The sequence below is a fragment of the Lygodium microphyllum genome, chromosome 26 (assembly GCF_053477565.2).
Source record: "Lygodium microphyllum isolate KBCC chromosome 26, Lygodium_microphyllum_v1.1.10, whole genome shotgun sequence".
In the NCBI taxonomy this organism is placed as follows: Eukaryota; Viridiplantae; Streptophyta; class Polypodiopsida; order Schizaeales; family Lygodiaceae; genus Lygodium; species Lygodium microphyllum.
The window spans coordinates 34,549,489-34,693,667 of NC_141160.1; the positions used below are offsets into that span (position 1 = coordinate 34,549,489).

The window sequence follows — 144,179 nt, forward strand, 5'->3', positions numbered from 1 at the left end:
GATTTAAAACCAACTGAGAGTCCCCTTTCACCAATAACTGGCGGATACCACCCTTCTTTGCAATGTTCAAACCCATAATCAGGGCTTTGTATTCTGTCATATTATTGGTAAAATTCACCTGGAGATAAGCAGCTAACTTCATGACAATGCGTCGTCGGGGGTCTCGGATGACAACTCCTACACTTCCTTTTTTGCATGCACCCCTGGACGCCCCATCAAAGTACAAGGTGTACGTCCATAAAGGGTTTACATATCCTGCCATCCTGAACTCTACTCGTAATTATGGTAATCGAAATTCAGCATATTCAACGGGTGGACTGTAGGCTTCATCCCTCCATCCTCATTGAATTCAACAGGGATGCTCGTCAAAATTTGTAGGCAGTGATGGCAGAAGACCTTGATCTCCCAAATAAATGTCCCGCCTTCTTGCTCAATCACCTTGTATCCTTTGCTCCACCAAATGAGCTTTCCCTGATGATACCTCTATTCTAAATATGGGTGTTCTAAATAAGGGATCAGACGACCCATCAACCTCTATCACGATTTTCGTACAGATGTTTGATCGATCTCGCCTAGACCTACAAGGCAGTCATAGTATTAGTGCAATCAGAAATAATAAGGTTTAATCTTATTAAGATTAACCTTATTTTTAAATTCAATCCCCTCAAGGTCAGCTAACAAGACTGTGGATTTATTCTTTCCTATTCTAACGATCCTATAGGGCCCATCCCATTTGGGCTCTAGCTTGCCTGGAAATAATTCACGTCGTGCGTCATAATACAGAACAAGCTGTCCTTTCTTGAAGGTGTATTTCTTGGCTTTGAGGTCGTGTAACTGCTTCATTCGGCGCTTCGCCACTTCTTGGTGCAATAAGCTCTGCAGCTTAAGCTCATCTAAATGTGTCAGTGTCGTCAAGCGCTCAAAAAGTGCATCTTCATCACTCAAAGAATGATTGATGGCAAACCGAATAGTCGGCAGCTCAATCTCTAAAGGCAAGACACACTCCTCCCCATATACTAACTTGAACGGGGTATGGCCGGTGGCTCGTTTGAAGGTCGTATTATAGGCCCACACTGCCACGTATAACTTTTTATCCCAATCCCGTTTCTTTTCCAACACAATTTTGGACAGGATGCCCACAAGCTGCTTGTTGGTGCTTTCAACTTGCCCATTGGCTTGCAGGTTATATGGGGTTGTCTTGTTATGCTTGATTTGCCACATCTCTGTCAAACCTTTGATCACCTTATTCAAGAAATGGGTTCCACGGTCTGACACCAATTCTTTCGGTGGACCAAAACGCCATATTATCTGCTCTAAAAGGAAACTAGCAGTTTCTTTAGCATCATCTTTCCTTGTTGCACGTGCTTCTGACCACTTTGTGAAGTAGTCAGTTGCTACAATGATATACCTCTTTTGCGCAGTCGACGACGGAGTAATAGGACCCACAAAGTCTATTCCCCACTTCTCAAATGGAAGTATCGCCATAATAGGGGTGAGTGGTCGTTTCCTATTCTCTCGACTATCATGTCGTTGACAAATATCGCATCTCTTAACATACGCAAACGCATCCTGGAAGATGGCAGGCCACCAATAACCTACTCTTAAAGCCTTTTGTGCTGTAAGCCGTCCAGCAAAATGGCCACCGCAAGCAGAATCATGGCACTCTTCCAAAATGAATGGCACCTCGTCAGGCATCACACATCAGCGATAGATGTCATCAACCCCTTGCCGATACAATGTACCTGCGATCAAGGCAAACTTTAACGCTTGCTGCTTAATTTTTCTTCTCTCGGCTTTAGATAATTCGGATCCCGCCTCTCCCGTCGATAAATAATGCGTTATTGCAGCATACCAGGAGGGAATAGATGCCGTATCTATTTTAAATAACAACTCCATGTCATTACCTTCAGCCGCAGATTCTTTCGGCTCCCCAAAGTCCACTAGACATTCCACGATGCCTTGCAACCTTGGTGGCTTACTCCTGATTTCATAATCAAATTCCTGCAAAGTGATCAACCACTTTGCTAGATGATCAGGCGGCTGTAGCTTATTCATCAATAATCGAAGCCCCTCCGCCTTCGTATAAAGCATGACTTTCTCATAGAGAATATAATGCCTGAATTTCTTGGTCCCAAAGACCATCGCTAGACACAACTTCTCCATGTAGGTATAATTGATTTCGGATACCCCCAGCTTCCGACTAGCAAAAGCAATCGGGTGGTACCACTTCTCTTCCCAAATTTGGGCTAAACACAGCTGATACTATACATGGTGGCTGCTGAAAATATATAGAACACCTCACCTCTTTTAGGTGCTTTTAAAACGGGCGCTCTTGCTAGCTCTTGTTTCACATCCTCGAATGCTACCTTACAAGGGTCACCCCATACAAACGAACAGCTAAAGAACAATAAATTTGTAAGCGGCAACGTTCTTTCTGCCAAGGCGTTTATGAATCTACGGTAATAACCAACCGAAGACAGAAAGCTATGAACTTCTTTCGGAGTGCGTGGTGGACCCATGGCAACTATAACTTTAACCTTCTCGGGGTCTGTCGCAATTCCTACCGAACTGACCATATGACCCAGCAATAGCCCATAAGGTACTCCAAAAACACATTTCCGTGGGTTTAGGGTGATGCAGAATTGTCTACAGCGCTCAAAGCATTTTCTTAAAATGATCAACTGCCTTTCTCTCACGGTGGCGGCCCCTAAGTCATCAATAAACACCTTCAACTCTTCAGGGGATATGTCACCGAATGTCTTATCTGTTGTTCGTTGCCACAAACTAGGCGCATTGCATAAACCAAAGGCCATCACATGGTACGCAAAAGTACCAAATACAATAATAAAAGTTGTTTTCAACTTGTCCTCTTCTGCAATTGCCATCTGGTTGTATCCTGCAAAGCAATCCATAAACGAATATATCTCCCTACCCGCTAATTGATCCAAAATCTGGTCAATAAATGGCAACGGGTAGTAGTCCTTAACTGTCTGCTTATTCAGCTCCCTAAAGTCTACACATAATCGAATTTGATTATTTTTCTTCTTTCTAATCACAACTGGCGAACACCATTCCGTGTGTTGCACAGGAAAATCAAATCTGCTTTTCGAAGCTTCTGTAACTCTTCAAACAGCCCGTCCCTCAGTTCGAAAGGCATACGCCTTACTTTCTGTCGTACAGGACGACTGCCCTCTTTCAACGGAATTGTATGAACAGCCAGACTAGGAGGAATGCCTCTCAACTCATCATAACTCTAGGCAAAGATATCACGGAATTCCTAGATCAAGGCCACATAGTCCTCCCTTTCTGCTGTGCTGAGCATAGAACTTAATTTGATTGGCCGTGAATCATCAGGCGTATCAAGGTCTAGCTCGATAACATCTGCATCTCTTATACGATCTTGGCCCTCTATCGGCTCGTTCAAAGTGATCTGATAGATGTCTTCCGTAGTGGATCCCTCTTTGGACTCATCACTCGATCATGTCTCACTGGCAGATAAATTCTCTAATGTCTCCAATTCTATAGAAGATAGAGGAGCTCTCTCACTCTGCGGGGACTCAGGATAAGCATCAACCACCACACGCTGGGCACCTCTACCGAATATTAGTTGACCGGCGGGTATATCCACTTGGCAGTCCACTTGCAAGATCCAAGGTCGTCCGAGTAATACTTGGTAACTTGGACGGCCTGCAAAACGAATCACCCTAAAGTCCAACAGGCATTCTACATTTGCAACAGTGACATGGACCTTAGTAATGCAACCTTCCGGCTGTCTCAAACTATCATCTGCCATTCTGAGAATTGTAGAGGTATCTTTCTGGATCTCAAGACCCAACCTTTCCATCAGTTCAGAACTCATAATGTTAACAGATGATCCCGTGTCGACAATGGCATAATCTACTAATATCCCATCGACATAGGCTGCAACCCTTGGGCAATGCTTCTCAGCATGCTCGAACCAGTCATCACCAACTCGCGCAATACCCAAAGGTTCTACGATATACCCGATACGTAGGATCTTCCTAAATTCCTTGCGTACTCCTGGGGAAAGCTTAATAAGCTGTAAAAGATTCACATCCGGCTTGACTTTGCAAAGAGAGCTTGCCAAATCAAATTCATGATAGTTCGATAGAGCTCGCTTTTCACGCCAAACCATCCGCTCTTTAGGTCGCTGAACCGGCTTTATTGCCTCTTTCTTAACTTTCACCTTCTTCTTTGGTGGTTCCTTATCGGCTTTACTTTCTACGGGCTTCAAAGTTCCCCCTTCCATGGCAGGATCCAAAACTTGCGTTCCTTTGTCGCCTTGTTTAGGGTTTTCGTCGACAGGCTTATCCTTGTCGGCTTCTCTACCCTTTTGACCTCTTGTAAGAACAGCTCACAAATTAGAGGTTTCAGCATCATTAACACGTACAGTCTCAATCAAACTAACCCCACTACCACTAGGTAGCTCCTCCATTGCAGTCTTTGGTCGTTGAAGTATTTGTTTAGGCCCATCTTCTCGCTGGGAATCATTTCCTTGCGCACGATGATTAACAGGCCCTGGTTGCCGACTACCTCGCTGGAGGGAACTGATCTTACTCCAGCAAGTAGCTGCTCAATGGCCGGATTTTCCACAGATGTCGCACTTAACATTTGGGCAATTTCTTGGATAGTGCTGCCCACCACACCATTTGCAACTAAACCTCGAAGGTGCACCCTCATCTGGGTATCTACTTCCTATCAAATTTTGTTGTTTTTTAAGGAAGTTGATATCAACGGCTATTTGTCGATACTGCTCCATAATCATGTCAGTATAATGCTTCATCATGTCCTTAACCTTGCCAAGAACATTGGAAGCACTCGACTCATAGCCTTGGTCATTACCATGTCGTTCTATCGGCCTAACAATTCGATTAGGCACTGGTTGTTGAGCCACAGGCATGGCAGTAGAATTGATCGCCTGGCCTCCACCATTTGGAGTCATTTGATTGCCCATAGGCATCGACATGCTAGGGGGAGCTGGTAATAAAGGGACATTATGCATCATGTTCCCTCTCCCATTAGGGTTAGCCATCGCTATCCCTTGGCCATTATTGCCATTGGCCATCGCCATATTGTTTCCCAATACTAAACCCATTTTCGAATTGCCTCGAGAAGCGTAGGCTGCTTGTAGTCGGGATTCCACCTCTTGTGCTCGTGTAATGGCAGTATCTATATCCCCCAAGGGGACACTACTCAACTGCAGTTGGATATTAAAGTCCAAACCATGTAGGAAATATTGCAATTGGGCAGCTGCGGGGATAGGAATAGAGGTGTCCAACTTACAGAAAACCTCTTTTATTTTCTTCGCATAAGCACGAATATCCTCATGTGGTTCTTGGCGGGTCACGTTGAGTACACGCAACCAATATTGCCCACCCCTTTCAAGGGCAAACTCCCTTCGAAAAGCTCCATAAAATGAATCAATGTTCAATATGGTTTCGGTTTCTAAACCATGATACCAGATAGCAGCTCTTCCTTTGAGAGTCATATTGAAGAACATCATCAAATGTCCTTCCTCTTGGATGCGACAGTTAAACATCAGCTTTTGAAACTCCCTAATGCGGAGTTCTGCATCTTCCTCAAGCAACCCATTAAAAATGGGTAGCGGGTAACCTAGAGCCGGCAAATCCGTCATTCCTGCTGGAATTGCAATAGGCTGCGCCATAACGAAAATTGGATTTGCACTAGGAATAGGGGACGGTGGGGTTACACCTCCCGCACTTGATATCGACTGGCTTATGGCGGGAAGGGGAGCACTAGAGCTTCCACCTTCTCCTAACTTACTGCTTGTGGCCCCCAGACCACTAGATCCACTCCCTCGTAAGAGTTCAGTACCGCTACGCTTAGGGGAATATCTCCTGAAAATTTCAGCACGCCGCCTAGCTCTTTCGTCTCTTTCTTGCTTTTGAATTTCTGCTAGATGATGCTTATCAATAAATAACGGATCAATCTCAGTATCCTTTGGCATAAACTGCTAGTTGGTCCTTAGACAACCAGGATTCGAGGACCGCCACTTTTAAACGGCTCCCGACAGACGCACCACTGATGGAACCTAGAATGGACCGGCACTAGCTCGTGCACTAGCCAGACCTCTATCTCACGTGCTCCACAACCCCACGGCCTCGCGGCCAGGAGCGTTGATGACACATACATTGTCTTCCTAGACATCTTGCGTTTGTATTACGTCGTTTGTAGTCCACTCTTCTCTCACCCACTACTCCTCAGAGGGAGTCCCTTACACATTGCCTAATGGCACGAAGCACAGACATAGGGGATCCTCCAACGGCTGAATGCCGCCACCCCTCTGCGACTCTCCTACACCTTGGGGATTGGCCCCTCGATGCGTCGCTCAACATATAAACATTTTGCACAAAATCCACTCAAGGTACCATTTAATCGTATACATGAATGTACCATTGTCCTTACTTCTCTTTCCCCTAGACCCCACGACTAGCCTATGGCTTAGGGTGTCCTGTCTCTCACTCAACGTGGGTCAAGGTCCTAATGAAAGCAATTGCTGTGCATCCAGGATTTCTGATACCTTTAAACATTTCCATGGTTTATGCATATTGTGGATGCTAAGTGCTCAAACAATTATGAAATCAATATTGTGCACATGCGAAAAACACCCTTTCAATGATTTTCAACTACCGTTCTTATGTGGCGTTGCACGAACCTAGCACCGAGGAAACCCTCGTGCTACTAGGCCCTTATTTTATAATTATTCACCGACCTATATGGCATGCAAACAAAAACAGCAATCTTTTCATCATCTTACTTCGCATTTAGACACATTCTAACCACTCTACCCTCCCATCGATCAAATGTTGCATTGTGGTATGGATTTATAGGGCATTTTGCCATCATTTTATGTGTAAAAAGCGGAAAAAACACACTAGAACAAGAAGGTGGGGTTGAACTGAGGCAAATTCTCATGCTTCAGTCCCCACATACATTCACAAACATTGTTCTTAATTTTCATTAATTTTCCGCACCCAAAATGCATTTTTCCCCTTTTTTTGTGATTTTTCTCTATTTTCCTTGTATTTTTTCTTATTTTTTGCATTATTTTATTACTAAAATTCAAAATAGGTTATGGGCTGTGGCCCTTAGTTCCTTCTTGCAGCAAAAAATGAAAATTTAGTTGGTGTTCTTATTCATTTCCACATTTCTATGCCCAAAAACATCATTTTCCCTTGATTTTCCATATTTTACATGTTTTAGTGTATTATTTTGAGCCACAAGATGCATATTTTTCTGATTTTCTGATTATGATCAACAAGTACTCATGGAAAACAGCAACATAAACAATTTTTAGCCCACATGAACATCATTTCATCAATCAAAAGCCATGAACTCTTAAATTTCCTTTGAAAAATTTGAATTACCGCTTATTTGCGTGTTTCGGGTTTCGTGTCCATGGCTGCAAATCCGAAAATCAGCAGCACTTCATGCTCGTGACGATCACAAATCACCATTTCCAGCCCGTGGAGCAATCCGATCAATGCCGGACAAGCCTCCATCATTCTTTCTTCTTCCTTCCTCTTTCCACATGAATTTCCCCTTAGAAGAGAGGGAGGGAGGAGAGAGAAAGACTAGATTTCTATCTCAGCATTCAAGCCATCAATTGAGGAGCGAAGGATGGCAATAGAGTCCACAGACAGAAGGGAATGAAGCCCCATAATCCATTAGGGAGGGTGTTTGTAACAGCCATGATGCCCTCTCTCCATCCATGGTGCATTTTTCGACGCCCTCTATTGGCCACATTTTTTCATCTCCCTCATGCCCACGATTCTTCATATTGCATGCTTTGTGGTTGGGGGGTTAAAATTCCCCCAAAGGGCACCCCCCCTTTGGTCCATGTTGTGGCCACCCTTTCAAATCTTGACCAATTCTTGGCCATTTCCCCGTCCGGACTCGAAATTGAGCTCTGAAAAATCCTGGGCGTCGGGCTTGGCATTACACATTGGCCAGTAGCTCGTGTCAACCCGCACGACTGTCTGAAAAATTATGAAAAATCAACAAGTGTCGCTCGGGCATCTTTAAAGCACTTTGACGCTTAAAATCGTCCTAGATCGAGCCGCCGCCTTTGACGGTGAATATTTTTCCCTTGATATTCATAATTTTTAGCTATTTTTAAGCACTTTCCGGCACTAAAATTCCGCTCTCATGCTAGGCGTGCTTTTACCCCCCTTTCGGAGCCAACAAAGCCATCAAATTTGGGTTCCGGGCAGCAGAGAAAGAGCTGATTTTTTTAATCCACATTTTTTGTCTATGAAGGAGCTCCAAGAGAACTAATGCCTAGAGATTGCTTCTGAGTAGTGCAAAGATTCCAGGTTCTTTCAATACATATTGATTCAATTCATTGTGATTTGTTTTTGTCATGTTTACCACTTGGGTATTCTCTATCTTCTCTTCCATCTCCTATTACTTCCTTCTACTAATCCCCAGTGGATTCGACCTTTCAACAAAAACCCCTCAAACATTGGTGAACCCAACGTGAAAGGTCGACACAGAAGGAGGAAAGATAAGATGGGAGAATCTTCGAATACATTCTCTAGTGATGTTTTGCAACAGTTGGTGCAAAATATGAATATGCTTATGCAGGTACAACAACAACAACAGGTGATGCAAGCTTCAGCTCAAACAGAAAGTGTTGTTATAAATGCTTTGCAAGCAGTTGAGCATGAGGTGAAATTATTCAATGGCAGGAATGTATCTGCATATGTACATACCTATGCTCAAAAGATGGAATTCTTTGAAGTGGCTCAATTTGCATGGAGTTGGTATTTTGTACGTGTTACTGTTCATGAGCTGAAAGCACCGATTTTTGAATTATACTTGCAAGATGTTGATTGGGTAGCCTTCAAGAAGACACTCAGGGAAGAATTTTATATTGATGATACCAGTTTGATTACGTGCAAGACTTTTCAAGAGTGGGTTTTACAACCCAATAAGGGTCTTGTGGCTATGGAATTGTTAAGAGAATTTGAAAGTTGATTTGAGCAGTTGGATCTTGCAGAACAGCAAGCTCTTGCAAGTCAGAAAATTGAATTGTTTCTACAGGCAGCTGATCCTGAGCTTCAAGAGAAGCTTGATGATCTGCTGGAGGATCAGACTACAGAGATAGGCTTGAAAACAGAGTGGGGACATGTCAAGGAAGCTATTACTGCACTTGTGAAGAAACATAGAAGAAAAGAAAGATTGCATGTCTCTAGCTTGCCCACCATTACGAGCAAGACAGTTGATGTATCTAGTAAGCCACCTACTTCTGTGGCTAGCCCTATGGTTGTATCTGCTATTGCTCCCTCTATTAGGAAAGATGTATTGGATGAATTGGTCAAAGGGATGTGGGATCTTCAATTGAAGGTTGTAAAATTGGATGAAAAAGGACAAGAGGAAAGGGGACGGGCAACAGCCCCTAAGCTTGGAAAAAGATGTATGTGGTGTGATAGTTTACAGCACGAGAGAAAAGATTGTGCTGCCTATCAGGAGGCCTTGGCACGACAGCTTATCTTTTGGAAAGATGGCAAGATCCATGCATAAGAAACGGGATTGCCTCTTGCTTTGAATTTTGGAAAGGGAGGTATGCAGAAGTTGTTGGAAGACTTGGCTGTCCGAAATGCTTATGCAACGGTACATGCTTCTACTTTTGGTCTACAATTGGATAGAATGCATGGCCAAGTGATGGTTGGTCCAAAGGCTGAAATATGGACACATGCTTTACATGCAGCTGAAAAGAGAAAGGTCATTGATAGTGAAATGTCTCATGCAGGGCAAGACATTCGTGGCATAACTAGTTGGGAATCACCGGTAGATGCATATTCAGTGTATGCATATTTAGCAAAGGTACAAAACATGGATGTACTTATGGAAGAAAAACGAAAAAGAGATGAAGATATTGCAGGAACATCTAAAAGAACGACAAAAAGAAGTATGGATCAGCCTAAAGCTACAAATCAGCCACCTCCCGAGCATGTTATGGAAGAGGTCAGCCACCAGAAGCAAAAATAAGATAACAAACAAGAGGGCAAAAAGAAGGGCAAGCAGCCATGATATAAGTTGCAATCTGACATTGAGACAGCCACAGATCTTAAGAAGGTTCTTGAAGAACGAATCTTAAACAGTCCGGTGGAATTTACCTTGGGAGAGGTACTCGGCATTGCCAAGCGAGAATTTCATGATGAGATCATTGACATAATTAAAAGGAAGCGTCAGTTTCTTGGTGATACCACTAGTGCATTGCTGCAATTTGAAGAGAAACTGGTTTGTTGGATATTCGGGCTGAATATGAGTATGAAGTAAATACAAAATTATCTATGCAGGATGCTACTAATCAATGGACAACGTGTGGAAAAGATAAGAAAGTGACTAAAAATGCATTGTCTTGTAGCAATATGCATAGTGGAACAAGGCAAATGCAACAATATGGAGAAGAGACTCTAGGATTTATTCCTTGAAGTCACTACACAATAAATCATTGGGCTAGAGCTACCACTGAAACGGTAGTGAAAATAGGGGAACATGAAACTCCTTGTGTTGCTTTACTTGATCATGGGTCTGAGATAAATGCCATTGAGCATGGATTGTATGAAAATGGTGCATGGCCTGTAGACAGTGATCATGGTTGGCGAATGAGGGCTGCACATAATTCATCAGGGGAGCTCTATGCTGCATGTCCTAATGTAAAAATGACGATTGGTGATGTACAGGAAGAGCAACACTTCTTTGTGCAAGATAATTCCTCATATACAGTGATTTTGGGACAGCCCTATATTACAAGTGTGCGTATGGAAACAAATGTGCTTGATGATGGATTTGCTTATGCAAGAGTCAGAAGTAAGGATGGGAGAAAAGCAGTCCAATTTCTTACTATTTGTGTTAATCATCCTAGAAATCATGATACGCTTCGAGAGTCTCCTTTGGTTCCAAATGTAAGGGAATTCAAAGACCTGGATTTTCATCAAGCATTGCTGTAATGCGGGGCTACATTAGTGCTATTCAATGGGTGTACTCGCCTCTTGATGAAATGAAGCATGCATTTACTATTGGTAATTCTCAGTTTACAGCAAATAGTTCATGTTGGTTTAAGCCTACGGAAGCTATGTGTAGGGCTGAACGCATATCTATGAAACGGGCTATTAAGAAACTAAGAGTATTGGGGTTGTTAGCTGAAAATGATGGCATTTCAAGCATCTTTTATGGGCTGAATATTATTGACACTATGGCTGAAATTTCAGCAACTATACATGTAGAAAATGAGGCTGAAAATAAAGTGTTGTCACTATGTTCTTTGGAAATGTATGATGTTATAGCATTGTTTGCTCGGCAGGAAGGATTACAATGGGCTGAAGCACTTATGGAGACAAAGTATAAGACAATTGATAAAAAGGTGAAACCAATTGCTTTGCCACTTGAGGGTATGTATGAAAAAGTGTGAAGACAGCCAAGCTTATGGGATCCTAAAGATATAGGTCATCAGTTTACATCTGAAACATTATAGGAGTTGAAAGTTGGTGCAGAAGGGTTTCTTTTGCCTCTTGAGAGAAACTGTTTTATGCAGATGTTGGCTAGACATGGGAAGGCATTTGCATTTCAACCAAGTGAAATAGGTTTATGGATCCAAATGTTGTCTCTCCTATGGTCATATTTACTGTGCCACATGCACCATGGAACTTGAGGCCTATTCCAGTGCCTAAAGCTTACTTGCCAAAGCTGATGGATTTGCTAAATGAAAAGATTCGCATGAAGATCTTGGAGCCTTCTTCAGCCCCGTACTCAAATCGTTGATTTATTGTGCCCAACTTGCAATTGAAAGCAGGGATATCACAACCATGAAGTCTCCTTTGGGGTTAGTACGGATGTGTACTCTCCCACAGGGTGCAAAAAACTCAATGGCACACATGACAAATGCTATGAATAGGGTAATCAAGGATTTTATACCACAATTGACTATGCCCTTCTTGGACGATGTTCCAATCAAAGGGTGTGCAGTGGATGAAAAGAATGAAGAGATGGATGCTCATGGATGTAGACAGTTTGTTGCAGATCATATTGTGGATTGTGAGAGAATTTTGACACGTCTAGAAGAGGTACATTTAACTCTTTCTGGACAAAAGTCTGTCTTTGGAGTTGAAGAGGTTTTGATTGTTGGGCATATGTGTAGGCCTTATGGGCGAAGGCCATCACCAGCAAAAATAGATGGGATTGATAGAATGCGAGATGTATGCACGAATGTATTAGAGGTGCGTAGATTCTTGGGTGCATGTGTGTTCTATTTGATATGGATTCCTCACTTTGCACATGTAGCCGATGTTCTTTATCAGCTTCTAAGGAAATGTAAAAAATTTCACTGGGAAAGGAAGCATCAAAAAGCAATGAAGAAATTGAAGCAACTCTTAAAATTTACTCCTATGTTGAGAAAGGCTGACTATTCACATGGAAAGCCTATCATTATTACTCTTGATACAAGCCCAATCGGGATTGGATGCGCAATTGGGCAAGATGATAAGGAAGGACTAAGATATGCAATTCGCTTTGGTGCTAAAGTATTGACTGAACGACAGAGAAGATATCCATAGGTTAAAAGAGAATAATGGGGAATTGTAACAGCCCTTAAATGTGATAAGGAGTATTTTATGGGTGCTCATGTAGTCATTGAGACTGATTGTTTGCCGGTATTGGGTATGATTACTGGTTGTGCTACCCCGGACATTGCTATGCTCTGGTGGATTGCATACATCAAATCTTTGAGCCCTGAATTTCAGCATATTGCAGGAAGAGATAACCCATGGCAGACATGTTATCTCGAGCACGCTATGAGAATGAAGATAGGATGATGGATAAGGAGGAAGAAGATGACTTTCTTATGGCTGAAAATGATGTTGCAAGAGTCAATTTAGCAATGCAAGGTGTTGCTATAGCATTAACAGAAGCTTGGACAACAAAGACAAGACACTTTAGATGTTTTGCATCTTGTGTATAAGTGTTTTTGGAAGACAAATATGCAGGAGACTGGCTGAGAATTGGTCAATATCTCAGTACATTAATAAAGAGAGATGAATGGTCAGATGAGGAGTTTAAGAAGATCAAGAGGAAAGCCTATGGATTTTTCTTAAAAGATGGATACTTATGGAAACATGCTAAAAAGAAACAGGGTATGCCATTGTGAGTTTTGGGTGATAGAGCTTCACAAGTAAAAGTAATGCAAGAATTTCATGAAAGCTTGTGGGCTGGTCATAGAGGTGTTTGGGGTACTTTTACAAAAATCAAAGAAAGATATTAGTGGCAGGGTATGTATAAGGATGTTGCTCACTTTGTGGAAACATGTATGACATGTCAAATGTATTCAACTGTGAGACATCGGGATGGATTGCAATCCACATATCCATTGTCTCTTCATTTTAAGTGGGTGGTGGATTTGGTCACAATGCCTACAGGTCTTTGGCAAATGAGGTATCTTGTGCTTGCTCGTGAAGACTTGACTAATCAAGTGGAAGGGAGAGCTCTACGTACTAAGACGACAAATGCCATATGTACTTTTCTCTTAGAAGAGATATTTTGTTGATATGGCTGTGTGGGAAAAATTACAGCAGATAGGGGTGAGCTGGATGCAGATGAAACTCATGGTTTCTTTGCATGGTTGGGGATAAAGCTTGCTTTAACTTCAGCCTATAATCCTGAAGGAAATGGCAAAAGTGAAAGAGGTCATCCACCTATTGTGAAGGCATTGGCAAAAGCATGTGGAGAGAAGATAAAAGAGTGGCCACGATTGCTCCCTTATGCTTTGTGGGCTAACAAAACAACTCATAGTGCTGTTACAGGATATATCCATTGTCTCTTCATTTTAAGTGGGTGGTGGATTTGGTCACAATGCCTACAGGTCTTTGGCAAATGAGGTATCTTGTGCTTGCTCATGAAGACTTGACTAATCAAGTGGAAGGGAGAGCTCTATATACTAAGACGACAAATACCGTATGTACTTTTCTCTTAAAGAGACATTTTGTTGATATGGCTGTGTGGGAAAAATTATAGCAGATAGGGGTGAGCTGGATACAGAAGAAACTCATGGTTTCTTTGCACGGTTGGGGATAAAGCTTGCTTTAACTTCAGCCTATAATCCTGAAGGAAATGGCAAAAGTGAAAGAGATCATCCACCTATTGTGAAGGCATTGGCAAAAGCATGTGGAGAGAAGATAAAAGAGTGGCCACGATTGCTCCCTTATGCTTTGTGGGCTAACAAAACAACTCATAGTGCTGTTACAGGATATATGCCTGCAGAATTGATGTATGGTCAAAAACCTATCATGCCGATAGAAGAGATGACAGTCACATGGAGTGTGTTACCTTGGGAGGAGGAGTTGAATCGAGAGGAGTTGTTGGCCTTACGCATTAGACAGTTGGAAAGAAAGTCAGAAGACATAGAGGCAGCAATTGCAAAGTTAAGGGCAGCAAGGATACAAAACAAGAAACAGTTTGACAAAAGACATAAATTGAGACCAAGAACCATACAAGATGGGGATTGGGTATTGGTTTATGATAGCAGTTTAGATAACCAGCATAGTGCTATGCGTAAAGTTTCCAAAAGATGGTTTGGACCCTATGTGGTAAGACATGTGTTTGATAATGCTACTTATGCATTAAATGAGCTGGATGGGACATCCATAAAACTTTCGGTAGCAGGGAAAAGAATCAAATTATTCAAAAGTCAGGAATCTATTGCCTATGAGTTGCCAGAATTGGAAGAAAATAGTGGCTATGATACAGGGGCTAGCCAGGAAGATATGGAAGATGAAGAAGTAAAGGATATGGTTGCAGAGGATGAGGAGGACTCAGAATCTGGTGAAAACTAGGATTTTGGCACATACCAGAGGATGTGCAGGTTTAGAGGGGGTGGATGTCGTGATGTTATGAGGACACAGTGTGAAAAAGTATGGAATGCATCATCATCCGACTTCTCTATTGATCTAGAGAGTCAATGTGATCTGAGCCATTAGTACTAGTGTGAGTTGCATGGATTATTCAAAAATACTAGATTTTTGGATCATTTTAGTCTATTTTGATATTATTTATTGTAAAAAAATCGAAAAAGTTAGAAAAAGCTTCTAGATTAGGATGGCATGCAAAAAGCTAGTTACTTTTTCAGCCAAAAAAAAATACAGATTGACGAAATCGTGCACGTTGCAATCGCTGTAAATAGGATGAAAACTGCAGATTGAACTGAATAAAAAAGGAGTGATCTAGGAGATCCGTGACCAAGTGTGGTTTTACCCCCCTTTCGATGCCAATGGAGCCATCAGATTTGGGTTTCGGGCAGTAGAGAAAGAGCTGATTTTTCTGATCCATGTTTTTGGTCTACGAAGGAGCTCCAGGAGAACTAATGCCTGGAGATTGCTTCTGAGTAGTGCAAAGATTCCAGGTTCTTTCAATACATATTGATTCAATTCATGGTGATTGTTTTTTGTCGTGTTTACCACTTGGGTATTCTCTATCTTCTCTTCCATCTCCTATCTCTACTTCCTTCTACTTCTGATCCCCGGTGGATTCGACCTTTCGACAAAAACCCCTCCGACATCGTAATAAATTAAGGTTGAGTTCTAACCAATTTATTTATTTTGTACCTGAAGACTGCTAGGTATTCACTTTTGTCGATTTACTTTTATTATTTTCTAACAATTGTGAATGCTTCAGTTGATGTATAGAGCAAGCAGCGGTGGCGTTGGGAAGCACTGGGCGATAGCATGTGTTCAAGTTATTTAGAAAAAATTATCAATTTTGATGGGCGCGCATTTTAGGCATGGTGCCAATATTTATTTTAATGCGCTTATTTATTAAAGCGCTTGACATATATTTATTATTTTGTACGCGCATGGGCGCCCGATTTAAATATTTGTTATTGGACATTGTATTTGGGCACAGTCCGACTCTTTGGGTGCCCAACCGCTTTATTCTTTATTTGGACAAAAGCAACACAAAAGCTAAAGCATGCTAATTGTAAATTTGGGCTATTTTTGAGCTTGGAGATGAATAATATATTAAATACATGCTTTGTGGAGCGCTCACACAAGGCATGGGGGGAGATTGTACCCAATTAGTCTTTTTGCTTCATGTCGTGCAAGTCTTCTCTCTTGTTTTTTGTGCAAAAGTAGAGTTCTTTTATTCTTGGGGACCTTCCGGCACTCACTACGTATGCATACAACATTCGATCTGTGCACCATATATGGCATTAATGTTTGTAGCCTTAGGTCAACTAAGTTATGAGTGGACTTGTCAAATTTCGAAGCTTAGGTAGGCCTCCACACATAAGCCCAAGTCAATTAAGGCACATATTTTAGGTACAAATTTGTCACGTCTTAGGACTCCTAGGTTGCACATTCTTACACACTTAGGGTCTTAGGTGGACCTATTTCCTTAGACTCAATGACACACTTGTGAGCACTTCACTTAGGATAATTGATTCCTTAGAAACTAACTTGCTCCCACCACATCCAACATAACACATTAGGCTTCCACAATGCACCCTGGGCATTAACCACTTCACAAAGGAGCATGTGATTGCAAGCTAGAATCATTGTGTAGAAGTGCTACACCATCCTTGAGGACACATCCAAGAGTGCACAAAGGTTGAGGATAGAGATGAAAGATAGAAATTGTGCTAACTATTACAAGAGATCATACTCATGAACAATAATCACTCAAGAGCCAACAAAACCTATCAAAACCAACTTGCCACAATTCGTTCATATTTGGAACTATCCTTACAAGAGCTCACACACTTCATAAACCAAGAAAGTAAGCATGAGAGGATATCTAGCAACATTGTTGGTTGAGTATCAACCCAATCAAATTGTAGGATCAATTGCTAGAGCATAGAAAACATAGTGACATAAGTCATTAAGCACAAGCACCTACATGCTCACAAAGGCCAACTAGATGATAAGTCTAGGGGACCGATGCTACCAAAAGAAAGGTCTAAAGAACATAAATCATCCAAGGATAAGGGCACCAATAGAAAAGGTTAAGGACACTTATGATTCTTATAAATTAACAAAAAAAGTTCCACAAACAGGACATCGAGTTGACTAATTTGAAAGATTACATTCAATAAACAAACATCTTCAAAAGACAAATAAGCTAAGATAGACCAAGGAAGTGCTTACAAGCCCTAAGGATTGAAGGCATAAGCACATGTAGAACATCGCACAACTACACAAAGAAGAGTTAAACTCCTTGCAAGAATGAACACCTAAGGAAACCTAGAATACACACATAAGATAATTTCTTGCAAGAAGACTTAGGAGTTTTATTTGACCATCAAAATTTGACACCTTGATGACCCGATTATAGAGTGGGCTTGCCTGTTAGGTTTATGAGTCCTAAATTCTCATGAGTAAACAAAAATTTGAAACTATTCCCATCAAATAAATTCATAATATGACAAGTCTAGCAAAATAAGAGTTAAGGCCGATGCTAATAGACCAGACGAGGACCAACATTATTACCATGGTTAACTGTTGATGCATGGAGTGTAGCTTCACTCACATGTGTAAAAGGTCATTCTAAACACTAGTCATCACGTAGCACTTGATTTAGATCTACTCAGCCTAACATCTCAATTTGAAAGTTTGAAGCAACCAACACTAACCCCAAAGGGTGAAGAACTTATATTACCCATATATCTTAGGGTCAAATTGATCGTGAAAGGAGGGCATGTCATTGAAGCTCTATCAAACAAAGGAGAAAAAGGAGGCCATATCATGTTGTGGCGGTTTGTTGGGTTTTTGCCTTGATTTCTTCATAATTTGAGCTCCCCATGTTCAACTTGGCACGTTTTGATCCAACATGAAACAGGAACTTTCACAAATATTAGAAGATCCTATCTTGCATTATGGTGACCTAAACCATATTTTAATTTTCATGTGTAAATGTGTATACTCTACTCCTTTTGGCTTGTTTGAATTGTGTTTGGAGACCAAATAATTGATTTTTGCAAATTTTCTTAGAAGTGTGAGTGAGAAATCACCACAAAGCTAAATAGGACCTTCTAAAGTTTTGCAAGATTGTATTGCATATTACAGTCATCTCCACCATTTTTCATTTTCATAAGTTACTATGTGTAATCCATGTCTCTTTAATGGTCAACAAAGGAGTCTTAATTGCAAGCTAATATGATTTTGCTAACTATGCTTCCCCTTATATATTTGCATCCTCATAGTCCTTTGCTAATATTACATCATTCTGGTTAAATTGTGTGTTGTAGTTGAACTAGATATCGATTAGGAATTGTGTTATAAAGAATATGCTATCTCATAAATCACATCTAAATTTATTATGTATTGTATGTGAGGATTTACCTATAATGCACAACTAAGGACATGCTACATTGTGGATTTATTGATTACCTCTATGGCATAGCGAAAATGTAAATCCTTTAGATTATTGTTGTAATGTTTTGAACATTAAAACAAGAATAATAAAAAAAGCTACTATTTGACAAGCTATCGAGTCGACATCTACATCACGAACATAACCATCATCATAATGGTCATCATGCCATCTCCATGTGCAAAAATCCTACTCGTCAATGCAAAGCTAGATCTCAAGTCTACCATTAAGGAAATGTGGTCCACAAAGCTTGCATATCAGTCATAGGGCCAGAAAGCCATGGTAATATTCCTAAAGCTTAGCTTGCATGTGGACCGTAAAGGGCACTGAGTAATTGAGTGGGAGAGAGGGGAGTTAGAGAGAGAGGTTATTGAGGAATAGAGGGGGGGTTAGAAAGAGAGATAAGGAAGAGATATTTGCAATTAGAGAGAGGAAGGGGGGGTTAGAAAGAGAGATAAGGAAGATATATTCGCAATTAGAGAGAGGGAGAGAAAAAGAGAGGAGAAGAAAAATAGTGGAAGAGAAGGAAAGGAGAAAGGGGGGGAGAATCAAGAGGACAAGGTGAGATAGTGGAAAAGAGAGGAGGGTTAGAGAGAGAATGCTATCAAACTAGTAAATAAATGTTAGTCAATGATGAATAAAATGCTAGAAAAAAAGGGGTGGCCCTGGAAAAATCCTAGATGACAATGACAGTGTTCAACAAGTGTAAGTAGAATGTGGAAAGTAGTAAGTGCCTTGGAAATGCACACAAAATCTTGACTGGAGGAGAAAATCACTGAAAGACAATAAACTAAGTGCTCTAGAATGAGTTACATCCTTCATCAAAATAAGTGATAGACATGTCAGAGTCAGAGCTACTAAAGTCCTCATTTGACTTAGATTGAGGTTCACAGGAAAGAGATAACAAGGCATGACAAACATGATTGTTGCTAACAGCCCCTTGCAGATCTTGGATGTGGAGAAAGGCCAAGGAAGAAATGGATCGTGGGGTGGCAAGAGGAATGCCAATGTTAATGAAGTTTTTCGATGTATATTGTTGATGAAGAAGCTCCTCATGATCTTGGGAAACCCCCTCTGAAACAGAAGGGGCCAAGGAATCCACAACCAGATCATTGAGATCGTCCTCCTCTAAAAGGGATGGGGGATATGAGGGAATCACCAAAGGAGAGGGTGGGGGATGGAAAGGAACTTATGGAATAAATGATGCCAAGGAAGAAATGGATCGTGGGGTGGCAAGAGGAATGCCAATGTTAATGAAGTTTTTCGATGTATATTGTTGATGAAGAAGCTCCTCATGATCTTGGGAAACCCCCTCTGAAACAGAAGGGGCCAAGAAATCCACAACCAGATCATTGAGATAGTCCTCCTGTAAAAGGGATGGGGGATATGAGGGAATCACCAAAGGAGAGGGTGGGGGATGGAAAGGAACTTGTGGAATAAATGATGCACAAGTGAGAATGAGTGTAGCAATAGACAACTGGCTCAAAGGACCTTGCATAAGAGAAGGGAAATGGAGCTTGTAAAACCCGCTCTCTTGCGCCAACCTATCACGAGAACAACCCTTGTATAAGAATACTCAATACAAATGGCCTACTTGGTGAAGATAAATCTAGTACCAAGCCTAATTAGGCCATAAATTCAAAGGAGTGGAAAGCCCAAGTCAACATAAAGGGCCTATGAAAACGGAGCATGAGATCAAACAGAGACAAAGTGTCAACACCACAAATAGGCATCGATACAATGTCACCAATAGTGAAGAAACCCTATGAAGGACATAGATCCTGCAACATATCACCTCATGGAGTCATATGACTAGAAGCTCCATTATCAATGAGCCAAGGCCTCTCAAAATATGAGATAACCACACTGAAGAAGGCTCCTCCAACTCAACAATATGAAGGAACATTGACTCATGGGTAACTGTTTTAGTAGAGATAGAAGGCTTGGATGTTTTAGCTCCATCCTTTGCTTCCAGATGAAGGTGAGGATAATTCTTTCAACATTTCTTCTCTAGATGTGTCCCCTTGCCACAGTATGGGCATGTGAGCTTCACCGAAGCCTAAAGAACTCTCCTGGCTTTTAGTTGTTGACTTCCCTTTCTTCTTATTTCCCCCTCTCAAAATTGCAGTGAAAGATTTAGTGGAGGTGGATCCACTGGCAACCTCTTTGGTATGCTCATCATGCTCCAAAACAAGCGGGGCAAGCTCCTCCCATAGAAGCTTTTCACAAGTTCTCAATGTAAGAAGGCTAGTGTAGGAAGACATCAAACTGGGGACATGGCAGCCAAGTCAAAAGAATCATAGCCATATCCTATGAAGAGATCATCCTACCAAGGAACACAACCTCATCTCTCATATCCTCCAACTTGTTGATATGATTTGCACACAATCTGATGGGAAAATAACAAAGAAGCAAGCTTTGTCCACACTTTTGCTACTTTCCACAATCTGCACATGCGCACTAAGACAGAATCCTACAAGCTCATAAAGAAGAAAGATCTAGTTCTAGAGTTGAGCTGATCCTATACGATTGCATGATCCAATGGTGGAATCCTCCACCATTGGATAGGGAATAGGGTGGGTAAAAAACTCCCAAAGATCCAAGGTATCAAGGATACACTCCACCTTACATGATAGAGATCAAGCCAGTCCTCTTTGGGTAAAGAAGGGAGTACGTGCACTTGTATAGAGAGTGCCACAAATGGCATATGAAGGCCAGCATATTGGGCTTCTGTGAGACATTGAGAGAATGGGGAGGAGAGGATTCCCAAAAAAATAGGCTAGGTGACCTCTCTTCTTCAATCCGTGCAATAATCTTGCTACCATTCAAAGAAGTTCTAAGAAAGCTTCTCATTTGTATCATCAAAGTTGCAAATTTGGTGATAAGACATCTTCAAAATCCTACAAGACACCCACAATAAATTTGTGTTTTGACAATAGATAGCCCCAAAATAGGAGGAAACGACTATGGGATGACAAGAAAGTCGATGTAGAGGGTCCAACACAGGGGGAGAATATACTATCGCCTATACAAAGAAGTTGTTGCCTTCAAGAAGAAAGCTATGTTTTCAACAAAACACAAATGTGGAGAGCATCCTCTACAAGAATCAATGACTTTGTGTCTCTTCCAAACAATGATACCATGCTCTAATACCATATGAGAGTGCACAATAAAAAGGAATGAAAATACAGAGACAAAGGAGCATAGAGAAATTGCAAGAAAAGAATAATGAAATCTGCATTGAACAAGAAAGAATGTTGATACAAACGGGAAATCAAAAGGAGATTGATGGGTCCTCACATGTAACCCACAACATTAGTGAGGGCACCAGATCAAGCTAATGATGATGGTAGCACTAGAGATAGAGGAAGATGACAGAGTGAGAGTGTACACTTGCTAGGGAAGGAGGAAGATGAATGAACGATGGGAGGGGAAGGCTATATAAAGCCAAAAATGCAAAAATATGGCTCTTGGATAAGCGGAGGCCATAAATGCTAGTTGACCAACAATAAATGTTGGTCAATGATGAATAAAATGCCTAAAAATAGGGGTGACCCTAGAAAATTTGTAGATAACAATGACAATGCCTGATACGTGTAGGTGGACTATGGAAAGTAGTAATTGCCAAGAATGTACACAAATTTGCAATTGGAGGAGAAAATGCAATGAAAGGAAATAAACTAAGTGCTCTAGAATGAGCTACCTCCTCCATCAAAGCAAGTGACAGACAGGTTAGAACTTCTAAAGTCCTCATCTGACCCTTTGTCCAAAACAAGTGACACACATGTTAGAACTCCTAAAGTCCTCATCTGACCCTTTGTCCAAAACAAGTGACACACATGTTAGAACTCCTAAAGTATTCATCCGACTTTGACTGAGGCTCACAGGCAAGAGATGACAAGGCATGACAAACATGACTACTAATAGCATACCCTTAACCAATTCATCCATCACATCCTCCTTTACAAGAGCAACTGTAAAAACTAGTTGCTTATTTGCATGGTTAGTACCCTTGCTTGTACAAAGAAGACATAGGCCCAACATGCATTGTAGCTCTTCTTCTTTGCCTCTTGACAAGCATAGAGACAACCTCTATTTTCATATCTTAGCGCTTATTGCACCAATTTATCCAACTGATCATATCTATGCTTAAAATCACGCACAAGATTTTGTAGCAACAAATCCTTTAGTGGGTTTTGCAACCCACTTCGTGTAAGTTTTGTGAGTAACCAATCTTGCACCTTTGATGAAATACTTTTTTGTCAACGCTTTCTTAAATTCATCCCATACAACCCCTTTGCATAAATCTCTTTATTCATAGTTTCAACTTGTGGCATTCAAGTCATGCAAAATGGAGTGGATTTTGCAACCCACTAATGAAAGTTCTGCGGGGAACCAAACTTGCATCTTTGATGAGATACTCTTCTTTAAGAGCTTTCTTAAACTCATCCCATGCAACCCCTTTGTATAAATCTCATTCTTGTTTATGCGTACTTTCAACTCATGGATCATAAGTCATGCAAAACTTGACTCATTGTGTGAGCAAGTATCCCAAAGAAGTCCAACTTCTTTACATACATTTTCAAATAATTGGAAAAATTTGACCATTAAACAATTTAGCATGGCTTTCAATTGCTCGTAGTGCTTTAGTCTCACGATGAACTCGTACTTTGTAATTCGTAAACTTATTCCATGCAACTCCTTTGCATAAATCTTGTTTATGCATGGTTTCAACTCATGGACTGCAAGTTCCGTAAAATACTGACTCGTCCTGTAAGCATGCATCCCATAGAAGTCCTTTGCATATACCTTCAAATAATCCATAACACTTTGACCATCAAACAATTTAACATGGCTTCCAACAACATGCAGTGCCTGTTGGGGTAAAAAGCCCTTGGGCCTGCCCATGTATAGTGACCGCCCACATTCTTTATTCATATATATGAGATAGTGCAATAAGGTTGTCATATATCATTCTTGACAACACCTGCATTGTGTGTGCTCTTCTCTCCCGCATCTTCCTCTTCTCCTTCTCCACTGCCATTGCATCCCCTTCAACTGGTATCCGAGCTTTGGATCAGAGCTTGATTGTGGAGCTTGGCCCGGGATTACTTCAGCCTAGACCTAGATCTTGGAGCTTCAATGCCAGCCATGGCTTCTTCCCCCCGAGGTAAGATTTCATCTCCCACCTCTCCCTGGCCCTCATAGGCTCTTTGTAGGTGTTCCTTGGCTTCATTGGGCACATTGTATTCCCCCATTTGCCCCCTTATCCTCAAAATAACCAGTACGCCCCACAGTAGTAGCTCACATTTTTTTGCACCTATTTCAAATTCTGGCTCAAAAATTCTATTTTTTCTCATATCTCGGGCATCTGGAACCCAATTTAGGCAAAGTAAGAGTCTAACTTGGGGTTTTGGCATGATCCGGACGAAATGGTGATGTCAAATCTACCAAATTCTGATCACAAAATTTTTTGCAACAGATCTGAGTTGATTTACAGCAAGAAAATGTCATGCTCTTAGCTTATGTGATGCTCCCGAGGCTTGGTATTTGATGCCCTGATGCTTTGGGGATGTTTGCCCAATGTTTTGAGATGCTTTGGGACTTGGTTTGAGCTTCCATAGCTCAATTTATGCAGGAATTTACTGATGTACATTGTTTGGGCAACAAGGTTTTATCAGGGACGGCTTATGCATAATGCTCTTTGTTGACGTTCGGGTGTCCTGTTGGATGTATTGATTCTTGGTCATCATGGTTTATGCCCGGATATGCTATTTGAGAGCTATTGAGCCTTGATTTGGATGCAGACACTTTGTTGTTGGTTGGGATTTATGCTACCTTGGTTGACAAGTTATTTTACCTCCACTTTGGTTATGCCTACGGTCTACGGGTGCTTCCAACTACTTGGGATGATATGCTGATGTATTTGGATGATGCCACTTTGATGTTTATGCTCCCAGATGCTTCTTGAGCAAAGAGTAGAGCTCAATTCTTGGTTCATTGTCATTTTCTTTTCAATTGACATTTCACTTGACAAGGTTTATGCCCCGTGCTACCCATTATGGGACTGATGTTTGATGTGGATACTTTTGGGTTCGGTTGCAGTAAGGCAGATGTTTGGGCTTGAATCGACTTGCATTTGAGAATTTTGTGGAGCATTTTGCATTTGGTTGGCTTATCACTTACACAACTTGGATGCTATTTGGCCCTTAATGCTCCAATGTTATGGATCCTTGGATGTTTGGTTGATGCAGACATGTATTGAGCAGAGTTGCTTCATTGTCTTGGCAAAGTTCTATTGAGCTTTGTATGCTCATTGGTGCTTGGATTTTTTGCATGTTATTTTGATCGATTAGTGGACTTTACAGTGCTTGAGCTATAGTTATGGGTGTCTTGCTCCTCTGTTGTCTAGCTTCTATGCTAGTTGCGCTACTATTGCCCATCCATGTTAGAGAGGAGATGCTATGTTATGCTTACCCGTCTATGCACATGGTGTACTTTTGTATACCTTACAGAGCCACTTATTTGGATGTTATTGTACAAATGTTTGGGCTTCTCTTGGAGCTCGACTCTTGCAATATGCTTTGTCACTTATCGATCTTTACTTGACTTGGATGTTCCTACGTGGCATGATGTACTGCAGAGCTATGCGTATGCATATGGTTATGGGCTGATTTCATGGCTGAGTACCATATGCTCTTATGACAGATGTCTTATGCTTTACCATACTGTGGTTGGTTATGTCATGCAGTTGGCTATGACTCTTCTTCATGTGGGAGCTTTTGCATCCTTGGTTGATACCTTTATGTCCTCTCATTTGTTGAGGTTTCATGAGCCTTTGCAGCATGCTTCTACCACTGATGTACTTGCAGGTGATTGTCTTCATGAGCAAGTTCCCTCTGTTGGGACAGCTCTTGACTCCTTGAGCTTCGTGGATGCTAGGGATAGCCCTATTCATGATGACTTGGATTCTTTCTCGTCTTCTATGGGTTCTTTAGTTATAGATGTTGTATGCTTCCATTGTGGAAAGCTTGGGCATGTTAAAAGAAAATGTTTTAGACGGATTAGAGAGCAGCAAAGTCAGAGACGGACTTGACGTGAGTAGAGAGTCAGAGATACAACAGATGTAGCAGTATTACCATTCTTACTAGTGGTGAGGTACATGCAGTTATCCATGATGATGCAGTTGAGCATGTCCTCCTGTCATCTAGTTTCCCTACAGCTTACTTGTTCAATGATCAGGCCTATGTCTTTGATTGGTTGTTGGATTCTTCAGCCTCTTGTCATGTTACCCCTCATACATCATGGTTCTCTTCTTACAGGGAGGTTGAGAAATGTACTGATTTGGGCCTTGAGCAGACTTATGCTATTGCTGGTACAAGGGACATACACCTAGCTTTGCCTGATAGGACTTCTCTTATGCTCCATGATGTATAACATGTTCCTATGCTTAGTAAGAGCTTGATGTCTATCCATCAGTTGCATGATGCAGGTTACTCTATTTCTCTTCAGGATAGGTCATGGAAGATCTGTCGTGGTTGCTTGGTTTTGGTGAGAGGTTCTAGAGTTGGTTCTCATTGCCCAGTGCATGTCTCTCATGTGGGAGATTCTATGGTTGTAGTTATCAGAATACCACATGTATTGTTATGGCATTATCGCCTAGGCCATATGCACCATAGAGAGATGGAGATCTTGTCTTGTTCAAACTCATTGTTGCCTCCTATGTCACATGTAGATCTTGATGCTTGCCCTGATTGTTCTTAGGGTCCTTGCAGAGCCCCCTTGGTTTATGGCGATCATACAAGGCATGCTCCTCTAGATCTTGTCCATTGTGCAATATATGGACCTATGCCTTCCCAATCACTTGGTGGAGCATCGTACTTTGTGACCCACTGTGTTTGGGCTTTTCCCTTAGTGCAAATTGAGGATGTTGCAGTTATGCTTGACAAGTTGATGGATTCTGCTAGTAGTAGGCCCAGATGCTTGCAGATGGATTATGAGAGTCATGCTCTCTCTCCCAACTTTCGGACCTCTTGTCAGCAGTATGGCATTGATTTCTTGTGCCCATGGTATTATGGGATTGCTCATGGCATCTGCCTGACCTTACATGCAAAGGTTGCTTCTATGCTTACCACAGCTAGGTTGTCTTATAGCTTTTGGGCTGAGGCCCTTATGACGGTAGTCTATTTGGTTAACAGGACACTGTGCTTGACCTTGGATTGTATTACACCCCATGAGGCATGGAGTGGCATGCAACCCTCCTATGATTACTTGAGGATGTTTGGCTACCAGGCATCTATACATATGCCATATGAGCCTATGTCACGTAGATGTATCCTCCTTGGTTATGGAGATGGTGACTTTAAGGCCTACAGATTATGGGATTTGGATGCCCAGCAGGTTATACGCAACTGTCATGCTGTCTTCTATGAGACGTAGACACCTCTCAAGCCTCTTGATGAGCGCTCGATACGCTTTATGGGCTGAGTTTACAACAACTATATAGTGCCATTACAACAAACTGTTTATGCTGAAAATAAGGCAGTTATTGGCCTAGATGATGTAGCTATGCATAGTAGTCAGGGTCAGGATGTTGGTGATCAGTTGCTAGACCCCTTGCAGACTCATGAGAGCCATTTTCTTGTAGTTTTGTAGGCTAGACAGCCAACTAGTCTTCCACTTCACTGAGGCCACATGTAGTCTTGAGACACCACTAGATGAGTGTTCGGGATGTTGGCCCTCTTTCAGAGATTGACTCTTGAGAGTTTGACTGCTCTCCATTGTCTTGTATGCACGACTCTGATGCTTTAGAGCCGTGCACTGATGAGTTGTGCTTGCTTTATGAGAAGCATTCTTGGATTGCTCCATTGTATGGAGCTGTGAGATCGCTTATCTCCTAGATGTCATGGACTCGGGGATGCTTGACTCTTCTTTCGTAGAGGTTCTTGCTTATTGCACATCTCACTTTCCGATTGGGCATTGGGTGAGATGTCATGATTCCTCACCTTGTCTCTTTTCCTTTTTCTTTATTTTTTCACTCCTTGGCCCTTTGGCCTTTTAGTGGGAGGTTGTTGGGGTAAAAGGCCCTTGGGCCTGCCCGTGTACAGTGACCGCCCATATTCTTTATTCGTATATATGAGATAATGCAATAAGGTTGTCATATATCATTCTTGACAACACCTACATTGTGTGTGCTCTTCTCTCCTGCATCTTCCCCTTCTCCTTTTTCACTGCCATTGCATCCCCTTTAGTGCCTTAATCGTAACTTTTGAGTATGGTGAAAACTTTACGCTCTCATTTGAAGGGTTATTACTAGTGGAAGGATACAAATGGTTGTTAACGATGATCTAAAAAGTAGTGTTATGCATATGTAACTCTTAACCATGAGTCTTCTCAGTTATTATCTATCTTGACCATGAGCCTCTTACTCATTTTCTCATACACTCTCTCATAAATAGGCATCCATTTTGCAAATAGCCTCTTATGTGGATTGAGTATTTTGCTTCTTGCATGAAGGCTCATCCTTTGTATGTCAAGCCTCTACATATTGCTTTTCTTGCCAACATCCCCCTCCTCTTGATTTGTGCTTACAAGTCTTTTGCAATATAGCCTCATACCATCATTGCATCACTCATCTACTAATGATGAGGATAAGGAACATTATGAATCTTGTATGGAGTAGCCTATGTTTATATATCCTCATCAATGTGCTACTAATTGTCATTATTGATCAGCCATTAATTATTAGTTATTTTCTCAATTATTTCATGAATGTTTTTTATAATTAGCTTTGCCAACAACAATCATGTAACCAAATACTGGTGGATCACTCACTCACTCACTTGCTCACACACACACACACACACACACACACACACACACACTCTCTCTCTCTCTCTCTCTCTCTCTCTCTCTCTCTCTCTCTCTCTCTCTCCAAAGAAAAAGGGAGGAGGCATCCAATATCAACATGAAATAAAGAATACCCTTCACATTTTTGGAATTCTTAATGGCCCATTGTTTACATGCAAGCTGCATGTGAGATAGATGTTGGGGTTGAGAACATACGAGTAAAGTTATTATGGGAGGGCACAAGCTTGAATGATTACCTTAGGATGGAGGGGATGAACTTTGAGGAGGCAACAAATATCACATTGTGTGACCATTTTTTGGCAATAAAAAGGCTGATGTAAATTTTTTTTTGACACTTACACATTCGCATGCACTCCATTTGAGACAATTTTTAGCCTTCCCTTATTGCAAAACCCTAATCCTCTACCAAAGGAAAGAGCTGTTATGCCCCCCACCACCACCCAAAAAAAGAAGAAGAAGCTTAGCCCGCTTGATGATATATAGCTTTATATAAACACCCTCACATTGATCAATTACAATTCAAATAACATGGGTAAAATACAATGTAAAATAAACTTATGTAGCCTCTCACCTCCCCCGCACATGCAAACATAGACACATATATTAAAACACATAGAAATTCACATCTAATACATCTTAATTACCCTCCCTACCCAAACCTTAATGCAAACATAAATATGCATGCACATTCATGCACGTATACACCCCTTAGTGTAGTAGGAATAGAGATTGTTATGCAACACTTATGTTTATGGTTTTATATCTTGCCCTATAATTATGCACAATGCAGGTAGGATGCACAATGTGAGCACATGGCAATTCATCTATTGAGAGCAAAGGAAACTATCCATGTACTCCATGCAAATGTAATGCGATTACATATATCCATGGTTCATATGTAGTGGATAATCCGATTTATTTATGTGTTCCAATCATATGGAGGGCACCTATTTGGCCATGGTTAGGTGTGTACTATTGAGGAAGCATGCATATAGGCACAACATCTAACAACCAAAGGGTTGTGTGTGTGTGTGTGTGTGTGCATGTATGTGGATCAATATGTATCTCTATTTTGTGCTATGGGCAAAGTGGCATGCACTCTCATTTGTCTCTTTATGGAGAATCTGATTTGCGTAGGGCCAAAGGTGATAATTAGGTAGGAGTTGTCAAGACAATTACAAATGTGTGTATATCCATGTGTATTCGTGTATGTATGCTTCAAGCTTAGGTATGCCCCCTCCATCTCCTCATCATCTCATCTCATTATCATCTCTTTTGTATGTTCCACTTGATCACAATTATTATCCCTTGTTATCCTTTGATGTGATGACCCACCATCTCAATTTGTCCCCGAGTCATTTGCAACTATGTCCCCACCCTGTCCACCTGCTTCCATGGATGCTACTACTCCATATGGAAGGGCATGTTGGGGAGGCTATGACATAATTATTATTGTTTGTGTCCATTATGTAATGTTGATCAACTAGGTAGTTCACAAGTTACATTTTTTATGCTTATTCTTGCAATATAAAACATAAAAGAATAGTACATATCCTTCTCAAATACATTATGGGAATGGCACTTTCCCCCATATTTATGAAAAAATGAGAAACTTCTACCAATAGTTCACCATTGAATAGCATGGTTTTGTGCTTCTGTTTATTATTGTACTCTTACAAGGTGCAATGTATTAATTGTTATGTGGAATTATTAGAATATCGAAGCTATTACCTTGTAGACTGGAAGCACTTGTCTCATTTGTTTGCTTTATCTTTTGCAAAGCATTATTGAGTGGACAACATAGGCCTTGAGAGCAAGACCACCTTAAAATTTCTTAGCTTCATTCTATTTTGTAAGTGCTCTTTAGCCAATGCACAAAATATATTATCTTTACTATTAGTTAAGGGGAGGTTGGGGGCGGGTGCCATGTGGCAGCCCCCAACCTCCCCACAAAGAAACGCGGGGGCGGGTGCCATGTGGCAGCCCCCAACCTCCCCACAAAGAAACGCGGGGGCGGGTGCCACGTGTCCAACACCCGCCCTCGCCACGAAAATCGCGCCCGCCCCGGCACAAAGCGCCGGGGCAAGTCTAGGCGCGGAGCGCCTAGTATGAATTGAAACATAACAACTCACATTTGCCTTAAAAAATGCGATTAACTAAACTAGACCGTCCTAGTTTCCAAGATTACCTTAGGGAGGTTCTATAAATTGTTTAAAATCACATTGTTTTTACCCCCTTGTAATTATGGGAAACAAGCCTTCTTGGTTCCCGTGGGCTAGAATATAATTATTTAATTATTTAATTAATAATTTAAAAATAGATCAAAGGATTTAAAATCACAGACGATGGGTAGTATTCAAGTGTCGTTTATTATTCCGGAAGAATTATTAAAAAAAAGAAAAGATCAAATTTTGTGCAAGGAGAAGGGCAGGTTTTTTTGCTGCACATGACGAGGAGGAGGAAGAAGAAGAAGAAGGATGTGTATTGCCGTAGCGTCAAACAACAGAACGAGAACTTTCCTTTGCTTTTTACCATTTTCCGCCTGCGTCAGATCGGTCGGGCATTGAAGGCGCAGACATCGAACGCTGCAGACGCTTCCGCCTCTCGAGGAGCTGCGATTCGAGCCACCGCATGCCGCGCCTCGATGCTCCCTCGCCATCCTCACACTCTCCGTCGCAGATCAAGGTAGATTGCCCGCCCTTGGCTTTTCCTGGTTTTTGACTGCAGCATCCCTCAAATCACACGCCCTCATGCGCGCAACCTTCAAGAAGTGGCCACTGCCCTCTGTCATTACATAGTTCAAGGTCAAGGCACTGGCTGATCATGTGGAGCTTCTGGCGCTCCAGGGAGCGCTTCTCTTTGGAAGAACTAAAGTAAGCCTTGTGCAGAGCAAATGTATCACCAGCCGTCTCTTCTTATGTTCATGTGGATTCTCAACCAAGTTTGTAAACATTTTTCTTCATCGCATTGACGTCACTGCAGATATCTAAACGAGCAGCTACAAAGAGCAACGATCATAGATGATTCTAACAAGGTCAGGAAGTTTTGGATGCTACCATATATCTCTCAAGGCCATGCTTGTTAATCCTTTTGCTGCTAAAAGAAGCTCCTTTCTTACAGGATTTTGTGATCGAAACTCTTCGATCAATGGCAGAGCTTCTGATTTGGGGAGATCAGCATGACCCTTCATTCTTCGAGTGAGTACTTTTATAACTGCTTGCAATTTGTTTAGAATAAGCTAGCATTGGCTGTAAATGGCTCCTCTTTTTGATGTGACAGGTTTTTTATGGAGAAACAGGTCATGGCTCAATTTATCCGTATTCTGAAAAGTAGTAGAACTTCTAGTGTTGCTGTACAGTTGCTGCAAACACTGAATATAGTACTTCAGAGTATGGGTAGCCAACAAGCTATATGTAAGTTATCAGCTCAATTCTTGTAAATTTGTAGGCATTGGCGTGATGGCTTCTGATTCTATATCTATTTGTGCAGATTATCTGTTTAGCAACGAGCACATAAATAATCTTATTACTTATCCATTCGACTTTCGAAATGAGGAATTGGTTGCATATTTTATATTGTTCTTGAGGTTGGTGTTTTGTGCTTTTAGTGTTTTCGTCTCACGACCCCTCTGAAGCACTTGATCATAAAAAACACAGTTTTATTATCTTGGCAGAGTGTGCATGAGATACTCTTGTTAAGAGTTTTGAGATAAGATGTTAGGCAATCGTGTTACCTCATCCTTCTGATTCTTTGTTTGTAGGACCATAAGTACAAAGCTTGATCGCAACACCATCTCATTTTTTTTAAAGACTGAGAATGTATGGTACCTTCTCTTCACAGCCATTTTTCTCATTTATAAATCAACACATTGTTATGGGGATTCATGAAAGCTTTATGATTCTATTTTTATAATAGTGTATAATGTGCAGGATATAGTTACAGGTTTTCCTCTGTATACTGAGGCCATAAAGTTTGCTCACCATGAGGAAAGTATGGTGCGAATTGCAGTGCGAACACTGACATTGCACATATATAACAGTATGTAATTTAGAGTTTGTGTGAAATTTAATGCAGCCATTCAGTTCTTTGCCAATCTTCATGGTGTTTAATAGATTTTAAAGTTTTTGCTTGCAGTTGATGATGAAGGCGTTCGACGTTTCATCATGAGTCCTGGTTTGGTTGGATACTTTGTGGAGCTGGTGATCTCCTTGAGGCAACAGACTTTCAAACTAGTTGACATTGTCACGGAATCTGCCAAGTTAGTTTCTGTTCCACGTATTTATCAATACAATGCATCTATGTTAGGTGTGAAACCTCAATATATACGCAAAAAGTTATATTCTGGTTATGGACTCTGCTGCAGGAATCCTGACTCAGCGCAAGTCATTGCTAGGCTTGAAGAAGCCATTGCAGAAACAGGGGATCTTCTTTATTACTGCAATGACATTATAAATGCAGGCATCTCTGATTTGAGCAGATTAATGACACAACACATATTGGAGTTGCTTGTAGGCCCAGTTCTGATTCCATCTCTTCGCCCTTTTCAAGGAACGGTAATGGTGTCTTGATACTCCCATCTATGATGATACCTCTGCACTGAGACTTCATTTTGGTATGCTGTTTTCTGAGCCTTATGGTAACCTACAGGGAATGCAGATCAAAGAATTATCTTCCTTGTACCTGCTTTCTTGTCTCTTGCAAGTAGTGAAGTATAGAGACTTGGTGAATGGTATTGGGCTTGAGCTGCTGAAAAAAAGCTCTTGTAAAATTGAAGGTGCAATATCTGCGGTGCAATCCAATGAAAGTTCACTACCTAAGGAAAAGGATAAGACTGCAAACCAAAGCTCAAGGTGATATCTTGCAGTGGCATTACACTTTGGTTGTGAAGCTGCCAGACATATACTCCTAGTGTACTAATACAGGGTGTTTACATGTTGCAGAGAACTTTTACTTTCTTATCTTTTTTGTGAGAATGATAAGCTTGTTCTTGCGTCATTAAATGTACTGTTTGCTTTGCTGCAAAACAAGGGTGGGGTTTTTCTCTCAGTGATATTATTTATTGCCATTCATTTTTGGTGTTGAAAGACTTGGCTAGTTAATATGGTGCTTGTTTTCGTGCATCTTAAAGCAGCTTTAAATGAGACATTACTTGATGCGCTTGGGATTCTTCCTCAACGAAAGCGGTATAAAAAGTTGTTACTGGTAAGGAGATCTTTAGTAGTGATAAGGGGATCTATTATGAAAAACGTTTTTGAATTCTTGTGTAGCTGTAGAATGATTTGAATCATGATGTGCTTGCAATTTGTTTGCAATGCCTCAATTTAATTCTTTCTTCTGCTTACAATTCCTGAAGTACAAAGAGTCTTCAAATGTGGTTCCTTGCAGTTTGTTATTTTATTATGTTTTAATGCATTTTTTGATGACATGTCAATGCGCTTGATCTATGTTAGACTTGTGTGAACTAGTAGCCTGCCAAAATCTATACATTTGATGGTTCCTTTATTCTCAGATTTATTTGGTGAATGCATTTGATCTCCTTGACATATGTATCTGAATTTATGCTTTACTATTCAGCAAGCTTTGGTTGGAAACAACACGGATGAGGAGGCACTCTTTTCTGCTCCTCCGCTTGGAGAAGGTGACGATTCTGTAGATCTGAGTGGCATGACTGCATCTGCTGTAGAGGTAATGACCTGTTCTTACTACATGCCAGGTATCTTGTTTGAAAATGTCACTTATTATGGTTATTTCAGTTCAGAACCAAACTTGGACGGAGTCATGTGGTTGGAACGGGCACTATCCACGATCCACTCTCAAGCTTGAGGGGCCATCAGTATCGCTTTGGATGTTGAAGGTGTTTCTACCTCCGAATGAAGAAATGCAGAGGAAGATGGAGCAACCATTGCACCGGATGACTTAGAGTCTTCTTGTTCTCCTTCTTCTTGTCTTCTTTGTTGTCCTTGTTTGCGCAATCCTTCTTCCTACTGGACTTGTCATGTATATGGCAAGCAGTGTCCTCTTTCTTAGACTAGGTATCCTCTTTCTTCTTGTCCTTACCCTTCTTTTTGTTTTTTGAGGTTCGACCCATAAGAGCTTCCGAATGCAATTTCTGGGGATTTTGGGTCTTGAATAGTTTCTCCTAGCCCAAAATCATGGGGACTAGCTCTTTCCACTTGATGATGTCAATATGTCCCAAGGTGATCAAAGAAGAGTAAAACCGCCATAACTGGGAGACAAATGTGATAGAAGAGTCATTGCCATTTCTTCCGAGGAGATTGTCTTGCCAACGTTTTGAATCTCCATCTGTAGTTACTGGAGTTTATTGATGTGATCCATTGTAGACATGGACTAGTTTGGATCCAAGGTCCGCATTTGTACCTCCAAGGAGACCCTCTTCATAGCTGTCATCCTATAACATGGTTGATCAAGATGCATCTATATTTGATAGGCACCCGTCGTATGCTTGACGTGAGCAATGACAACTGCTGTACGCAAGGTGAATAAGAAATGAGCAAATGTGAGCATTCAACTTGTCCCAATGTGCTTGGGCATTTTGTAATTGCAATTTCTTGGCTTTAGAAAGGAGTGAAGATTCCTTAACTGCTAGACAGTTAATGGCTTCAGTCATTAGCTCCATCAAACCATATGGGTCCAAGATAGCCTCCATCATCACTCGCTAGATGATGTAGTTTGCGCCATTGTCCACCTTAGAAGACATCCTATTTTACCTTTGAATAGCTCTATAAGTGCTGGGTAGGCCCCCTTTGGCTCCAAAAAGACAGCTGGTTAGAACTTCTTTCTCTCGTTCATTGAAGAATTTTACCACTGGAGGTGAGAAAAAATCAAATTTTCTTTGAACAGCTCTAAACACAGCCTTTTTCATGCTTTGACAGCTATTCTTGCATAAACAATCAACAAACAAGGCTTTGTTTGCACGCATATCTACTCACTCCAGTGATGTGTTCATATGGAGCCTTCCCACTCGCATCTATACATTGAAAACATTGCCTTTGTGTCGCATCCACGCTTGATCAACCCCTAACATTACTTCAATACCATGCAAGAGTGCAACGATGTGGAAGCATATGCATGCACTGATAGTAGACATTGAACACGGAGAATAGAGAAAGGAATAGAAGAATGCTAAGAATGCTGAACATTGGAAGTTGAACGAATAGGGAAAAGTTCAAAGGGTTGTGTATGCATGACAATTGGAGAATCTATGATCACCTCGAACAACATAGTATGATAAACAATTATAATATATGTTTGCTTTCAAGACGATATTTCAAGAAATGGAGAGAACAAATACTTTAAAGCTGAATATGATAATTATTTAGAAAATTACACCCATAGAAAGGTAAAAGTAAGGGAGATAAGATTGAGGATTGAAGATAGGTGCATACCCCTTACCCCATCCCCTCGAGAAGGAATGTATTTCTACTCAATTCAAGTCCTTTAGGGAAGAGCTTAGTTACAAATAGTCACAGAGAGAAAAGTAGTTATCAATCTCATAAGATTGTGGAAAGACGTACATGCATATGTTGTCGGAGGGGTTTTTGTCGAAATGTCGTATCCACTGGGGATCAGAGATAGAAGGAAGTAGAGATAGGAGATGAAAGAGAAGAAAAAGAATAGACAAGAGGTAAACACGATAAAGACAAAGCATAATGAATCAAATCAATAAGTATTGATAGAACCTGGAATCCCTTGTCTGGCACTACTCAGAAGCAATCTCCTAGTATTAGATCTCTTGGAGCTCCCTCGTAGACCAAAAACGTGCATCAAAACAACAACTTCTTCTCTGCTGCTGGGAACCCAAATCTGATGGCTCCGTTGGTTTCGAAAGGGGGGGTAAAACCCTAAGACGCTTAGTCAGGGATTTCCCAGATCACTCATTCTTCTTCTCTCAGTTCAAAGTGCTGTTTTTAGACTGTCAACTGCGATCGCGATGCGAACGATTTTGCCCATCTTTCTTTTTCATGAAAACTCCCAAAGGTGGCTGAAAAAGCTACTTGCTTATTGCATGCCACCCTAATCTAGAAGTTTTTTAAGCTTTTTAGGATATTTACAATAAATAATATCCAAAATATAAAAAATAAGCTAAAATTGCACAAAAATCTAGTATTTTTGAACCATCAATGCCAGTGACACTAGCACCAATGACTCAGATGACATTGACACTCTAGATCAATAAGAAAGTTGGATGATGATGCACTCCAAAGTTTTTCACATTGTGTCCGTGCAATGGCAGGATATTCCACCTCCTCTGAACCTGCACATTCTCCAGTATGTCCCAAAATCCTAGTTGTCACCAAATTCTAAGTCCTCCTCATCCTCTACAACCATATCCTTTGCTTCTTCATCTTCCATATCTTTTTGGCTAGCCCTTGTATCATGGCCACTATTTTCTTCCAATTCTGGCAACTCATAGGCAACAGATTCTCGCCTTTTGAATAAGTTGATTCTTTTCTCTGCTATCAAAAGTGTTATGGCTGTCCCATCTAGCTCATTTAATGCATAAGTAGCATTATCAAACACCTGTCTTACCACATAGTATTATCAATTCAGCAAGGCATATATCCCATAATGGCACTATGAGTTGTTTTGTCAGCCCACAAAGCATAAGAGAGCAATCGTGGCCACTCTTTTACCTTCTCTCCACATGCTTTTGCCAATGCCTTCACAATAGGTGGACGATCTCTTTCACTTTTTCCATTTCCTTTAGGGTTATAAGCTGAAGTTAAAACAAGCTTTATTTCCAACCGTGCAAAGAAATCATGAGCTTCATCTGAGAATGTGGTGGAAATAGTGGTGTCGAGACAAATCAATCTCTGAGGCTACTATTACCTAGAATTAGATTAAAATTACTACTCACCCCCTGCGTGTAAGAGAGGGGGATTTAATAACGGGGAAATACTAGCTACACTGGCTGGTATATAAGGTGAGAGAGACTTAATTTTTCATCATCAGATAAATATACAAGTCTTCTTTCTCCTTCACCTTGCTCTCCAAGCTTCCATGTCTTTCTTCCTTATCTTCTAGTCTTTCTCTCTCTATTTCTAGTCTCTCTCCTCGTAACTGTCTTTCTCTCTCTTCTGTTCTTCTTATTCTTCTTCTCTGTAGTCTTCTCTCTCCTCTTTCTCTCTCCCAGTTCCTCTCCTTGACAATTGGCATCAGAGCCTAGATTCTTGGTCCCAGTTAGTCCCTCATTTTACCTAGTTACAACTTTCTAGTCACATGGAATTTCGAGTCACAGGTACACAGATACAGGGAGCAGTAGGGGAGTTCCCAAAGATTTCTGGACCACAAGGACTGCAGGCAGGAGCATTAATGGTGGCTTGGACCAAGTTTGAGGAAGGAAGACCGACTTTGGCAGCTCGTGGGTCATTTTTGGCCCATTTTAAAGGTAAACTCTTAGTAACCGTGGTCACAGGAGTTAGAAGAAAGTCTAGCTGGGGTTACTTTTCAGGGAGGGTCTTCTCTCTCCTCATTTCTCAAGCTTCCTGCAAGCTTCCATGGAGGAAATTAGGCCCAAATCTTGCTCCCCCTCTCTTCCATGGAGTGTCAACCCTCTCTCTTTCAATTCGGAAGCTCAAGAGCAACAAACCAAGCAGGGTTGAGTTGTGCTGACCTTTTACCTACTACATCCTCAAGATAAGTGGGTTCCACATCCTACATAATCTTAGCTCTCGATGCATAGTGATGAGCTACATAGCTATCATACGTCAATTGATGGATTAGCTTTCTTGTTTTGCTTGACTTGCATAGACCTCGATCACTACTAGGTACTTTAGCATCCTCTTGTGGCTTTTGCACACTAGATAATTTAATAGACAAAAACCCAAACTCCTCATCCTAGATCTGCTTGTAGTGACCATCAGTCGGAGTGTGGGAAACACCCAACACTATGTCAAGATTGTGGGAGAGAAGGAAGGAGTCTCACTTGTAGCTTTCTCACTTACACAATGGGGGAATACACACAAAGGTGGAGGCTGAAAACAGTTTTCCTCTTCTTAGTTGTGTAAGCCAAAAAGAACTCTCATACAAAGAAATAGAAGAACCCTATATATGGGTCTCAAACCAAACTCAACTAACTAAGGTGGCATACTAACTGAACCACGAACTAGAGTAGATAAGGATAGCTATCATCTAGCTATTACTCATGAGCGGTGTACCAACCGCATCTGCAACTAACAAGTCGGTGACATAAATGCACAACGGTCACCCTGGCATATCACGAGTGGAGCTCGATATCTCAACACTTTCCCTCGAGCTCAATTGCAACTAATAAGTTGGTGACATAAATGCACAACGGTCACCCTGGCATATCACGAGTGGAGCTCGATATCTCAACACTCCCCCTCGAGCTCAATCCCAATTCCTGCACACCAAGCAGGTCTCTAAACTTGCGCAGCTTCTCTGCGCCCAATGCCTTCGTGAAGATGTCAGCTACCTGATCCTCTGTGCTGACATAAACTAGATCAATAAGACCTAGTAAAACCCTCTCCCGCACATAGTGATAATGCACCTCAATGTGCTTTGTTCTAGCATGATAGACTGGGTTATTTGCCAAGTGTATACTACTTATGTTGTCACAATAAATGACAACTGGCCCATCTGTAGGCTGATGCATATCATAAAGTAGCTTATGCAACCAAGCTACCTCACATGCAGCCATTGCTGCACCCCTGTACTCAGCCTCTGTGCTTGACGAGGCAATTGTAGGCTGTTTCTTACTGCTCCAAGTGACTGTAGTACTCCCAAAAGAGAACACATATCCACTGGTAGATCATCTATCAGAAATACTACCAGTCTAATCAGCATCAGTGTATCCATGCAACTGTATCTGAACCCTAGTCTCATAAAATAGTCCATACTGCAATGTGGACTTCACATACTTGAGTATGTGTCTAGCCGCATCCAAATGCGGTTTCCTTGGAGCCTGCATAAACTGACTTACCAATCCAACAGCATAGCTCAAATCTGGCCTGGTAATAGTCATATAAATCAAACTTCCTACTATGCGTCTGTACATAGTAGGGTCTTCCAGAAGCTCACCTGTATTTGCGCTCAGCTTTACATTCTGCTCCAAAGGAACTGAAATAGGCTTACAGCCTGCCATCCCATATTTGGACAGCATGTCCAATCCATACTACCTCTGCAAGAGCCATATTCCACTTGGTGATCTTATCACCTCAATGCCCAAGAAATAACGCAGCTCTCCCAAATTCTTCATCTCAAACTTCTGCTTCAATAGCATTTGCACATGAAGGATATCTTCATCACTATCACCTGTGATAATCAAATCATCAACATAAATGACAAGCAGCATAATACCTTTCTCTGTTTTTCGCACATAAAGTGAGAAATTTGCCTTGGAAATCTAAAAGCCAATAGTGACAAGATACTGTCCTATCTTGTTAGACCATGCTCTAGGTGCTTGCTTCAAGCCATACAAGGCTTTCTTCAACCTGCAAACAAACTCAGGATGAATAGCATGCACATAACTTGGTGGCTGCTCCATATAGACCTCTTGTTGCAAATCACCATGCAAGAAGACATTCTTTACATCCATCTGATGTAAAGATCGTCCCTTTGATGCAGCCATAGCAATGACTGCTCTTACGGTTGCCATCCTTGCAACCGGACTGAATGTTTTTTCATAATCAATGCCATATGTTTGTGCATACCCCTTGACTACTAATCTTGCCTTGTATCTGTTCACAGAACCATTTGCATTGTGCTTCACCTTATAAACCCACTTATAACCAATTGCATTCTTATCTTTAGGCAAAGGTACCAATTTCCATGTAGCATTTGCTTCCAAGGCATCAATTTCTTCATCCATAGCTTTCTCCCATTTTTCTTTTCCCATGGCTTGCTCAAAAGAAGTGGGTTCTGGTTCTTGTATCACTTTGACCATATAGGCATAGTGAATGGCTGTAAATCCATCATATTTTAGCCTATCCACAGGATACCTAGCTCTGGTAGACCTACGCAAAGTAGGTTCACTCCCAGATGCTCTCAAAACATCCCTGGTCTTCCTTACTCCAGGTGTAACAATAGAAGGAATATCCAACTCATCATCAATGCTCTGTTCTGAGCCACTGGATTCACCATCCACATAAGAGTGACCTGGATTCACATCAAACATGGGTTGATCTACCTTCTCTTTTCCTTTTCGTGAAACCTGCATATCACTATGTGCATTGTTTTGAAAAGATTCTCCTGATCTCAATCTGCCTGTCCATGGCAAAGAATGTGAATCACTGCTAGAGGACACTCCAGGTCCACTAATATTTTGTGACTGCTGCTGTAAATTCTGTGCAGCATTACCATTTTGTGCATCTACATCATCAATCACATTTACTGGTTTATACCAGCTGTTCATCTCATAAAAAATATCTCTGCTCACTGTAAACTTACGAGTAGAAGGGTTATAGCATCTATACCCTTTCTGCTGCTGCAGAGAGTAACCTATAAAGATGCACTTCTCAGCTTTTGGATTCAACTTGGATCTCAACTCATCTGGCACATGAATATAGGCAATGCAACAAAAAATCTTTAAATGAGAAATATCTGGTTTCCTACCAGTATACCTCTCCTCTGGAGTTATCCCATATATTGCTGCAGTGGGAGTCCTGTTCATTATGTAGACTGCTGTAGCAACTGCTTCAGCCCAGTAAAAATTTGGCAAGTCTTTTTCGTTGAGCATGGCACGAGATATCTCTCCAATATGCCTGTTTTTCCTTTCTGCAATTCCATTTTGTTGTGGGGTATGACTGCATGAATATTGCTGCTTTATGCCATGCTCTTGTAGGAACCTTGCAAACTCATTTGAGAGGTACTCTCCCCCTCCATCTGACCTTAGGCATTTTATTTGCAGGCCTGTTTCTTTTTCAACCATAGCTTTAAGAGTTTTGAAGTGCCCAAACACTTCACTTTTCTTTTTCATAAAATACACCCAAACTTTTCTGCTATAGTCATCAATAAAAGTGACAAAATAATGACAGCCTCCAATAGATGTAGCTTTAGTAGTCCACACATCAGAGTGGATTAATTTCAATGGCTGCTTACTCTAACCATGTCTAGGAAATGGTTTCCTTGCCTGTTTTTCAAATTGACAGGCTTCACATACCTTATGCGTTTCTGCAACCTTGAATTTAGGCAATCCTGCAACAATATTTTGGGCTTGCATTGATTTAAGTCGCTGTACATTAACATGACCAATGCGTTTATGCCAGATATCAATATTTGCAAAAACTACACCGGTTCCATGTGCAAACATTGCTGCACTCAATTCAGGCATGTCTGCATCCAACGTAAACATTCTGCCCTTCTTGTTTCCTTTTGCTATCAAGCGACCTTTATTTTTCATATCCTCAACAAAGCATCCATAAGAATTAAATCTGCCCTGCAAGCCCTGCTCAACCATTTGACCAACAGAAACCAGATTCTTGGTGATATTTGGAACATGAAATACATTTGACAGGTATTTCTTTTTTCCATCCTGCATAGACAAATGAATTTTTCAATCTGCACAATAGGATGTGCAGTATCATCAGCAGTCTCCACAAATCCTGGTTTTTCCATTTTCCTTGCATCCTGCATGACCTGTCATGTGATTTGATGCACATGAGTCAACATATTACACATCGTTGCTTTTTTCTGCACTTGTTACATAATTGGTCATGTGCTGCACCATAAACAAATACTCATTTCTGTCATCACCCTGTCTACTAGAAGATGCATAATTCCCTTCTTGCAATTTTCCATTTATGATGTCATTCTGCTTTTTATAGCAGTCTTTAGCCATATGATCCATTTTATCACAGTAGTAGCATTCAACATTGCTGTTTGCATTTTGGCCTCTTTGCTTTCCGCCACGACCTCTTTGGCTCCCTCTGCCTCTAGAGTTACCACGTCCTCCTCCATAGGACCGGTTTTCTTGAGTTTGCTGCATATTCGGATTTCTACCACGGCCTCTAGATCGGTCTCCTCTACCTCTGCCTCTACCTCTTCCAGCATTTGAGTAGAAGACAGCTTCTTCTGAAGTTCCTCCTGAAGAAGATGCACCACCATTTCTCTGTTTCTCAGAAATTAGAATAGCAATCAACTCCTTAAAATTAGGAAATCTTTCACGGACGGAAATGGATGTTCGGAATTGTGCATAATCCTTTCCTAGACCATTCAAGGTCACAGAAACTAAATCATCATCTTCCACTGGCGACCCAATGGAAGCAAGTGCATCTGCAATCTTTTTCACCTTCATGTGGTAGTCATTGATGCTCATACTTTCTCTTTGCACATTGTGCAACTCTTGCTTGAGCTGCATTTTCCTGGCTTGCGTATTTGTGCTATACATTTTTGACAAAGTATCCCATGCCTCCTTTGGCGTACTTGCATCCTGAATATGCACAATCATAGAGTCTGAAATACTGATAGACAGCTAGTACATAACTTTTCTGGCTCTCTCATGCCATCCTTTAAATGCTTGCATTTGCTGTTGATTGGGAACATCAGGAAGAACTGGTTCTTTTTCATTTTCTGCAACAAATTCCCAATATCCTTTTCCCATAAGGAAATTCGTCATTCTAAACTTCCATGCTTGGAAGTTGTTCTTGTCAAGCTTTTCAGTGACGATCTGTGAAAGAGAATCAGACGCCATTACGGAACACTGCAAAAAAGTCTGTCACTGCAAAAAACACAGCTTCAGCCTCACAAGGGCAAATCTGCAAAACTGACGAAAGTGGTATTTGACCACACAGTCATTTCCTAGTGACGATTTTGCATCAACAGGCAACAAGGATGATTCTGTAACTCCCAATGTCTTTGCGCACATGCATACGATGCAATTTCTACGGTAATTTTTCACCGACTTGTAGAACAGTGGTTGCACAGCAAAAAACAATGCCTTTTCCTGAGTGCGTGCGGAAAACTTCCGCCTCCAAAACAGGCCCCGAAATGGCCTCGAATAAAAAAAACAGGGCAACCGAGGGCTAAATCCCTCGCCCGCAGCATATACTGCCCTCTTGCTACACCGCGAAGGACGTCTCAATCTGAGACAATGCACTCTTGTACTTTCCGGCTGTGCTTGATGTTGAATGGTGGGCAGCTTGTCTATTTATAGATGTTAAAGGGTGTCGCAAAAGATTAAGGTTTTGGGGACCATTGAAACTCTTTCGAAGCGCATATTAAATTTGCGTTTTCCATTAATTAAGGGTGTTTTGGGACTGTTTAAAAATGCCAATCAATTGTAAAGTGTGTTTTAGCTCAACATCCCCTCTCAGACCCAAAACTGAGTCTAAAAGGGAAGGCTTGCAATGTTTACCCCAAGACGTTCCACCCCAAAGCAACCAGGGCATTAGACAAAGGGTGCACGTCGATTGTCTAGTGGCTTAGCAAGACTATAGAGGTGATGGTTATGTTACCAAGGGAGTCCAAGTAGTCACCCCAGAAAGGATAGGGCATAGGACAAGAGTGCTCTCATCGGTTGCTCAATGGCCTATCAAGCCTTACAAAGACGGATGGAACCACATTGAATCTTTTTTTGACCCAGAAGACGGGAGTAGGGATGGTGTACCCAACACATCACAAAATAGTTCAAGCTTACCCAACTACTCGAGGATGCGATGAGGAGGAAAAGGTTGATGAAGTATTATGGAAAGAAGGATGGTGGTGTAATTTTCCGAGAAACAACTTAGGATCCATGGAGTGGTGCTCTGCACAATGGGATGCATAATATGCTACATGTAGAAGAATGCTCATGTAGTTGGTACCACTTGGATAGTGTTCCTCGTGGGGAAATTGTTCACTTGTCCATGCGCCCTCGTATAAAGATCACAAAATCAAGTAATGCATAGGGAAATGTTCAACAAGGGGGAAGGCCGATGTCGAAGACAAGTGCCAAAACTTGAAGAATACCAAGAAGGGTAGGAATCCCCTCTCAACTTGGATGTCAATGTTGAAGAAGGAAGAGGAGGTTGAAGATGTTGGCTTTCGCGTGGTGGTGAGAACCATGTGGATGAAGATACTGAAGCATTCCTACTGGTAGAGCAAGAACAGAACTCATTGCTATGATAGCATCAAGAGATATATTGCATGATCTACCCCACAGGAGGGGAAGTCTCTATGTTGATAGAAGAGTAAAACTTCATGTAGATGGAACGATGAAAGGAATGGCACACATCTCTCTCTAGCTCAGGAAGAACTGGTGTAAGCCTGTACGTTAGCTCTACATTGAAATACAAAACCTTGCAAAAGAGACCAAAGAATTTGCTAGCACAGAGGTGAGTAGTGAGATGCTCCAAAAAACAAATCTGAAAATAAAAGAACACAAAGCTAAGTACAATGCAATGAGTATGTAATTATGCAATGGAAGTCTAAAAAGGGAAAGGTTGAGTGTGTGGCCACTATCATGTATGACGAGGTGGGGAAGTGGTTCTAGAAGATGTAGTGGATGCCTTAGGAATGGCTGCGTAAAGTGCAATAGGTGAGCCATTAGTAGACCAATCAACTAAGCCTTTAAGAGTAGTAAAGAATATAGGTTGCTGAGGTTGCCCGTGTGCCATATATCCTGCAGCCATTGGGGTAGATGGTGCAACAACGGGAGGTGTAGCCCCATTGGGTTATCCAGCCAGAACTGTCCCAAAGTGAAAGGATGTGGTGAAGTGGGGGTAGGTGGAAGAAGATACAATGTTAAAGGGTGAAATTCCCCCTAACGATGCACCAATAGATGGAGTAGATAGATGGTGGAATGGAGAAAGAGAAAGTGGTAGGAGTGGAGATGGAAGATCCAACCCCTAGTTTGCTTCGAGTGGAAGTGGAATATAATCTGAGGTTTTGGAATGAAGATGTAAGTAGATCAAAATGTGGAGAAGATAGTGATGGGATGGGAGGGAGTTGGGAAGTATGGTTTACTTGCTTAAATGAATTAGATGGTAAAGATATACGTAATAAAGAATATCTACTTTGAGAGCCTCCTCTATTAAAGTTAACACATTGAAAATCATCCGGATCCTACACAACAAAAGAAGAAATAGGAGAAGGTTTTGGCTCATACGACTTAGAAGGTTTATATAAACCTAACATAAGGCTTGGCTGAGATAAACGCGATGGTTCCAGGCGTGGCGAATGTCGTGGTCCCTCCAAGATTAAAGAGATGGCTAGTCTTACCAATCGGTCTAGATAGAGTAGTAGCACTTGTCAGAGGAGTGTAAACCGAATTGTACGTGATGTGCAAGTACTTTCCATACTCTTCATTTGTAAGGTGACCAAAACAAGAAGAAGAAGACGATAAAGGTGAAATGTGTGTGTACCTCCTTCTTGAGATCATAATGCCTTCTTAGAGCCTCCAATGATGGAGAAGCCTGATAGGGCGTCAATAGTATCCCTAGATGGTATCTAAGACACTATGAATCAGAATTGAGTTGTGTGTGAGTCTTGCACAAGGACTAGCCTCCACAATCACCAAGATACTCTTTAGAAGAGCACCAACTCTGATACCATATGAAGATATACTATTTGCACGGAGGAAACACATGTACGACCAAGATTGAAACTCAAAGAATTAGATGGAGACAAGCAGAACTCAAACCCTAGATGCAAAACACAAAAACTTAAAACTCAAACATAGAGACAAACACAAAGAGAAGAAACTCTGAAGTGAATGAATGCTGTAAATGAATGTAAGAGTGTATGAAATGCCCAAGGGCAGAGCAATGCAGCGTCGGAGAGTGACACCCATCGGAGACGGATCCCAAGTGCAATGACCACCAATAGTCAGAGTGTGGGAAGCACCAAATGCTGATCATGAAAGTGTCAAGGAAGTGAGGCGACAACGGGAGAGGTTTTTGCTAATATAGACAGCTTGCTAGACAACAAAAACTTAGGTTCTACAGTAGTCTCCCGGTGAGAGAGATGGGAGTAGCCTATTGCTTGGCACCAGACTTTGAAAACGTAGGTTGATCGGGTGCTACGATGATGCAGTAGATGGAGACCTCCAAACAACAGGGTGATGGTTGAAAATAGGCCGCCTAGGGTTGGATAGTGATGGGCTGTAGTTAGTGGGCTGTAGTTGGTGATGGTTGGACAACAGATGGTAGGTGGCTGATTGCTCAAATCTGCACGGTGGAGTGAGAGACCTGCACAAAAGGATGAGGCTGAATGGTGGGCAGCTTGTCTATTTATAGATGTTGAAGGGTGCCCTTGGGGCTGTGTAAAAGTGCTAATCAGCTGTATAGTGTGTTTTAGCTCAACATTAGGGGCTCCCAATATGACACCCATATGAAACTTTTCGACATTACAAAAACACTACTAGCATTCCTATGTCAGATTTCTATGCAAAGATGTGTGCATCCTAAGTCCTCAGCCTACACATGCTTATTGTACAACTTTTTAGGAGCTTGCCATCTAGTTGATTGTAATTGCTTGAAAGATCTAGCCCTCTTCAAGGCATTAATCCTTTTCTGTGTGAGTTTGGACTTGATATGCGTGATTTCTGGTTATAGGTGCCTAGTTGGGTGATGGGTCATAGAGGTGGATGTATGCACTATTTTTGTTCTAATCTATTGCCTTGACTTGTGACCACTCATTAGGGGCCAGCTCTTATTCACTATACAAGTATTTTGAAATTCTGAGAGGAAATAAAATTGGACTAATTAAGTTTGCAAATTTACTAGAAAGGATGCTAGGTCCTTTTTTTGTTGAGTTGTGAGAGAGGCTTTAGATGTGTGCTAAAATGTAAGGATTCCTCAATATGTGTATTAGTTAAAAGCTCTTTTGAAGGGTATATTGACTTTCTAGTATAGGTATTAATCAAAAGCACTTTCTAACTATAGCATATGAATAATATTAGAATCTCATTTTGAGACCTTTATAAAGATATGTATACGTCTGAAATTTCCAGCTTGCACACACAATCGAACAAACTCTAAATGATTATGCCATTTTATAGATTTGATAACTGCTTGTTTTGGTAGATTTAAATCACCATCCAAGATATTAATCCTTTTTGTGTGTGAGCATGGCTCTTGCAAGGGTCCAATCATGTCATTTGGGTGGAAACGTGTGCCATCTTTGTTTGAGGCTCTTAACTCATTGCACTCATTGCATGGGTCCACCATGATATGTGCTAATGAGGCCATTATTATGCACTATTTTATCAAAACTTTCAAGAAAGAAGTAATAAAATTGATGTTTTGAAGCAATCCAACTATCTCGAACCAAGAACTAGATCATAGGCAGCTCATCTACTAGATATAAGCCAAGGAAAACATATTAGAACTAATGCCACAGAAGCAGGAAAATGAGGATCTTTAACCAGGAGCATATCAATGATTTTCCCTAGTTGCAGTGTAATGGTTTTCTAAAAATTTGGAGTTCCATTAACCATGAGTATCTGAATAAATTTCCCTAGATGCGGTATAACGGCTTTCAAAAGTCATCGTGGTTAGGGATTTGTTTTTTGTAGTTACTGCTACAATGCACTCTCAAAGCAATGCAAATGGTTGGATTATACCGTGAAACTAAATTTCATTGTTGATTTTAATTGATTGGCTACATATGTGTTCTATATAATAAAAGTACTCGTTTAATGCGGTCAATTATCAGATGACACAGCATGAGACAGAGGTCCGCACCTTGGGTGATGAAGTGACTTGCAGTGGTAATATGTTGAACCACAAAACTTCATCGAGTGCTGAGGATGAGGAAAAAGTAAGTTCTTTTACTGGTCATACAGGAAATTCTTGTGTTCTTCTCATGAATGAGCAAATTTTATGACCCATCTGCATGAGAAGCGGGTTTTCTTTTGGATCTTCACTCCTAACAGGGTGACAGTTCTGGGCATACTTTTGATGGTGAATGTGGTCGGCTTAGCGTGAGGAGGAACAGGTATCAGGCATGTACGGTTAACCTTCTTCTTGAAAATTTATTTGTTGTGTCAGTTGATATATTTGCTACACTAGTGGAACTGATGTGTTTAGTTTTTGTCTAGGTTCTAGATGCGTTGATGAGGCTTCTTTGTCGTAGACCGCCTCCTTGTGCAGAAGCATTGTGGCATGCAGGGTGGTTGCTACGTCAACTTTTGCCATATCACGAACAGAAGTTGTGTGATCGTCATCTTTGCATGCTGAATGTGAGATATTAATCTCTCCTCCTAGTTCCGTGTTACAGTTCCCAGTTCCAGGGCTGAATCTTTATGTGTTAACAGTTTGAAATCCACACACAAAAGTTATCTACTTGCATATTCGGTATTGGACCAGTGAATTTTGAGGTGCTATCGTGCGTTTAATGTAATCCACCAAATGACTCTACCTACTGTGAGATTGTCTGGACAAAGCCCGTAGGATTTTCCAAGGGATGCAAGGGACTATTTTTGTTTTGGATGTACTTTATAAGTAGGCTAAAGTTTCAGCAATGAATTTGGAAAAGCTATCTGTCAAATTATTGAAATCATGTTGATTTAAGATATGCTTGTACTTTTTTTGAAGTGTGGAATCTTAAAACCAGTTGAGCTGAGGTTAGTTTGCCATGGTCCTGAGAATTAATGTTACTATGGCATCTTGTTCCATTTACTGTTGAATGTCTGTTTGGCAAGCACTCACTGTGATCTCATATATGCTTTTTAAGAATTATATGCTGCTAACTGAATCCTGAAATGCTCTTGAGGAACTATATCCCTGCAATGCCATTTGTAGCTTGTATAAATCAATATATACCATGCCAATGAGTCGACCAACCCATCGATGAGAGAGTGTCTGCATTGCCATGAGCATAAGTGTAAAATCTCCGTTATTGGCATTACGTGGAGATTATTCTTTTGGGAGCACAAGGACAATGATGTTTGGACATTGCCCATGCGTTTTTGGAGTTGGAGCATGCATGTGAACATTCTTGAAGCATGCACGTGAACATTTTCACGTGTTGGTTATGCTAGTAACACCATTCTCATATGGGGAAGCTTCATGTGAGACCATGGAAGTTCGAGCAGTAGAGAGAGAGTGCACTAATGTCAAATGAGTGGATAGTTGGAATGATATTACAGGTGAGGAGGTTGAAGAGCATACCCCTCCTTGCCTCTTTCTCATATTCACACTGAACTAGTCTCCTTTTTGGGGGGACCGTTAACTACCCATGACAAGCATTGCTTGAAGCACTTTCCACACAAGTTACCCATGCATATCATGATGTCATTGCTGCTGTCCCATGCATTTTGCAAGGCTGCTTGTGCCACCCCATACGAGTTGGAGGACTAATTGCCTCAATTGAAGCTTAAGGCCGGCTCCAAGTTGATGGATCAGGGAGTTATAGTTGAATCTCAAATGCATGGGCAAGACAATCGCTAATTAGGGAGTGGCAATGTATTATTGAGAAAACTTCTTGATTCGCTTTTAGCTTTTCCTACTACTATGTGGAGACTTCTTCATTTGGTTTTTAGCTTTTTCTCCTACTATTTTCATTTGAGAGAATCTCCCTTCTTTTGCGGATTTGTTTGTCTACCAAGCACACCCCATCTTCCAAGATAGAGGGGCTCTTGATGTCAAGAGCAAGGCAGTGGTTGTAGCAAAAGTGTGCAGGTCAGAAATATAACTTCTAGCAAGGCAGCCATTCATCACCACGAGCTATAAATACGTTTGCTGCATCCAGTTATTGTTTGTCACCATAATGGTTTGCATGGCCTTTGGGCCAATGAGTACCGAAAAAGGAGTGCCAACAAGGAGGCTGAAGGCAAGGGCTTAGAGGGGGCCTGTAGAGGTGAGGTTAATTGCAAGGTTCAATACAGTGGTTGAGGCTTGCACGGGGCCATGGTTAGATTGATGGCAAGGTTCAGTACAGCGGTTGAGGCTAGCACGGGGCCATGGTTAGGCATATTAGGTGCTAGGTTCAATCCTCTAAGAGGAGAGTGGATTTCTTGACATTTACAAGATTGATAATTTAGTTGAGATAGTTGTCATACCTTAGATTCTTCTACATCACTATACGAATGGGCTGTACATGATGGTGCTACATGGCATAGATGTAGGCACCAGCTGTGGTTTTCAAGAGTTTTATGTTATCGATGGTAATATTATGGGTGTTGATAGGTAGCATATGGATTCACTAAAAGAGGGTATCATTCTCTCAAAGTGCATCGAATGTGGAAGCATATGAATGGACTGAAAGAAAATGAACACGGAGAGAGGGGGGAGAAAGAGACAGCAGAACAGAATTCTGCAGTGAATGAACACTGAAATGAAGATGGCAGATGTGTACAAGGACTGTCAAGTGTATCTCCGCCGGACGATCTCTCTCTCCACTTGGAAAACAAGTGAGAATGGCCAGAGGCTGGCCAGCCCGTAAATAGGCAATAAAATAATCAATAAAATGATTAGGTCGGCTAGTCAAAATTGGCTGACTGTTGCATACTGCAATCGCAGTAATAACATAACGAGTAAAATTCTGCGCAATAGATGCCTATGCCATGTGGCATCCTACATAGCATGCATGGCCTGTGTGATTGCCGGAAAATGTTGGAAAGCACTCACGAGTGCATGTGACTGTTTGACCTATATCTAGGAAACGTGTAACTATGCTTAAGGGTGCCAGCTGTACAATTGTATGTTGTTTGTGCTTGTCCAAGGGATGATTGAATCTCTAACACCCCCCTCTCAGATCCATCCAAGATCTTCTCCCAAATGAAATGGTACTTGATCTCAATGTGCTTTGACCTAGCATGGAGTATGGGACTTTGTGCCAAAGCAATGTAGCTCTCATTGTCACAATGAAGTGTAGTAGGACCCGTTTGAGGACAGCCAAGTTCTCCGAACAACCTCAAAAGCCATACTATCTCACATGTGGTAGAAGATGTTGCTCAATACTTTGCCTTGGTAGATGGTAGTTCAACTATGGGCTGCTTCTTACTACTCCAAGAGGTAGTACTTGCATTCAGAGTGAAGCACTGCATTTAGAGTGAAGTACTATCCTATTGTTAACCTCCTATGGTCAACATCGCCAGCCTAATTTGAATCTGTCTAGCCTTGTAGAACAAAGGTTGAATCTTCTCTACTTGTTGGATATTTATGTAGAACAAAGGTTGAATCTTCTCTACTTGTTGGAAAATAAATATCTACTTCAGGGGTTCGCCTCAGGAATCGCAAAATTCTCATTGTAGTCTTTCAATGAAGAACTAGTTTGGGTTTACTCATGAATCCTACAAGCAAACCTACAAGAAAACACAAATCAATCCGAGTATGAAGAAGCTATATCAATGACTCAATCAACTACATGTAATATGTAGCATCCGTCGCTGGTGAGAAAAGCCTTCTAGTTCGGATCCATAGCGTGACATCCCTCCATCTCATAAGTAGTCAAATCTCCTACACATACTGTTGTTGGGAGATGAAAACCCCCCTCGGAGTTTGCCAAATCTCATGACCTAGAAAGAAGTGGAGAGGATCCATATTTGTTATCTCAAACATCTCATTTAGTGCCTCCTTTGTCTGCTTGACCTTTTGGGTATGGTCACTTGTCAAAATGAGATCATCCAAATAAAGTACGAACAATGCATGCCCTTTGGTTAAGGTGGAGATGTACAATTGGGGATTAATAGAAGAACGATGATACCCTAACTTCCCTTGGAGGAACAAGTCAAAATCTTTTTGTTCCAAAGCACGTGCAACATAGAAACATGAAAGGGGGAACGAGAACGGGGACGGGGACGGTGATGGGGACGCCAAACCTAGGGAACTGGGACGTGGGAATGGGAACGGATTTAAAAAATTAAAATTCATGAAAAAATTTAATATTTCACTCATAATCCATGTGGACTTTGGAGTGTTAAAACCAAGGTATATAATCCACAATGACAAATCATTTTAAGTTTTAACTTTAAGATATCATGCATCATTCTAAAACTACTAATTAGAAATTGAATTGCAACTTACAAGGCTCAAGAGGTAAGCTATTCAATTATAAAATGCATAATACATATGCCATAAATGATAAAACAATGAACAATGAACTAAACTATAAAGTCTAAACTGAAAGAATATGCCTATGGTCCCATTGCCAAAAAACTTAAGAGATTACAAATAGGAAGTCTAATCTTTGAAAGAACATGCTCATTGCCCCAAAAAAGACTACAAATATAAAGTCTAATCTCTAAACTGAAGCAAAATGTGACATGCCAAAATAGCCCAAAAGGCAATTGCAAGATTGCAAGTACAAATATAATATCGGCATGGCACAATAGCCCAAGTGTCGCACTGTCATTAATGATCATAATATCATATACAATGTACATGTGTCATGTATTACTAGACTCGTGATAAGTAAACTAAATCAAAGATCATCATCATGATCTGAGGCTGCTCTAGCTACTCCTGAAGTGCCATCCTCATCATCATGTGTACCATGAATTGCTGCATCTCCCTCAACATTAGCATGTGTCTTCTTTTCTTGCTGCATCTCCCACTTTGTGAATGGATCGGGCTTTGTTGTCATACTGTTACATAACATCCTCAAATTAACACTAATGAATATTAGATTTTTTGCCCTCTCCACACTAAGATGGTTCCTCTTCTTTGAAGCAATGGGAGCATATGTACTCCACAATTGCTCCAAACAAGGGGAGCTGACTGACTGACTCAAAATACGGATGGCTAGTTGCTGCAACTCAGGACCATCCTAATCATAGTCCTCCCACCACAAAGCTGTCCCAATCTCACAGTGATCCTCTTGTGCATCCCCACAACCAAAAGAACCCCGAAAGGTCCTATAACATGAAAGCTGATCTTTGATCTTTCGTCTAGTGTCATGATCAGGCACTAGACGAGACAATATAAGTCTCCATGCATCCATAATCTCAGTGTCATTCTCTTGACCCTTGCCCTGGAACTCAGGACCCACAACAAATGCAGTTGCATGCATGGGTGAGCTATAGGAGTTTCATCTTGTCACAACTAAATGGCGTATCTCCTCATACACCTCATCATTTAGTGCCAACTCTTGCAACTTTTCATTCAGTCTATCCATAGCCTTATATATCTTGCTAATGCTCTGGGCCAATGCTCTGTCACTTTTTGTAAATAAATCCCACAACATGCTCTGGGCCAATAAGCTCAATACCTATAACCCACTCTGTTGCAAGTACATCTGCTGACTTTCTTGTCCTCAATGCATCATGTGAAGATATGGAATGCATTTCCCGACGAGAATAAGCAACCATACCATGAATGCATGGCTTGCGTGTATCACTCCAACCATCAGCAATCAAGGAAACTCCATTTTTAGCCCACATGCTCTTTCTAGTCACTCCTGCTTGTTCAACAAGGCGCTTTTCCTTGTCGAGCAAAGTGGTACGTAAGGTCTTTGATGATGGAGGTACATATAAAGGGCCATACTCACCAATCTTCTTGCACATCAATTTAAAATACTCTCACCTGGCTGTATGAAATTTAATGTGGTCATGATTGAAAAACCGTGCCACTGATGTATCCACCTCTTCCTTCTTCTTGGGATCCCAAGTAGCATCAAGTGTTCTTTGTCTACGTGCAACATGTGGCGCTATTGATGCCATGGCCGGTGCAATGCCTGCAGTAGGTGTGGAGCTAGCAATTCCTGATACTGATCCTGCTCTAGACACATCTGATGGGAATGTTGTCACAAAAGTTGTAGGGTTAACTGCAACACGTCGTGGTCTAGATGCAAGATAAGCTTGTTGACTTGCTACACGGTCATGAAGCTCCCTTTGCTTCTCCAAGGTCACATTCGGACAAAACTGTACCTTTGAATTTGACTCATGTAGGAGATGAGCTCGGGCATGATTATGCATAAAATGGAACAAGTGGCAATTGGTATTCCATATTCTAATATTTAAGCAACTTTGAAAAATTAAAATCAATAAAAATTCGAAATACAAATGCTCGGCTCAATGGCTTACTTTGTTTGCTCTACTAGTTCGTTTGTATGGGCAAAGCTTGAAAGTCCATGGTTGAGATCCTCCACCACTCAATGAGCGGTCAACGTTTACTTCTTCCCACCATGACCAATCATCAGACCTTCTTCCTCGATCACTAGCCCGATGAGCGGGGCAGGAAGATGAAGCCATTTCAGATTGAAATTTGTAATAAAAATGGCTTGAGAGAAGTGAGAACTCGAGTCTCGAGAGAAGGGAGAAGGCTCAAGAGTCAAGAGTCAAGAGAGAAGGGAAAAAGAGAGAAGGGAGAAAGAAGAAGAGAAGAGGGAAAGAATGGAGAACTTGGAACTTGGAGAAGAAGGAAGACTCAAGAGAAGAGGAGAAGAAGGAAGAGAAGGGAGAAGGTCCAAGGAAGAAGGAAGAAGAGAAGGGAGAAGTGAAGAGAAGGAAGAAGAGAGGAAAGAAGAAAGAAGAGAAGGGAGAATGAAGAGGAAGAAGAAAGAAGAGAGGTTGGAGGCGGGAGGAGATGGGGGATTGGTGTCTGGCCACTGACGGGGGAACACGGAAGAGGTGCCATGTGGATTGGTCATTGGGAGCGGGAACATGCAGATGATCCGGCGAGAGCAACATGTAGGAGAAAAGAGATCGGAAACGTGCAGAGCCGCAGACGAACGGGTGGGAGCAGCGGCTGGCCGAACGTAAGTGGGTGCCATGTGGCGTTCCCTATCCCGTTTCAGACAGGGAACGTAGCTGGGAACGAAACGGGATAGGGAACGTTCCACTAATTTGCAACGCATCCCATGACAGCTTCTTGTCGTGGACGGCGATTTTGCGTGCGGGGGGGCTGCCCGACGGTTTCCTATTTCTATGACATCCAGGCTGTTTAAGGCTGTATAGCGCATTCTTCAGTCTGTACACTTTACCATTGGATGAGGAAAAGCTAGGAGGGTGCTCAACATAGATCAATGTCTTCAAATCTTCATTAAGGAATGTAGACTTCACGTAAAGTTGATAAACTAGACATCTTCTATGGTTGGCTAAGGCAAGAATGGTCCTAATGGTACCCATCCGAGTTGTAGGTGTGAAGGTATCAAGGAAATCCACTCTAGGCTGTAGCAGAAAACCGTTGACAACGAGCCGTGCCTTATCCTTAAATAGAGTACCATCACTATGATACTTGGTCTTAAAGACCCACTTTACTCCAATAACCTTCCTATTATGAGAGTGCACAATGGAAAGAGGAAAGTGAACACAGAGAAGAAAAGAGACAAAGAGAGAGAAGAAACAATGTGATTGTAATGGTTGAAGATACAAGGTTGTAATAGTCGATTTCAACACGTAACTCTATGCATTAGTGTGGGTGCTAGAGGGTAGTAGGGAGATGAGAGAACGAGGAGGGTTGGCTGATCACCAAGATAGCTAAAAGTGCCCAAAAAGAACCTCCGTCTAAAGTGCCTAAACATATAAAATGATAGACAAATACAATATTAGAGCTCCTAATGTCCTTGTCTGATTTAGATTGAGGCTCGCAAGCAAGAGATGACTACATGAGACCTACATGACCACTAACACCCCCCTCAAATCTTGGGTGTGGTGGAAGGCCAAGGAGACGTGGATCCAAGAGTGGCAAGAAGAGTCAATGCTGATGAAGTCCGTTGATTAAGGTTGCCGGCCAAGGAGCAAGACCCTGTCTCCATATAAAATTCTAATCAAACAGAAGGCCATGAAAGAGCAAGGGAAACGGAGAGGCCTTAAATGGATCACTCCTGAAAACTCCAGTCAGGATAGGTGAGCCTAGCCTCTAACCCAACTATGAGATGATAGTGAGGAATTATCAAAGGCGCTATAAGCTGCATAGAAAGAACAAGGACCATGGACCAAGCGACAATGGATGGTGGGTTGATGCTGAAGAAAAGAGTTTGCCAGAGAGAGAAAAGTCCCAAAGTAGACTAGAAACCTTGAAGAAACACCTCACGATCCTGGGAAGTCCCCTTTGAAACACATGTTAGAAGTGGGTGCAGTGATGGAAGCGTTGAAAACTATTGTAAAAGATTGCTGAACACAATAGGCAAAGGATAGAGAAACATTGCAAAAGGAAAGAACACTGCACAAAGAACTCGCAAGCTAAGAGATGCTTGGGAAATAGATTCCATATACCAAGATATGAGGTAGCACAGAACCAATGTGAGTCACTAGCTATGAAGGCATTGGAACCGTCTCCCTCTCTCCACTAGAACCTGTTAGACGATGAATGATGATTGTGGAGGAGTGCCTGTAATAAATAGGCAAAAATAATGCCATAAATGGCAACAGGTCAGCCAGCATAAAATGCCCAAAATAGACATCATAAAATGCCATTGCAATTACTACTTTGACACAACTCTTCAAGTTGAGGTGATTTTACTTTGAATTCTTTAGTAGGTTCTCAACATTGTGTGCTGACATCAACTCCTCCTGCATTGATATCCATGGTTTGAGAGAAGGTCTTTTCCCCACATTGTACACACAAGATTTTTGCATTGTCTTCTCATCTTCAACATCATCATTCCTTGTTGTATCCCCCTCTTGCATTGCATGCATAATTTCATACATCATGCATTGTTATAAGGATGGTTGGTCAAGTGAATAATTTCCCTATGAAGTCGCATCTTGCTTCATGAGTATGTGCTTTATGCTTTACTTCTTTGCATATTGGGCCCTTGGATATGATGTCGTACGAGAGTAAGCATTCTTCCAAGGTGAAAACTCATGCTTTGTGTGTAGTATGATTCCATTTCAGCTAATTCAGTAGAGCATTTATGAGCACATTGCTCATCCAAGATCCTGAGTAGGCACCCCACTACCTCTACTACCCCTTTACTTCTTCTACACCTTAACGCCAACATCCTTGATTGTCGTATGATTGGGTCTTACTTTTGTATGAACTATGGAGCCTGTTTTGCAAAAAAAGGAAGTTGAAAAAGAAAAAAAACCTAGTTCCATTCTTCTCCAAGGTCACATTTCGATAAAATTGTACCTGTCAAATTGGCTCATCTAGGAGATGAGCTCGGACCTGATTATGCATAAAACGGAACAAGTGGCAATTGGTATTCCATATTCTAATATTTAAGTGACTTTGAAAAATTAAAATCAATAAAAATTCGAAATACAAATGCTTGGCTCAATGGACGACCTTCTTTGCTTCACTAGTTCGCTTGTATGGGCTAAGCTTGCAAGTCCATGGTCGAGATCCTCCACCACTCAATGGGTGGTCAGCATTTACTTCTTCCCACCATGACCAATTATCGGACCTTCTTCCTTGACCACTAGCCCGACGAGCGGGGCAGGAAGATGACGCCATTTCAGGCTGAAAATTGAAATAAAAATGGCTCGAGAGAAGTGAGAACTCGAGTCTCGAGAGAAGGGAGAAGGCTCAAGAGTCAAGAGTCAAGAGAGAGGGGAAAAGGAGAGAAGGGAGAAGGAAGAAGAGAAGAGGAGAAGAATGGAGAACTTGGAACATGGAGAAGAAGGTAGACTCAAGAGAAGAGGAGAAGAAGGAAGAGAAGGGAGAAGGTCTAAGAAAGAACGAAGAAGAGAAGGAGAAGTGAAGAGAAGGGAGAAGGAAGAAGAAAGAAGAAAGAAGAGAGGTTGGAGACGGGAGGAGACAGGGGGACTGGTGCTGGCCACAGACGGGGGAATTGGGAACAGGTGCCGTGGCGTTCCCTGTCCCATTTCAGACAGGGAACTGTCTGAAACAGGGATTGTTCCACTGATTGGCAACGCATCCCCATGAGGGCGATTCCGTGTGCCAGGGGGCCATTCCGGCTGTTTCCTGTTTCTATGTTGGCCACATTGGACATCAGCACTTGGCTACTTTTTGTGGGCTGCAGCAGGTTGGCTCATTTTGGGCAGCAGTCTGCCATATTCAGCTTGCCCCGCCTATATATAGGCTGCTGCAGTTGTGCCACCTATTCATCCAGCTTTTGTCCTCATCACCTGCAGTCTTCATCATCTGCCTGTCGTGAGGGCAGCACTGAGCTGACTTGGGATTTGTGTGGGAGCTGCTTGTACTCAACTCATTATTTTATTCTTGATTCCGTCATCGTTCCTGTATTCTTCTTTTTTCTCTCGCTCAGACATACGCGCACGCAGAGAGACACACACACACACACTCTCTCTCTCTCTCTCTCTCTCTCCACGTTTATTGTTCTTGTAGTGCGCACTCAAGGGGGGTAGTGAGAGGTGATTGGATGTGTACATGGCAGCTGAGGTGTGGAGTGTCAAAGTGAATTGTGTTGGGACATCCTCCAGTTGTATGTATGTCCATGTCCTGCAAGGCAGAATACAAGTGGCTGGAGTAATCAAATGCAATGTGCGCGCGCACACACACACACACACACACTCTCTCTCTCTCTCCATGTTTATTGTTCTTGTAGTGCGCACTGAAGGGGGGTAGTGAGAGGTGATTGGATGTGTACATGGCAGCTGAGGTGTGGAATGTCAGAGGGAATTGTGTCGGGACATCCTCCAATTTTATGTATGTCCATGTCCTGCAAGGCAGAATACAAGTGGCTGGGTTAATTCAATGCAATCTCTGTAGTAATGTGTATGCACGTGTGTGGTGATGTGCTGTGTGCATGGATGGGTAAGCAGATCTGAATTTTTGATGCAAAATAGCTTTAGTTCACTTACAGAATTCACATTTCTGTAACGATCTAATTTATATAAGGCAACTGTATATCTTTAATTTCTAAAATATTGCTGGTGATGTTTGATAGCAAGCTCATGCAGCAGCTCGTGAAGATCTTATGGTTGAAGTGAGAGATTGCTGGTGTGATATGATTCCTAACGTTCTGATTGAGGAGTGGAAAATATGCAAAAAAGGTTGGGTAGTTTACCATATATGTATGATTAAAGCAGTTGCAAATTCCATGTGTTTTGTCCAGTGGTCTGAATAGGTCACTTTGTAACTTGCAGCATCAGAAACACCAGCTCTGAAAAAGGATACTTCTTTTGTCCTGTGGCCAAATCCTACGCGCAATCTTTCTGATGGTATATAGCTTTTGAAGGTGCATAAAGTTCTGTATACAATATTTTGATGTGGTTCTAAACCTGTATTGGTTGGTGATGCTACCCATTCAGGTGATACATCATCATCTTTTGTGGTGGAGAGGATGCAAGCAAATGTAAAGGTGCTTCAGCCATTTTTTAATTTGCTGTAACTATTAAGATTTACATTTCTGTAGCATACGTGTTCTGTATGTGAAGTCGAATGTGCATGGCACTATTGCCAGACTCTCAAGAATCGCAACTTTATCATTTTGATTAGGAAGGCTCACATTTGGCTCGTTCTTGTATGTTTTGTATCACAGGACTGTCATGTGCTAATGTGCTTGTTTTGACATGTTAGGTGTTTATAATTCTTCATCAACTCCGTCTATTAGTAGTGGAAGGGCTTGTACCAGACATCCCCCAATTGAGGCTGGCAAAGGATCTGGTTGAAAGGGTGAAAACAGGGAGGTCTGGTGTTCAGCTAGCCGTTGTGAAACGTGATGTTGAGATAGATTTGAGTAAGCAAAGAGGCTTTTGGAGTTTTTAAAGAAGAAGTCCGTTTTTCCTTGTTTGTTTTTTACACACACACACACACACAAATGAAATGGAATGTTTTAGAAATGTCTGCAGAAGGCCTAAATGACCTATGAGACCAAGAGTTACAATCATTTGTAGGGTGATACAATTGTTTGGAAGAAAACAGTAAATGTATATGAAAGGCAAATAAAAGGAAAGTCCTAGCTGATACAAGCATAAGTGATGAGGCCATGCATATGGAACAAGACTAATAATATCATGGAGATACATGGGGTGCAGCTTTAGTACAAGCAGTAATCTCGTATCCTGCTATGTTGTGTTGCCTATCCATGGGTTGGGATCTAGGATGTCTTGATTGGCCAACCTAGACAGCTTGATTGACCAAGGTGGTTGTGTTGGGGTCTCCTCACTACTCTTGTCAGACATGGATTGAGTTTGGGACTGCTTTGCAAAACCAAAACCAAAACCAAAATCCTGCTTGCTATCAAAGAAAGAGCTTATCATAAACCTGGATGTCAATCCCAGTTCTAGGATTTAAATCTACCAGATTGTGGTTGATGCATCGGGAATGTCCCCCTTTGTAACCTATGTACTTGTATACTTGTATAGATGAAGCTTGGCTACCCCATCTCACCACCCTCTCACACTCTCTCTTTGGCACCAGAGGGTTGTGAGGGATGACTGCATCACCTGGACTAGAAAGCAACTAAGGGGCAGTCAAGCCCTTCTCGTGATTTGAAGAAGTGGATCCCTTCTGTCCTGGTTCTTCTTTTTCTCATTCTTCTTCTGTGAGGCTGCTAACTCCTTGCAATCCTTCCGCAAGTGGCCCTTCTTACCACAATGATAACATTAAGCCTTCGACTTCTTCTTTCTATTACCCCTCTCTGAAGCTGTAAAGGCCTCAGTGGATCTACCATAATGAGATGAGAGCGTGTGCTGTAAATGCAAAGATGTCTCATGCTCAGGTAGCATCGGAGGACATGTGTAAAGCTCACAGGTGTAGAGGATGTCAGTGCCCTCAAAGCATTCGCCATTCCATCAAATTTCGAGGGGAGCTTGTAGAGCATTGTGCCCACTAGATGTGCCTCTAAAAGGGCAGACTGCATGTGTCAAAGCTGGTCATGTACGTGTGTAACACAGAGTAAAAATGATTGAATGGTATCCTTGGACTCAAACTTTAGCTGTTGAAGCTCTCCATAAAGGGTCATAGCATGTGTGGGGAAAGGTGCCTAGTACAACATTTGAAGCTTCGACCTTATTTTTGGTGATGTCCTACAGGAGGTAACTGTTGGTATAACTTCTTTAGAAATACACCAAAGTAGTGCAGAATACGCACGTGCATCGTCCAAATCCCATGTAAGCCCAAGTTCCGCATGGTTGTCCTCATCAAAATCTTTGGGAACAGAAAAGGGACGTTGAGACCAAGGAATAGCTCCACATACAATGTACCAAATCCGCTTTTGCACAGACCAAGCTTTGATCACAGCACTCTATATAAGATAGCTAGTTCCATTTAACTTATAATGTGTAGAAGTGCATGGAGGAGGCATCTGGAGAGAAGAAGAAGAGAAGATAGAGGATAGAGGGTATATGGAGAGGGAAAACAACCAAACCAACACGTAAGACTTCACAAAATGAGAGTTCACATGCAGTGTAATAAAAAAAGCTGATAAAAAACGAAAGCCAACTACTGCAAAATGAAGAAAAACAAGTCAAAAATTGCAAAAAACAGCAAAAATGATTTGTACAAACAATCACCCAGCCATAGTTAAGGGCAAAAAACCAAAAATGCAGGTTGGTGGAGCATTGAATGTAGCAAATTGACGATTGTAGGCTAAAATCCAAGCGAAGGCTGAAAACACAGGCTGCCAGTTTGAAAAACGCAAGCCTGATCAGCAGGGGGAAGAAAAACCTGTAATCAATAGAAAAATCGCAGCAAGAACCAAGATCTTGCAATTTGATTCAATGTTAGAAGTGGTGCAGCAATGGAAGCATAGACGAGTGCTGAAATAATCTGCTGAAGACAAGACAAAAGAACAAAAGAACAAAAGAACACTGCAAAGGAAGAGAACCCTAAACCCTCGAAAAGAAAAAGAAAAGAAATTTGTAAGTTGCCTTTGGATAGGTCCTCAGTGTATTGGAAATGTATTCCTAAGGAGAGTCTCTTTGAGGAGTTGTATCTCAAGGAGAGGGATCCCAAGACATCAATGATCAATATATTATAGGACTCTTGGCAGTGGCCCAACTTTGTTTATGTAAAGACAATAAAAGATCTTCTTTGGAGGTATGGATCTATATTTGCCAGTCTCAATCTCTAATTGATGTAAGGAGGTGTGCATTTGGCCAATAGCACATTTGATCCCATAAGAAAAGTGGGTGTCCATGGAGCTTCGATGATCAATAAAGCCCTCATTGATGGTATGGAGAAGTTGCTTTTGATAGAAAGCCATCTTCATCCCTAGCTCATGCCCTGGTGCCAACCATGTCTTGGTATCCAAATAAGTGAGGTCCATCCTAATAATTTTGCTAATCTTTGAATGGCTTGGAGTGAGAGATGGTGCATCAAGAGAATATTGAAAGGGGGATAAGTTTGTCCATGCTAAAGCCATGTAGGTAAAACTAGGTTGACATTTGTGCATTACTAACATGAAGTATCTTCCTCTCTGGCAAGTTGTCTAGAGGAGTTGAGCCAATCACACATATCTATGGTTGTTTTTGGGTAGATCCCATAGATTGTGTTTGAATGAAACTAATTTGTTGAGCTTCTCTCTACTACAATTGATGTAGCTCTTGGCTTAGCTCTGATGATCTCATGTGGGACAAAGGCCTTGCATCTAATTGACCTAGAGATCGTAGATAACAAGGGGCTCTCCATTGATCTCCATCCATCATATGTGCTACTTGATTGGCTGTGGTGATTAAGGTGAGCCCCTATACCTGCAATCCATAAAGTTATGTAGATGTGCCCAATGTATCAAATAGCCATAGCTTAGTGTAGTTTTGTTGGAGTTGTATTTGTGAACATATCCTCTCTAATCCACCTAGTATTGTGTGTCCATGTGTCAATCTAGTATTTGCTGCAAGTGGGACATGTGAATAGGGCTATTGTGTATGCATAAGAATCCATATATATTGTCTTCTTCTGCCCATTGGTAAACATAGGTGCTGATCTCCAGACCCATTGTGATGTGGTGCCAAACACCAAACCTTGGTTTTACCACGGTTCATTGAAAGCATCTTAAACTTTCACATCCCCGTGACACAAAGCCTTTGAATCTCAAGTAGCAACTAGTCCAAGCATCGCTAGTTTGGAGGTTCCATGATTAGTTTCAGGAGGATGTCTCCTTTGAATAGTGTGAGGTCTCTAGCATGAATTGTACTATAGGCCTTGCATTCATTCAGTCCGTCGGCCTCTTCTCTGCAACCTCTCCACTACCCTCACACCCCTTCATGAGGACATTGCGGTTTGTGGTTCGTGGCTGTCTTCATCGTTTTCCTTGTGCTATGACACCCTTGTTCCCTTGTATCACATTCACTCCATGATTCAGATCTTCATCATTCCATTCATTAGAGTTTCTTCTCTCTTCTCTTCCCTTCTTAGTGTTTACCGAGTTCACTGCGTGTTTCTCCCCGCAAACCCTATTGTCTCGCTGGTGCGTCGTCTTTTGACATGGTATCAGAGTTGGATCTACTCAAACAGTGGCAAAGAGCCTCCACTCTAGTGAAGGGAAAGACCGATAGTAGAATCGACATCCACTTCCCTTCTTCTTCCACTGCATCAACACCCTAAGTGGCGGTTGCTCCCATTTGCATTTGCTGTTTTCCAGCTTGTGTTTAGGGCTGCTGGTGTCACTTCCACCTCCCCTTTGCTGCGTTTACTGCTGGCAGCTCTTCTGCTGCACCTAGCAACATTCCAACACCTACCCCTTGCTGTGTTTGGCTTTCCCTGCCACCTTCAACACCTCCACTTGCCCTTTCATCTTGCGTTTCAGCCAGGTGATAGTCGGCAGCAATCTTCCACCCTCTGTCCACTAGTTTGCCTTGCGTTTTGGCTTTGCCCACCCTTGGCCGCAGTTGGGGGCTCCTCCCTGACTGCTGGTGGTGATATTCTAGCTCCTCCTTGCACTTGGTGGCTCTTCCTCCCTGACAGCTGGTGGCACTTTATGCACTTGGCGGCTGACCTCAATACTGCTAGTAGCACCCTCATATTGTTGGCAGCACCCTCTTGTAGTTGACAGCTCACTATCAGTCCTTCCACTGCTCTCATACCCCTTTTGACACACATTTTGCAAGGCACATTGGTACCCATGGCTTCTTCCCCCAACAGATGACCGGTCTACTGGGTATTCCTATTGCGGCAAGAACGGTCATTCCACCTATGACTTTCGACATCGACCTTTGCTCCCCACCCGTCTGGAGTATATGCGTCTTTCACCAGGCACTGCTTGTGCCACCTCTCCTTTTTGGGCCACAAAGATTGTTGTGCATCGGCTATCGAAGTATTATGCTTAAGGCAATAAGTTGCAACCAACGTGCACTAAGTCCTTTCGAGCACACGGAGGCTCTAAGACCTTACGAGGCGATAAACTCCCCTGGAGACCACCCCATTGTTCGGAGGTTTTCCCCGCCCACTTTTTGGGTACATTGGCTTCCACGATCCACATCTCCTCCATAGTCCTCTCTCCTGAGAGCCCGCGATTGTTTCCTAGCCTTGGCTCATCCCGAGTCTCCTTCTTCCCCACTCTCTTCCACCGAGGTTTAAGAGGCCACTTTTAGGTGCTTTCTGGCTTCTTTTTCTTAGCCCCATATACCTTCTTCGGCACGATCGGCGGCACTTTTTTCGTCATTAGATGCTTCGCACTCCATGAGTCGTTGGATTTCTTGTCTCTCTCAGATTGGAGTTCAGAGGGGGATTTTCTTATTTCGCACTCAGAGAGGGCTTCTAGTTCTTCTTCGGCTTTAGAGGGGGCTCCTACTTCTACATCTTTCAATTCAGAGAGGGATCCTATGTGCCATGAAGTTCTTCACACACCACCAACTTTCACTTTCGAGGAGTGGCTCTCCTTTGAGCAATTATTTACTCTACTCATACCCAAGATCTAGAGGATCTACCTTGATCGGGGCCCTTGGATCTTTAGTAGCGACTTGGTGGCTAGGCCTTCGTATTCCTTCCAGCATGGAGTCATCGAGCTAGTGGCTTCTCTCTCAAGGTTGAGTTTCGGGTTCTACAGCTTATCCAATCTCCTGACTATCTTTAAAGGTCTTCGTTCAAGTCGTATTCTCATTTTCCAAGGTGGATCTTCTTTGTCCCTTGGTCAGCATGGAGCCTACTCCCGAGATTGAGTACGGGCATATCCTTATGGTTCTCGGCACCACACAAAGTCCAACATTCCTCCTATGCATTGCATTATTTCATCATCTTTGTACTAGGGCGCTTGGGCAAGTAAACAATTTCCCTACGAGGGACACTGTCCAAGTGACACTTGTTGCTTGAGCATTCTTCAGCATGTAGCATTTCATCTCCACCTCAGCCTTCTCTTGTTTCTCTTTTTGGGCTTGAGAGGGAGTGTTGAGAAACCCTTCACTTGTAGTTTTTCCTTTTGCGTTTAGGGTTTCGCGTTTTGTGTTTAGGGTTTCGCAGTGGATAGCCCCAAAAAGGGGCTAGGCTCTCACAGTGGGGCACCACCCTAGACGGCCAGCGCCCTCCCGCCGAGCGCCGCCCTAGACAATCTTTTGCCTATTTATAGGTTGCCTCTGTCACTCATTCTATACGGTTGATTCATTCAATTCGTCATCTCTTCTCTCGAGCCTCTCCATTACCCTCATACCCCTTCAGGAGGACATTGTAGCTCGTGGATCGTGGCTGTCTTCATCATCTTCCTTGTGCTACGGCACCCTTGTTCCCTTGTATCTGATTTACTCCATGATTTAGATTTTCATCATTCCAGTCATTAGAGTTTCTTATCTCTTCTCCTCTCTTCTCTTCTTAGTGTTTGTTGAGTTCACTTTGTGTTCCTCCCTGCAAACCCTATTGTCTCGTTAGTACGTCGTCTTTTGATAGTGGTTTGTCATGAGAACGTGGCATTTCAATGGTTTGCTTAACATTCGATTAAAAGTTAATAAAATGTGCAAATTTGACTTGCATATGTAAGGTGCAAGTTAATTATTTTGCAATGTGGGATCTAAGATATGAAGGTATCAGTTGGTGCCAAAGGTAAAAGTTGTATTAAGTTATGGGTAACAAGTACTAGGTGGTACTCGGTGTTGGAACTTGAACTAAAACATTTAATTTTTCATTAGTGTTAGTGGTGATGACACTAGGGAATTGGTAGTAATTAATTAATGAATGACAGTTCTACACTATTGGGTGCTCAAGATCACTTGGGTGATAAATTGACCTAGCCAATTTAAGTGTTGGCTAGTTAGATTGTTTTTTTGAGCCATAAATAATTTTTAGATTAATTATTTGAACCACCTTAATAAGCGTGCAAAAGATTGAAAGCCTACAAGCTTGAATTTCTATTGCTGAAACTGAGGCAACTTTAGGAGGTTCAAGTGGCCATTTAGCCAGCAAACATTTGGGGTTGAATTTGTCACCCAAGGAGCACAATTGAAGGCAAATCCCCAAGCAAATTAAGGGGTAAATTGGTTTTAAGGCTTACTGGTCATTTATGACAGCAAGACACAATTGGAGAGTGAAGGAGATTCAAGGAATCTCATTGTATTCTATCCAGATTGCAATTCAAGATAAAGAAATACTGCGAGGAGTGCCAGTTTTGGGGCCAACCGACTGTCCATTGTCTGAGATTAAGTGGTAACATTTACATTTTTAGTTTATGTGAATTTTATGCTTGCTATAATTGTTGATTAATCGAGTCATTACCACCCTCTCTGAGAAGGAAGGCTGGTTTCACATTCTCTAAAGTATCATGTAAAGAACAAACTCCTTGTAGCATGCAATAGCTACAAGTGCATGCATAACCAAGTTACCTTGTGTATGGTGAGTGGCTGCTCTAGTTCTATTGAGAAGTGGAATGGATTGTTTGCTGTCTTGTAATGTATCCAATAGACATCTAGGACTGTTTTAGATTTCTGAATAGCAACCCTCTCATTGGCCACTTCATCATCAGCAATGCCTTGATCAACGGGCTGAAAATTAGGTTGCTGTTCAGCATGTGTTTAGTTGCTGAAATTGACCAAAATCGGGTGCACTTTGCTCATGGAGGATTTGGTACAAGTGATACTCTTAACTTTTTGCACTCTAGCCAATGAAAATGCATTTGACAACCTTGTCTTGCAATTTATATCTTCGTGGTTGTGGCATCAAAGCATATGCCAAACAACCAAAGATATGAATGTGTGATATGATTGCTTATTGGCCATTCCAAGCCTCATAAGGCATACGTTCAACCAATGCTTTAGTGAGGCTGCGATCAAGCCAATACGTGGGGGGGCAACTGATTGTGTGAAAGCATATAATGTGCTATCTCCATCAAAGTGTGATTCTTTTTTCCAGCCACATCCATAGTTGTTCTTGTAAGTGGTATGAACAGGTCTATATGGTACAATCCATACGGTACTGTACGATACAAATCTGTATGTTTTTGTATGCAAAAACTTCTGCTTTTTTCCCCCGTGTTTGGGCATGTTACTGCATCTAGTCAATGTATTCTTCAAGGCGTTTTTTGGCTCTTTTTTTTTTCTTGGTGGCACTTTGGAGTCCTTGGGTGCTACATGGGGTTGACATTCCACACCCTAGCCCCCTTGGATTCCATGCTCACTTTTGATTGTTGGACTTGGGCCTTGGATGCTCTTCTTCCACCTTGGATCTCTCTCTTCTTTCACTCTCTTCTCTTTCCTATAAAAGTTACTCCTCCCCTCCATTCTCTCACTTCAAATTAACAAGCATTCTCAAGCCTCTCCCTCTTGAAGCAAGCTATCTATCTATCAAGCCTATCTCACCCCTTCTCTCTCTAACTTTCAAGCCTTTCCTAACCCCTCTTGAACCTTCAAGCCTCTAACTCTTCCTCTCCTTCACAAGGCTCAAGCCTTTCACACATACACACACACACACACACTCTTTCTCTGTGTGTGTGTGTGTGTGTGTGTGTGTGTGTGTGTGCGTGCTCTCCCCCCCTCTTTCCACATGGGTTCCGAAGTTTCAACTTTCAAGCTTGAAGCCTTGGCCCTCCATGGACATTGTGATTCGTGAGAAGCATGAGGCCTTCAATTTGCACGCCATCCATGTGAAGTGGGAAACAAAGATGTTAAACTCCCACCATTGGACGTGCAAGTATTACGAGAAGCGCTACACAAGTGGTGCAACCCAGCTTCTCCAACATCTTTCAAAGATAGACGGGCAAGTTGCTCCATACAAGGAAATTTCTCAAATCATTACGAAGAAGATTCTCGCCAAGATGAAAGGGGGATTCATTAGAGGAGGTGTGTGACCTTAACGTTACATTAAATATCACTTATCACTTTTAATGTCACATTAATGTCACAAGGTGATAGTGGTGTATTGGTACCAATACCTATGACTACTAATGAGGAAGCATCGAATGTGGGCGTATCTTTAATCGATGTAGGTGAGGCCTCTACTGTTGGTGGTATTGGCTTCAAATTCGCATTCGGTTTCGGCAAAAGATAAAGAGTAGAGGCTTATGCAGAATTGCTCTCAAGCTTGGGTCATGTGTATTTTGGATCGGTTTTTTTTTATAGAGAAAGGCAACGTGTAACCATCCTTTCTTCTCGAATTGGGTGGTAAATAACATGATTACGTACTAATTATAACAAACATGAAATTCACATAAACTGAAAATGCACACTTTACCACTTTAATAATTAGACATTGGACACCTAGTTGACTCTAAAATTGACAGTCCTTGCGTTATTTCTTTGTCTTATATTACAAATGAAAGGAGTACAACTGTGATTGACTAATCTTCTCTGCTAATCCAAGTGCCTCTTGCTATCAAAACTAACTAGCAAGTCTCAGAACCAAATTGCCCCTTGGTTTGCTTGGGGAATGGCCTTTACCCTACTTCTTGAAAAACATATTTAGCTCCAAATTTGATATTGACTGGCTGGCTTTTTGAATCTCCCTAAAATTCCTCAATTTTATTGGTTGGAATGCAAGTCCTAAGCCCTCAATTCTGAGCATGCATTTGAGGTGATTGTCAAAACCCTAATTTTTGCTGTAAATTAGGGTTTACAGTAGAGATTGACTGAAATATCTTCCTTCGATGGCTTGAACTATTGGAAAATGTTGAGATAACTTGAGAGATGGTTGGGGGATAAGAGGGAATGCTATAGAGAGAGAAATTTTAGAGTTTCATTGCAAGAAATGTTGAAAAACTACTGTTGTCTTGCTCAAACAACTATGGAAGTTGTCACCTACAATTTAAGACCATCAAAAAGACTGCGGCCCTCTCGTGTATGCTGTCATTTGCACTAGAAAGGATCTTGGGCTGTTGTCACTTGGTCTTGGAGGGCTTCAAACTATTGTTATATGTTGTAGGATTGATCCCTTGTAGCTGCAAATCACATTAGCAACATCTCCTTGCTCTCTAACCCCTCCTTCTTTTTCATAATGGCTGGGATAGATATCCACTAGCTCCTAAAATCGTTTTTTCCACTTGCACGGGCAAGTTTTGCCAAGTGACAACCTTCTAATTTCGTTTTTAAGCATTTTCAGCTTATTAAATTAAATTTTCAAAATATTACTTTTGCAAATTAATTTAATAATTACTCTAGTGGTCAACAAATTAATTTCTCCAACAACCAATAATTGAATTTGCTAGGCCAATTTGTCTTCCAAGTATCCCTAGGTAGTTATTGAATCTTAGATTGGCATTAAGTAATTAAATGATGCCTAGTCTCTAATGTCATCATTGACATTAGTGGCTAATAAGTTGGTGCAAGTCCAAATTTGACATTGGGTACCACCTACTATGTGTTAGACATAACTTGTTACAACTTTTGCCTTTGGCACCCACTCCATTCTCAAGGTCCCTGGCTTGTTACCATAAAATAACTACCATGTGTATCACACGTGCTGAATAACCTTGTAAATTTGATTAATATCTTAAACAAATGTTATCAGCAAGATTAAAGCATCTCAAAACTTCATGTCCTTGTGACACGACGACTTGCGGACATTAAAATTGCACACGCAGTGATTAAGTGCAATCTTGCATTCAATGTCCTAAAGCAAAAGTAATAGAATAAGATGGTAAACACCATTGCTAATGTGGGCCCATGTGAAGGATCGACCAGTGTCACATATAATGATATGAGGACGAAAAAGATTGATGAGGAAAAGAGGATAGGTAGAGTCTTTAATCCTATTTTGGCTGTATGGACAAAATATAGTTGATTCATTCTCACCAATGGATTGAGTGATTGTAAAAAATGGTACATCATCAATATACTAGTCTCATGTCTACTCGGTACTTACTTTTCGCAGGCCGTAGACATCAGCAAGAGGGGGGGGGGGGGAATGACAAGTGCATTTAGCAATCGCCTTATTTGACAAGCTATTATTGAGGTATATTTAGTCTTTTTTTTTTCATAATTTTGAGTTTTATAATATAAATTATAATGCAATGATCATGATTCCTAAACTCTCTTTCTCTTAATTCTCGAATATTTCGAGGTTCAATTCTCTCTCTCTCTCTCTATAAGTAATGTAATTTGTGGTTGTAGGTAGGTCCCTCAAATGTGGTGCAAGTTGTTACCGACAATGTATCAAATTATTGACACATGGGCCGTATGCTTCAGGCCGAGTTTTCGACGATTGTGTGGACTCATGTGTAAATCATTGTTTGGACTTGGTCATGGAGGACATCGGAAAGCTCAACTGGGTAACGAATGAGGTCCACAAAGCTTCATAAGTTGTTACCTTCTTCACGATAAAGGTGAAGTTGCATTCGATGTATCGCAAGCTGCATCAATGTCATCTTTTTCAACTTGGTTTGCTTACATGCGGTTGTGGCTTAAGTGTCTTTATGAGGTGCGGTAGATAGGTATCCACTCTATGAAATGAGTGGGATGAGCATGAGAGAGGAGGCCAAAGCCATGCAACGCTTGTGTCTGAATGAGTAGTTTTGGTAGGAATTTTGTGCCATTGTCATCGTTGTGACTCCTTTTTATAGACTGTTGCGTATGAATGATTGTGAGGGGTCCACCATGGGCCTTCTCGACTATATCTTTAGAACGGCATCGATGGAGGTGCGAGCTTGATTGGTGATCACAAAGATACAACGTGCACATGTTCTAGAGATAGCAGAGAGATGGACATGTATGCATACGTCTATCCATGGTTTTGCAGCATTGGTATGTTTGACCTACAAGTTACTAGCAGTCATGGACAATAGAGAGCTCCATGTGGACTAGCTTGCATATTTGACTTATGTGGGTCCCCATGGATGACCACAATGCAGTGCTGGAGGAGCTAGGATGCTATGTAGATCAGAGAGAGCGTGTCGCACTTGCTTCTTCCACTTGTTGGAGGAGATAGTCACTTGTGAAGTCTCTATTTTAGTGGCAAAAATTTGGATATGGGCTGGAGATCCTTTAGTGCCTAGCCATGACAGTCATTGCATAGGATTGCTCTTCGGGTGCATGTGAGAGAAATTGGAGTGTCTATTCTTTGATTCATAGGAAGATTTGCAATTAGTCTAGCACACAATAGTTAGAGCGTCGAGTCTATTGCCACACTAACTTACCCATGATGAGGGCTATGATGAGCATGGGTAAGTAGATAAACACTTAACCACAAAAGTTAAAATAGTTGTTTTAATTTAGTATTTATAATCTTATGTGCATTGTGTAGGTGAATGTTGATAGCTCAAGAGGTGGATGAGGAGAAGGAGATGGTCTTTGTGGAGCTCTATAGAGAGCTTATAGTAGCAGATACTCATAATACTCATAGTCAATGTACTCGTAATACTCATAGTCAATGTACTCGTGGATGAGGAGGTTGGGTAGGTGGCACTAGGGGCATGGTCATTTGACACCCTTCTCATCTCATGCCTCATGATGACATCCGTCCCCTTGCCTACATAGCCGGCGCCTAAGGAGCCATCATTTGATGATGTTGGTAACCTCATCAGTGAGGATGTATATGAGAGTGCCTCATTATTTGATGCCAAGGAGTCATATTCGGACTCTCTTAATGAGCAATTAGATGGTTGTGATGATGATGATAATGATGCCTCATTATAGGTCTCTTTCTTTCTTGTATCTACGATCATTGTATCCACTATGGCCATGTACGTTCTAGACTCTAGTTGTATTGCATGTTGCGTGCAATGCATGCAACCATGAGGGCCACCCTCATGTATTCATCTTATTTTGTAATGACATGGCTATTTTCACTTTAAACATGTGTTTTATCACTTAATGATTTATAGTTTTTAGAAAATTAATAAAATTTTTATGTACTAATATTGTATCGTACCTTACAAGATCATAAGCTACCATTTAATATTGTAATTTATCGTATCGTACCATATTCTACCTTTTGTACCTAACAACTATGGGCACACCATTTTGTTGGGGTATGTAATGTGTAGTACATTGATGTGTAATGTCCCTTTTAGCCAAAAAGGAGTTCATCCCTTGATTTGTATGGAGTGTAGTCAGCTTGCATCCATTGCCATTTTCAGCCAAGGCCAAGAAGGTTTTAAAGTACGTAAACACTTTTTATTTGTGTCTCAAAGCATATGCCCAACAATAATGGGTCATGCCATCAATGAAGGTAACAAAGTAGAAGTATCCTTTGATGGATTTGGTACGCATGGATCCTCAATCCTCATTATGCACAAGAAGTAATTTTGGATCAACATGCATAGATCCATATTTGGGAAATGAAGCACGGTGCATTTTGCCAAATACACAATTCTCACATACGTTATGAGTTAGGTGCTTTCAATGGAGGGAGATCAAGCATCATATTTTTGTTTGAATAACAATTAAGTCTATAAGTTTTAATTCGTTAATCATTATTTTTAATTCAAATATATTCTCAATTGGTTTTAAATTTTCTGAATACATACAACTATTCCTATATGTTTAGTTAGATTATTAATGGACTTTATGTTTTGTCCAATTTGGCTTAGATTACAAGTGAAGCAAATTACCATAAATCAATGTCGTCCATAATGGTGACATCAACCTATAATGCATCCTTTGATACTCTCCTCTCATATAGATCAAGTTGATAGATGCCATTGTATAATGTGCTAGTGATAACAAGGGCATCCCCATAACTAGAGTCATAGACTCTGCATCGATCTAAGTGGAACTTAACCACAAAACCAACACATGTAAGGATTGAGACTAAAAACAAGTTTTTCTTTATGCTAGGCACATAAAAACCCTTTCAAGCGTGAGAGTTTTTACATCTACTGCAATAATGCGAATTTGTTCATTGCCTTGGATTGTGTACGAAGCATTATTTAGATATACAAATGATCTCTCTTTTTATATATTTACACATACAAATGATCCCCCTTTTTGTACATTTGTAGATGATGCAAACAAGTCATGAAAGGATTTTATTTGCTTGGAGGCACCAATGTCAAAATACCATGTAATGTTGCTTTTAGCCACTGATAAGTCATGTGTATGAAAAGAAGCATCATACAAACAATGCACCAAAAAAGCATAAGACTAACTAATGTTCAAACTTGTAAGTGTTGTTGCATCTGTTGCACTTGCTGAATCTTCAGTATTAGTTATGTCTGATTGCTTCCTTTTTTTACTTGCAATTCCTTTTTAATATTCTTCAAGAATATGCCTATTTTTTCTTGCAGTAATTGCATCTCTTTTTCTTAGCACCCTCATCCTTGGTGCTTGAAGAATTCATGGAAGAAACTGATTTACTTTTACTCTTGGAGTTCGATGGTTGCCATGAATTACCTTGGTTCCTATGGTTGGTTGCAACTACCTGCCTTTTTATACTTATGTTAAAGCGATTCACTTGTGATTGCTCTTCTTGAGGCTCGCAGTAACAATGGCACCAATAAGTCACATGTGTATGGATCAACATTTGCTTTTGTAAGTAAACGAAGTGTAGTGGCGAAACTTTGATAAGTGTCAAGCAGGCTAGCCAAGATTGTACAAACAAGAGAGGCATCAAGAATTAGCTCATTGATATTTGCAAGCTATTGCGTTATGCCCTTGACACGTGCAATGTGGGCATCCACTGAATCACCCTTTGTCATGTGCTCCATCTCAAGCTGTTTGTGCAAATAGGCTACATGAGCCTCATTACACACTTGATACAATGAAGCAAGCTTATCTCAAGCATCCTTGACCATTGTGCTTGATTGAATATGTGAAATAACCTATCTATTGCAAAAGAGTGCAATCAAAGCATGTGCTTGGGCATCTCGGCCATCCCATTTCAACTAATCAGTAGTGGGAGATGTAGCAGGCGCTAGAGCATAAGAGCCATTGGTGATAGTGGATGAACTAGTTGAACCTGTAGCATTTTGTGTAGTGGGGCCTATAGGCCTAACGTCTGAACAAGATATATAACCTCAGTGCTTAAGAGGAGTATCTTTTGAACAATATGTCTAATAGCAATTTTTATGGGACCAACAACTTCGAAAGGGATGCAAAACGCCAATGCAGTTGGCAACTGCACTTGGTGAGCTCTCCTCTTTTGTTGCAACCTCTAATCGAGGCAGAGAAGGAAACCTATTGCCCCTCTCTTGTTGCCTCTCTCAAAGCTCATTTGATGGTTCCTCTTCCCTCTCTTAGCCTTTGGATGTTGGAATAACCCTTGGCTAATCCTGAAATAAATCTCGTCTTGTTTGCATGGGATGTTTTGACAAGTGGTAGTCTATTCTGCCACTTGGTAGCTACTACAGAAGGAAGCTCATCATGGCAAACAAACACTTTCATAAATTGATTTGCTCTTTCACCCCATATTGCTACAGTGATGCACCATTGCAATATTTGTCTCCTTGATGGACCTCTAATACCAACTAGATGTGTAATATGGACTACTTTGCATCTTGTGGTAGGGTTGTGCATTGGCATAGAAATTGCAAGAAGAAGGTATGGTTCTTCTTAGCATAGATATTGTGAGATATATGGTTCATGATCTTTTCTCTCTCTACTCTCCTGATAAATAGCAAGTTAATTGTAAAGCAATTTTCAGCTTTAATAATTAATTTTTAGAATTTAATTTTTGAAAATTAATTACCCAACTTTTTGACCTAGTCCAAGAATTGGTTGGTATCCATTCACATTAATTGTGCTAACCTCCGCTAGACATTCGGTTGTTCCAAACATTAATTGGTCTAGGACTAGCATTAATTAAATAATAGATGTCTAGTCTCAATGCCACCACATTACATTTATTGGCCCAATTGATGGCCTAGACCCAAACCGACACTAGGCAACCACAAGTGCATGTTTGCTTGCATCACTTTGTACAACCTTCGTCAATGTCACCCATTGATCAATTTGGACACTAAGGTTTTCACAATAACTTATAGTCACTTAATTGGCTTTGCACTTCACATGTGCACAATGTAATAATGCCAAAGGTAAGCATTAAAAACACATATCATCCTTAGAGGATCCTCCCAAATTAGGGTCGACACTCTCTAGGACGACACATTGTTAATGAGACTTCAGGTAATTAACAAATTTTGGGGCTGTAATGAAGCACCTAAATCAAGAATCCAGGTGTGCATGTCATCATCAGAATTTGCAATCAACTAAAAGAAGAAGCAAAGAGTACATCACTACCACTATCACTTTCGTGATTGACTACATTGACTTGCTCTATTTTCACATTGCTCTTCTTTGCATGTTGGCTGTCCTTTTTCTCATCTTTGTTATCATCGGTGTTTCTACCTTTGCCCTTTTCTTTCTTCTGCTTAAAGCAATCTCTCTTGAAGTGTCTTTTTTTGCCACAATGATGGCACTCCACATTTTTCCATGAGACTTGTTGTGTCCTTTGTTGTCAGAATTGTACATTGCTAGAATCTGCCTCTAATATGGAGTGCATTGGAAGACTTTAGAATCTGTCTCTAGTATAGAGTGCTTTGGAAGACTTGTTTGCTGAAATATTTTGCCTATTGAGCTCTTCCATGAGTAAAGAGCTCTCCACATCTGAATATAACAGCATAGCATTTGAGTTACTCATTGCCATCCTAAAAGTGTCCCAACTTTCAGGCAAGAAGCATAACAAAAATGTTGCCTTAAACTCCTCATCAATGTGAAATTCCAAGGCAATCAGCTGGCTGAAAATAGAGTTAAACTCATTCAACCGTATAGACGTGGCTGTACCTTTCTTCATACGAGGGTCCATCAAAATTTTCAACCAATAAACCTTGCTAGCTACACTTTTCTGAGCAAATACTCCTCAAGTCTTTGCCACATATCATAGGTAAATTTTAGTTTCTCAATGTTGAAAAGCAAAGTGTCTAACACTGAAAGATCTATGCTAGAGCGTGCAAGCTCATCTAAATCATCCCACTCCTTTTGATGCATGGTTGCCGGTTTTACTCTTGTTTTGATGGGCTTCACCTATTCCTTCTGTACCAAGACATTATAGCACTGCTTCTGCAATATAGCAAAGTTGTGTGCACCTTCAAGCTTCTTACTATGCAAAATATTCTTGCTATCACTGCTGCCAGCCATGATTTACAGCTCAAAGGTGACTCAAAGGTCAACAAATGTGAGCCCAGATGTCACACAAATAACCAAGGTACAAAGCAAGTACCAACCAGCAATGAAAATTCAAGTAATTGCAGAAATTTCAGATCTGCAATTTAATTTTCAGAGGTATAAAATGTGTGTTACAGCACACCACAAGCAATTGAAGCCATATCACGGTCTAATACATCAGTTACATGAGAAAGCCCCAAATTCTAGCTCCAATTTTTGCTCCAAATGCATCCACAGGCACCAATTAGACTCTCACGGTCAAAAGCCCCAAAATTTCTCTGCTCAAACTGCTCAAATGACATCAAACGTAACTCCTGAAAGGATTGCACAAGCCAATTTTGCCAAAATTTCACAAATTTTGCAAAAGCCTCAAATTTGTCTAGGGTCTTATGTGCTCATTTTACATAGAAACTGCATTGCAAGTACATACCAAGACCAAATTTGACACAACTTTTGCAAATTTTGTAAAAGCCCCAAATTGTACGGGGTCCAATATATCAAAATTCCAAGAATTGCACGTGTCCCATTGCAGTTTCTGCACATGCATGAAAAGCCCCAATTTTTTGAGACTCGAGAGCGTTCAAGAATGCACAAATTTTACTCTAACGAGTAAAATGTCCTGAATACATCAAAATCCCTGAATTCCAGGGTTAAAAGTGTGCCCAATCTCTAAGATTTGTTGAACTGTGCTTGTGCGCAGGTGAAGACCTACAAATTTTAAACAAAGGATAAACCTTTGATAGAAAGTAAATTATTTCCTTTTTATTTAAAAAAAGGTGTGATAGGCGATGGCTGATTGCCCATCGAATCTTGCACCTGCGTTGACTTGCCTTGCGACAACCTGTCCCACACTGGCCTTGCCATCGAGGGCTTGTCTACCATCCACTGACCTGTCCCCCCTATTGAGGGCCTGTTGGCTACCGCACGCTTGCCCAAGACTGATGGCCTGCAACTTGCAACCTTGAGCCCTGATACCAATTTTTTGTTGTGTTGACAAGCAATGAAGGTTCAATGTTAGGGAATGGGGATTGTAGAGAGAGAGTGAGCAGCATCAATAGAGAGTGATGCACGATGTGTGGGTACGAAAGATGTACCACTCTTTACATTTTTGATAGTTATATGAAAAGGTCTAAAGTACAAGTATAAGGGTGTGCTCACATCCAAGCGCATATAAAAGGCACAGTGGCCTTTTATTCCCAACAATGAAGAAACTTTGTTGTTTGCTAGTATGGGTGGCATAATGCAGACAGTGTTGTATGATGCACATGATGTCATGTAAGAGGCTACCCCAAACGAAGTGAATATGAAAAGATCATCATATGACACAAGACATTTAATCACATTGGGAAGGGCAAATAAGATGTTAACTTTTATGGCACGTCATGGTGGCAACGTTTTTGGAACTCACATGTTAACCCCACGCGGGGATGGAGTGCAATAGACTATTTGATGGGTTTACCCTCCTTGATGCCCAATACCAACCTATTGGTTTTGCAATGGATCATGAACATTGAGTTTCAAGCTATACTTTTAGTGATACAAGCCATACCCTCCTTGACGCCCAATACTAACCTATTGGTTTTGCAATGGATCATGAATATTGAGTTTCAAGCCATACTTTTAGTGATATTGCACTAGACACATAGAAACATGGAACGACCTTTTCAGCCCCTAGGAACAACTAGAATGCATTTTGGGACCCCCTAACGCTTGGAACATCCACTCCCATTCCATGTCCATTCCGTGCCAATTCCCTGCCATTCCTTGGTTGTCTCTTGGACACAAGCCTACTAGATCAAGACTTTCAATCTCTCTCTATAAGAAAAAAACATGTGGCCACCCCAAGGTACTGCACCACATAAGAGTTGGTATAATGATGATTGCCGTGTGACACGTCACACGAACACAGTTGCAATATGAGATAGCTATTAGGGCTATTACACATGCCGCCTCAATTGAACTCTCTAAACCTAGTGAGGAGAAAGAAGCAAGAATAATTTGGCCTAATTGGAGACATAGATATACCAAATTGTTCTTGAGGCAAGACAATAAGAGGGCACGGAAGAAGTTTTGTGAGAGACAGCCAAGTACCCTGATCACAACATCAAAGGCATGCTACAACTATGCAAGGAATCTTTTTGATGAAGAAGGTGAGTCCCCCAATGTCCCCTCCACAAGGCCCTAGCCCATCTTGTAGCTCGAAGTTTATTATAGTGATGGTGATAGAAGTGATTTGTAGATTGTAGCATGGGAAGGCACAAGATAATGATGGCTAATCAAGGAGCATGTGAGATTTTTTCCCTTTTCCAATGCACATTTTTAATTAAGTCACGTGTGATGGTTTTGTTACAAGTTGGATGGAGCATACCATTGTTTAAGAGAGGAAACCCTATGGTACCAAAAAACCACAAGATCATGATTGATCACTACTAGGCCAAGCTATATGGTTGCATTCTAGAGTAGGAGCTCAACACACGGGCAAAGAGACATGGGTATAGAGCATGGCAACAAGCAAGCTTCAAGAGAGGGTTTAGTAGACTTGATCATATTCAAACTCTCAAGAGCTCGTATAGAGGAGGGTAGGGGACACATGGGAGGAGGATTTATTGTTGCTTTGTGGATTTCTGCAAAGCATTTGACTCAAATGTGTAGATATGCTAGCATTTGAAAAAGAAAGCACTGAGCGTACAATCACAACTAAAACACAAAGAACTTGAACACAAACTCAAAAGCCCAAAAGAGAAGAAAGACAACTCTAAAGTGAATGAATGAATGCTGTAAATGAAGGAAAGAGTGTATAAGACGCTCAAGGGTTGGTGTCCAACAGCTGATGGCTCTTGCAGAAGCGGGCTGATCGAATACTTGAAGTGTGACATCCACCAAAGAAAGATCCAAAGTGATGTTCCCACAATTGAAGTTGGCATGATGCTGAAAGTGAAAGGCCAACAGGCTGGAAACCAAAACGTAGTAATCTCTGGGGCTAGAACTAGTAAATGTAGCAATGTAATTGCCTAAAGTTTATCGCAACTAATCACCAAAGGCTGTAGGAAGCTGGATGACAATAGGGGAAGGTAAAGACAATGCGGATTGGGCTTGCATCGTACTAAACACAAGCTAAAGCATGCACTAGAATTGGCTGGACAACATAGCGGCCTGCTCAACCTATAAAACACCTATCAAGAGGGGCAAAAACCAGTCACCAACAACTAAAGTCAGTAGGCGGCAATAGTGGACAGGGCACCAGTGGTTATTGATGACATGCACCAATTGTGATGGGCTAGACAACAACTAGAGGGAGAGCTGATGGCCAAAACCTACAAGGGATGAGCTCAATGGTGAGCAACTTCTCTATTTATACATGGGGTGGATCTAAAACCAACCGTCCTTCTTGGCAAGGGTTGTCTAACTCAAATTACAGCAAGCAAAATGTACACAAATTAGGAAATACGCACTTTATCACTTAATCTTGGACAACCGACACCCAATTGGACCCAAAAAGTAGTGCCCCTTGCAATATTTAGTTGAAAATATCTAGCCATGAATTGCTACTCCAAGTTCTAGGTCTTCAATAATTGGGCATGGATACTAAGATGGCTATGGAAACCCTGTTTTCTGCTGTAAATTAGGGTTTCGGTCGCAATTTCCGCAATTGTTATTCACGCCATGTTGAAAGTGGCTGAAAACTGTTGAGGGAATAATAGAGGGATGAGAGAGGGAATAACCTAAAAGGACTATCTTTTGAACAATAGCTCTTGTGGACCCAACAGCTTCAAAAGGGGGTAAAATCCCAATGTAGCTAGTGAGCCCTCCTTTTCTCTCACCACCTCTCAATGAGGCCGAGAAGGAAGCTTGTTGACCTTGTCCTATCATGCTATGTGATCAAATGTCACCTCTCTCAAAGTTCATCCAATGGCTCCTGTTTCCTCCCGCAGCCTCTAAATGCAAGAATTCCCTTCAACCAACCCCTGAACAACCCTCCTCCAATTTGCATGGGAAGTTACAACAACCATTTCCAGCCCCAAAAAGTCTTTCTAGGGCCCTCCAAGAGAGTCAAAGCGCCACTTGAGAGACTTCGGTGGGTGAGACAGGAAAGTATTCGTGCCTATTTGGCACCATCCATTCATTCTTCTCCACTTCACACTTCTTTCACTCACCATTGATTCATTCCGTCAACCACATCCACCACTCTAGAGAGCACTTACAGACTTTTTCAGTATAGTTGACCCCTTGGCCACTACCACCTTAGACACTACATCTCCTACTGACACGCAGCATCAAGGGGCATCATCAAGTGGCATCACAGTAGATAGAGCTACAACGTTATGCAGAGCATGACACCTTAGGATACCTGTTTGGCAACGTAGGCATTATAGACGAAGATTACCACGACTCCTCGGTTGGAGGTAGCTTACAAAGTCTTCGTGGATTCCATACATTGAGAGGGAGATACTCTATTCTCTTTTCAAATTTTCAGTTTTTCATATTTTTCATTTTCTTCATTTATCATGTAGACCTAGACATACTTCAGTTTTCTTCTCTAATGAGAGATGATGATACCAATTGTATTAGTTATGGTCTCATAGGCCATTCTGGCCTTCTAGAGACATTAATAGATCTCTCTTTCTCTCTCTCCCCCACCATACTTGGAACACATATGAATTGTACCTAGCCTATATACCATTTTGTACCTACTCGATTAGTTTATCATAGCATTAGATGGTAGCTTTACTGGGACCTGGAAAGTTTCCAAGACATTTTGTATGTAACGTTTTGGTCTCATAGGCCAACTTGGGCTTTTGTAGACGTTAATATAACTTTCTTTCTTCTTTCTTTCTCTCTCTCTTCCACTATCATCATCTCTTGTTGCCTGGTGCCAACCTTCGCCATCATTTGAGCTGTGGTTTGGTGGCAGCCGCCACCCTCCTTAGCTGGTGGCCTTCCTCCATCATAGGCAATAGTTTCCTTGAGCCCTACAGCTTGTGTTTCATGCTCAGCTTCATCTCACATCAGCCTCCACCCTTCACGCATCACTTCATCCTGGCATTTCGCTGCTCTAGAATTACCCCTTCACTTGGTGTCTTCATGATCAACGCGATGTCATTTTTCTGTGGCAGCTCGTGCTTGCATTTGCTTCTTGGCTGCACCATCCTCCATTAGACATCACTTCTCTAGTTGGCACTTTCATCATAGGCTATTTATTCTTGCATTTGGCAATTTTTGGTAGCCCTTCCTTCAAGCAACAGTTCACCAATCCTAGGCAACATCCAGCATCTGTGTCTGGGCTGTCTAGGAGGTCACATTCATCAATCATCCACCATCAAGCCTGCATTTGCAGATTCACATGCTCCTCATCCTTTGACGACAGTCTCCTTGCTCTAGGACATCTTTTGTGCTACAACACTCTTATATCATATTCACTTCATTATTTCATTCATTCATCATTTTGCTCATCTAAGTTTCTCTTCTCTTCTCAATATTTGCCGTACACACTCTGTATTTCTCCCTGCAAAACCTACTCTCTTTATGGTTGTTCAATCGTTTCCTAACAAACCTTGCCCAAGGATCATAGCAACAAAGAAACATGTTTCTTCGAGTTTGAAACTTACGAAACGTTTCTTAAAGCAAGAAACATTTGCGACAATAAAAAATGTGGGTTTTTTTAAAGGAGGGATCTAAAAACATGGGTTTTTTATGACAAAAACTGTTAGGCAATGTTAAACATGATCATGATAACAAGTAATGACTTATGAGGACTCAATATTTTGGATGATAAACTTAACTTTTTGGAATTTTGTTTAGTTATTGGGCTCTATCAATCTAGTATCTATTCTTCTTGAGAGTTGATTCAATGTTACCATTGGTGGCCTAGACTCAAATTGACACCAAGTACCCACAAGTACTTGTCCAACATAACTTTATACAACTTTTGCCAATGTCATCCACTAATCATTTTGATCACTAAGGTTTTCATAGTCACCTAACTAACTTTTCACTTTACATGTGCTCCTCAATTGTGCAAAACTTAATAATGCCAATGCCAAGCATAATAATACACGTCCTCGTGATATACCTCCCTTGAAACCAACCTTTCTCTAAAGGGGTCGTAATGGCCCAATTAATTACTAATTACACCAAGCATAAATTCACATAAACTAAAAATATAAATGTCGCCAAATAATCTTGGACAATAGACTCTTGCTTGGTCCCAAAACAAGCACTCCTTTTGGTATTAATTTAGCTTCTACTAATACTGGATGAAGTACAATAAGATTTGGTTGCAATCTCCTTCAATATCCAATATCTCTTGCTGTCAAAAATGACTTGTAAACCTCCTTGTTAGTTTGCCCCTTAATCTAACAGGGAATTGGCCTTCAATTGACTATCACTAGTCTAATTTAACCCCAAATGCAATTGGGTTGGCTGGCTTCTTGAAATCTCTAGTGATTTCTTGTATTCTAGTTGCTTACGCCTTCAATTTCCTGGTAGAGAATGCGAGGTACGGCTAAGCTCCAATTTCTGCAACCTTTCTTTTAGAGAAAGGGCGGTAATGACTTGATTTAACACTTATTACAATAAATTGAAAATACAAATGTTACCACTTAATCTTGCACAGGCGACACCCGATTGGCCCCAACAACTGGTGTCCCTTGGAGTATTTTTTTCATTGTATTGCTCTAATTTGACATATAGAGAGATATAGGCTAACCCCTCTTTGAATGAATATAGTGGGCTATCATAAATGACCAGCTTGACCACAATCTGCCTCTTGATAGTACAACAATCCAAGCACAAATTGGGTCACAATCTCTTGCAATATAGGCCCCAATAACTTGAGAGTGGGCTACCCCTTGGTTCAGCTGTACATATCTTGTCTTGAGCTCCTACTTCAAGTTTTAGGTCTTCAATAATTAAGCACAGACCCCGAGGTTGCTCTAGAAACTCCGATTTCTACTGTAAATTAGGGTTTTAGCAGCAATTTCTGCAATTACTCCTCACCCCAAGCTAGAATTGGTTCAAAACTACTAAGAGAATGTAGGATGAGAGAAAAAATCGGCTGAAAGAGTATCTCTTGAATGGTAGCTCTGATGGCACCAACAACTTCAAAAAGGGGGTAAAGCCCCAACGCAATTGCGAGCCCTTCTCTTCTATCATCACTGCCTCTCACCGAGGCGGAAAGGAAACTCATTGCCCTTGTCGTGTCATGCTGTACAATCAATTGTTACCTCTCTCAAAGCTCATCCGACGACTCCACTTACCTCCCTCACCCTCTGAAAGCCAAAATGACCCTCAACCAGCCCCCAAACAACCCTCGTCCGATTTGCATGGGAAGTTTTGACAAGTAGCAACATGTTTTGCCACTTGGCAGCTTTCCAAAAGTAATTTCTTGCTTTAATTAATTAATATTCAGAATTTAATATCTGAAAATTAAGTGATTAACCACTTGATTCTGCCCAAGAATTGCCTAATGCCCATTTACATTAAGTGTGCTAACCCCCACTAGACATTCAATTGTCCCACACATAAATTGGCTTAGGACTAGCATTAATTAAATAATTAATCTCTAGTCCGAATGTCACCACTAGACAATTAATGGCCCAATTGATAGCCTAGACCCAAACTAATACCAAGCACCCATAAGTTTCTATCTAGCATAACTTTGTAAAAATTTTGCCAATGTCACCCACCGATCGCTTTGGTCACTAAAGTATTCACTCTCACTGACTTTGCACTTCACATACATGTCCCTACAAGCCCTTAGAATAGCCTACGATCAAATACCATAGCATCTACAACAACAAGATGGATGTCAATACACCAGCCAAGCTCGCACTTGGTTTCCCAAATCTATCCACATAATTTGAGAGCTCGTTGATATGAATACCGAATAGAGTAGGTTAAATTGGGCACTCTTGCCTCACTTAGAGTGGTTCACCACACGTTCACCACATTGTGAGTGGCTATTTGACTACAATGGTGGTAGACATGGTGTTGTCCACTTGGGGGACAAATATGCATGTGATATTGCAAGGATTGGCAGTGTGCAATTGGCATTTTAGCATGGTTTTGTGTTTACTTTGCATAATGTGAGGCATGTACCCCAAGTCAAGAAGAACTTGATAAGAATAGGGCAGCTAGATTATGAAGGCTATCCTACCACTTTTAGAGATAGCAAATGGAAAATATGTAAGGGCTTTAGAATTGTTGCCAAAGGCTCTAAAAGTGACACTCCGTATCCATTACATGTATCTAGTGTGCGTGATCATGCTGTTGCTATAACCGAGCAGCCAAGAGTGTCTTTGTGGCATAGTCGATTGGGGCACATGAGTCAAACTAGAATGGAAGTGCTTTCTTGGTTGGGTTATTTGCTGATTTTGACCATTGTGATCATTGTATATGCGACAAGCATACTCAAATATCACATAAAAAGTCTCTTTCATTAAGATCTTTACCCCTAGAGTTGGTACATTCAGATGTATGTGAGATGCTAGGGTTGTCTCTAGGGGGAAATAAATATTTTATCACCTTTGTTGATGATGCCACACGCAAAGTATGGGTTTATCGGATCCATTGTAAAGACGAGGCCTTGGATAAGTTGAAAAAATTCATGGCACTTGTTGAAAATATGACCAACAAGACATTAAAGTGTCTTCGCTTTGACAATGGTAGGGAATATGCGTTTAAAGCCTTTTAGGCCTTTTGTGATAGCAAAGGGATAAAAAGGGGGCTCACTACCTCTTATAATCTGCCCCAAAATGATATCATAGAGCCTATGAATAGGACTATTTAGGAGAATGCCCATACCATGTTGTCTCATGTTGCATTATCTCATGGATTTTGGACATAGGTTGTTATGACAGCCATATACTTGATAAATCAATCACCGAATAGGGCTTTGCAGGGCAGAGTTCCTCAAAAAGTGCGGTTGGGCAAGCCACCTTTTTATATAGACTCGAGAGTGTTTGGCTGCGAGGCATTTGTGCACATACACAAAGAACAATGTAGTAAATTGGAGCCAAAGCCTTGTAGCATTTTTCTAGGATATGGTGATGAGGGAGAAATGGGGTATAAAATTATGGGATCCCGAAAAAAGGCAAATTGTATACAGCAATGATGTAATCTTTCAGGAAAATCGCATGCATAAATAGTATGAAAAAATAAAAGAGGTGAAAAGGGTTGCGTTCTGAGAAGAAATACGTGTAGAACAACAAAGAGTGTCCGCTGTACAATAGCAGATACCTGCTGTAGATGACTCTATAAGTGCAGAGAATGATGTTGAAATTGATAAGCAAGAAGTTGCCCATGATATACCATAGTTTTAGCAAGAAAATGTGCCTTTCGAACGATTGGAACAGGCAATACAACATGCTGAACCTTTGGAATAGCAAGCTGTTAATGCAGATTTGTACGCCGAACAGTCACCAAACACTGATGATTGGATCCGTAGGCCGACCAGAAACACCAAACACCTAAATAGGTTTGTTCCCTGGTGCGAATTATGTTGTTGATTGTTGGAGCGCGCGGGTAGTGGAAGCGTGAAGATTTGCAGCAGAGGAAGTGAAGAGGTGAGTGAGAGTGAGAGTGAGAGTAAGAGCGACGAACAGATTTGGGTGTACCAACAATGTGTTGGTACACAAAGAATAAAATGTATTTATACTTAGGGCCCGTAAGGGTGCATTCACATGTACAACATAACAATACACGTGTAAAATACACGGAGGTGAATAAAGGACCTTTACATTCCAACAACCTCCCACTTAAAGGTCCGGAGTGAACCTTTAACCAACTCCCACTAGTCGTATGCAATGCTCATGCTGGGCCTTGCCTAGACTTTTAGTGAGAACATCTGCAACGTTGTCCTGTGTTTTGATCTTGGTCAATGTGATTGTACCATCCTCCAGAATCTGTCTGATAAAGTGATATCGCACATCAATATGCTTTGTGCGTGAATGATACATGGCATTTTTAGCCAGATACACAGCACTCTGGCTATCACATCCCAACACTGGAGTACTCACAAACATGCCGAGATCCTCTGCGAGTCTGCTCAACCATATAGCTTCCTTAGAAGCTTCAGTAGCTGATATGTATTTAGCTTCAGTAGTACTCAGTGCGACAATGTTCTGCAACCTGGAGCACCAAGAGACGGCCCCTCCAGCAACTCTAAAGACATACCCGCTAGTGGACCTGCGAGTGTCTAAGTCACCTGCCATGTCTGCATCACAATAACCCTACAAATTAAGTGCACCCTGCCCATAGCAAATACACTTTCTTTGTGTACCCTTCATATATCTAAGAATACTCTTGACAGCCTCCCAATGTGGTCTGCCAGGATTTGACATAAACCTACTAACAACTCCCACTGCATGAGCAATGTCTGGACGAGTAGCCACCATAGCATACATAAGAGAGCCACAAGCTGATGCATAAGGGACTCCCTTCATAGCATTGGCTTCCATGTCATCTTTTGGGCTGTTGGCTTTACTAAGCTTAAGGTATGGAGGTAAGGGTACTCCGAGAGGCTTAGCTTCAGCCATGTTAAATCTGTCCAGTACCTTTTCAATGTACTTTTCTTGAGATAAGAACAACGATTTCTGCGTTCTATCCCTACGAATCCTCATGCCCAATATATGCTCTGCATTCCCCAAATCTTTCATGAAAAAGCTGATTTCAGCTGATCTTTGAGAGCATCCAAGCTAGTCTTTCTCTTCCCAGCTAGCAACATATCATCCACATACAAAACAAGTATGATAGGGCTGCCATCTGTATCTTTTTTCATATACAAACAATGATCTGCATGGCTGCGTGTAAACCCATGTGAGAGCATAAAAGTGTCAAACTTTTTGTACCACTGCCGTGGTGCTTGTTTCAGCCCATATAAGCTGCGTTTTCGTTTACACACCAACTGGTCTTTTCCAGGAACTACAAAACCCTCGGATTGTTTCATGTAGATCTCCTCATCAATGTCACCATGCAGAAAAGCTGTTTTCACATCCATTTGGTACAGCTCTAAATCCAATACAGCAGTGAGAGCAAAAAGCACACGTAGTGTGGTCATCTTCACAACAGGTGAGAAGACCTCCTGGAAGTCGATCCCTTCCTTCTGTGCATAACCTTTGGCAACTAATCTTGCCTTGTACTTGGGTTTCCCATCAACTGTCTTTACTTTGTAAACCCATTTCCTTGGAAGAGGCTTTCTTCCTTTGGGCAACGACACAAGATCCCAAGTATCATTAGCATATAGAGATTTAATCTCTTCCTGCATAGCTAGCTCCCACTTATTGCTGAATTTTCATGACTTAGCCTCTTTATATGTCAGAGGCTTACCCTCATCAGTAAGCATCACATAATGCAAAGAGGGGTCATACCTATGTGGCTGCCTTCTTGGGCGTGTAGACCTGTGTACCCAATGATCTACATTCTCAGGGATCGATCTACATCTGGAGGCATATTATTTTCAGCATTTATTGGCTGCTGTAAGCCATTTTCAGCAAGTTGTTCATGCTGTACAGCACCTTCATTTTCATTTCCAGCACCTCCATTTTCATAATCAGCAAGTCTATCTTGCTGTCCATAACCTCCCTGTGCTTCTATTTGCTGTCCATCATCATCTGGCTCAAAGATAACTGGCTGATTATCAGTTTCAGCCTGTGGTACAGCACCATGAGGCTCATCATTTGAAGTAATAGGTGGCTGCAAATTCTGAAATTTGACCTTTTTCATGTCTTCATCAGAGGCTAAAGTACCTTTCAGCAACTTTGCCCCATTAAACACAACATTACGGCTGCGAACAATTTTCTTGGACTGAGGTAGCCACACTCTATAGCCAAATTCACCCTCATCACCATAGCCCATGAAAATGCCTTCGGTGGATTTCGGGTCAAGTTTATTCCTCAGCTCATCTCTAACATGCACAAAAGCATCACAGCCAAATATTCGTAAATGGTCATATGAGGCCGGTTTGCCAGACCAAACCTCCTCAAGAATGCCATTATTTAGGGACCTGTTTGGAGAGCGGTTGCAAATGTGAACCGCGGTTTTAAGTGCCTCTCCCCAAAATTCATGAGGGAGATTAGCAGTGGACAGCATGCACCGCACTCTCTCACAAAGAGTCCTATTGTATCTTTCAGCCACACCATTTGAAGAAGGGCTGTAAGGGGCTGTAAGCTCCCTCTTGATCCCATGTAAGTCACAAAAGGACTTAAATTCATTAGACGTGGACTCACCCCCATTATCAGTTCTCAAGCATTTCAACTTTCTACCTGTCTGAGTAGTCACGAATGCATGAAAAGTTTTAAAAACAGCAAACACTTTACTTTTCTTTTTCAACAAATAAACCCAAATCTTCCTGGAACAATCATCAATAAAAGAGGCAAAGTATGCAGCATCACCCAACGATTTCAAAGGCATGCTACATACATCAGAATGCACTAAGTCCAATACATTTGACTTACGGGAGACACCAGAGTAAAAGGAAATTTTCATTTGCTTTCCAAACTGACAGTCATTACAAAAATCAAGTTTAGAGCCTTTTCCATCAACCCTCTTCAAAGAGGTAAGAACATCAAGACCTTTTTGGCTCATATGGCCTAATCTCTTATGCCATAACTCCAAATGACAGCCAATTTCAGCAACTGCAAGAAACTTGCCATTCAAGGCTTTATAGTGCAGACAATACAAAGTGCCCTTCTTGGTTCCTTTAGCAATCAGCATGGAACCCCTTTTTAATTTCCATAAACCACCACCAAACAGTGTGGTGTAACCATGCAAGTCAAGCTGTCCAAAGGATAGTAAACTCTTCTTGATGCCAGGCACATATTTGACATCTTTCAACACAAGTTCTTGCCCATTATCCAAAGACAAGTGTATGGTGCCAATCCCATCAATGCTGCAAGCATGATTATTTCCAAGGTAAACCTTGCATGACAGCCTGCATCAAAAGTAGCAAAACACTCCAAGCATGGAGTCACATGGAAAGAGGCACCAGAGTCTACAATCCAAGTCTGAGTGACACAATCATCAACTGACAAAAGTGCATCAATCACATCAGCCTTGGTGATCTCCATATCCTGCATGTGACATACAAGGGCATCATAATCCACTGCACATAATACATCAGCCTCTGCATCTGAGAGCTCCTCTCTGACAACACTGGAGGCCACATTGGCCTTTTCCTTGCCTTTACCTGCCTCAGATGCATCTTTCTTTTCCTCTTTCTTCTTTTTGTCTCCTGCATTCTTCTTTCTCTCTTGTTCCTTCTTGTAATACCTGCAATCAGGCTTCTTGTGGCCCTTCCGACCACACTGATAGCATGTAACATCACTCTTTTCTTTTCCTCTGCTCTTGCTCTTGCTTCTTTGTCCAGCATTTGCATTTTTCTTTTCAGCCGTGCCTCTAACATTATAAGCTGAGTTGCTGCCTTCTCCACTAGACTTACGTCTAATTTCTTCATTCAAGATGGAACCCCTCACACCATCATATGTGAGATTGGGGTTATTGCTGAGAGAAACAACCAAAGTCTCCCAAGAGTCGGGCAATGTCATGATCAAAAAGATCGCCCTCAACTTATCATCAAAATCCAAACTTGCATCCTTGAGCTGATTTAAAATGCCAGTAAATGCACTTAAGTGCTCAGCTGTAGGCTTGGACTCATCCAGCCGCATATTCACCAACTTACGCATTAGATGCACCTGATTGACAGGTGTGGTGATCTCATAGGTAGTCTTCAACTTCTTTCATATTGCATGACCAGTGTCTAAACCCTTAATGTCTGTCAAAATGTCATCAGTGACACCCATCTTTATATAAGCCACAGCCCTTTTATTGACTTTGGCCCAATCCGCCTCAGACATTTGTGCGGGTTTATCCATTTGCAAAGCATCCTCACAATCCTTTAGGAACAATATGCCCTGCATACGATCTTTCCAAAGATCAAAGCCTTGACCATCAAATCGCTTGATTTCCATCAAACTTTTAATGTCAGAACTGGAAGAAGTTGCAGCCATTTTTTTACAAGTACAAGTGTAAAAGCACTGAATTGCAAGAGCACAAGCTAAATCAGCAAATACACTGCTGTTCTTGCATAACCAGCAATAATCTTCTGCTGTTTTGACATAAACCAGCCACTGCACAGGCAAATAATGCAGAAATTTATCAAATTCTGCACAAAATACCAAATTTCCAGGTCCAAATGTGCGCAAATGTCACCCAAACTGACTCAGCTGAGCAAAATTGCATCAATACATGAAAAACCCCAATTTTCCTTGGTCCAATGCCAAGAAATTTTACTCGGATGAGCAAAATTCCAACAAATTTTGAAAAATCCCCAAATTAATTGAGGTCAATGCGCACAATGTCTGCAATTTTTGACACAGATGTCACTGTCAAGCATAAACAGCATCAAATCTGGGAAAAGCCCCAAATTTCCAGGTTCAAATTTGACCAAATCTGAGAACTGTGCTTGCGCGCGCGAACTCGAGTCAGTGGCCAAAGGGTTGCTTGCAGTAAACCTTAGAAAAATGTAAAAATTTCTGGAAGAAAAAAGTGTCGAACTGCAGCCGTTGACTATCGCGCTGCCCGTCAGATGCCACGCAGCCTTGCGTGAGCTGTCGCCTGCTCAGAAAACGTGCCGAAATTGCATCGCGTGACTGTGCAGCCTGCGCTTGGTGCCACGCAGCCTGTCGCTGCAGTTTTTGTGACCAGCGTTGACCTGTGCAGCCTGCGCCTAGCTGTTCGTGACCTGTTCGTGACTGCCTGCCTGGTCAAAAACGACCTGTCCTGGCTGCTCGTGATCTGTTTGACTGTCGCCTGATCAAAAAACGACCTGTCCCTGCCTGCCAGGTCAAAAACGACCTGTCGCCTATCTATCAGGCTGTTGCTTGCACAAAACGTGACCTGCAACACTGTCGCCTGACTGTCCTGCACATACACGTGCCTGAAACAGTGACGACCTGACCTATATGAGTGACAACTTACTGATTTCTCGCGAGCGAAGAGCTGGTGATGTCTCACGCGGACTTCGAGGAGCGCGAGCACCTTGACCTCAGCTCTGATACCAGTTGTTGGAGCGCGCGGGTAGCGGAAGCGTAAAGATTTGCAGCAGAGGAAGTGAACAGGTGAGTGAGAGTGAGAGTAAGAGTGACGAACAGATTTGGGTGTACCAACAATGTGTTGGTACACAAAGAATAAAATGTATTTATACTTAGGGCCCGTAAGGGTGTATTCACATGTACAACATAATAATACACGTGTAAAATACACGGAGGTGAATAAAGGACCTTTACATCCCAACATTGATTGTGTTATGTTGATAGATTGTGGTGAACTGTCATGCTTCAAGGAAGCAATGGATAAAAAGGATAGCGGGAAATGACATAAAGCTATGTTGTCAGAGATGGAATCTCTAAAGATAAATGGTACTTGGGATTTGGTGCATTTGTAGAAGGGACAAAAAATCCTACCATACAAATGGGTTTGCAAAATGAAGGTCACCTCTAGTTGCCTATCAAGGCACAAAGTACGGCTGGTTGCCAAAGGATACAAGAAGGAATATAGGATTGACTTTGATGAGATCTTTTCTCCGGTAATCAAAATTATTACTTTACAAACCATATTGGACTTGGTTGCATATGAGGATATGGGCCTTATACAAATGGATGTAAAGACTGCTTTCTTACATGGTGATTTGCATGAGGACATATATATGCATTAGCCATAATGTTTTGTAGCTAAGGGGTAAGAAAAGATGATATGTAAACTCGACAAAAGCTTGTATAGGCTGAAACAAGCAACGCATGAATGGTAGCATAAGTTTGATACGTTCATGCAATCTCAATGTTTTCAAAGAAGTCAAGTGGATCACTGCTTGTATACCGAGAATGTGGCAGATGACAACCTTGTTATACTGATGTTGTATGTGGATGACATGTTGATTGGTGGTAGGGATACTCATGTGTTAGACACATTGAAGCATAACCTACATAGCAACTTTGATATGAAGAATCTTGGTAAAGCCAATCATATTCTTTGCATGGGTATACTCAAGAGATAGATTGAAAGGTCTTCTTTATTTGTCACAACAGGAGTATGTATCCAAGATTTTGCAGTGTTTCAATATGAAAAAGGGGGGGGGGGGGAGTAATCGGTATACCATTACCTCCATATGTGAAACTCAGTGCAAAGGACAGCCCTACATCTAATGATGAAAAGGCTGAAATGGCTAAGCTCCCATATGCTTCAGCTGTGGGTAGCTTGATGTATGCTATGGTTGCTACTTGTCTTGACATTGTATTTGCGGTAGGAGTGGTTAGCAGGTACATGGCACATCCCAGTAGAAAGTATTGGGAAGCAGTGAACGGTATCACGAGATATCTTAAGGGCACAAAGGATACGTGCATTTGCTTTGGAAAGCAGAAAGCATCTGTCATTGGCTTTACGGATATAGACTATGTTGGTCCTATTGGTTGTAGGAAGTCTACCTCAGGGTATGTATTTACTTTCATAAGGGGAGCAATTTCTTGGATCTCTAGGCTATAGAAGTGTGTTGCATTGTCTACTATAGAGGCAGAGTATGTGGCTGTCACTGAGGCATGCTAGGAGGCTTTATGGCTTTTATGTTTGATGGGAGAGCTTGGTATTACTAAGACTCTTGTTCTCCACTATGATAATCATAGTGCTATCGTGCTAGTACGGAATCCCATCTTTTTATGCAAAGACAAAGCACATATAGGTGAAGTATCACTTTATCAGGGATTTACTTGACAGCAAAAGCATTGACCTCCCACCTAAAGGCACGTTGCCTTTAGGTGGAAGGTTGTTGGGAATAAAGGGCCGTCGTGCCTTTTATACGCGCTCAAGTGTGAACACACCCTTGCATTTGTACTTTAGTCCTTTACATATAATTGTCAAAAACCTAAAGAGTGGTACATCTTTTGTACCCACACATGGTGCATCACTCGCTACTGTTGTTGCTACTCACTCTCTCTGCCATTGCCCAACATTGAACCTGCAGTGCTTGTCAAACATCACGGCATTCATGCAATGGCACGTAGGGGGACTCCTTTGTTGCATCTTCTAATGGTGAACATTGCATACTTAGAACCGGTTGGGTTAAATAGCAGACTACTATGTACAATTCTGTGAGTCCATCTCTATACACCTGGATCCATAAGAATTGTGTCTCAATGTCTCTATGTACTACATCTACTTGATTACAGAGCTCTTCCAACTTTGCTACTCCTCTAGATCCTCTTGTGGCCTTGATTGTGCATGACCGAGAGTGAGAAGTTTATTCCCATTCATATCGTTGTGCTTCCTAGATGCCTACTAGTGCATTGGTGCATCTTAGTATACATGGCGTATACATGGCAATATCTACATTCTTGAAGGTATCCACAAATCATTGTAGTTCCACACTCTAAACCTCGTCTCATAGGATACACATCATCATTTGGACCTTGTAGTCTACATAATCTAGCGTCAACCCTCCTCATTTGGCATCATCATCTGGCTTCATTTGGAGCAAATTTAGGCGGTTTTCAGCAGGTTACACCCTCTTTATGAACTCTACATTAGATACTTGCGTTTTTGTGTTTTTCTTCACACTTGAAGGGCTGATCAACAGTTTCTCCAATTACTTACATGGAGAGATCTCATCAAATATTCTTGCGTTTTCTTCTCCAACTGGCTGTCCAACAGTCGCAGTGATAGCAATCATCATCTTAGAGAGATTTCAGCATATTCTTCATCTTTGATAGCTCTTGAGGAGTGCATTTTACTCCCTCTACAGTAGGTTGGCCTTTCCTTCACCGTTCAGCATTTGCCTTCAGTATCCTACTAGTGGAGGATTGCGTTTCACTCTCTTCATTGTGTACATTGCCTATATGTGCTGCCACCTGATTTAGATAGGACAATGAAAAGCTATCTTCAGAGCTGCATCGTGCAGTTTCGTTGTATCATCTTTTGATTTACTTAGCATGATTTACTGATTCACCATTCATCATCTTCTCCTATGTGTTCTGAGTTTCTCTTTTCTTTTAGTGTTTGCCGTATGCAGTGTGTTTCTCCCCACAAACCCTACTCTCTTTTGGGTTCGCTTTCACAGCAGTCTCACCTGCAAAACCGCCCACTCTATAGTTTGTCTTTTCCTTAAGAGCGGCATTCATGAACTCTACCTTGTGTATGGGTGGTGTTCTTTGTTTTCTAACCACATGAATCCATTGTGCAATTTCCTTCTCTTGTGCTCGTGTTTGTTTTGCCACTCCAGTCCACATGTTTTTGCATTCTTTTATTGTGAAGGTCAAGGCCATACGAGGCAGCTTCATACATCAAGGCAAGGGTCTTGAAACTGTCAAAGGCCATTACTCCATCCTTGGTTCCTGGAATTTGATTTGGGCGCGTTCACACACAATCACACATTTTGTGTGTGGTGTTGAGAAACCTTTCACCCTTTACCCGCAGTTTGCGTTTTTGCGTTTTTGCATTTTGCATTTAGGGTTTGTAGCCCTAAAAAGGGGCACCATCCTAGACTGACTGTGCCTATTTATAGGCCACTCTCTCATTCATTCCTTACGGCTGATTCATTTAGTCCGTCACCTCTTCTCTCCAACCCCTCCACTGCCCTCACACCCTTTCAGGAGGACATTGCGGTTCATGGTTCGTGGCTGTCATCATCATCTTCCTTGTGCTATGGCACCCTTGTTCCCTTGTATCACATTCACTCCATGATTCAAAACTTCATCATTCCATTCATTAGAGTTTCTTCTCTCTTCTCTTCCCTTCTCCATGTATGCCGAGTTCACTCCGTGTTCCTTCCGGCAAACCCTACTGTCTCGGTGGTACGTCATTCTTACATGGTATCAGAGCCAGGTTCTGCTCACCTAGCAGCGAAGATCCTTCTCTCTAGTGAAGGCAAAGAATGGTGGTGGGTTCGGCATCCACTTCGCTTCTTCTTCCGCTGCATCAAAATCTCGTTTTTGTAGATTTCAGGTGTTTTCAGCCTCTGACCGCACCCCTTTTGGTGGAGGACATTGCAGTCTTAGCTGTCCCTTGCTGTTATCTACAGTCTAGCACCTGTTTTCACCCTTCCACTCGCAGTTTGCAATTGTTTACAGCAGAGCCACTATTGCTGATCACTCTCCATTTAGAAAACAATCTCGTTTTTGCAGATTTCAGGTATTTCAGCTTGCTGCCCACACCCCGGACGCGGAGAACATCGTGGTCTAAGCTGGCCATTGCTGTCTAGAACAGTCTGGTGCTTGTCTATCGCATATTGTTCGGAGCTGATTTCAGCATATTGACTGCTGCTGTTGTTTTTTCCTGCGTTTTTAGTTTTTCTCTCCCCTGTTGCCTATCCTGCTTGCGTTTTTAGTCTCTCTCTCTCCTGTTGCCTGTGTTTTTAGCCTTTCTCTTTCCTGTAGGCTGTCCTGCTTGCGTTTGTAGTCTCTCTCTCTCTCCTCACTTGCGTTTTTCTACTGATTGCAACCTCTTACTGCTGGTCACATCCTCCTCTCACTGGTAGTTCACTTCCAGTCCTTCCACTACCCTCCCACCCCTTGAGGCGGACATTGCGGTTCGTGCTTCACACTGCCCTCACACTCCTTGAGGCGGACATTGCGGTTCATGGTTCATGGTGGCTGCCCTCTTCTTTCTTAAGCAAGGCACACTGGTATCCATGGCTTCTTTACCAATAGATGACCAAACTACTGGGTGCTCCTATTGTGGCATCACCGGACACACCACCAATGCTTGCCGACTTCGACCTTTGCTCCCCACCTCCCTGGAGTATATGCGTCTTCCACCATGCACTCCTTGTGCCACCTCTTCTTTCTGGGCCATAGAGATCGTTTTGCATCGGCTATGAGAGTACTATGCTCAGGGCAATAAGACACATCCGATGCGCACTAAGTCCTTTCACGCACATGGAGGATCTATTGGCGCTATGACCTCTTGGAGATTGTCGCAATGCCAACGGCAGTCTTCTCCCACTTCTTTTCAGGTACAGTGGCTTCGACAACCTACAGATCTGCAATCCGCTCATCGAGAGACGATGATTATTTGATACCGTCTCCTCATCAGTCTGCTCCTTCGAGAGACATTGGCTGCTCGACTCCTTCCTCTTCTCGGGCTACCCATTCTGCTCCACTCAGAGATATCGACTGTTGCCCACCTCTTGCTCATTCTGAGCCCCACCCTTTTCCACCCTCGACTACTCAGGTTCGAGAGGCTACCTCTGGGAGCTCTTTGGCACCCCAGATACCTTCTTCGACTTGACTAGCGGCACCTCCTTCATCATCTACTCCTCATGAAGTTCTTCACCCATTCTCTACTTTCTTGGGGTGGCTGTCTTTGACTAGTCATCTCTTCTATTGATACCCAGGATCTTCAGGTACCACCTTGATTAGGACCTCGAAGGTTCAGCCGCGACTTGGTGACGAGGCCTTCATATTCCTTCCAGCATGAATGCACGGAGCTAGTGGCTTCTCTCCCAAGGTTGTGTTTTGGGTTTTCCAGTTCACTCCGTCTACTGGTCTTTACTGCAGGTTTCCTTTCAGGTGGAAATCTTGGATCTTAGGGATCCTCTACCTCCTATGCATTGTATGATTTCATCATCTTTGTACTAAGGAGCTTGGGCAAGTGAACAATTTCCCCACGAGGGACATTGTCTAAGGGGCACCTGCTGCATGAGCATTCTTCAGCATGTACATTGCATCTCCACCTCACTCTTCTCTTGTTTTCCTTTTTTGGGCCTGAGAGGAGGTGTTGAGAAACCCTTCACCCTTCACCTGCAGTTTGCATTTTTGCGTTTTTGCGTTTAGGGTTTTCAGCCCCAAAAAAGGGCGCCATCCTAAACTGATTGTGCCTATTTATAGGCCACTCTCTCATTCATTCCTTACCTCTGATTGATTCAGTCCGTCACCTCTTCTCTCTAGCCTCTCCACTGCCCTCACACCCCTTCAGGAGGACAGTGCGGTTCGTGGTTTGTGGCTGTCATCATCTTCCTTGTGCTACGGCACCCTTGTTCCCTTGTATCACATTCACTCCATGATTTAGTACTTCATCATTCCATTCATCAGAGTTTCTTCTCTCTTCTCTTCTCTTCTCCATGTTTGCTGAGTTCACTCCGTGTTCCTCCCCGCAAACCCTACTATCTCGCTGGTACGTCATCTTTTGACGTGTGTGTGTGTGTGTGTGTGGGGGGGTGTTTTTTATTTGGGGGGCCCGGGGGGGGGGGGGGGGGGTTTGCGAGTGCTGCAAATCCTCTTGGGAGTATAGCATCTGCAGCTCTCCTAATGGGTTATGGTCGGGAGACCTTGACCTGAAGACAAAGAGGATACCCTTTCCACACTATCGCCTTGATAGGTAAATGGTGGTGCTGATGTGGTGACCCTTCTGGCTAAGGTATTAAAGTTTGTAACCTTGGTCTCCCCTAGACTGACAGTGAGGTCTGTGTAGAAAACATGCATGGCATTAAGATGGCAATATAATCCCTCAGGAGAGTCTGAAATCAGTGCAATGTCATCAGCATATAGTAAGACGGTAGATGCTTATTGCCTTGTGATCCTGTGACTAAAATTAGTAAGCTCATCAATATGTAATCTGAAGTGTGTGAGAGGGGGCAGGCCTGCTTCAGATCAATCTTCACTCCTTCCTGCATGCATTTAACTTTGATATACTAAATGTCTTCCCCTAGAACTCAGTCATTATGCTCCAAGATCCTGAAAAAAATTGGAGGTGCTGTAATGCATTCCTTTGGCAAGACCTTACTCTAGCTTTCAGATTTTTTCCCATCATGGTTCAGTCACCATATAATCTCATAGCATGTAAGTTCTCTAGTTACCACTCAATTAGTCATTAAAGTCCATCGTTCACTAGGCCTATTGTACCTCTCAACTGCTTTTGTCCTCTCTTCACACACACAAGCAATGCATGCATTCACACATGTGCACATGCATACATCCACATGCATGTGCACACGTCTACGGAGTTTCACCTACCATAGCTGTGACTGCACACACTTGCACTCTTTGATTTCTAATAGGGGGGGTGGGTGCATATCATGAGACAGACAGGCAGAAGGAATGATTAATCTCTTGTTTTATGCAGCACCAGGAGATGCAATTCCTTGCAGGATAGCTTTTGAGAAGGGAAAAGAAAGATCTGTTTACTTGGTGGTGTTTACAAAAGGCACTGCTGGATGGCTGCTGCTTGCAGAAGATGTCCCTTTGAAACGGCACAAAGGGATCATTCGGGTTATTGCAGCTTTGGCAGGGTCCAATGTAACGAGTTACAAAAACCCACTGTTTTGTCATGAACGTTTGGTGGAAGTTATCATAGATTCTTTCCTTGACTTGTATGCTTTGAATTTGCAGCCCAAAGTGGATGAGGATCATCCAAAATGGTTGCATTTGAGGATTCGATCACCTCATTCTCCAACGATGGAACTGGGAAAGATTGGAACAGGAAGAACACGTGCAAGACAGCTAGTAGATGGGAGATGGACTCTTGCGTTTCCAGATGAAAGGACATGTAAGTATGCTGAGACAGTTGTTCTAGAAGAGATGGAAATACAAAGATTGGCTGTGGAGCAGGTATTAGAACCAGTGCTGTGTGTGCCCAATACATCAAATGGGGAGGATCTTTCAGACCTGAAAGAATGAATCAACAGCAATTAGAAAGTTTACAATTTCAGAAGGAATGTAATCTTCAGAGGTCATGCCATGTATATAGAGAGTTGTATGCTGTAAAGTCAGCCTCTTCTTTATGTCCATGGAGTACAACAGAAATGAAAATCACATGATTTTTCTGTGGTATCCGAGGACCTCTTAAGTCATTGTTTCTTTGTTCTCACCTTTGAAAAGGGTGAATTTGTGCCTGTACAATTGCTGGCAATACCAGTGAAAGTTTGTACAATAGATAATCTGTAGCCCTGCTCGGGCCCGTTCAAGTGTAATTTATGCAGAGTTTTAATAGTTTCAGCTTTCGATTTTTTGCTCACTGCTGAGTGCACATGAAGTTTTTTATGAAGAGACCATGCGACTACCAACTTTTTTTGAAGCATGACGGACTTGGCATATTTACGTGTCCTTTCATTCTATGTGATGCCAATTTGTGACTTTGTTACATAATCACTCATGTTAACCTTAAAGCAAGTCCTCGATAAGGGGTATCCCACAAGTGTTTCGAGTGTCTCTTGCTGATAATTACTTCGAGCCATTTTTTGCTGTAGGAAGGGATCTGTTCATCTATAAGAGAATATGAAGAGATCAGAGTCTCACATATTGGTGGGTTATGTACCGAGTGGGGAGAGAAGACGACGATCTGGATTGTCAGCAGAAAGTTATTGGTTGCCCTAAGAGGGCAAAGCAGCTGGCTCAATGGAGTGCAGATGAGTATTTGTCTATGTTTGAAGCTTTGTTTCTCTAGAGCCATGCTATTGGAAAGCGTAAAGTTACCAGCAGCTCCCCAGATGTTTGCACTATTCTGTGCTTAATTCAGGGCTTATATTACCTGTATTCCAACATGACCACAATATATGAAAAGGAAGCTGATCAGCTTCTCTAGTTCTTGTTTTGCCCATGGAGCCCTCAACACTTAAAGATGCTTATGAATTAAATTGGCCGACTCGTTCAGTAAGAGAGACCAACTTATTCCAACTCATTCCTAAACTGAAATTCAACCCATTTAAAACTGCAGATCAAAGAATCTGAATCCCAATGTAAGAAATGGGTAGAAGAGTTGCCTGAGTGTCAGTCAAAGCTTGATGATATGGTGAAGTTCAAGTGACACACTCAAGGCTAGGCAACCTAAAGTGGTGTACATGTGGAACATAAAAGAGACATGATATATGCCCAAAATAATAACATAACAAAGATTGAGAACCATGCAAGATGGATGTAACTATGGGTATAACCAGTAGAAAAAGGCAATCAAGTTTTTTGATTCAATGACTTGTTTTTGGTCCATGTGATGTTTTGAACAAGATGTAAATGAAATTCGCAATATATGTGCTTTACAACTTAGTGCATTCTTTTCAATTTTGCATATAATTATTAAATGATTAATGCTTAAGATGCAAATACCATACAGATGGGCAATAGTAGAGCAAATGAGGCAAGAAAATATATTGGTTGTAGGAATGCGGGTGTTTAGAGGTTACAAATTTTCACATATTTGGAGGCTAGAATGTTCGGATTAAAAATATAGGCGTTCTATCAAACTCTTTATTTCGTTGATTGAAAAGGGTGGGTGCTAGATTTTTGGCTGCTTGAATTGTATAAATAATCTAAGCAAGTTACAAGATGGTTGGTCTTGAAAATTCATTAGTGGCACAACTTTTAGCAATCAGTATTCTCTTGGTTGAGCTCTCTATAGGTGTGGGCTCTAAGGTTAGTCTTGTCCAAATTTAGTCGGCTTGTGGTTGGTGTCCTATTTTAGGTATGGCCATGTATTTTTGCCCAACACACCTTGCACCACACAACGGTCGTGCACTTATTTAGAGGTTCCCTATTAGTCGGGGTGACGTTCTTAGATTCGTCATTTATCTCTTGCCTCTAGTCCTCACCCTCCTAGCGCCCACACTGTAGTGCCACACTATAGTGGGGATAGGGGCTTCCCATGAAATTTGCATCCATCATTGCTCCATCTTTTGTGTTTTCCTTCTTTCCTTGCCATTGTGAGATAGTAGCATTTTCTAACTTGGTGATAAATGTTCTGCCTCCATGTGCATGCGTGTACTTGGGGTTCTATCTTGCACACCTCCTTGTTAGCCCATTGGGGTCTTGTTGTTCCAACCTTGTGCCATGTTATGCTATGACTATCATCACACCCTAGTTGTTGATATTGCCACTCCAATAGTAGTTGTGGTTCTTGCGACACAACTTTTGCTATGCATTACCATGCTACAATTGTGTTTTCGTTGCACATTGACCCTTGAATTGTGATCAGTATTTATCTTCATTTGCTTTTAACAATTTTGTGCAGGTTTGGTTCGATATGGCTACATTTTAGCTTCGTTTAAGTTGATGTTATTGAACTTTCACCCCAATGCATATCTTCCAATGATGGATAGTTTGCTGCGGTTCCAATCTAATGGACATGTTTTGGCAATTTCTATTGTGGTATATACAATGATAAGTGATGTGGGAAGTATGTAAGTAATGTATGAAAATACTTGGACCACCTACTATAATTTAGGAGAAAACATATAAGCTTTTTCTTTGTTCTTTCGTTCTCCGTATTAGAACCTTTATCCATATGCCTCTATAGGCTTATATAATGTAAGTGCAAGCAACATCAAATTGATGCATCTTTTGAGGTGGAATTAGCTCTTGTCTGTGCATTGCTTTTGAAGCATTTCATAAAAAATGTGCATTTTGGGGGCATTTCTTGCAATCATTTCTACATCCCATGCAAGAGCTAGCATTTTTTGCTTTTGGTCACTTAGTGAATTGTGATGACTATCATGTCTATATCATTAAGTTTAGCAAACTCAATCTACTCCAACAGCTTTTGCTTCTGTGACTTTCCTACTCAAGAAAAACATTGGTACTAATTTCTCTATACTTTGTATTGATTATCAAACAAGTCCAACAAGATATGAGGTATTGATAATATATACATTAATCAATTATAGGAAATTCAAAAAAATACAAGTGTCTAAAAATAGGAATTGCAAAAAAAAAAAAACAATTGGAGTCCAAATTTGTGAAGAAAGCTACCAAAAAGAGCAACTATTAGAGTCCAAAGCTGGGAAGGAAGTTAAGTAGTAACCGCTAAAAATAGTAATAAGTGAGAATCAAGAGCTAGATCTAGCAAATAGAGACTTAAGGCAAGGCCCAAATAAGTAAGAGATTTAACTTCAAATGTGTCTAAGGTCTTGGGGTTTCTTCAAATTGAGTGTCTTTTAAATTTTCACTCGAGGTTGATATGAATATTTTAGAGTTTGTCTATAAAATGCTCATAGCACATGGAAAAAACCATTGTAAAATCCTAGTGTCGGGTTCACTTTTGTGCAAATTAAGGTACTTGTAGGTATAGCTAAAATGTTTTGCAAGATTGTGTACATAATATTCCACAAAACTAAATAGAACAATTATGTGTGTTCATGGTAAAATCTCATAGGTATACCAAAAAAGCCTAGTTTAAATACCAAACATTTTAAATGGACAAGAACAGCTACTCATTTATCCTTGTTTCTAGTTGTCTCATCTTGACAATTTCATATGGTTGTGCTTTGAGTTGCATTGGTGCAAGTTCATTTGTGATCCACACTTTGGTTCTCTTGAAACTTTTTGATTGCTATTATAGTTCAACTTTCTCTTCTTTGTTTCCAAAATTGAGAGTTGATTCTTTCCTTGCTCGATAAATTTTCATGATATTATCCACTCGCATCCTTACATAAGCTTTCATTCCCCATCATTTCTTCCATTCTTCTTCTTCTCCCTTTTCTTCTCAACTTAGCATTCTTGGAGGTGAATGGTAGAACGGATGGAAGAGGTGTCTTGAAGAATACCAAGAGAGCATCACTTGGGTCATGATACAATCGAAGCTCCTCTCGATGGATCGGAAGAGAACAAGTGAGATATGATTTGATGAGTCTATTACACCCTTTAACTTGCTATTGAACTTTCTAATTCTTGGGATAGAGTGGAGAGAGCATAATTAGTGCAGAGCAAGAGCATAAGCCAACAATGTGAGAGATAGTTAAGCCATGGAAAAGTGGAAGCTCTTCAAAAAACAAGAGTTCCATCTAATCTCGATATTTTATTGGGCTCCCATAAGACCCAAGATTCTTGTTTGATTTCTCGGACCAAGGTGGAATCATCATTGTATAGGAATAAGAGGCCATGATTTCTTGAAGAGAATGGAGCGATCTCGGCTCTCATTTGAAGAAGGCATAGCTTATGCAAAATGCTTAGAGTTATTTTTAGGAAGACCAAATCAAAAGGAAATTGGTTTGATGGAAGAGAATGAGTAGAGATTAGAGTTCATTAGATTTTATTCACTTATCAAAACACTAAAGAAATAATAAAGAACCAAACTTCAATCCACAATCTTCTGGAAATGAATAAAATGTATATGATATTTGAGGTGCTTGTCACATGGATTGATAGAACATAAAGATATTTTAGCTTAGAGAGCATAAATAAAAGTATGCATTTCATTATATTATCTATTGTTTCTTTTGTGGTTAGAGGATAATGGTAGGAATTGATTCTCATTCTTGTGGTAGTAGTTGGAGCATAGTTTTCCTTTGGGCTTTTTTTTGGATGATGGTATGTGATCAATACCACCAGCAGCATGGTTATCTTGACTACCACGATTTCATCCCAATACTACCATGATTGCATATTTCTACTTTTTTCCCACCACATTGAGTGACGAGAGATCACCTTGAGGGACTTGTTGATCACTATTAGCACTTCTAATATTGTGCTTTTTCACTGGTATACATGAATTTTTGATTCACCACACCTAGAAAAAGTGTTCATCTTGAGTGTCCATAAAAGAAACTCTACCTTGAGTGGCATTGGTGCTTATGCTACCACCACCTCCACAGCATGTGTGAGTGGTGCTTTATCCCATGTACTTTGTCAGCTTGAGTGCCTACATGAGTGGACTTTATGTCCACCTCGAGTGTGCACCACATTTATCCCGAGTGCCCACCTTGAGTATCAAAAAACATTACCAAGATTGTGCACATAAATATGATCTTAAGGGTTTGGAGTACACCATCTTGAGTGACACACTATCCACTTTGCATATGCAAGTGACCACTAGGACTACTGCATCATCACTATCTTGATTGGGGAGAAAAAGAATAATCACAACTCAATTGACAAAATCACAATGATTGCTAAAGAAGGTACCACTAATGTTTCAGCATGGATAGTCTAGTGTATAAAAAGCACATTTCTATTTGAAAAACAAACCTTAGTCTTTCCTTCTTGCCAAAACAACCTAATCTTCTTTGTGAATTCTCAACACAACAACATTCACTTATCTTCTGGAGAGTGCTCACACCAACTAGAACTTGCAAGTTAGATGGAGAAACTATTAAAATAGGAGCCGATCATCAAAGAAAGCAACCATCTTGCATCCACAACATTGAAGGAGACCATATTTGATTCCTCTATTCATAGGCATATCTTGTGATTCTATTTTTCTTATTTTCACATTGTATTGAGGTGATTCCTCTATTCAGAGGTATATCTATTGATTCTACTTTTCTTATTTTCACATTGCATTGAGGTATGTCTTATATGATCATTGCCATCATGAACCATATGCATAGTAGAGTTTCACATTGTATTGAGGTATGTCTTATATGATCATTGCCATCATGAACCATATGCATAATAGAGTTTGAGGTTTGAGATAGTGTTTGTGCTTTTGTGGTTATCCATGACTACCACAAATTACATAAATAAACAAACAATAGTGACAAACAACATCATTGTGATTAGTGCAATAATCATGACAAGTGCTTTGACTTGACAACATGTAGGGAATAAGTCTCATTAATACCACCATGATGGTGTGATTTGGACCACCATGAGTGATTGGATTACCTTGATGATGATCATCATGACTATATGAGCATGAATTCTATTCACCAAAATTCCATATTCATCCGACTTCTATGTCGTGCCTTGATTCTATCCAACGCCACTACATAGATAGATTGACCCCTAGTAATCGTCATCACTTTGAGGTTTGCACATAGGCCTTTAAGTTCACCTTGATCAAAATACCATCATGTTGAGACAATACTCTCATCACAAATCGTACTCTAACTGTTGAGTGTTACCATGACCATCATCGGATATGAGAAGCCTCACATTACCAAAATTGGAGAGATAGTATTACCATGAGTGTTTAATGCACAATCATGACTACCAAAATCTTGGTATGACCCTTACTCATCATTGTGAGAAAAACCACCTTGGTCGTGTGACCTTTTACTACCTACATGAAAGATGACCCTTGCAAAAAGCTTGTTGCGACCCTTAAGTCATCATCTTGACCAAAATCACTTTGATAATGTGACACGACAAAAAATATTGGTTTTAAGATGCTCACGGCTCATTCATTTGAAGATTCTCAGAAGTTGCCTACGCAAACGCCCTCATAATCAAATAGTAACATAAGCAAAAAGGACAATGCAATTATTAGAGATTACGTGACGAGCAAAACAATGCAAGTATTAACGATTACATGATTAGGATACATGGTCTTTACAAAAGAATCTATGCTCTTGAGACATCAACACCCAAAGTTTTTGAAACCACATATTTATAAATTGAATGAAAGACAAAGAACTGGATCAGGCCCTAGTAGGAAACTCACACTTGAATCAAAATGATTAGAATGGAGTTTTTGAAGAGGTCATTAGAGTTGATGATCTTTGAGGGAGAGGAACAAAGGGAAGAACCAAACCTCTAGGATCATCACTCTTCACAATGATAGAAGCAATGAAACAAATTCTTGCTTAAGCAGTAGACCAAACTTGAGGCAAGAAACAACAAAAAAAACATGAAGCCTCAAACCCTGCATGTACAAAAATAACATTCATTACATCCATTGTGGCGGCCATCCCTTGCCAATAGAATGTTAAGAACCTAGGAGAAGAGTTTGCACCAATTGTAAATAATATAAGCATAATGCAACTAAATGCGAAGCTCAAAGGAGGCTACACTATTTGAACCCCTATGTAAAGAATTATCATCTAGCCAATTGTGGGCTACCATTTGAAAAAGCAGTACTATTAGCCTACACCTAGCAATTAAAGACTTGTGGAACCCAGTGGTGACATTAATCCATCAAGCGTTCCATTACCACCTTTCCCAACTATCATAAACTCGTTAAGTGATGTTCTAGCTCATTATGTATAGGAACCACTAGAAGACAAAGCCTATACAAACCCTTACATTATTCAGATAGAAATGTAATCCTGATGGACTATATATCAATTTTAGGGAAGATCCTTGGGTGAGGTCAAGCTGGAAAGAAAAGCATTCACTAGTAAGGTAATTGGACATACATGACTAACATTTGTATTAGAGATATTCATCGGTAATTGGAGACACATGACTAAATATTTCTATTAGAGTAGTAAATATCACAAATATATATATGAAAATATGCCTCAATGGTGGGGGACTTGCACTCCCCTTAGGAAGATTGCAAGTGATGCTTTTAATTGCAGGTACAAAAGCTTGTGAATAACCCTAGTTCTTCATCCTTCTCTATTGAGGGATATTGAGGGATTCCTGTTTCACAACATTTCAAGTTATGGTCTCTATAGAAGGAGTCACTAATCAAGTGTATTGACATCGAAAATGGTATAATTTTTGGTAAAACCTTGTCATATATGACGTTTTAAACTCTTGTCAAGGAAAGTCAAATGGATTTCTCACTTCCACAACATAAGCTACATAACCTTCAACAATATCCATTGCCCCTCCATTGAATTTCACCGATGGACAATCACCTTCAGCAGCATTGCCTTCATCACTTCAGCCATCCTTACCGCCATCACCGATTGCAGCAGCATCGTCCTGGCATGCACAACAATCGTCTGTACTGTCTTCATCACCGTGCCCTGAAAACTGTAGCACCATCACCTCCTTCATCATCCTTGTGATCACTGTGTTCATAACCAAGTTGTGCCTGCTGCTGTTGAGTGACTGCAGGCTGTCGTCGAAGGCGTCATCATCGTCTTACACCACAACCAGCCCTGATTGACCCTGCGCCTGCTGCTATTCAACATCATGATCACTGGCTTGATCATCTTTTTCCTTGCGATTGCCTACAACATCATCGTCCTCAACATCATCACTTGCTGCTGGTGTGGTTGTGGCTATCCCACTGGTGGCCTACTGTCACGGCTATCAGAGCCGTACAGAGAGAAAGGAAGAAAGCAGAGACATGGCTGTCCATCGTCTCCTTATTTGGGATATGGGCTTCACCTCAAACCTAACCCTTCCGACTTCTTCTTCTGAAAGTCTCTAATTCTCCCCAGCAGACCATCACCGTAGACACCGCACCCTTCTTGTCCTTCACCATATCCTCTCTCCCTACTAGAATCACCTCCTGATTCCACACCACCTTTTCTTCTCACCAATACCCCTCCATGGCTCCAACCCTATTCCGTCCACCCGTTGGATCTTGCCTCTCTAAGGAACCATCTTCACCTCCTAAACCACTTATCCTGTTACCACCTAGCCGCTGAGCCTAGTTGCTGAGTAAAACAACCGCCCTTGCCATGGCAAGAAGTTGCCAAGAAGGAGGAAAAAGCGGCTGCAGTGGATAGGAGGAAGCCGCCAAGGAGGAGGAAGAGACGCCAAGAGAGCAAGAGCCAATAAGGAATTGCAATTGTCACAATAGGTGCAAATTTATTATTGCAAGTCCTCCTCACATTAAAGTCCTCATTCCATCATTAATTGGCAAAGGGAGTGCTCCATTGAAAGGGGGGGGGGGGGTGGGAGGGTTATAAACCTTCACGGGACTTCAAGTCATAACTTGTCATGAGACACAAAAATGGCACAGTCGAACATCATACAAGATATATCAATAAGGAATCCTTTGTATTCATGATATAGAAATATACAACATTGAGGCACATATCGGGACTACACAAGATATATCAATAAGGAATCCTTTGTATTCATGATATAGAAAGATACAACATTGAGGCACATCTCAGGACTACACCCTCATGAGGGTGCACATGTGAGGGTTCACCCCTCTGAGTATAGAGAATCACATGTAAAGTGAAAACCAAGTAGAGCTCAGAGTCACTATTACTCCCTATATAGGTGTTTTTGGCTCAAACGCCATGATATAACTACAAAGCCCATATCCTTACACTCACCCCCACTTAATGGATTGCTATCCTCAACAATCTAAGGGTGGTTTTCTTGACTCGTTTTGGGGTCTTAACATAGCTCATGCTATCAAGCTGGTTAGTGTCTACTAGTTTAGGACTTGACTCGTTAGTGGAGTCTTAACACACCCTTTTCTATCAGAATGATTAGTGTTTGCCGCACTACGACTTGGGGATCTTAACACAACTTATTCTATCAACCTGCTACCTATCTAGATTTAGTTCTTTTTATTATTTTGCATTCTAGTCCACCCTCGATTCAAGTACATTTGAGGAGTGGAGGCTTCATAGTCCTAAAATTGGATTGGCACTTATGGCTTTGTGTGTCAAGCTTTATATGTGAGATTCCAAGTCATCGTGTTGTTGGGGTTAAGGTGCAGTTGCATGGTTATAGTTATATTGTGCCACACCTTAAGGGTGGTACTCCATTGAGTTACTACGTGTGTTGTTCCTTCCTTTTTTCGTCCCGTCGCCTTGGGCCTTAGGGACTTGGCTCTCTTGGTTCATTTGCCAAGTCAAGAACTTTGGCTATTTTCCTTGTTCTCTTCGCCAGATCTTTCTTGTTGCTGGCCTTGAACTTAGAAAAATCGATTGGTTCAGCTTGCCTTCTTGCACACGGAATGTGCGGTCTTAGCGCATGGCACCTCTTTGGCTCTTCTAAGCCTTGTTGGACTTGAAGGTCTTGAGGGGGAATGGACTAAGTCATCACACTTAGCTTGGAATTCGAGTTGTGAAAGTAGAGATATCATTGAAGTTATTAGGGTGATACCCATATTTGGAGTGCTTGGTGTGTCATGAATTCATAAGATCATGATGATAACTCCTTGCACTGCTTGTGGCCTGAATATTGAGATATTAATCTTTACCAGCATTGAGTATGGTCCCAACGGGTTTCACTATCTAAAGACATTCACCTTAAGAGTGAGTTGGAGGGTTCTCTGAGACTCAACTAGCAAGGTTCCTTTCCATGGCACTAAGTTACTATGATCGGACCATATTGCGAGCACTCCCTCTTATGCTCGCCCTTGTTTGTTTGAGGCTTTATTCTCTGACTCATTTGGTCCAAGCTTGTAAGGGTTTATCTCTTCGGGCTCAAAGGTGTAGCCAATGACTCCATTGCTGAAGTGCACTTGGTTCCTACTTTAATCCGAGTTGGTTGGGATGGGATGTGGCCTTGGATCAAAAGTTTGGTTTGCTTCATCCTTAGCCACGAGTTTAGCCTGGGGGGTTTCAGAGGCATCTTCATTCTCATCTGTTATCTTGGTTCTAATGGCCTACCTCTATTTCTTGGAGTTTGGTTTTGCCTTCTTCTTCTTCTTCTCATTCTCATTCTCATCTTTTTCTATCTGTTCTTTCTCTTTTTGGCCTTCCTTGCATATGTCTATCTTTTGCTCCTCTTCTTCCTTCTTGTTCTTGCCTAAGTTTAAGTCATCTTCTATCTCTTCTTCCTTCAGCTTCCTAGCTCTTTATAATCGTTCTTCTAACTTGGCTCCTTCGCCTTTTTCTACTTGCTTAATCTTTTTCCTAACTTTCTTCTACTTGCTTCCGCACACTTGCCTAGCTTCTCTTTCTCTTCTAGCTTCTTCCTAACTAACTCTACTTGTTCTTCTATCTCTTTTTTTCTATTTTCTTGTTTCATATTTTCCTTGATATTCTCTATGGCTTCATCTAATAAGTCTTTTTCTTCTCCTTTCTTATCATTTTCTTCTATCTCATATCATGTTTTCGTGATTCTCTCCTTCAACTCTCTTCCTAGCCTATCATCATTAAACTTGGTGGATTTTGTTGGTTGTTAGGGTTGGGATTGTCAAGGTCGAGGTGTTCCAAGATCTAGGCTAAGCTCCTTCTCATCCTTCTCTTCTTCTTTGGGTTGTTGGAGTAGAGGTGTTCCAAGGTCTTCATCCTCTCCCTTTTCTTCTTCTTTAACTTCTAATGTTTCATTTTTTTCCTTCTCCTTCACCGATCTCATAATCTAAAGTAGAACTGTTAGCTCCATGTAGCAGATGCCCAACCAAAGGTGCTTTCATCCTTCCATTCTCATCTTCTAATTCTATCTCATCATCTACTTCTTCATCATCCTCTTTATCTAAGGCATCTCAAGCCTCATAGGAGGGCACCAACAACCAAGCCTCACCCTCAATCTCAATGGGTGGAGGTGTTCCAAGATATTAGGATCAAGCTCATTCTCCCCCTTCTCTTCTTCTTACACTAGTTCTTTTTTCAACTGGGTTGCAAGCCATCTCGTGCCTCATAGGAGGGCACCAACTGGGCCTCACCCTCAATCTCAATGGTGGAGGTGTTCCAAGATCAGGATATCATCCTCCCCCTTCTCTTCTTCTAACACTGGTTCTTCTTTCAATTGGGTTGCAACTTGTGGGTGCAAGGGTTCATTCTTTTGGCATGTCCATCTATTTTCCCCTTCTTGCTATCATAACTCTCTCCTAAATTTTCTAACTTTAAATGCACATCCATTCTCCATCCTTCTCCCTTCACATAATGCTCTATCATTTCTTCTTCTTTTTGAACTCTTTCATGCTGGCATTCTTTAGGATAGGGGTAGTCAATGTAGGCATATTCTCCTTCTAGGTGTGGTAGTTGATGGAAAAATTTTCAGGGTAGTGATATCCATCTCCCTCAGGAGGGCATTCATTGTAGAGGTATTGGTATTCAGGGTAGCCTTCTTGGTAGTAGTCTTCAAGATAGTTGTTGGGGTAGTAGCAATTGGCTCCTTCTTGTTGGGGACGAGGTGTTCCAAGATTTGGGTTCAACTCCTCCTCTCCCTTGTCTTCATCTTCATCTTCATCTTCATCTGACCAGAACTCTTCTTCCTCTTTCACATGTTTCTTATTTTCTTAGCTCCTCAGTTCTTCTCTAGTTGGCTTTACTCTGTTGGACCCTTTCAACTCTCATATGCTTCAAGTACAGTTTGGCCTACTCTTTAGCTTCTTTAGATCTAGATGCAGTCTCCTAGTTCCACCTCAGTATGATTTCTTTTTATAGCTCTGTGTCGAGGTCTCGGGCCATCTTCACTTGCCACAGCTTGGCTCTCTCTCGCACCATGATTAACTAGTAGTCAACCTCCTCTAGGTCTTCATTCAGCTCTTCAGTCTTCTCTTTGAGATTACACATTACTTTGGGTCCTTTGTGTATCCTCTCCAATGCTTTGATGGTCTTCTTTGTTTGCTTGATTAGTTTGAGCCGCATCTCTTTCTTCTTGTATGTGACTTTGAGCTAGTGACATAGCTCGTCTTCCTCTTATAAGAAAGTATCCTTCCACAGCTTTAGCTCTCTCTAAGACATTTTTGAATGGTATGCACATGTCTATATCACGCAATGGCTCCCTCTTAGCTTTGTTAGCACATCAGGTTCTCTTTCAATGTTTAGTAAGTAACACACCCGATGGACTTTTTGACATGGGGCATCATGTGTGTCATGTCAGGGTTGTTATATCGTGTTGCGTGACATGTTATGGTAGGATCTCCTCCACATCCGTGAGCTTGCTCCTCTCTCAAGCTAGTATGCACTTTGCACTAGAGTTGCTTTGATACCAAGTGTTATAGGACTTAAAGTCACAACCTATCATGAGGAACATAAATGGCACACAAGATATATCAATAAGGAATCCTTTGTATTCATAATATAAAAAGATACAACATTGAGGCACAACTCAAGACTACACACTCGTGACGCCGCACATGTGAGGTTTCACAACTAAGTATAGGGAATCACATATAGAGTGGAAACCAAGCAAAGCTCATAGTCATTGCTACTCCCTATATAAGTATTTTTTGCTCCAATGCCATGGTATAGCTACAAAATCCATACCCTTATAGGGGGGACACACTTGACACCATGGCTTCTCTAACACCCACCTTATTTGTAAGGGGGGATGAGAGAAAAGATTTGAATGGGAGGAGGGTGGCCTTAGATACACTCGACTATCTAACACTCATTAAAGATAATATTCTTGGTTGATTATGGTAATTTAAATTTTGTGGTGTATTATATTCTTGGTTGTTTGTGATCACCCCACAATGCATAGTGCATAGAGCACATCACATAGACACATATGTGCACAATGCACATGTGCATAATACCTAAGGCACACATGCACAATCAATAGTGCATACGCACACATGCACATGTGCACAGTGCACACCGCATACAACACACACTCAAGTTCACACTAATGTGCGTTGACACTACCCTAGTGCACACACTTTGCACACTTGTGCACACACAAGACCTTGCAACAATGCACTTGTGCACTTGTTAGATCCCTCTTTCCTCTCTCTCTCTCTCTCTCTCTCTCTCTCTCTCTCTCTCTCTCTATGCTTGACCTGCTCACAAAGGGGGACCAAGGGGAAGGAGGAAGGTGGTACCTTGCAATGTGCAACACCTTGTGCACTCACCCACCCTTAAATACTAACACCTATGCACATTGCATATGCAGATGTACATGACATCCTTGCACATTGCACTCATCACTAGTACCACACCATTGTCCACTAACCCCACATAGTGCACTACCCCTTTTATCTTAGTGCATAAATATCCAGACATACTTGCATGCCATCTTGTGCATGATAGTGCATGTAACTTGCACCCAGACTCACACATGCCAATGCTAGAATAGTGCAATTCACTACACATAACTATCCTACTTCACCGTAGTGCACATTGCTCACCTCAGAGTGCATAGTGCACATGTATACGTATACACATATTAACACAGAGTCCACACGTGCATACATGCACCGACCTTTTAGAAAACCACTTTCCACACTCTCCTACACACGATCCTTGTGTATACCTCTTGTATACTAGTATACATAACCACCACACCACCACATCTTAGTATGTGTGCACTAGACTAGAATACCAGTGTACTAGTGCACAACTTGAGTGCACTATCCTAGTGCATGATGATACCTCTACATACTTAGCTTAGTTCATGTTTCGACACCATGAGATAACCCTTATCCACCACCTCTACGGCCTCACATATGTTATGCCTAGACTAATACACCTAGAACCATGCATGCATACCCTTGCACCCACATGTTTTTTAGTTTAAACATTAGGCACACAATCCACAAAAAAACAACACACAACCACACCACATGTGCATATTGATAGATATGCTCAATGCTCTACCCTCGTAAGGTGCCACCAATGATCCATGGTGCTCTAAGTTGTAAGGCTCCCATTATAAGGGGAAGCCATGTGTGAGCTAGGACATTGGCTAGGTCTTGACTTGTATGTTAGATGAGGTTTATGTGATCAGATGGCAAAAATGTGACCTTTATGGATCTAGCTTTTGAATTGAATAGAGTAGTTATATTCCCTAGTCAACTAGGGAGGGTTCATAATACGATTGGATATGTTGACTAGAATACATTCGCGGGCTATAAAAGAAAGATTTCTCCAAAGCTATTGCTAATTAATCTTTCACCTAGTTGGACTTCTTCTAGCCAACCTTAAGCTCTTTGTCTATCATCTGTCTGGATCACCATCTAAGCCTTATAGTGGAAGTGCATAGGCGGATAAAGCCATCATTGTATTAGTTCATTTGAAATCAAAGCGGTTTTTGTTCTTTTCATATTTGCTATGTATTTTCTACTCCTTGCTCAGATTTTTTTTGCTCGATGCACCGTGTAATTTCTATTTGCTATGTATTTTCTACTCCCTGCTCAGATTTTGACTGCCCGATGCACCATGTAATTTCTATATGTTATCAAAATCTAGGGGGCTTTGAGGAGTGAAGAGTATATGAGAGGAAATGACTTTAATAGTGAAGATGAGAAATGTTTTCTATTGCATTAGGTAGCGGTGCTAGCACATTAAGTGGTGGTGCTACTATACCAACAATTCAAACAATGAGGATTCGTCCACCAACCTTGAGAGTGGAGTTTTGAGCCTGCCAAAAATCCAGAATTTAGGGGAAAAATATTCGACATCGAAGGCGGCGGTTACAACTAGGACGATTTTAAGCACCAAGTGAGACACTTGTGGATTTTTGATAATTTTTTCGACTGTGGTACGGTTTGCCGGGAGCTGTCAGTCAGTGCGGGATGCTGAGACGGACGCGTAGGATTTTTCAGAGGCTGAAACGGAGCCCGGACACGGAAGAGGCCAAAAATTGGCCAAGATTTGAAAGGGTGGACAAAACTTGAGGCCAAAGGGGGGGTGCCCTTTGGGGACCTTGACCCCCCCCCCCCGGTCATTTTTCATGAAAAATGGCGGTAGCATGTCGTGTAGGGTCTCCTGCGGCGCAAATTTTGCCCCCTTCCCCCCTCACAAATCATGAATGGAGGTTGAAAGTACCCCATGGAACCGACAATACTCGTCAACTTCTCCCTCTTTCCTGATTCTATCGCCGGTCTTCGTGCAAGATATGGCTTTCTGGATGAAGAGATCAGAATCTAGTATTTCTCTTTCCTCCCTCTCTCTCCTCTCTATGGGCTGTTCATGCGCACTATCTTGAAGGAAGAATCGGGAAGGAGATTGAAGCAAACGGTGATGGAGGTTGATGGAGATGCTGAAGATTGATGTGCAACATTTGGATTGAGAGCAATGGAGGCTCCATCCGCTGGTCATGCAGTCATTTAATGCGTCTCGGGTTACGTAAAAACACGATATGATCATTTTTATGAAGGAAAATGAAGTTTTTTGATAGTTTATGATAGTAATGATGTTCTTATTGGATGAAAATTTGTGAGAGTGCTGGTTGCATCATGATTAATTGCTGTTTATCAGAAAATCTCGATTTTGCAATGATTTACATGCTCTATTTAATTTCCGAAAACCCGAAATGCGGTTTTTAAGTAGTAAAATGGTAGTTTTGTCGTTTCGGGTGGGTGAAATGTGTTCCCATGGGGGAAAAATGAAAAATAAATTGAATGTCAGTATGTTGAAGTGATTGGAACAAGAAAAATAAAAAAATAGCATATTTTATTGATAAATAAATCAAGAAAATAAAAAAAATAAGGGAAAAAATAGAAATAGAGCTCACAAAAATAAGAAAAAATATAATGATTGTTTGTGGATGTATGGTAGTGGCAAAGCATGAGGTTTAGCCTCAGGTTGCCCTATCTCCTTGTCAAAGTTTGTGATTTATCGCTTTTTATACATCAAAACATGACAAAATGAACCTCTACACCTATGCAACGAAAGCAATACCTAAACATAGGGGGTTGGGATGTTTGAATGGTGCAATTTGCGTACTGATTGTTGCTGATTTTTTGATGTATATCATGAATCGAGTTTGTTGTATTTTAATTAAGAGGATAGTAGCACGAGTGTTGTCTCAGTGCTATCCTTACATCGCCACAACGGGTTAGTAAATACATTGGAAAGCCTGGTTGTGCACCACATGTTTCTGATTGAAAATTATGTTTGAGCACTTTAGGATCATCCACTTTTGCATGTGCATGTTAACCATGGTATCTAAATAAAAAGGACTGGATGCATAGCATCTGTTTTCAATGATGATGACCCACGCTTGAGTGTGGAAAGGCAACCTAAGCCGTAGGATAGACATTCGTTTCTTGGGGGATCATTTGGTAAGGACACATGGTATCTCCTGGAATACATTCAAAATGAAAGAGTGGAGTTTGTTCGTTTGTTCTATATATTGAGCAACGCATCAAGAGGCCAATCCTTGCGATGTAGGAGAGCTGCAGTGGGGCCGCGGTGATTCCATTGAGAGGTTGCCTCCCATGTATGTGATTATCGTGGCATTCATTGCCAATGTGTAAGGGTTCTCCCTCTGTGGAGTTTATAGAAAGGGAAACATTAGACTACAAAACTATAAACGCATAGATTAGGCTTTAGTCCTTTAGCAGCAGATAGACACTCCTGGCTCGCGAGGCCGTGAAGGTATGTTTGTCTGTTATGAGTATGTGGTCCGGCTAGTGCCATAGCCAGTGCCGGCCCATTTGAGGTCCCATCAGTGGTGCGTTTTCCAGGAGTTGCCAACAAGTGGTGGTTCTTGAATCTAGGGTTTTTATGGACCAAAAAGTTGGTTTATGTCCTCTAACAAGGACCATCAAGCTGAAATACAAAAAGTCGAATGTGCTGAGAGGGCTAGACGGCGGTTGGAGATTGTAAGTTGCTATTCTCCTCAAAGGAGTAGCCCGATATGGATAAAACGCAGTGGTCTTAGTAACCTAACTGCTGCACATAGTCCTTTAGGTGCAGGAGGAAGCGCAAGTTCTTCCTCTCTTCCACCAAGTCAACCCACTTCAAGTGGGGTGTGTGATTCCATCAGTCCAAACTCGTACTGTCAATCCGATTGTCATCATGGCACAACCCATTGCAGTTCCTGCAGGGACGCCCGATCTACCAGTTTTAGGAGTGCCTTTGCCCATTTTTAATGGGTTAGCCGAAGAAGATGCAGAGTTTTAAATTTATGAATTCCAAAGACTAATGTTTAATTACCACGTCCAAGATGAGGGACATCTTATGATGTTCTTTAACATGACATTAAAAGGAAGGGATGTAATATGGTATCATAGCATAGAGACTGGAACCATAACCACAATCGACCAATTTTATGCAGCTTTCCGAGGAGAATATGCCCCTAAAAGAGGTGGCCAATATTGGTTGCATGTTTTGAATGTAACACGCCAAGACCCCCATGAGAATGTGAAAGCCTATGCCAAGAAGCTTAAGGAAGTGTTTCGTAAGTTACAAACTTACATTCCTATTCCATTGGCTGCCCAATTGCAATACTTCTTGCATGGATTGGATTTCAATATTCAGGTACAATTGAGCAATGTGGCTTTGGCTGATATAGACACTGCCATCACGCGGGCAGGAGTAGAGTCACGATTACAAATGGCCTACTTCTCTCGAATAATTCTTAATGCGGGTCTAGTACCTAGAGGCAATTTACCATTGAAAAATGGAAGTCAAGGGATGCCTATGAATAACCCTAATGGGAGAGGAAGCATGGTTCAAAATGTACCTTTGCTGCCAGCTCCTCCCAGTGTGACTATGCCTATGGCTAGTCAGTTGGCTCCACCAAATGTTGGAGGCCAAGTTTTGAACCCTAATGTTGTTCCTGTGAGTCAACAACCAGTGCCCAATCAAATTGTTAGGCCAAAGGAATGATGGATAGATGATCAAGGCTACAAGTCGAGTGCATCTAATGTCCTTGAAAAAGTTAAGGATATGATGAAGCACTACACTGACACGATTTCTGAACAATATCGGCAAATAGCTGTTGACGTCAATTTCCTGAAGAAGCAGCAGAATCTGATAGGGAGTCGACGCCCTGAAGAGGGTGGTCCCTCAAGATTCAGTTGTAAGTGGTGTGGCGGACAACATTTCCCTAGAAACTATCCAAATGTTAAATGTGATATTTGTGGAAAGTCGGGCCAGTTAGCCGCTACCTGTTGGAGTAATATTAGTTCCCTCCAACAAGGGAGTAAACAACCAGGTCCAGTTAATCATAGAGCACAAGGTAATAACCTCCAGCAAAATGATGGACCCAAGAAAAATACTGCAAAGGGAAAAGACCACTATAGAGGAGTTGCCACAAGGCAATGGAGTTAGCCTTATCGAGGTTGTACGCATCAATGGCGCTGAAACCTCTAACCTACAAGCCGTGACAAGAGGCCAAAAGGCTAAAGAGGGTGATAAAGATAATGCAAAACCAGTCGAGGGAAACACTAAGCAAGGGGATAAGGGGACGCAAGTCTTGAATCCTGGCGTGAAAGGTGGACTTCTAAGGCCTGTTGACAAAAAAGTCGATCCTAAAAAGGATGAGGAAGTGCCAAGAGAGAAGGCAAGAGCAAAAAAAGAAGCACCAAAACCGGTCCCGAGACCAAAAGAAAGAATGATTTGGGGAGAAAAGAGAGCTTTGGCTACCTATCATGATTTTAATCTAGCAAGTTCTCTTTGTGAAGTCAAACCAGATGTAAACCTCTTACAATTGATTAAATTATCTCCAGGAGTACGCAAGGAATTCAAGAAGATCCTGCGTATTGGGTATATTGTAAAACCTTTGGGCATAGCACGAGTAGGGGAAGATTGGTTTGATCATGCTGAAAAGAATTGCCCTAGGGTTCCAACATACATGGATGGAATATTAGTGGAGCATGCTATCATAGACACTGGGTCCTTCGTCAATATCATGAGTTCAGAGTTGATGGAGAGGTTGGGTCTAGGCATCCAAAAAGATAGCTCCACCCTTCTTAGAATGGCTGATGATAGTCTGAGGCAACCAGAAGGTTGCGTTACTAAAGTCCATGTTACAGTTGCAAGTGTAGAATGCTTCTTGGACTTTAGGGTGATAAGATTTGTAGGACGTCCTAGCTATCGAGTCTTGCTAGGCAGGCCTTAGATCTTACGAACAGACTGTCAAGTCGATATACCCGCCAGTTGAGTGGTTCTAGGTAGAGGTGCTAATCGGGTAATAGTCGATGCTTATCTTGAGTCACCTCAGAGTGAGAAAGCTCCTTTATCCTCTACTGAATTAGAGACAGCAGATGATCCATCTGGTAGTGAGACATCATCCAGTGATGAATCTAAAGAGGGGACCACTATAGAGGATATTTATCAGATAACTCTAAATGAGCCGATAGAGCCTCAAGATAGGATAAGAGACGCAGATGTGATTGAGTTGAACCTTGGCACGCCGAATGATTTGCGGCCAATTAAATTAGGTTCCATGCTCAGTTCAGTAGAAAGGGAGGACTATGTGTCCTTGATTCAAGAATTTCGCGACATCTTTGCTTGGAGTTATGATGAGCTGAGAGGCATTCCTCCCAGCCTAGCTATTTATACTATTCCTGTAAAAGAAGGCAGTCGTCCTGTGCGTCAGAAAGTAAGGCGTATGCCTTTTGAATTGAGGGACGGGTTGTTTGAGGAGTTACAAAAGTTACGAAAAGTTGGTTTAATCTTCCCTGTACAGCACATAGAATGGTGTTCACCAATTGTCATCAGGAAGAAGAAAAACAACCAGATCCGACTATGTGTAGATTTTAGAGAGCTGAATAAGCAGACGGTTAAAGATTACTACCCGTTGCCATTTATTGACCAGATTTTGGATCAATTAGTGGGTAGGAAAATATATTCGTCTATGGATTGCTTTACAGGATACAACCAGATGGCAATTGCAGAAGAGGACAAGTTGAAAACGACTTTCATTACTGTCCTTGGTACTTTTGCGTACCATGTGATGGCCTTTGGTTTGTGCAATGCACCTAGATCATGGCAACGAACAACAGACAAGACCTTTGGTGACATCTCCCTAGATGAGTTGAAAGTATTTATCAATGACTTGGGGGAAACGATTGTAAGAGAAAGGATGTTGATTATCTTAAGAAAGTGCTTTGAGTGCTGCAGATAAATTTTTATCGCTCTTAACCCACGGAAGTGTGTCTTTGGAGTGCCTTATGGGCTATTGCTAGGCCATGTAGTCAGTTCAGTAGGGATCGCAAAACTGACCTTGAAAAGATCAAGGTTATAGTTGCTATGAGTCCACCACACACTCCGAAAGAGGTACATAGCTTTCTGTCATCGATAGGGTCCTATCAGAGGTTTATAAATGCCTTGGCAGAAAGGACGTTGCCATTAACAAACTTATTATCCTTTAGCTGTCTATTTGTATGGAGCGACCCTTGTAAGGTAGCTTTCGAGGATGTGAAATAGGAGCTAGTAAAAGCACCGGTTTTAAAAGCACCTAAAAGAGGCGAGGTATTTTACATATTTTCAATAGCCACCATGCATAGTATCAGCTGTTGTTTAGCCCAAATTTGGGAGGAAAAGTGGTATCATCCGATAGCTTTTGCTAGTCGAAAATTGGGCATATCAGAAATCAATTACATCTACATGGAGAAGTTGTGCCTTGCGATGGTCTTTGCGACTAAAAAACTTAGGCACTACATCCTCTATGAGAATGTAGTTTTCTATACGAAGGCGGAATGGCTTAGATTGCTTATGAATAAGCTACAACCGCTTGATCGTCTGGCAAAGTGGTTAATCACTTTGCAAGAGTTCGATTATGAGATCAAGAGTAAGCCACCGAGGTTGCAGGGGATTGTGAAATGCCTTGTGGATTTTGGGGAGCCGAAAGAGACTTTGGTTGAAGGAAGTGATATTGACGAAATGTTTAAAATTGGTACAGCTTCTATCCCATCTTGGTATGCTGCTATCACGCATTATCTATTAATGGGAGAGACTGGAGCTGGTTTATCAAAATCTGAAAAGAGAAAAATCAGACAACAGGCTTTGAAGTTTTCCTTGATCGCAGGAACACTATATCGACAGGGTGTTGATGATATCTATCGCTGATGTGTGATGCCTGATGAGGTTCCCTTCATCTTGGAAGAGTGCCATGACTTTGCGTGTGGAGGGCACTTCGCTGGACGGTTGACAGCACAGAAAGCTTTAAGAGCTGGGTATTGGTGGCCGTCCATCTTCCAAGACTCCTTTGAGTACGTCAAGATATGTGATACCTGTCAAAGACATGATAGCAGAGAGATTAGGAAACACCCACTTACGCCTATTATGGCTATCCTTCCATTTGAGAAGTGGGGCATTGATTTTGTGGGTCCTATCACCCCGTCATCTACTACTCAGAAGAGGTACATTATAGTAGCAACTGATTATTTTACAAAATGGTCAGAGGCGCAGGCGACGAGGGAGGACAATGCAAAAGAGACTGCAAGTTTCCTTTTAGAGCAGATTATTTGCCATTTCGGTCCACTGAAGGAACTAGTGTCGGACCGTGGAACCCACTTTTTGAATAAAGTGATTAAAAGCCAGACTGAAGCCTGGCAAATCAAGCATAACAAAACGACCCCCTATAATCCGCAAGCCAATGGGCAAGTCGAAAGTACTAATAAGAAACTTGTGGGTATCTTGTCTAAAATAGTCTCTGAGAAGAAACAAGACTGGGACAGGAAGTTGTATGTGGCAGTATGGGCATACAATACAACGTTCAAGCGAGCTACCGGCCATACTCCATTTAAATTAGTTTATGGGGAAGAGTGTGTGTTACCCCTCAAAATTGAGTTGCCAACCATACGGTTTGCAATTAACCACTCTTTGGGAGATGAGGATTCACTCTTTGAACGTTTCACAACCATAGCCCACCTGGATGAATTGAAATTGCAGAGCTTATTACACCACGAGATAGCTAAACGTCGGATGAAGCAGTTGCACGACCTTAAAGCAAAAAAGTATACCTTTAAAAAAGGGAAATTAGTTCTGTACTACGATGCACGTAGGGAGATGTTTCCAGGGAAGCTGGAACCTAGATGGGATGGCCCCTACAAGATTGTCAGGATAGGGAAAAATAGGTATACGGCTCTACTAGCTGATTTGCAGGGAGTAGAATTTAAAAATAAGGTTAATCGTAATAAGATTAAACCTTATTATTTCTGAGTATGCTAACACGGAAAAATGCATTGCAAGTCCATGCTGGGGCTGATTAGAGACATGCAAAAGAGCTTAAAGCTGGTTAATGGGGTGGTTAATTCCTTATTTGGAGCACCCATATCTGGAGCAGAGATACCATCAAGGGAAACTTATCTGGTGGAGCAAAGGATACAAAGTGATTGAGCAAGAAGACAGAACCTTTGTGTGGGAGATCAAAGTCTTTTGCCATCACTGCTTACGAGTGTTGACAAGTATCCCTGTTGAGTTTAATGAAGAAGGTGGGATGGAGCCGTCAGTTCATCCTCTAAACATGCTAAATTTTGACTATCATAATTATGAATAGAGGAGTTCGTGGTGGCAGGCTGTGTAAACCCATTGTGGACGTACACATTATATTTTGACGGAGCATCCAGGGGCCCTAATAAAAAGGGGAGTGTTGGAGTAGTAATCCGAGATCCCCGACGTAGAGTTACGATGAAGTTAGCTGCTTATCTCGGGGTAGGATTCACTAACAACATGGCATAGCCAAGCAAGGTGGTATTCGACAGTTGTTAGTAAAAGGGGATTCCCAGTTGATCTTGAATCAGCTAGACGGGACATACACAGTGCGGAATCCCATCCTTTGTATGTATCATCGAACTATCATGACCCTACTTGAGGAGTTTGAGAGAGTGTCTCTTCAGCTGATTCCACGTTACTGGAATCAATTTGCAGATTCACTTGCAAACCTTGCTTATGAAGAAGACATTTTCTTCAACTGTGGTCCTAGTTTGGATATTGCTATCAATAATGAGATAGGACCCGGTCGCTTGTGGGGAATGTTATCAGAGCATGCAATATATAACAGATGATGGTTGATATGGGTGATGCAAAGAGTAGCCGAGACCCATCTACCATTGTTATCCTGGACCCATAGGCTGATTAGACAACATGTTATGCATACGCCTCTTGCTATATATGCAGGAGGGATGGGTCATAATCTTATGCATTTAGCTTAGGGCTGCGAGCCCTATTTTTCCTCCTTGCAAGGGAGCATATTATTGTATATCTGTACTATTTCGGGGAGGGATATGTAGGTGCTATTCTGTTTGATCTCGTTAGGCCAAGAGGGCCAGTTTTGCGAGGTTTTAAATGTTTTATTTCTTTAGGCCAAGAGGGCCAGTCGTCTGTTTAGTACGGGTGCGGTTAATGGTTTCTTGTTTTAGTCCTGTGCTAGGCAGGTTCAAAGAAGAGCTTGGAAGGAGCCTATGTCGGTGGAGACTTCTTGTGGCCCTATCCAGGTGATATCTCTCCTTTATGAGTAATATGTTTTTATGCTATATGTGTCTGTGTACTTGTAGGGGATTTTCTTTTCTTATTGGGGCCGGCGTCCAAGGCATGAAGCCCCAGGTTTAGGTTAGGTATGTTTGAGGGAGGTCTGAGTAGTCGTTGCCTCCTGGAAAGACATTGCTAGGCATCGAAAGATCTGTTTCAGAAAGTAGTCCTAGTGACCCTGTTCTGCTAGCCTGCTAGGCAGCCGTTCTAGGAGTTCTTGTTAGTTGTGAGGCAGTTAGAGAAGCTTGCCACAGGAAAAATGATGATGATAGAGAGGAAAAAACTTGAATATCTCAAAGAAAATAAATATATACAAAGGTGTGTAAAAAGGGTTTCTAACCCCTATAAAAATAGCAACGAAAAGAAAGGAAAATTTATACGCAGTTGCTCATTGCCTTGCAAAGGCCTGGTGGGTTCCTGGGGACGAGTTAGACCCGGGGCCGATGCCTTGTCTTCCTAGGGGTGGCATCTCGCTGGAAAAGAAGAAAGTAAGGAAGGTTGGAGCGAAAATAAAAGTGAGCGTCAGAAAGGATTAAGTGTCGCCTTGTGAGGGCTTGGTAGGTTCTTGGGTACCGGGACAAGACCTGAGGCCGATGCCCTGTTCTCCTTGGGTCACTACGCTCAGCTCCCTCCTTTTTACATGCCCGAGTATGGAAAAATAAATACCTAAAAGAAGAAATGTGCTAAAAGAAAATACTTCTTGACCAGGCTATAGGAGTCCTCGCCTAGTAGGAGCTCCTAGTTGTGTTGTCCTCAGTTAGGCAGGTAGTTCAGACTACCACTTAGGTCGACCTCTTTGATAGTTCTTTTTCCTATGGCCATGTTGGAGCAGTCGGTTAGTGACTAGCTTGGGATCTTCTATCAGTTTATGCTAGGCCTACTCCTCATGGATTTCATGCCTTGGTTTTGTCAGGGGGTAGAGTGAGCATTGTGCTGTGTTTTAGTATGTATTTATTTTGTATCAGCTTGATGCTTCCTTTGGTTGTTTTGTGCAGATCTGTTGTGGGATTCGACGGGCTGAGTCGCCCTATCCCATGGTTGCCAATGAGAGCGGAGTTTTGAGCCCGGGATGTGCCTAAAATTTACCAAAAAATTTGGAATTTAGGGGAAAAATATTCGACATTGAAGACAGCGGCGGCTTTAGCTAGGACGATTTTAAGCACCAAGTGAAAGACGACTTTTAAAAGGCACCCGAGCGACACTTGTGGATTTTTGATAATTTTTCCGACTGTGGTACTGTTTGTCGAGAGCTGCCAGTCAGTGCGGGATGCCGAGACAGATGCGCAAGATTTTCCAGAGGCTGAAACGGAGCCCGGACGTGAAGGAGGCCAAAAATTGGCCAAGATTTGAAAGGGTGGACAAAACTCAGGCCAAAGGGGGGGTGCCCTTTGGGACCTTGACCTCCCCTCCCTCATTTTTCACAAAAAATGGCGGCAGCACCCGCAAGATATGGTTGTCTGGATGAAGAGATCAGAATCTAGTCTTTCTCTCTCCTCCCTCTCTCTCCTCTCTATGGGCTGTTCATGCGCACTATCTTGAAGGAAGAATCGGGAAGGAGATTGAAGCAAACGGTGATGGAGATTGATGGAGATGCTAAAGATTGATGTGCATCATTGGATTGAGAGAAATGGAGGCTCCATCAACTGGTCATGCAGTCATTTAATGCGTCTCGGGTTATGTAAAAACACGGTATGACCATTTTTATGAAGGAAAATAAAGTTTTTTGATAGTTTATGATAGTAATGATGTTCTTATTGGATGAAAATTTGTGTGAGTGTTGGTTGTGTCATGATTAATTGCTGTTTATAAAAAAATCTTGATTTTGCAATGATTTACATGCTCTATTTAATTCTGAAAACCCGAAATGCGGTTTTTAAGTAGTAAAATGGTAGTTTTGTCGTTTCGGGTGGGTGAAATGTGTTCCCATGGGAGAAAAGTGGAAAATAAATTGAATGTTAATATGTTGAAGTGATTGGAATAAGAAAAATCAGAAAATAGCATATTTTATTGACAAATAAATCAAGAAAATGGAAAAAATAACGGAAAAAATAGAAATACGGCTCACAAAAATAAGGAAAAATATAATGATTGTTTGTGGATGTATGGTAGTAGCAAAGCATGAGGTTTAGTCTTAGGTTGCCCTATCTCCTTATCAAAGTTTGTGATTTATTTCTTTTTATACATCAGAACATGACAAAATGAACCTCTACACCTATGCAACAAAAGCAATACCTAAACGTAGGGGGTTGGGATGTTTGAATGGTGCGATTTGCATGCTGATTGTTGCTGATTTTCTGATGCATATCATGAATTGAGTTCATTGTATTTTAATTAAGAGGATAGTAGCACGAGTGTTGTCTCGGTGCTATCCTTATATCGTCACAATGGGTTAGTAAATACATTGGAAAGCCTGGTTGTGCACTACATGTTTCTGATTGAAAATTATGTTTGAGCACTTTAGGATCATCCACTTTTGCATGTGCATGTTAACCATGGTATCAGAATAAAAAGGACTGGATGCATAGCACCTGTTTTCAATGATGATGACCCACGCTTGAGTGTGGAAAGGCAACCTAAGCTGTAGGATAGACGTTCGTTTCTTGGGGGATTATTTGGTAAGGACACATGGTATCTCCTGGAATATGTTAAAAATGAAAGAGTGGATTTTGTTAGTTTGTTCTATATATTGAGCAACGCATCAAGGGGCTAATCCCTACGATGTAGAAGAGCTGCAGTGGGTCCACGGTGATTCCACCGAGAGGTTGCCTCTCATGTATGTGATTATCGTGGCATTCATTGTCCATGTGTAAGGGTTCTCCCTCTGTGGAGTTTATAGAAAGGGAAACGTTGGACTACAAAACTATAAATGCTTAGATTAGGCTTTAGTCCTTTAGCAGGAGATAGACGCTCCTGGCCCGCAAGGCCGTGAGGGTATGTTTTGTCTGTTATGAGCATGAGGTCCGGCTAGTGCCATAGCCAGTGCCGGCCCATTTGAGGTCCCATGAAACCTTCAACGATGGAAAGTTAGATAGTATAAACTACACTTTGTGAAAGTTTAAAATTACAAATGTCCTTGATTCTTATGATCTTCTAGAGATGGTGTTGGGGACTGACCCGAGGCCACAACCTACCCATGACCCATCAAATTCGAGCGTTATGATTCCTCCAAATATAGATATTCTACAAGATTGGAAATAAAGGAACACAGATGCATTGCGCGTTTTAGTTACAAGCTATTATGTTAATGTTTTGACCTTCATTCATCATCATACAACCAAGGCATTAAAGGCTTGGAATATATTGAGGAGCCAGTATGAAATGCAAAATCAAACAAGGATTCAAAACTTGGAGAACCAACTAGTAGTAGAGAAGTTTGTTGAAGGAGAGATATATGAAGCATTCACCTCTTGGATCAATAATTTGTGTGACCAAATGGTTGGCGTTGGGATACAAAAGACTAATGAGGAGCTAGCTTAGAGGTGTCTTTGGATGTGTCCACCAAAGTCTGATGGACTAGTAATTGTCCTAAATACTCAGGTGAGACCCCAAGCTTTGATATTTGAGGAATTTTGTGTACTACTAATGGGTGAGGAGTTGTAGCTTAAAGCACGAGAAAATAGCAGCAGTGGAGATGCTACATTCTCCGCGAATATAAAAGGCAAAGGTGGTTCATTTTCCAAAAGTGATAAAAAGAAGGGTGGTGAGAGAAAGTTTCAAGGAGAGTGCCTCTATTGCAAGAAGAAAGGACATGTCATTATAGATTATCATATAAAAAAGGCAAATGAAAAGAATGGCACCATGAAGACTAAAGGGAAGGAGACAACCACTACAGTTGAAGTAGAGTTGGAGTTATTCTTGGCGACCATTGAGGAAGTGTGTTTCGCGGTGCAGAAAATATTGGCCATTGACTCATGGGTATTGGATCGTGGCAATTTTTTGCATTACATGATCAACAAGGAAGGTCTATATAGTTCTAGAAGCCTCTAACGTGTGGAAAATTAAAGTTTGTAGTAAGAAGAATGTGCACAAGAGGGAGATGAGAGCTCAAAGTACAATAACAAAAACTTGCTTACTAAGTTGCTTAGAGTACAACTTGGGTATACTCTCTCACTCTTGATAGTGACCCATAGGCTATTTATATAGCCTCTGCCAAGCTAGGGTTAGGGTTTCTCATGGCCCTTAAGGCCATTCACATACATCTACCCTCATAGACCCTTGCTTAGGGTGGATTCCCATGTCTATATTCTAACACCCCCCCTCAATGCCAGGGTGGAATTGCATCACAAGACATGTTAAATTTTGCCCCCTCAATCAAATGGGATGCCTTTATAAATCATGCTACAAGGATATTCATAGGTAGAGGATGTTACAAGACTGAAAAGAGTTCGTCATTTGTGAATTGGGAGGCAAAGTTGGCCTCCAATTCCTTAGTTGCTTCTGGAACACATGGACACTTACTGGTGATATGCTCGATCTTTTTGCATTTATTGCACTTCATTTTGTCAGGATATTTTTTCTAGCAATTGCTTACAATATGCCCTTTTTTTTGACAGAAGGAGCACTTACTAGAAGCGATATGGACTAACACTTGCTCACGGGAAGTGAATGCTGAAGTTCCTTCAGTATGGTTTCTCTTCTCTTCATCCAGGCAAGACTAGATGGTACTTGCCAAGGTTGGGTTTGGGATATTAGTTAGGATAGTCACAAGGGTTGGAAAAACCTTCTTCATAAACTTTAGAAGGATGACAATGGCATCTTCATCATGAATGGGTGCTTGAATGCAATAGAGAAAGGTTTCCATAAGAAAGAAAGAACAGAGGAAGGCTCCTCTAAAGTTAGTGCACGATGACTTGTGTGGTAAAATGCCTATGCAAACCTTATGGGGATCTTCTTATTTTATGTTGATTGTTAACAACTATAGTAGAAAGATATGGGTGTACTTTCTTTGTGATAAGGCTCAAGCTTTTGTTAAGTTTGAAAAATGGCTAAAACTTGTTGAGAATGAAATATGGAAAAGTGTGAAGAAGTTTAGAATAGATGGTGGTGGTGAGCTCAACTTAAAGGAGTTTGAAGACTTTTGCAAGAGCAAAGGGATTAAGTGTTAATTGATGACACCTCATACACCTTAGCAAATGGCATTGTTATACACCTTAGCAAATGGCATTGTTGAACATTGAAATTGCACCATTGTGGAAATGGCAAGGTGCATGCTTAAGGGCAAGGGATTGCCTAACTAGTTTTGGGTAGAAGCTATTAATAATGCAATCCACATTCTCAATTAGAGTTACACAAAGGATCTTAAGGGAAAAACTCCTCATGAGGCCTATTCTCATAAGAAACCATTTGTCTCATATTTTAGAACTTTTGGATATGAATGTTATACACATGTTTCAAAGGATAAGAGAAAGAATTTTAAAGAAAAAAGCAAAAAAGTATCTTCTTGGGTTATAACGATCAGTAAAAGGCTTACAAATTGTATGACTAAGAGGTAAAGAAGATCATAGCGAGCTATGGTGTGGTGTTCAAGGAGTAAACACATATAGTGGAGCAGGATACTAAAGTTATTCCATGTTATCATCTAGCAAAGAAGTAGTCCACTAAAAACTTGTCCCAAGAGCTGTCCCTATTATCAAGGAGGAGATTGCATTATCTTTGGATGATGAGAAAAAAGTTTGTCAACTTTCAATCATGCCATTGGAAAATCCATTGCTGCGATGGATAAAGTAGCTCTATGATCTATGTAATCCTATGCTTACCACTATTGAGGGAAAGGAAGATGGACCAAGGAGGTCTCTGAGAATAGAAGAGCAAAGAATCGCCTTCACTCACAGAGTTAATATGGCTTTGATGTGATCGAGATTATGAGAGAAGCAAAGGAGCCAATAGACTTGGAAGAAGCTCTTGCCAATCCATCATGGAGAGCAACTATGCAAGTTGAGTATGACAACATAATGAATAAAGATACTTAATAGCTCGTGGATCGATTAAAAAAGAAGAAGAGGATTTTTGGCACCAAGTAGGTCTGGAAGATAAAGTATAAGATCGATGAAAGCTTAGAAAAGCAGAAAGCTAGATTAGTTGCACAAGGATTTTCATAGGTTAAAGGATTTGATTTTAAAGAATCATTTGCTCCAACTACTAGAATGACCACTACTCGCATAGTACTTGTAGTGGCCACTCATAACAAGTGGCCATGTTACCAAACTGGATGTTAAATCAATATTCTTGAATGGTGACCTTCTTGACCTCAAGAAGGAGGTGTACGTGGCTTAGCCGTCAGGGTTTGAGGCCCCTATTATAAAATTTTGTAAGCTAAAGAAAGCATTGAATGGGATGAAACAAGCCCCTAGAGTATAGTACTGGCGGATAGATAAATTCTTTTCAGGCTTGAATTTCAAAAGATGTGCCTCAAATATGAACTTATATGTTAATTGGGATGGTGAGAAGTCTGTAGTGATTGTCCTATATATGGATGACCTTCTTATTATAGTAGGTGACTATGAAAATATAATCCATCAGACTCGAAAGGCTTTGAGCTTTGAGTTTGAAATGATAGACTTGGGCTTGTTGCACAATTGTTTGGGGATTGAAGCTTGTTGGCAAGAGCCTCTCAAAATCTTCATCTCTCAAAAGACCTATATAAAGGAGATCTTAAAAGCATTTGGTATGATTGAGTGCAAGGAGATAGCTACACTTATGGAGGTCCATGTGAAGTTATTGATTGAGGATACATAAGCACTATCGCACATTATGAGGTACACAAGGTTGGTTGGTAGTCTTATCTACTTATGTAACACTAGGTTAGATATCAGTTTCATTGTTGGTGTTTTGAGCAGGTTCCCACACAAAACCACAAGAAAGTCATTGGAAAACTGGGATATGAGTTCTTAGATACAATGATTCCAAAAAATTAGTTTTTGGATATTGTTTCTCTTTAGGTTAAGGAATCTTCTCTTGGATCAATAAGAAGCAATCAACTGTGGCATTGAAGCATAATATAAGGCAGCTTGTTATGCTACATGTGAAGTAGTATGGTTAAGGAGAATCCTATGGCATATGGAAGTATAGGATCAATATCCAATAGTGCTAAGATGTGACAATCATAGTTGCATCACCATTACCAAAAATCTAGTTTTTCATGCATGCACCAAACACATTGAGATCCAGTATCACTATGTGCATGACTTGATCGAGGATGGGATAGTAGAGCTTGTCTATTATCCAATGGAGAAGATATCTTTACTAAAGCTCTTACAGAGGATCTACTTTGAGTTCATCTTCACAAACTCGAGGATGTAGTTCACTTGTGGAGATGGACATTGAAGGGGGGGGTATTAGATATGCTCAATGCCTCACTCTCATAAGGTGCCACCAATGATTCATGGTGTTCTAAGTTGTAAGGCCCTCATTATGAGGAGAAGCCATGTGTGATTCATGACATTAGTTGGGTCTTGACTTGTATGTTAGACGAGGTTTATGTGATCGGATAGCAGAAATGTGACCTTTGTGGATCTAGCCTTTGGGTTAGATAGAGTAGTTATATTCCCTCACCGGTGAGGGAAGATTAATATGGTTAGACAAGACGACTAGACTACCTTCTTGGGCTAAAAACAAGGATGCCTCTAAAGCCATCATCAATCTATCTTTCATCCAATTAGATTTTTTCCAGCTAGCCTTAAGCTCTTCGCCTATCATCTATTTAGATCACCATCTAAGCTTCATAGTGGAGGCACACAGGTGGATAGAGCCATCTTTGTATTTGTTCGTTTGAAATTAAAGAATTTTTTGTTCTTCTCATATTTATTGTGTATTCTCTACTCCTTACTTAAATTCTATTCATTGCACTGTGTAATTTTTACACATATAGAATGTTAGTTAGCCAAGAAAATCAAACAAGCCACAGTCAATAACACAAATGTGAAGGACACATATGAAAACAAAAATGAAACATCATGAAATTGAAAAATGAAAGAGGCAAATAATATAATAAGAAAATCCCAACATTTCAGAACTGAGAGGAAAATTTAAAGACACACTTTTTGGGATTTTGGATAGTTTTAGATGGATTCGCAAGGCATTTGTGGGTGAAAATGAAGATTTTAGGCTCTAAAGTAATTCATGGTGCAAAGGGATCAAGGTGCAAAAGACAAAGCATTTTAAAGTTTGAGATAAAGTGAAGTGCCAAGTTGAGGCTACAAATAATGGAGAAGAATCCAAACATCACTTGAACACTAATTCCACGTTGTCGTGCTGCTGCGCATCCAAGCCGTAAACACCTCCATTTTTGTTGTGCATCTGTGTTATCTTTTCATGTGTGTTTCATTGTGTGTGATTGCTGCATTATTTTCCCGTCCTTTCAGTACCCGCATCCAATGTACATACTCCACTTGTGTGTTTGTGTTTGTGTGTGTTTCAATTTGTATGCATGTTGTGTGTGTGTCAGAAAAATATGAAAAACTGATGCCAAAGAGTAATATTATGTTGTCAATTACAATGATGAATTCCAAGAAAAGTGCAGGATATCGTGGAATCGAAGGAAGGCTTGGGAATTCGCTGTGGATGCTGCGATGAAGTGGTTAGCTGTTCATCATTTGAAGCTCATGCTGAATGTGGAGAAGGTTGAGGCAGGAGAATTTTGAAACTCTCTCACCTCAGGAGTGCTCGAAAAATGGTTTTGGAGTATGGAGTGGATACATTGGCTGAGGTTCTACTTGAAGGTTTCTCGCGCGTCAAGAAATGTACTAATGAGGGTCGTGCTCTAATGTCACTAGACCTTCAAGTTTTGATAAATGGATTGAGGCATCTAGCTCCACACAGGCTTGCCGTAAATCTGCATGTCGTTGAGGCTTATATTAAGGCATTTTATCTTCCTGAGACAGAATACATTCACTGGATTCGTGCTCATCCGGAGTACACGAAGACCCAAGTGACAAATCTAATAAACTTAGTTGCTCTTTCAAATAACTGGAAGAGGGAAAAACGGGAGCTGGCTGCAAGAATTTCGGAGGGAAAAGCGAGAGGGATAAGCGCTGGTTGTCATTGTTGATGTCATCGACCAGAGCAGGTCTGACACCAGAAATATTTAGTTTATTGGTTTTTTTTAAAGAATGATCAGTCTCTCTCCCAGGGAATCAATGGAAAAATCTAGTAAGGGAGAACAGCATGACATAGTTCTCATCCTCTCCCCCAATTCCATCCACTTCCCTGTCGTCTTCTTCACCATCATCGCCCTCGGCACCATCGCCACCACCGTTAACCCCATCAACACCCCCGCCGAGATCCTCAAGCAGATCCTCAACTTGAAGGCCAAAGCATATTGCGAAGCATTCCCAACTGAGTTGTTTCGACATTGCACCTCCAGTTTTTCCAGACCTTGGATGTCTATTCTCTGTGGAAGCTCAGAAAACACTTCGACTTCCCATACGTCAAAGTACAACACCTCATCGAGCCTTGTTTTATGAGGATGAGCTTTGCCAAGCGGTTGCGCAAAATACCATTTCATTCTGAGTCGAACAATTTCATCTGTGTATATGATCTCTGGAGCTGTACCAATTCTTTTCTCATCCCTTTGTTGGGGGAAGACAGTGCCAGTTATGGAGTGTATTTTCAAAATGACAATCTATAGTTGTATCATCTGATTCATACATGACTCTGACTTTCTACAAGGGCAGGAAGGCTGTAGATACTATACAAAGGATTAAGGAAGACCGGTGCACTAATTTCTTACGATCCTAATCTAAGAATACCTCAATGGCCCTCGATTGATGCAGCAAAGCAGGGAATCCTGAGTGTCTGGGACAGAAATTGGAGGTAGAGTCAGTGAAGATTCGGCAGAGGAGTATGATACTGCTGCCTAAGATTCTATGGAGATAGAACTCCAATGAATACGGGTCTGAACTCAACTCGTAGACCAAAGCGGGCACATTCACTTGATTTGATTCAGCACTCGAAAAGAAATGCTACTTACCATGAGAAGAAGCTTTTACCACCTTCAAGAGTGTACATCAGCCTATTCGCATGCAGGAGGCTCAGCCTGTTCATGTACAAGATCCTCTTGCCATTCGACAAGGTAGGAGAGTTAAACCAGCTATAATGATGGCCATGAAAGCAGCTGCAGCAGCTGCAGCAAAGGACGTTACAAGAGCAAGGAAGAAGTGAGTTCATCTTCAAACAAGCAAGAAGAGGGTGCACCATCAGATCTTCAAGGAAAGATTAAACAGTTTGAAAACATTACTGAAGAGGATGAAGAGAAACGAGGCCTGGAAGATGCTTTTTCTTTGATTAAGGATGATGCAACAGTAGAGGGGACTAGTGCTTCTTTGACCCAAGAACAGAAACCAGATATCAGCCTGGCTACTCAATTAGTTATGGAATCGATCATGGAATCTGTTGGTCAACCTGTGGCAGTTTCTGCCATATAAGAGACAACTAGCGTAATAGAACCTCAGACTTCTGTGGGTGCCCTTGCAGATGAAGAAAGAGGAATCAAAACAGGAGTGTCTAGTAATTTGTCATCACCATTTTTCCTAACCTGGGAGCCTTCTTTGCTGATGCATAACGAGGATAATACAACTAAGTCTTGAATTCGGTTGAATTCCTTGGTACCCTGAACAGCAAGCTCTTATGCTTTATTGTCATTTATTTTGACTTCATATCCATAAATCTTCAACACTGGTCTATGAAAAGAGTTTTATCAAAACTTTGTAGCTGATGGACGCTTAGACTAAGCAAATTCCTGCACAAGCTGGATATTCAGAATGAATACTCATGGATCTCTTGTAATTTACTTGACAAGCAATATAGTGATCTTTGACATAAAAAATTGAGATCTTCTTGTTAGCTTCTTTCCTTGCTGTATCTTGAACCCCGTGTTCTGCAGCTCTTACACGAACTCTACGACAATGTGCTTGGGGCGGAATTCAAGGCCAAGATCTTAATTTATGTAGAAATGCAGAGTGGGCAACCAAAGAGGTCAAAAAAGGCTCCAAGGCCATATGGACATGCCCAATTTGAAGGGACACTTATAGTAGGTCTCGAAGGGCTGTTTTTTCTTGATTTGTCTAGTCATTTGGAATAGAGAAAGAAGGAAAAAAAGTTAGCAAAAAATGGAAAATGCCATCATCTTGGGCATTTGATGATTGCTGCACATGAGATCCTCATCATTTCTTACGTGTGATGGATGAAATGAAGCCCCCTCACCATCCTCTATGTGATGCTATAAATTTCGTGGCCTGATATGAAGAATAAAGAATGATGGTTTTTAGTAATTCTCTCTCCTCCCTCAAAATAGTATTTCTGTCTCCTTCCTTTCCTCTTGCATAATGGCTATTCTCATGAGAGAAGGGGGATTGGGGGGGGGGAGAGAGAGAGAGAGAGAGAGAGAGAGAGAGAGAGAGAGAGAGAGAGAGAGAGAGAGAGAGAGAGAGAGAGAGAGAGAGAGAGAGAGAGAGAGAGAGAGAGAGAGAGAGAGAGAGAGAGAGAGAGAGAGAGAGAGAGAGAGAGAGAGAGAGAGAGAGAGAGAGAGAGAGAGAGAGAGAGAGAGAGGTGAGAGTTATGTGAAAGATATGATTTGTGGCATGTTTTTGAAGCATTTTGGAGTACCAGCAAGTGTGTTAGTAGCTAATTCAAGCATCAATGACCTTGGAATCTACACGGCCTCATTCGTGTCATAGTGTATAAATGATTTTTAGAGGTAAGTTCGTTAATTTTCATAGTAAATGGAATGGGATTACAATACTATTTTGGAGGGTGAAAAAGGGATATGAATAATTAATTTTAGCACTTCACATTTGTTATTTACTATTTTTAAATTTTTATCAAATAAATGGATAGAAAACAAGAAAAATAAAAAATAGAGAAAAATACCAATAAATAGTGAAATATTGAGAATAAGTTTAAGAATTATAAAATATAATTATCAAATATTGAGAATGAATTTAAGAAGTATAAAATATAACTATATCATACTTATAAATTTGACAATAATAAAAAAAATATTTTTATGTCTAAATAAGACGTTTCGGTAGCATGGGAGTGGTCCCTCTGCTTTTCGTGGTGTACTAAAGGAATCCATGTGTAAAGAAATATGTTGATAATTTTTGAAGAGAATGATTTTTTGTTGCACTTCATGAGTAGGATGGTCATGTGTTATTTATGTTCCTAAAGATAGCATGAGTCAGGAGGAGTCAATGCCGTTGGGGTGTGTTTAGCAATGCCACAACAAGTAGAAAATTCATAGAAAGATGTAAAGGAATGATTGCTACACATTCATATTTTGATTGTCTTATTAAACATGTTTACGCACATTCATTCACATTTTGTATACAAGCATAATCTTGCATATACCATGGCATTGGAATTGTATTCTATTGATCGAGTGTACAATATACATCCAAGCCGTTGAGATACATGGGTCATAAAGGGATATTAGTGAGGAAAGAATGGAGTATGTTTCATTGTTCTTTATGTATTAAGATGGTGCATACTGGAGCTAATCCACAACGTAGGTGCATGTGCTTATGAAGTGGATATGAGCTTCTTACCTCCAACAAATGCCCTAGTTCTAGTTGATCCATGGATATAGAAAACACCCCTATCCATTACCTTATCAATAAATTCATTCAATTAGTTAACCAAGAGACCACAAGGATCATGCCATTATGATGTAATGTACGAATCATGCCAAGTACAATGAAAAAAACTGAGAATTTAGGAAGAGCCTTGGGCCACCATCAATAGTTTTCAGCATGTTGCCAACTTTGATGTCTCAACTATGAACCTAGAAGCCTTGGAAAAGAAAATTTTAGAGCTATAGGGGTAAGGGATAGATAGTGTCAATGTTTAACATCAACAATGATACAAAACAATAGCTTATGATTATGCAAGTGGAGATGGATAGTATATGAAGGATGTTATTGAACACTAGACCAATAGGATGCCAACCCTTCTAGAAGTGACGAATAGACTTCATGGGATCCATTAGCCTTGCTATCCAATAGTGCCAAGTATGCTATATTATCATGGCCATAGACTCATGATTAAATGGAAAGAGGCAAGGTCCACAATAATGAATGATGACAAAACCATGGTAAAATTCTTATGAGAGCAAGTCATCTTACAATTTAGCTGTCCCATTGAAAATGACCAAGGCATCTCATTTCTTAAATGAATTCATTGAAATTTTCCTACCCACATTCTTGGTCTTGTATTATATGTCTAGTTCTTACTGCCCTCAACTAGAGAAGACTAAGCAAATCCAACCAATAAGATTATTTTTATTGTCCTAACAAAGGTTGTCTAGCTTCTCAATTGAACTGGGATCATAAGCTCATGATGGCTACACTTTGGGTTTATTGTACACCTTACAAGATGGCCATTGGCCAAAGATATTTCAGACAAACTTATCGGATTGATGTAATTATGCTAGTCAATTTACTTATCCCTAGTCTCTGTATCACAATATAAGAATACTAGGAAGGCATTAAATCTTGGATTGAGCACCTTATGAAACTCAAAATCTTACTAAAATACAATTACTTATAATGATTCATGCTTTCCTTATTGATAACACTTGAAAAAAGTCCTAGTTTGATAAGCACATTAAATGAAAATCATTTAAGAAATGTGACCTAGTATTACTATACTCAATTAAAGGCCATAAATAGAAACTCAAACTTTAAGGCTTGAGACCCTACCACATCCATATCATCAATAGCATAGGCAGCATAGAGTTGAGACCTTGGATAGGGAAAAGTATTGGTCACATTAATGATAGCCCCATCAAATGCTACTATTCTCTAAGGCTCTACTTACACTATCCACCCGTGAAAAATCTTGATTTTCTTGTTTGATCCATTATGGTGACTAAAAAAACCTAGTATGAACAAATGGAGCAACACTGCAACCTGACAATCAACCTTCACCCATCCTTCTCCACAAAAACTTTAGCATTAGGGTAACGATTGCTAGGGGACTAGGGTTGAAGGATAATCTTGTCATTTCACTTACTTACCTCCACATCTAATTAAGTACAATTGCAATTTTTGATTGTAGATACACTCATTATGAAGATGTTGACTTCAATACTTTTTCTTACTACTATTGGAGAGAATTGGGTCAACTAGCACTACAACCTATTGATGCCAAATCACATTCCTATAGAGGCCAATCATATTCCTTATTTGGAAAGTGCATAGTAGAATTGATAGTCCAAATTGAAACCATTCCAAATATCTTCTACATTCTATAGAAGAGAGAAGAGCTTGGAATTGAAATCTTGCTAGTCTGCTAATTCAAATTCCTCACAGACATAGTTGACGTTGCAGTCTGTAAGGAATTTGAAATTCATTGCCACAAGGTTATCTTGGTATTCAGTCTTGGGGATCAAACTCTTGGCCCATGCCAATCATTACTCCCACCCCATCACCCCGATAAGTTGTTCCCATGACTAAAATGGATCTCTTGTCACATCATCTAACCACTTAGGCTCGAAATCAACAACCTATGAGCATTGACACCCCATTGCCTCAAATATAATATGGGACCAAGTCCCAATGTAGAATAGGATCCAAATCTACTTGGACCACTACTAATTCTAGAAGGACGTGCCATAAATGCTAGCTTAATCATCACATGCCACGTACAATAACTTGATGTGTGCCCAAGGCCCTCCTATGCACCAACAAGAACAATATATTAGAGAATTCAGGAATCTCCCAAGTTCCACTCTCAAATTAGAAATAAAGATTTGACATTGTGGCTAAATCTTAATCCTTTTTTTAAAGATGGAACTTGGTACTACCATCTATATAGTATCTAGAAAAAGTTTCACCTTCAAGGAAGGGGGTAACAATTTGACCATGTGACCAAATATTGACCATCCTATAAATTCCCAAAGTGTTCAAGGGTAATATTAAGGTTATAAATACCTCTATCTCCCTAAGAAAACCATGCCTATACAACTATATCATCAAGAGCCATTACCTTGCTCACATGAATGCTTAAGACCATGAATCACAATAGGAGAAACCTTATGTCATTGCTTAATCTGAAGGAAAATCACAAGAAGACCGAGTGAAGCCAACCTTAGGTTGCCTTCCAAGTAGTAGAGCACATTGCACCAGATGCCATGTAGAGCATCCACCATTGTTGATCCCATAAGGGCCCTAGGCCCATCATGGTTTATCGACTCAAGCACACCACAATGAATCCCGAGGTATCTATACCACTTGAATTTGTGCACTTAGATGACCACCCAATGGTTCAAGAGAACTCTCAAGCTACACCAATGGTCTCAACTACTCTACCTAATGAGGAAGATCTTAGTGTATCTCCTTTTAGGATTAGGGAAGACCACAAGACATTTCCCCTTGGCCATTTAAAGAAGAACTAGTATTGCTACTTAATCTACAAAATAGCACAAGAATTGGACCAACAAACCAAGTGATCTTCCACAAAATGTTTATTACAGCTAGACTCAACTAGTACCTTTATGAAATTTATTGCCATGATAGATTTAATTCTAGCTAACAACCATATGCTTATTCTTGCATCCTAATAGCACCCCACACAAGAAGAATAAGAGCATTTATATTGTAAAATCATTCTAATAGAAGAACAACTCTGCCACATACTTTCATAACAAAAACTGCAAAAGTGCCCAATTCTTTCTACTTACGCACTTGCTATGATGCTTAAAGACCTATCCAAGGTTATCACACTCAATCACAATGTATCTTTGCTAGCATCTTTGCATGCAGTTGATATCCATTGCACCTTGACATGGCTACTAAAGGAAACCTTCTTCCTACCTTGTGTAAACAACATTGTGTAGTGAGTTTGCTAAGAAGCAACCCCACATACAGTGAATCTACATCTTTAAGATCTATAATCGAGTCCCACAAACTAGATGCATCAAAAGAGTTGTTACATCACTTATTATTGCTTGACCAAAGAGAAGCTATATATCATTGGTTACTTTAAAGGACATTCATTGCTCAATGACATTGTGTCTTGGATGTGCATCCTCATGGTTCGACCTATACAGTTAGACACCCTTGTTGAGCTAGAATATAATCTACATTCCTATGATTGGTGGGTCCTTAAAACCCTTGATATACATAGATAAAACTACATTGCTGTAAATATAAATAAAACTTAATCTTAATTAAAATAAAAAATAAAAAATAATGCACATATTTTAATTGGACTCCCCAAGCTCAGAATCTTGCATTCTTTTCTATAGGGGGAGGAGAGCTTAAAGCTATTCTATAAATCTTCCATCTACCAACTCTCCTTCAAGGTAAATTGACCATAAGCAGACCCAACTTGCTAATAGCTATTTTGTAGTCAAAGGTTAAACAGGTAAAGAAGTTGTAAGTGAATTATATTTTATTATTTTTCAATGTATAATTCTAATGAGCATTTACATTTTTGTAAATGGAAATCCAATAAGTCCCTCTAATGTTACCCATACTGTCGGTGCTTTCGCAAGCACATTGCCAAGACCCACAAAGTGCTTATTGCTTCAAGCATTTCAAGTCGAGAGCTGTGGCCACCTCTCACATAGTCATGCGTACTCTCCCACACACAAATATAATAATCTTACCTTTGAATACGATCAAGTTGCCTCCTCCCATGAGTCCATTGGTAGCTCCACGAACTAAGATGTGCTCTCAAATAAGCTCGATATCCAAGCTCCAAGCTTCCAACCTCCATAGCCATGTGTGCAAGAAAGGAGAAAATAAGAAGATGATGAAGAAAGGAGAAGAAGAGATTTTCCACGGTCTCTCACTCTCTCACACACACACTTTTCCCTCTCTCACACCCCCACTTCTCTCTCTCACACACACTCTCTCCCTCTCTCACACCCCCACTTCTCCCTCTCTCATACACAAGAAGGAAGCAATAGCAAGAAGAAAGAAGAGAGCAAGTTTGTCCACGCACCAAGAATGAGCTTCTCTATTCACTTTTTGACTTTTATGCATGCCTTATCTCCTCCTTGGGCGGCCATCTAATTTTTTTGTTCGGCCTTTGTCCATTCCTCCACTCTTTTTCCTTCTCCTTCCTATCAGAATTTTCCTTAGCCTATGTCTCTCATTCTTTACAACTTGCATGGGAGAGAGTTGATGCTCTTTTGAAAAATACATTACAATGTGCCTAGCACTCTTTTTGCTAAAATATTAAGGTGTGCTTCCTCTTACATTTAGAAATTTTCCCACACTTTGTGTCTTTTTAGATTTTCTTGAGTGTGTCATGTCCTCCATGTTTCTCTTGCCTTGGGACTATCTTCCACTTTTGATTTTCCATATTTTTTCATCTTGGTCTTCTAAGGGTTAACATTACCCCCTCCTAACCGAGAGCCAATCCCATGGCACTTGATGGTATGGGCTGAAAATGTTGTGAATGGTTCTTAGGGCCTTTCAGGAGGTAGGTCATGTTGGGGACACTCTATGAAGCAAGTTTTGAAGGTTGTCAATATGTCAAAGATATATGGTTGGTTTGAAGAAGCCTCTGCAACTTCCTAGGGGGTGTGTTAACCTTATTGTGTAATACATTATGCAAGTGATGGTAGAACTAGGAGATGGGCTGACAAGCCTAAGGTGTTGTCCCACACTTGAGGACCCAGTTTGTGGTGTAAAGGAAGGTGCTATGAGTTGACTTAGGGAGAAAATTTTATCAAAATATCTGGCCTTGATGTGCCCTAAGTTCTAAAGTGGGGGGGGGGGGGGGGCTAGGGTGGTCCCTAGGTGTAGTGATTATGACGCTCATAGAGTGAAAATGGATAGATTTTATTTTTGTTTCCTTCTATTTTCTACTTCTTTCTCTTATCTTCATTTCATTTCATTTATTTTATTTTTATTTTTCTTATCTTTTCTTTTCTCTCACTTTTTTTTTAAATTACAAGGGAGCATATTAAGTGGCATCTTGTTCATGGGCAGGGGCCAAGCTACGTGGAGGCTTAAGGGGTTTGCTTAGGAAGGCCCTATTTTGCATATAGACCTTCAAGTTAATTCTTACATAGAGGGATGTAGATAACAAAAATATGTGGTTGCACCAAATGAACATGCTATCACTCATATCCTCTAAATAGGTTCATACAAAATGTTGGCAAGAGGATGGGTCTCATCATGAGAGACATACCATTGCGTAGCTATCTATTCTTGCATTAATATAAAAAAAGAGGGGTGGTAACTACTCTTCCTTTTTAGTAGGCTTTTGTTTTAGTAGTATTCGCAAAAGGCAGAGATAATTACAGGTGGTAATGAAAGCTAGATCTGGGCAAGAGGAGAATTCTTTGAGGAAGCCTAATATTGATGGGTTGGAGGTCCCTTTTAGTGAAGGTTAAGCATTCTCTAGGAGACGTGGCATTCACATTGTAAATCATAGGGAAGTCATACCTACTATGCACCTCTCGATTGAAATTAACTCCAATCCTCTACGAATAGAATGTAGGTAGGATCATCCCTCTCGTATGTTAAGGTGCTACAGAAAGCCAGCTATGCCTCTAAGTTAGAGTCCTAGATGTTTTTGCACCACTTAGCTTGAGCCTCACAACCTTCCACTTTCCTAGGCACCTCCACTACCTTGTCTTTCCAATAATCCGCAGGCTCTTGTTGCCACCTCGTGGGGTGTCTGATTCTCTTCTCAACCATCTCTTCCCTAGCCTTTTCAAGAGCTTTATCACATCCTCTACCACCCTTGGAGATAATACCTTGTCCGTCATTCGAGGGAAGGTGAAGGAAAATTTGAAGGGGTGGCAAAAATTTTCCACTACTCCCATATTGCAAGTTCCTAGCCCCAGTTTATAGGGTCACACTCCTCTCCTTGAGGGATGGTCACATGTGGAACTTGTAGTAGCTTGGCTTGGAGTTTTTTGTGTGCTAGTTCTACCTTCTCTCTCCATTTGTGTCTCATTTTCACCATTCTTTTGGGTGGTATGGCTTCTTCTCCTTGCTCTTTTGGTTGTGCTTGTGGTTGCAGAGGGGGGCTTGGTTCATGTTGCTTCTCTTCTTCAATGTGGTCATGCTCAGTTTGGCCTCTCTTCATGGATTGGATTGGCTCTTTTGGGAGAGGCTATGCTCATTACTATGGCTCCCCAAACCCTAGCAATTTGAGTTCTTGCATGGTTAACCTAGTTGTGATCAAATAGGCTCTTTGTTCCTCCACCACTATGCTGGTGTTAGGATTGGGTGCCTTGGCATGGAGTCCATGCTTAAGTGCTCTCCTTGCTAGCTCTAATTCCTTTTGACTTCCTCAATTGTCTCTTCCTCTCTTGACTAGGTTACATTTATCACTATGTTTAAAAAAGGCTCTTTGCTACTCCAGCATCCTTGTCTCTACCATTGTAGCCTTGCTCTTTGCCATGAGGTGTTCACTCTCTGAATGGGACACTCGGTAGGCTAAGTATTTAATTCTATCCTCATTCCTAGTTGCACATTATTTTTCCTTCTCTTTCATCTACTCCAAACCTTGGTTTTGGTATTGGGATAGGGTGGTGATGACTTGCTCTAGCTCTCGCCATAATATACTCATTTGTTCTTTTTATTGGTTTTGGTATTGGACTAGGGTGGTGATGACTTGCTCTAGCTCTCGCCATAATATACTCATTTGTTCTTTTTATTGGTTTTGCTATTAGGCTAGGGTGGTGATGACTTGCTCTAGCTCTTGCCATAATATACTCATTTGTTCTTTTTCTTGCTTTCAATACTCTACTTGTTCCTTTAGGATTGTTTGCTCATGGAGAGCTACTTGGAGTTGGTTATGCAGTTCTGCCATCTTTCTCCTTGCTTCTTTCTCACTTTGTATCTTTTCTTCTTGTAGTTTTTTTGATAGATGTTCTATTTGTTGCTTCAACCTATTGACCTCTTCTTCAAGGCATTGCCTGTCTTGAAATACAAGAGTGCATTGTGCCTCTAGAGCACTACAACTCTCCCTTTCTTCATCACATAAGCCTTTTAGACTTTCTTTGCCCTGCATTGCCTTTAAATCTTCTTTTAATGCCATCACCTCCCTAGTAGCTATGGTCATTTTCCTTATTTTTTGTAGGTGGTAGGTTGCAAGGGCATTATTTTCTTCTTCTAGCTCAATGAGTGCAATATTTTTCTCTTTAGTCAACTTGTTAAGTTGGCTCTATAGTCCTTTTACTGGCTTGTCATACGCTTTGGTGTTGCACATGGTTGAGGGCATTGAAGTAGTTGATACTTCTAGGTGGGGTACCTTCAATGCTTGATGTGAGTGCGAGTGGGACTCCTTTGCTTAGTGCAAGTGCGAGTTCTTGCTCATGAGGTATTGCACCCAAGCCATGTCATTGCTTTCATTAACTATCCCCTCGGTGGTTCCTTACATTGAAGTGGGTGTCAGGGTGACCATGACTGGTGCATACAAAGGGGCCCTTTCCCTTGCCTTCTGCCTTCATCCCACCTCTTTTGCAAAATCATTGGTGCTTGGCACATCCTCCCATGTGGGGTTCATCATAGCCAACTCCTGAGATGGGGAGGTTTTCTCCATTGATCTTCTAATGGCCAATGCTATCTAATCCTCCTCTTGTTTGAGTCTTTCTTCCTCTTCCTCTTGTTTCTTCTTGTGTTTCTCTTCAAGTTTCCGAGATTCCTCTTCCACCCTTTGTAGTTCTTTGTTTTCTTCTATGGTGGACCAAGTCCTCTTGATAGGGATTTTTAGCATGATCATTCTTCTTTCTTCTTGGCTTGATGGATCTAAGCCCTACTGTTCATTGATGTCCTTTGACTTGAGGCTTTTTGCTACTGTTGAGTGGTGCGATTAGCTTCTTTCTCTTTAGTAGCTTGTTCTACCTTCTTTTGGGCTGATCTCATTTGAATTCTTCCTCCCCCTACTCTTCTATTGAAGGCGGAGGGCTCACTAGGGTGGGGGAGTGATGCTCCTCTTGGATAGGTGATGTTTCAGGGATTTCCTCTACTACTTATTCTCTTTCCACCTTCCCCAAGTCTTCCTTGATTACAACTATTAGCATCCCTTTGAACCCTACGGTTGATGCCTTGGATGTTGGTTTTTTCCTTTATGACTCCATTGTTGTATCCATAGTCTCTCCCTCTATTGCCCTCAACATTGTTGTTACTAGCACCTTTGTTGATGTGCCTGGATTGTTTTTTGAATGTAGGAATTCTATTAGTT

At 41.2% G+C, this 144,179-nt stretch overlaps 1 protein-coding gene across 6 annotated transcripts; it reads left to right on the forward strand.

Annotated features, from left to right (window-relative positions):
• The first annotated feature begins 30,702 nt into the window (after window positions 1-30,702).
• On the forward strand, window positions 30,703-100,353 carry LOC148013130 (CLEC16A-like protein). 6 transcript variants are annotated; one of them, XM_087668557.1, is made up of 22 exons: window positions 30,703-31,148; window positions 31,258-31,309; window positions 31,396-31,472; window positions 31,555-31,688; window positions 31,765-31,861; window positions 32,036-32,093; window positions 32,205-32,313; window positions 32,410-32,533; window positions 32,639-32,828; window positions 32,923-33,125; window positions 33,216-33,304; window positions 33,404-33,477; window positions 33,850-33,960; window positions 47,890-47,994; window positions 48,110-48,178; window positions 48,275-48,415; window positions 58,933-59,038; window positions 59,132-59,206; window positions 59,297-59,346; window positions 59,565-59,724; window positions 73,279-73,340; window positions 98,540-98,655. In XM_087668557.1, exons 1-21 carry the CDS (start codon window positions 31,099-31,101, stop codon window positions 73,296-73,298), a joined length of 2,094 nt encoding a protein of 697 aa, XP_087524683.1. In that variant the 5' UTR covers window positions 30,703-31,098; the 3' UTR covers window positions 73,299-73,340; window positions 98,540-98,655. The 6 variants fall into 6 exon arrangements, with proteins under 6 accessions (XP_087524683.1, XP_087524682.1, XP_087524680.1 ...); XM_087668554.1 differs by lacking the exon at window positions 73,279-73,340 and adding an exon at window positions 98,806-99,579 and having other exon boundaries at window positions 30,704-31,148; window positions 59,297-59,340; window positions 98,540-98,712; XM_087668555.1 differs by lacking the exon at window positions 73,279-73,340 and adding an exon at window positions 98,806-99,575 and having other exon boundaries at window positions 30,704-31,148; window positions 32,932-33,125; window positions 98,540-98,712.
• Window positions 100,354-144,179: the final 43,826 nt, after the last annotated feature.

What these genes read in the sequence shown, in the direction of transcription:
- LOC148013130 (XM_087668552.1), top strand. Translation starts at nt 31,099, where the DNA reads ATGTGGAGCTTCTGGCGCTCCAGGGAGCGCTTCTCTTTGGAAGAACTA. An exon ending in TCATAGATGATTCTAACAAG is followed by an intron (nt 31,310 to 31,395) that starts GTCAGGAAGTTT and finishes CCTTTCTTACAG; the next exon opens with GATTTTGTGATCGAAACTCT. An exon ending in GGTATAAAAAGTTGTTACTG is followed by an intron (nt 33,478 to 33,849) that starts GTAAGGAGATCT and finishes TTTACTATTCAG; the next exon opens with CAAGCTTTGGTTGGAAACAA.